At 43.1% G+C, this 144,179-nt stretch overlaps 3 protein-coding genes across 4 annotated transcripts in view; 2 read left to right on the top strand and 1 right to left on the bottom strand.

Annotated features, from left to right (window-relative positions):
- The window catches only part of LOC133025822 (TGF-beta receptor type-2-like), a 19,578-nt gene extending 8,367 nt beyond the window's left edge, over positions 1 to 11,211 (top strand). Inside the window, exons 4-7 of the mRNA XM_061092582.1 lie at positions 913 to 1,676; positions 3,013 to 3,154; positions 9,350 to 9,474; positions 10,125 to 11,211. Coding sequence (XP_060948565.1) covers positions 913 to 1,676; positions 3,013 to 3,154; positions 9,350 to 9,474; positions 10,125 to 10,304 — 1,211 coding nt within the window. The 3' untranslated portion in view covers positions 10,305 to 11,211. The remainder of the gene's footprint in view (positions 1 to 912; positions 1,677 to 3,012; positions 3,155 to 9,349; positions 9,475 to 10,124) is intronic.
- A 14,236-nt stretch (positions 11,212 to 25,447) lies between these two features.
- On the top strand, positions 25,448 to 90,618 carry stt3b (STT3 oligosaccharyltransferase complex catalytic subunit B). Its single transcript, XM_061092210.1, has 16 exons — positions 25,448 to 25,971; positions 53,345 to 53,453; positions 59,530 to 59,817; positions 66,541 to 66,606; positions 72,364 to 72,463; positions 73,924 to 74,022; positions 75,895 to 76,041; positions 79,240 to 79,288; positions 79,907 to 80,061; positions 81,703 to 81,914; positions 83,172 to 83,359; positions 84,174 to 84,345; positions 84,830 to 85,003; positions 85,802 to 85,915; positions 87,603 to 87,809; positions 88,253 to 90,618. Exons 1-16 carry the CDS (start codon positions 25,703 to 25,705, stop codon positions 88,325 to 88,327), a joined length of 2,424 nt encoding a protein of 807 aa, XP_060948193.1. The 5' UTR covers positions 25,448 to 25,702; the 3' UTR covers positions 88,328 to 90,618.
- A 2,047-nt stretch (positions 90,619 to 92,665) lies between these two features.
- Positions 92,666 to 143,064, bottom strand: LOC133025994 (oxysterol-binding protein-related protein 10). 2 transcript variants are annotated; one of them, XM_061092800.1, is made up of 13 exons: positions 142,731 to 143,064; positions 133,061 to 133,236; positions 127,543 to 127,622; positions 124,725 to 124,793; positions 120,150 to 120,347; positions 113,553 to 113,793; positions 109,206 to 109,336; positions 99,183 to 99,332; positions 98,605 to 99,103; positions 96,881 to 97,067; positions 96,165 to 96,347; positions 95,922 to 96,075; positions 92,666 to 94,764 (listed from the first exon to the last, which is right to left on the bottom strand). In XM_061092800.1, exons 1-13 carry the CDS (start codon positions 143,024 to 143,026, stop codon positions 94,720 to 94,722), a joined length of 2,409 nt encoding a protein of 802 aa, XP_060948783.1. In that variant the 5' UTR covers positions 143,027 to 143,064; the 3' UTR covers positions 92,666 to 94,719. The 2 variants fall into 2 exon arrangements, with proteins under 2 accessions (XP_060948783.1, XP_060948784.1); XM_061092801.1 differs by lacking the exon at positions 120,150 to 120,347.
- Positions 143,065 to 144,179: the final 1,115 nt, after the last annotated feature.

Raw genomic sequence — 144,179 nt, 5'->3', positions numbered from 1 at the left:
CAGATAATTAGATTTAGATCTTGTCACATGGTGAAGCAGTGGGTGTGCTCTCATTCCGTATGTGTTGTCTGGTTATATACAGTTTATTGGTCTTCTCTTATAACCGCAGCACAAGTATAAACTTTCACTCCTCGCCAAAACCCGAGCAGCTACCAGACGCACCGCCTCCTCAATTACCAGAATCAGACGTAAACTATAAAGAGACACAATATGTGGTTGACTGGGTTGGGGTTTGGAGCTGCTTGCATTTGTGGCCGAGACGCTAACTTTAGCTTTCTGATGCTTATGGACATTCCTCATGCTCTGAGAATATACTGCTGACCAGATACGATCTACACAGATACGAGTTTGACTTTAATTTGTTTCTTGTGGGAAACAAATCGTCTGTTAGTCATCATCCCGAAAAAAGAACAAGTGGAAAAGCAGGTTTTTGAAAGAAGCTTCATCTTGTTGACTCAGAGAAAAGAAGGAAATCCAAGAGATTAATCATGAATTATGCAAATCCCTTTATAATCATTGTTCTGGGACTTTTGATCATTTCACATGATCCGGTTCATATTGTAGATGCTCCTATCTTCATTTTCCTTGGCCAGTTCTGAATGTGTCGTATATTTAAATGGAATCTACAATTTCATTGCAAGTGGACAAACTAATAAATGGACCCTGTAGGAAAATAATTTTTTGTTCAAGTTCAAGAAAATGACTTTTAAACCCGGGTAAATTGTTCTGGTCACTTGGGGTCAGAACAACAAGCTGTTGACATCACATTTCAAATTTGAAATGCTAAAATCCTTCGCAGAGCTAAAGAGAACGGTCAAGGGATCGTCCTCTGGGGACATTGGGTTTTGTTTTTTGGTTAATATTCAGGAGTATAGTTTTAATCTTAGTTTTTTCTCCCTTTCGTCCCCTCAGACATGGACTCTCAGGTGGTCGCCGTCATCCTGGTGAGCCTGGTGCCTCTGCTGGTCATGGCTGTTCTCGTCATCACTTCCTTCTACTGCTACCGGGTCTACCGCCAGCGGCACGCCAGCTCAAGGCGCAAGAAGGGCTTCAGTGACGCTCACGCCATCATGATCGACGACGAGGGTTCGGACAGCAGCTCCACGCTCGCCAACAATCTCAACCACAACACGGAGCTGCTGCCCATCGAGCTGGACGTCCAGGTCGGAAAGGGTCGCTTTGCGGAGGTTTACAAGGCGAAGCTGAAGCAGGGCTCGTCGGGCGGCGAGGAGCAGGCCTTCGAGACGGTGGCCATTAAGATCTTCCAGTACGAGGAGTACGCCTCCTGGAAAAACGAGAAGGACATCTTCTCGGACGCGGACCTGAGACACGAGAACGTGCTTCACTTCCTGACGGCGGAGGAGCGGAAGGTGCAGAGACAGTACTGGCTCATCACGGCCTATCACCCCCGAGGGAATCTGCAGGAGTACCTGAGTCATCACATCATCACCTGGCGCGACCTGTGGCTGCTGGGGAGCTCGCTCGCCGGGGGCGTGGCTCACCTGCACAGCGACCACACGACCTGCGGCCGCTACAAGGTGGCGATCGCTCACAGGGACATAAAGAGCTCCAACATCCTGGTGAGGAGCGACCTGACCTGCTGCCTGTGCGACTTCGGCCTCGCGCTGCGCCTGGACAGCAATCTGTCAGTGGACGAGCTGGCCAACAGCGGGCAGGTAAAGCTCTTCTCACTTTGGCTTTTGATCCCCTTCAGAGACGAGACATTAATCCTCTTCTGCTATAATTTGCACCGGCCCCCCTGGACGCAGGCCATTCCGAGCCCTGTCATATATTTCTTTTGAAGGTATTTATCCGACCCTGAAACGAGCCGAGCCATCCATCAAACTTTTCATTTCTGATCCTCATCACTCAGGGAAACCGGCTCTAAATATTTGCCGTTCTCTGTATCTTATCCCCCCCCCCCGCCCGACGCATCGTGCTGATGGACATTATGCCGTAATTCTTCCTAGGTTGTCATTTTATTATAGTCACAAGGCAAACTAGGCTAGATTGATTCCTAATGGACTCATTACGCTGAATAGACCAGAGTTATATTAGACTCCATTATGAAAATGACTCACACCTAATGCATCGCGCTGCCCTTGGAGGAAGCGCCATTGAAAACATTTTCCAAAGCGGTAATTATGTGAAGATAATCAACATGTTGTTCAGCTCTGAGCTCCCTTTTGTTTTCTGAGTTATTTAATAGATCAAACCTGTTTGGATTCTCACAAATGTGATTTGACATCTTGCTAAAGCAGGAAATAACCACCTGTCTTTCCACCTCAGGTTAATGTTGGGGTGTAATTCTCACTGACTAGATGTCCTGTCCTGTTTAAAGCAACACTATGTCACTTTTACTGAGAAACAGCGCCCCCTGCAGCTGGACAGGGGGATATCCATAATCCCCAGCTTCCTGTAACAAATCCACAAAACTCTAAATTCTTCATATTTAAAAGATTCCTGGCTTGTTTGTGATCAAGATTACGCATAATCTACTGGATGTTTAACCGTAAAATTTAGTGGAAGGAAGAAGTATGGGTCAGGGAAGAGCCCATTACATTTTCAGAGGGTGGATCCGGGAATTTTGTTAGATTTCCCAGAGAATATGTTTAATGGATCTTGATGGAAAAAATCTGGTTTTTTGGGGGTGTGTGTGCGATTTGGTGCAGATCCAAATAAAGATCTGGATCTTGTCAATTTAAATGTGGTTTGGTAAGGGGGACTGTTGGCAGAGGTGTGTTCTCTGCTGATTTCCAGTTTAAGCTGCAACTATCGGTCAGTTTGAGGTACACAGAGCAACAACATGCATTCAGGCTGACGAGTGGGAAGAGAACCTGCACCATTCTCTCTATTCCTAGTAGATGTTCCAAACTTATTTTGAAGCTTGGACTTTTGGGGTAAAAGGTGCTGCTTTAACACATTAAAAAAGATATTATACTATGTTATCTTTTATTGTCATCGGCTTACGATCAGTGACACGGATCTCCCTTTCTGTTTTGCCTCCTCCAGGTGGGTACGGCCAGGTACATGGCCCCAGAGGTGTTGGAGTCGAGAATCAACCTAGAAAACATCGAGTCTTTCAAACAGGCCGACGTCTACTCCATGGCTCTCGTCCTGTGGGAGATCATCTCCAGGTGTAGTGCAAACGGAGGTAAGATCACCTGCACGGCTCAATAATCTGCTGTGATGCCTCCATGAGAGAAATGACCAGTTCTTCTAATGACATTATCGATCAGTGTTTGAAACTGAAGGCCAATGCATCGGCTTTACAGCAGCAAACATTTTGTGGAGTAAACTGTGAAGCTGTTTATTTTTTTGATGCCAAAAAGCTCCTCTGAATCCTCACCAAAATATTTTGCTCTTTCAGGTTGAGCTACTTTTAGTAAACTGATGAATTAGGCTTTGAATTAATAAGTAAGTGAGCAAAGAAAAACTGCAACAACAAGAAGAATCGGAAAGTTAAGTTCACAGTTTGCAGACCTTTCTAACTGTGGATTCAAGAAAGAACAGTTAAGCTGTAAACAACAATCTGGGCCTGTATCCAGGTCAAAGGCAGTTTAACTTAACCACACAGGAAATATAAGAATAAGTATTTATATTATCCATCTGGCTGGTTGCTCTTTAGAGAATCTGAGTCAGCAGAGAACAGCAGGGCTGACGGCAGCGTCTCTCTCAGAAATACTACCGTGGATGTTTGCTCTTATTGAGGATTTGAACGCCTCCTGAAGGTTGGACGGTTCAACATTTTGGGGAAGAAGCACTTGAGCTGCTATTTCCGTGAGCACATGTGAGAAACAACCAGAGAATATGACATTTTCTGGAGTTTATGTCTTTAACATATGAAGAAAAAGGCGGGATAGTGAGATGAGGAGATTGATGCCACTCTCTTATCTGCAAATTAAACTACAGCCAGAGAAAAAGGGATAACAACAAACCAAGTGTAAAAACAAAAGATTGAGAATGTCAGCCAAAAATAATAGTCCAGTACATAAACCCTCATAAAAGCAACTTGCCAGGCGCACATGGGAAAGGTTCTTAGTTTTCTGAATCATGGATTTTCCCCAGAATGTTGAACTGCTGTGTCACATCAGTTTCCTCTTTGTTAATCATGATCAGTTGTGTTGTGTGCTCATCTTCTCTAAATGTATGATTACCTCTCAACCCATCATGTGTTGCCCCCAGTGTTCACACGTAAACATCACCGGTGACCTTTAGTTAAGAATAGAGATAAGTGTGTGTTTCCTTGGTAAATTAGAGACCAGCCCCGGTGATTGAGGGGAAAGGAAATCCATAGCAGCACTGATTAAGTAAATTCCCTTTGGACTGTGTGTAAAAAATCCTCAGAAATACTGTAAAGAGAAACTGTGCCTCCCTGGCTCTTGCTCCACCTCCGAGGAGAACAAGCACATTGACGACTTTACCAATTAGGAGCCCGGTGACCAGCTCCACCTCGAGCTCGCTCACTGGATGAGTGACGGGACCGATGTGTGTGTGTCCTCCATGTTCCATTAATCACACTGGGAGCGAATCCTAAAAGGGACCCGATCCATCTCGTCGACGTCTCAAGGATCAGCTCTCACTTCACTAATGTCGCGTTACCCGTGTTCGTCGTGCCGAAGCAACAACAAGGCCAGGATATGTGCAAATAATAGAAATGGGCGATTACGTGAAGGAGAACCGCGGCGGCAGTATTTCACGTCGACAGTCAGTCATTTGTTTTCACTTCCCTTCAGTGTCTCTGTGGTCCAGTTTGTTTCTGTGACTGCTCCTGTCTCCATTGTGTCAGCGTGGTGATTGAAAGCCGGGTTTGGGCACGAACGCTTCTACTTTGGTGTTTTCCTGTTTTTTGCCCTCACCACCCGAACCCCCCAGGGGGCCCCTCTTGAAATGTGTCGCACAGTTATTTTGCCCAGGAGGAAAAACATGGTTATGTGACCCACAATCCCCCTTTGCTTTTCCTCTCCCAACAGTAAGAATATACAGTATGTGCCCTGTGGGTACACCTTTGAAAACAAAACAGACGATTTCCTGTTTTGCAAAGAGCCCGGTCCCTGGACGCACTGTTTTTGGAGGGAAGTGAACTCTGTGGAAGATGTTTTGTGGCGAGTGTCTCCTGAAAGCAGACCAGACAGGATACATCGAGACGGATTAAATTAATCCAGGATGGATCAACGTTAGCTTCACGTTGTTTCCTCTTGAGGGACAAAGGCTTTATTCATCCTACTCATCCATCCGTTTTATTCACTTCTCAGTTTATGCTTGTGAGTCTTTCCGCCGCTTATTTTGTATTTATTTACATCCGAACAAACGGGAACTGGGGACGACAGCAAACATTATTATAGACCCAGTTAAACCATGTTTCTCTGAATAGACAGAGGTAGATAGATTTAGTTTTGGGGGCAGAGCTTCTATGAGAGGGGGGGTGGGATGTATCTGTTGCATATTTTCAAAGGGTTTCAAGTTTCCAGGATTACCAACCCGAGCTTTAAACCTTTGGGTTGCTGTATCAAACCAGACATCAAGCAAAAACATTAAATAAAGGCATAACATTGGGATTTGGTGTTTGATTCAGAATGGTATGGACTCTACAATATGGTTTTTACTCACACAACAGACTATAGTAGAATAGCAATGAGTCGCACGTGCATTCTTCGTCGTCTAAACTCGTCGGCCTCTTCTCAGCTTCTCTACATTTCTCTTCCCCATGTATCTTTCTTCTTTTTACCCTGAGGCAGGTGAAGCAGCAATTAATTACTCTCTCGCAGCAGACAGTCACCCAGCGTTACTCATGGCCGGCACAGACAGACAGGGAGGACAGGCCTGTGAGGATTTACTGGGGGAAAGGGGGGGGGGCAGATGGGTTCCCGTCCCACCCTCGGACCAAAGCAGAGACTAAAGATAGAAGCCGCTGGGGTAGCGCATGTGTTTTTCCCATGTTCTGCATATCTCAATCCACTTTTTTCTTGCCTTGGCAACTCTCCGAGCCGAGCGGGGGGGGGGTGAAGTCTGTGGATCGTTAAGCTGGAAACCCAGGGAGACGGTTCTCATCCTGAAAAGGTTAAGATGTTGAATAAACGGTGAAAGTTTCCCACCTTGAAGGGCCCAGAGGAAGGAGGCGAGAGGCTGCACAAATGAGATGCAGTCGCTCAGTTGTGCTCGACTGGCAGATAGTGATCGTACGCCAGCCAGAGATCTGGAGTGAATGAGTGAAACTGATGTTGACTGAGTGCTCAGAAAGTCGTTCCTGAAGTTGCCAAGTTGTCCCTGGAGGTCGCTGACTCACTCGTGACTCTCTGAGAACTCACCTCGCTGGAGACCAAACACGCACGGCTCCTGGAGTGACGCATCCCAGAGAATAGTTTTAATGACCTGGGAGAAGTTTCCACTCATCGCTCTTGTATCTGATGCCACCTGCCTGCCTGTGTGTGTCTGTGTGTGTGTGTTTGTGTGTGTGTTTGTAGAGGACAGATGTCTGATCAGCTATCTCAGCGCCTCAGTGGCAGGCAGCCACCTCGCCGCTCTGTCACGGTTCCTGGGGCCGTGGTCTCCTCTCAGATGGCGAGGAGAACACAGCCGTCTGTCGACAGCGCCCGGCAGCCAGGCAGCCATGAGCCTTCGCTTTGCTTTTATTTATCTTCCAACTGTAAAGACAGAGGAAGAGCTGGAACGAGAGGGAAACAGAGAGATTAACACACCTCGGAGAGAAGGGAAAAGCTGGATCCAAGGCTCAGGCCTTTTTATCCCCGCCTCTGTTCTCCTGTATAATTTAGCTGGTCCAGATTTAGGGCTTGGAAAAGACTGCGAGGGCGTTCCTCGGGCGGGTGGAGCTAAGTAGTGGGATGATAGTGGAGTGGTGTTTAACGTGGAGCTGCAGACAGAGAAATACCTTCGGTCCCTGGAGGGAGAGGTTGGGCTAGACTGGAGAGGAGGAGAGAGGTTAGGGCAGCTGCGATCCAGATGTCAGACCAGCAGCTCCTTTGGAACTGGAGGGCCTGGTGGACTGTTGTGTGTGTGTGTGTGTGTGTGTGTGTGTGTGTGTGCGTCTATATGGGTGTGGGTGTGTGTTGGTTCTGCCAGATCCCACAATTGGGGGAACTTATGTCTTTATTGGGGATGAATGGGGGAGAGAATATTCGTGTTTGTGCCCAATTCGGTTTCATTGAAGCCTCATCCAGCCCGAGCAGGAATAGCTCTGGTGGTGTTTTAATGGGGTTAGGTGAAGGTTAGTGTATGTATCAGCCTTAGTTAATGGTAGGGTTAGCCTCCAGGGTAAGTCGATGCCATATGTCCAAAGTAAGCGCCGCACATGTATGCATCTGCACTAAATGACTTTAACAGCCTGCGAGCAACACAAAACAAGTGTCACAGCCACCGCAGCCTAATCAACAGCAGCAGCGGCGGCTGGGAGTGGATTAGTCATCAAGCTGTTCCTCCAGACGCAGACTTTGCAAAACAGACAATGTTATTGTGATCACATTACTAATTTATTTCCAAGTGCTTGTTCAAACTCTGTTTGGATCAGCTTCCATGCATTATTTATGTGTTTAGGTGATTGGGATTTTCTTTATTTACGCCTTGTTGAGAATAATTAGATAAAAATGTTCACTCTGAGGGGCAGCGGCACCAGAAAATCAAACTAAATATCTGCTTGTGATGATGGAGAAGGGTTTGCAGATCTACTCGAGCACCGATATCTAAACATTAACCACAAAACTTTGGAAACTTCAGGACTCGTTTGACTGAGGCTAAGAGATTCTCTCGTCTGCAGATTCCAGACAACTGTCCTGAGAAACAGACATTTAAGGATAAAATATGTGCCGGCGTTGCAGAATTCACATCACTGCATGTCAGCTGTCGCCGGAGACACAGCAGAAGTTCCTCTCTCTGTGCAGGAATCGTGTCGGTATGCAGCGTGTGACTTTTGCAGACCACAGCATTCCTCTCTGACCCTGTGTTGTGTTTTTCAAAAGCTTTTTCGCCCGTTCAGAGTTTAATTTAAGGTTCGCCCTGGAAAAACCACCTCTCCTTTTTCAAGCGTGGATTCGCCAGGTCCCTCCATCCTAGAATACACACTTGTGTTTACACGGCAGAGAGCTCACGAGTATGATTCGTATATTTTGGGCCCATTGTTTGGGGATGAACACGTAAACATGTTTGCCTGATGGTTTATAAAGTCCAGAATAGGGTTATACACCCGCTCAGGCCTGTCAAAACAAAGAGAAACATCTGTCTCCTTTTCTCTTGAACGTTGACCGAAAGGCTGGGTGGGGCTTTGTTTCAGATTCTACCCCCGAACCAGAGGAATTTCACTTACAGAATAAGTTTCAACTTCACAGAAAAGCCCCCTGTTGTATTGGTCTGTGTCCCAGAAGTCTCCATTTCCTGTCTGCAGGCTTCACAGCTTCCTGTGAGCCTCTTTGTGACCATCCACGGGTTCATCCCACAAAGCGTTTACTTATTAGTGGATCGTCTGTTCCAGCATTCCAGACATTCAGGATCGGTTGTGGGATTTCTCATTCCTTAACTTTGACATATAGCCGTTACAGGTGGAGTCAGTGAACTTGCAGTAAACAACATGTTTGCCTCGTGACTGAGCTGATCCACAACTCTCCGTCTGCGGCTGCTTTGTTCCAGTTCTCTAAACTCTGTGGGACAGATTTTCATCTCGAAGCAAATTGCAGAACCAATCTGCTTTTACCTATTTCTTAGTTTAAGTGAGTGTTTAGTACCTGATTTAATAAGACAGCAGCAGCCATAACTCAAAGTGAATCAGAGTATTATTTGTGGGTTTTTTATATTCAGGATATATTATGTAAGGTTACATTTTCTTTGGAAACGCTTGACCCGTGGGTTGCAGACTGCATCGTCCTCTTCAGTGCTCTGAAGTCTTGCCCCCGAGTGAACCCGACTGCTATTTGCCTTTGAGAAGCACTCTGCGTTTTTGTTGTGCAAGAGAAGTGACACAAAGCCAGAGCTGAGATGGTGAGCTACTTAAAGCCTATTAGTGCTGACGATAAAAAAAAAAAGAAAGCAAAATGTGATGGAAAAAGTGTTTCTCCTCAGCAAATCTCCCTCTCGGCCGTTCTATCAGTGGAGCTGGTTGTGCTGCTGCGCTGCTGTTTACACTTTGCAACCTGCAGCTTTTCATTTCCAGCGCACAGTGGCTCCTTTGACAGGTGTTGTGGCAGCGTGCGCTGTGGGCCGCTGCCATCTGAACCAGCCGCTCCATTCAGGAGAGCTGCACCAGTCCTGATCATGGGAGTCTGCTCTAAAGTGCATTAGTGAAGCAGAACACTTTGATGATGGTTTTTTTTTAACCTGTGTCTTGTTTCTCGTTGTTGTGCAGAGGTGAAAGAGTACGAGCCGCCCTTCGGGAACCTGAGGGAGCACCCGTGTGTGGAGAGCATGAAGGACAGCGTTCTCCGAGATAGAGGAAGACCTGAGATCCCCGACATCTGGAACAACCACCCGGTAAGAGGCTCCAGCCCCTACTGGACAATACGTGGTAGAAACAGGCTCCATGTGTTAACTCAATGATCTCCGGTGGGATAAAGCGACTCTGTGACTACTGAGGATCTCAAAAAATGAGGTTTTCATTGCAACCTAATTATGTGCTAATGCTTTTTATCACTTGTCAGTTTTAGCAGCAACTATAAGCGAAGATTAGCTGGTGAGTTAAGAATGCATATGCAACAGCCAGCAATTGGATAACCTACAAAATGCATCATATAATGCAAACCCATATAACTAGCATTAATATCGTTAATAAATAATTATCAGTGCAGCACTTATTTCCTAATTAGCTCATTTCTATTCTTTGTGGAATTTCTGCATTGGGAAACGCGATCTCCTGCATAATGTTTCCTATTTAAACAATGCAAAAATTAAATATTCAAAGCGATTTTGATCATAAAGTCAAGAACAGGCCATCTGCTAAAATCAAATATCCATAATTCTGTTGCATTATACTTCATTCATAGAAAACACACTGGTTACCAGTGACTTTCATCAACACAAACACAGATGGAAGCATAAACACACATGAACGTTGATGGTTTCAGCCGCAGACTGAGTCAGTGTTCCTGACTGATCATACCTGTGCTCCACTGCTCCCCCTGCAGGGCATCCAGCTGGTGTGCGCCTCCATAGACGACTGCTGGGACCACGACCCGGAGGCCCGCCTCACGGCCCAGTGTGTGGCCGAGCGCTTCGACGACATGGAGTACCTGGACAAGCTGTCGGACCGCTCCGACTCGGAGGAGAAGATCCCGGAGGAAATCTTTGTTGTGGATGAGAAGTAGAGCGCAGCAGAAACACCGCCCCCGCCAGGAGGGGTGAGGAGTTACAGCCCAGCAGCTGGGAAGGAGAGAACCTCCAGTGGACGCTTCGCAGTGGGTTCCTCGGACATGAGAGTCGAGGAGAGAACTGGAACATCGTCAAGAGGAAAGTGATCTGTCCCCACAGGAAGGATTACTGCAGTATATTCATCAGGACCAACACAAACACCAGAGACTTCATTTGTTTTCTTCTTCGTGCTTCAAAGACTGGATCATAAACCAACAGGGAAATCACATTATTAAGCTTTTTTTAACCAAATACTATTGCACTTTATCAATATCTATGCACACCAAATGATATATATATATATATACATAGATAAATATATATGTATTCAGTGTTGTTTTTGTTTTGAAAATACATTTCAGGTATAGGAATTAAAGGGACAGTATGTATTTAGAAAAGAGGGTAAAGGGGGGAAAATGCAAAAATATAAAGATGGGTTAATAACACTAATGATATATATTGAATTTATTGGTCTGGTGGCTTCAGATAGATAATGATGGAAATCCCCCAAAGCAAAGGAACAGAAAACTCATACAAGGCAGTTCTCTACAGGGAAATCAAATCTCAATGACAATGAACTGTTGGAGACGGCAAAGTCTGAAAGTTAAAGGTGTGCGTGTGTATGTGTGCGTGTGTGAGTGCTTGTGCTTGTGCCTGTGTGTGTGTGTGATCTGACAATAAGGGACAGACACAGTTTGTACAGTATACAGGATTTTAAACTGCTCGCTGCCCATAAACCATCAAGCCGAAGTTGTTTGAAGATATTTTCTAACAGAAAAGGGAACTCAAGTCTTGTTTCAGGGTAAAAATAAAATAATTTTTGTAAAAAAATATGTAAAGTCATAATAAAAAATGTTTAAGGTATTCGGAGTGTCCATTCGCTGTTTCCATTGCTTTTTATAATATGTCTCTTTTGATAACAATGAACTGCTTCACAGCCCAAAACAAACAACAAAGCACATAACCTTCTTTATTAACTATATCTAGATGAAGGCTTTCCTGCAAATGTTGCAAATCCTCATTCTGCTTTAGCCCTAATGCTCCCTGGGGCTCTCACAGATCCCCACATGGAAGATTTAGCATTTTTCTACAGCGTGCACGTTAAATTGACCATTATATAAAAAAGAAGAAAAAAAACAGTTAATACAGTACATAGGATGAAGGTGTTTGCCCTGAGGCACTTGGTAGTGGCTGATAAAATAATTAAACACTACCTTTCCAGTCAAAGAAGCTCTGAAGATGGTCACAGAAGTACTTTGCATTCAAATTGTCAATTTGAAAATAATGCACACGTGTGAGAGACCACCTACACTGACAATCGTGATCACTCTAGTGTTCGTCTAGAGTCGTCGTGTCTATTACAGTAACAATGGTGAATAGTAAAAATGCTACAGAGAAGGGTAGAAGCACAATGTAGGGAATGAGTGAGAGGCAACTAAGACTTATGTATGTTATGTTTTTTGGGTCGGGAGATAAGAAAGAGACCAGAACAGAAGGCCAGAAGGAAACTTGGCTCGAGTCTCTGATTTACTACAGAATACGTGTGTTCTTCTTCTAGATTGGGATTAACGGATATCATCAAATTAAATAAAACATTAAGAAAGTACTACATTTAAGAACTAATATTTAGGATTTAAAGGGATCAATTGACCGAAATGGGATAAAATATGTATAAGTTTGTATGTTTTCATTCGTGTAGAATCACCTGTGTATTTGTCTCACCCATTTATATCCTCATCAGTTGTGTCGGCCATGTTGTAACGCCATCTTTCTACAGCAGCTCAGAAGGGACAAACCAGACAGTCTCCTACAAGAGAGGAGACGAGGGCTATTCAGCAACTTGCAACTTCACCACTAGATGTCACTAAATCGTACAGACAACCTTTAATGTGACAAATTGGACACCCACACATTGCACGTGCTGAAAATACTTAGAATATTTATACTGTTAGCTTGACAACATCTAATTATATTTGTCACAACAGGTTGACAAGTTCAGGTTAATGTAACACAACACTGTACTGATCCATCAGCGGCTGTCAGGCTTGGAACAGGGAATCCATGTTCCAGTCCACGCACACTGTGACAACAACTTTAATCATATCAGCGTGTGTTTATGCACAACACATAAACGTACACACACTTTCTTCTGGAGGATATTTAATGTTTCATCTATTGTGTATGATACTGTGTGAATGGTATGTGACATAATAAAATAGTAGAGCTGTAGGAATGAGTGAATGTGGCTTGATAAGAAAGGTGATACATAAATACAGTCCATTTACCACAGTGTTAAGAATGGAGTGTATATTCAGTTTATGCTGCTGACAGTCTATTTGTCTGTCTGTCTGTCTGTCTGTCTGTCTGTCTGTCTGTCTGTCTGTCTGTCTGTCTGTCTGTCTGTCTGTCTGTCTGTCTGTCTGTCTGTCTGTCTGTCTGTCTGTCTGTCTGTCTGTCTGTCTGTCTGTCTGTCTGTCTGTCTGTCTGTCTGTCTGTCTGTCTGTCTGTCTGTCTGTCTGTCTGTCTGTCTGTCTGTCTGTCTGTCTGTCTGTCTGTGTCTGTCTGTGTCTGTGTCTGTCTGTCTGTCTGATTGCCTGTGTCTTGCAGGCTTTTATTCATGACTCTCTGAATCTCTAGTGCAGTGCTGTTAAAACAACTCCTCCATGCAAGAAACAGCTGCTCAGCCTCAACTATAAATCTGTTCTCACAGCATGAGAATCCCCACGAAGAGAATCCGCTGGTCTGTATGTGTAAGTGGTCGTGTCAGCATGCGTGGGTGTGTGTGTGTGCGTGTGTGTGTGTGTGTGTGTGTGTGTGTGTGTGTGTGTGTGTGTGTGTGTGTGTGTGTGTGTGTGTGTGTGTGTGTGTGTGATTTAACTCCTCTGCACCTAACACTCATTTTTACTACGTCAAATTAGTCAAATTCTAAGCACATAAACCTGCTGCACTTGTCAAACAGCAGCAGTGGAAGATATAGAAACGGTTAAAGAGATGCTCTTGGGAACAATAGGAAAGTGATTAATCAGCTCCACGGTGCTGAGTTGTCATCCAGGAGATTTCCGTTGCCCTTCCTACGCTTTACATCCTCTATTTACATAAACTACGCCCCAGGCTCTGTTAGTGTGGGTTGCTCTGCAGATGAATCGGGCATCGCCGTGGGAGATACAATACTGGTGATAAATGATTTATAGCTTTACAATACAAATGGATTATTGCAGTCGTGTAAAAAAAAAAAAAATAAGAAGATTTACAATCAAATAACGTGAGGGCAATTTCTCCTAAAGGGAAATGAATGTCTCCTGAAGCACTTTATTCTTTTTTTATTGACACAACCTTTGGAGAAACAACAGTATATCTTCATTTCAACAGCAAATTCAAATCAGCTTCTTCCATGTTATTGCAGCAGCCACAGAATATTGATGCCACAGAAAATCAATTACACATGAGTCATGTAACATACAGGCAACCATAATTCTGTTGTGTTTAATCCTGTTATTCTATTAGCAGCTGTACCATAAATGAATGCAAATGTAGGAATAGTGATTAATAAATAGAAAAGATTGATTGTATGTGAAGTTATTTTGTTTAATTAAGGGAACATGGGACCTTTTGAACATTTATTTATTAATCCCCAGCAAACACATATTGCCCTGGATGTGCCAGCCGCCCTGCATTTTATATTTTGACCAGTAGAGGGCACACTGGTTATACTGATAATACAAACAAAGCCACCATTTGTACCTTTTGCAGCCAAGTAGGTTTCACTGCTAAAGGTGCAATTTGCAGCGAGATTACATTAATTGTCTGAGGGTGAATGAGATGGAAGCGATGCAGTGTGTGGAAACAAAGGCGCTCAGCTCGAGATGTGACCGGTTCTTTCCTTTGCCAAGACTCGACGGAACCGACCAATCACCAAAGCACTGGGGTCATTTTTCTACCCTGGTGGAAGCTGATTGCATTTAAACAGCTGCTGTTGGCACGCATAACTTAGCAGAATTTCCCTCCTTCTCCTTCTCCCTCCCTCCGTCCTCGTCTTGCTTCTCTCTCTTCACCTGTCACCATCACCTGTCACCGTGCATCAGAAGGCATCCGCTCACAGCCACGTGTGTCCAGGCCTCCATTAGAACTGGTTGAATCCCATCATCAGCTCCTCAGTCCTGATGCTTTTTAACCCACTCCATCCTTCTGAGTGGGCAAACGCTCGGATGCCGGCCCCCCCCAGGAGGTCTCAGTAATCCAGGAGGAGATACTCCCCATGCCAAAGTCAATCATCATTCCCGCACACGCCGGGTTGCCATGGCGACGCTTCCGTACATCAATCAAAGGTGCCGAGCGCTGCGTCGGTTGGTGACGGCTATAAACAATATTTTAAGCTCCAGTAAGGAGATGACAAGGAAGACGAATTACTGCTTTGCTGCGATATCACCTCCTCACCCCCCCTCTGCGGGTCCAGTAAACGTCAGAGGCCACCCCCCCCCCCTTCCCCACCGGCACTGGCGTTTATAGATCCCTGCTTTTTTTTCCTCATTCCAAACACCCATTTGATTTAGATGTTCACTTGACGTATCACAAAGCAGCCTGGCAGCAGCAGCAGGAGTCAGGCTTTTTGTAGAAAGAGTCACAATCGCGTGCAGCAGTTGTCCAGAGGACGACGAGCCTGTTAGGACACGAGCAGCAGGCGTCAGGTTCAAGGGCCCAGGGACGGACAGATGAGACCGCTGATGTATTAGGAGCCATTACCCCCGCAGACGTTTCTGTCTCACGGCACCAAACTTGATAGTTCCGACATTACTTTAATTTGTTTACGCCCGAGTGAACTGTTGTGTCTCGGCTCGAAAGCATCTCGGGAAGACCAGCCCATCAAACACAGCTGTGTCCCACATGGAAGCAGGCTATGTTAGATCTGACAGCGTTTGTCTTGGAGGACACATCCAGATTCTTGTTTGCTCACATTTAACAAGGCCAGTGCTCAACACTTATATCGCAATTTCCCCGTCAACAAAAGCTGGGATGATTTGAACATTGAAGCCGACAAGGACAATGCCAGTCCGCTTAATTTCCTGCATCAATCATCCTCGAGTTGCGTGTGGGCTGTGATGATGATTTGGGACTAATTCCGCTCGGTATATCCTTTAATCCGTGCTCCATATTAATTTGTCTATTTAGCAATAATTTGCTGATTGCTGTCCTGTTCCAGTTAATGTTCCATAAAACACTGCAGCGGCCCTGCTGTGACGATAAGAATCTGAAGCAATATCCACTGCATCACAGTTAAAACCTGTCGGGACTTTGCAGTCGACTCGTTATTAAATTATGCGTTTGAATACTTCCCTCAAAGAAGTGACAATAAATAAAGAAGACATATCCGTGACTTTTTTGTTGATGTCAGAGTGGAAACTTCCATCTGCAGCTGGGTTATTGAACTTCCTGAAGGACGGGCCCCAGGTGAACCTGCAGCCTCCTCCATCATCCTCGACATGGGCATTCCACAGGGTTGTGTTCTCAGCCCACTCCTGTTCCCTCCTCACAAACAACGATGACACAGTCAACAAAGGTGAGATGAGGACACAAAGCTCTCTCTCAGCACCGAAGAAAGCAAAGATGATCGTGGGACAATGGAAGACAAAAGCTGGGTCTACATCTGCCCCCGACTGCAGTTGGCCTTATCAACAAGGCCCGGGACCCCCACCTGACTAAGACTTTTATTCCACCCCCACACCTCCAGGATGTGTTAAATTAACACATTATATCATATCATATTATATCATACTGCATTACATTGCATATTGCAATATGACACTGTAACTGTTTTGCATTTAGCATTTCACTTTTTACTTCACTTTTTATATTTTTATATATTTTAATTCAGAAATGTTTATCTCAAAATAAATGTTACTTTGTATAAATATTGGTAAAAAGTGAGTAAATAAGAAGTAAACAGTGAGTAAATATATACTGGTTTCCCATTTTTTATTGCTCTCCTATGCATGTTGTATTTATTGCGTTTTTATGTTTCTATGTTTATTGTTTGCACCAATAACCAGAGCAAATTCCTTGTATGTGTGAACCTACTTGGTAATAAAATACTTCTGATTCTGATTCTGATTCTGATTCTGACAAAAAGTGATGACGAGTCAGGGTTAACATCACCAAGGTCCTCTACTGGTCACTATGTCCTCACCCCATGCTGGAGAAAGCTCAGCAAGTTTGGCTTCATCTTTCTGAGCATGTGCTGCAGAGGAGGAGGCAGCGCAGCACGTCACCGGCACCAGACTCCAGGTCGTGAAGGACAACTTTCATACAGCTTTACCTGTGAAAGTCACACAGCATCATCAAGGACTAAAGCCACCCAGCGTGCAGCCTGTTCTCCTTGTTACCGTCTGGCAGACCATGCAGGGAAAAATGGCACAAGTCAGGTCATCATGCCTTTTAAACTCATAACCAGTGGCGGTTCGTCATACAGGGCGCTGGGGCGCCGCCCACCCTACAATTTTGAGATGAAAAAAAAAAAAAAAAAAAAAAAATGACATGTCAAAAAACATTATATATCAAATAATTTAATAAGAAATGTACTGTTTTAAAGCATTAAATGTGTGCCGGAGACCGTAAGCCCCTGTCAAAAACCACTTAATATATTATATTTGGTAATATATTTGCCATTCGTTATCACTGAGAGAGAAGCCACTCCTCCCTGTGGGCGCCGGGCAAGTGGAAGTCTATGGAAGCGAACAAAAGGGGCAGGAACATTTGAGCAAGGACAGCTTCTCAATGGCGGATGACAGTTCGAGCCATGGGCGCACTTCACTTGCGCCTACAGCCAATGAAAGGGTTTCTTATACATCATGCTGACAGGACTGTCCAATCAGAGACCTTATCACTGATCTACAGGAGCTGCATAGTTAGCAGATACTTTTAATCTGCACGGAGGTGCAGCTCCGGTCCCGGAGCACTGAGTGAGACAGGTAGAGGACAGACAGTGGACAGATAGAAGCATTGTTGTTTACTGTGTCGTGTGTGTAGTTTTATCGATCAGTAATAATCAGCTGAAATTTTTAACCACATGTTAACGTGCATGGGGACGTGCTCCTCCGGGACCGTCCCCGGGGACGTCCCAGTCCCGGTCCCCGGAGCACCCCGGAGTTTTTTTTTTCTCATTGCGGTGGGCTATTTAAACCGCGCCGCCCAAGTGCGCCCCCCCCAAAAAAAATGTCACCAGCCGCCACTGCTCATAACATAATATTCCACGTAACAAATTTGCTCATGCCTGTTTGTGTACACCATCCACGTTCACTGCACTACTGACATAAAAAGATGCAACCAAGCAACAACGACTGCTGCCGTTGACCCAGGTCTGCTACATTCCCCATGTGCAAATATATTTTTACACATATATCCTGATTTACATGACTTTATATCTCATTGAATCATATCTTATATTCTCGATTTTATACAGCTAGTGCTCTGATGCTGACATGTTTTCTCATCCAACACATTTGATCTGTGTAAACCACATAAGATGAATAAAGCTGAACTGAACAGTTTCCACCCGGTCTCTATTCTGATTCCTTATTGAAAAGACAATGTTTTGGTCTCCAGGTCAAAAATTGGGCAATAAAAGAGACAAGCACATTTCCCGAAATGTGGGAATAATAATTAAAAAGCTCTAACTGTTTGATTACTTGTTTAAGCCAGTTCTTTGTCTGGATAAATAGTTTGACAATGGCTAATAAATCTGCTTTGACATGCATTTTATTGTGTTGATTGCCTCGACACACCCTCATTGTCTTGTTTGTGTGTTCAATAATGTATTTGATGAGCGATTTAAGGTCCATCAGTGAAAAGCCTGCAGACAGCTGGCTCTCTCTCCCTCCTCCTCCCTGTTTCTGTCCTTTCCTCACCTTCTCTGCTCATCCTTCAGCCCCCCTCCCCTCCTCCTCCCCCTCTCCACCGCATCCCATCTCTCGCTTATTCGTTGAAGAGGCCAGCTAAGTTTAACTTTATTTGGGAGGCGTGAATTGTGTTCTGTCAGATGACCGATCGAGGGCAACCAGGAGGAGAATCGATTGGACACAGGCTAAGCACAGAGATGCACAGTCCTGACCGAGAGGCCACTTTGGTATTGAACGGCCTCTTCAGATTGCTGCTTGCCCAGAAAATACACCGGAGCTGGCCTCTAATTTCATGCATTTGCACATTGGTCTATACGAAAGGGCCTCTCAACAAAGGAAGTGAAGGCAGCAATGTGGTGATCATATAAGAGGAAACGTTCGCAGCATCCGTCGTAAAAATCCTTCCTCACAGGTTCAATCATAGAAAATAAACGAGAATTGCACTTGCAGAGCTCATACCTCCACCAAGGCTGATTGGCCACTTTGTCACCGTATTGAGTTCAGATATAAATACTAAGAAATATTCTGCAAACCACTCACATTAAACGCAGGCAGAATGTCCAGTGTGTGATATAGTTGAGCCTGAGGGAATATTTATCACCGTACATTCATTAAAACATCAACGCCTGTTAATAGTGACTATTTGAATTCGCAAAACTGGGATCATCATCCGAATCCACAATAATTTGTCAACTTTTTTTTCAAAAATATCTTTGAATTATTTCTTGAGAAATTACAACAACAACAATAACCTGCTATTTGACATGTTAGAGAAAGCGAAAACAACTCGTGGATCTACCCTTTGAATCGATTCACGCATTGATCTCCGTATGAAATTTGAGGGAATTGCACAGAAATGCTTTGGGAGCTTTGTGTCACATGATGTATAAAAAATCATTTTGCTGCCATGGGGGTTTCAGGGCTGTGATTAAAGCCACGTCACATAAATCTGTTGTCTTCAGAACAGAAACTCGCCGACCACTCAGGGAAGTAAAGGAAGGGTCATTTGTCAAGCTGAGGCAGCTGGGAAATAGCAAGGCACGCTTCAATTTTTAACACGTGAGCCATATTTTCCATGCCCCCCCCCTGGTGATCATGAGTTCAACTGTTTTCTACACACTGCATTTCTCACATGAGAAATGCAGTGAGCTAAAGACACCACCCAGAGGCTGCATCCAAAGCCAGAAAAATGTTTATAAGGCATCTATAATTCTGAAGAAGTAGAAACACAAGCCAACGTTTTAGTCTAATATTCCGCCTGCAGTCAGTTGATATCTCTGTTGAGCTCAGGTTAGGGCCTCTCCCCCCCCCCCCCATGTCCCTCTCCATCGCTCACTGTTCACTCGCTCTATCAATCCAAACTTTTTTTATAAAGTTTTCACTCAGCATGCCAATAGGATTTGAATAATTACCTCCAGCACTTGAAGCCATGTCGACGGGTCAGAATCAATGTTGATGAATGTGATGAACTGCGAAAGTTAACATGGCCTCTTACTGTGCTGATACATTTTTAAAGTTGTTTTATTTTTGTGTAAAACAAGGATCGCAGCTGCAACCACATCGTAGATCGTGGTGGCCGCTGAACGTTTAGATATACAAAATGTCTACTCTAATACACAACTATTACTGGTAATACCTTAATGTGGGCTATTCAAATAAAATGTGATTCATTCATTGCTTGAAGTGATGTTTCTTTAATTGCATTCCCCTGGTGAAATTACTGTGATTAAAAGCCTGATTGAACATTTTAAATGCGATAGATTCGGCAACTGGGCTTTTGTTCCAAAATGGGATTTCTGCTTAAATTCAGAAGTACGATTCCGACGTTCATCAAAAACAGATTTGCTTTTTAATCAAGCTGTCAAAATGAAGAGCTTTCATTGACACCATTATTCCATTGATTGCTTTGTCGTGGTAGACGAAAGCGATTTCTAATGAATGGGGGAAGATATCGTCAATGAATGGGACGGATTGTGAAATGAATTGCCCTTAATAAAGTTTCCTGAATCAGAATCAATCATAGCGGTTATTTTTGTCGGTAGCTCGCATTATTTTAGAGAGAAATTACTTTTCATACGCTTTGGAAAATGACAGATGAGGCAGAGGCAGCCTCCTTGTGAATTAAGCAAAAGCCCTGTGATCTCCAGGATGATAGATCAGACCGCATTGTCACAAAATACCGCAGCTTATCGCACTATTTCCTATTTTATCGCAACAAGTAATTTTCTGTAAAGCAGGAGTCTGGGCTTGACTGCTCCATGGTGCTCATTAAAAGCTAAGCAATGTAATGATATAGATAATCGCCGAGGATCAAGATTAACAGGCCCATCGTACAAAATGAACCTCCGGGCCGATCCCAGGCCAGCACACCTTCCATCAAAGTCAAGATGGAGATGTTGTTTGCTTGTAGAATATCATCTACATGCACAGCCTGGGACTGAGGGGGTCATGTTCACATCGAGTAGATTTAACTGTCTCTCTGTGCCCCATTGACTGCTGGAGAAATGAACCGTGCTCAGTGTAATGGTGTGTCACTGATGATGCCGCAATGGTAGGTCGAATACAATCTAACCCAGCTCCTTTAATTGTATATTTACGTTATTAGTTTCATCCTTTGACTCAGCGTTAAGACTTGCACCCTGGATGTCTTTGAACTGTTGTCGTAGAAACCTCTTCCACGCTTTTCACAATAAAATAATGACTTAATTTCAACGAGATGAGAAACTTGACCCTGAGCCAATTATCATGATGCTGAGCCGTTAAAAACCGGCTGTCTAACTCTCGGCTGGCTTCAGGTAAATAGAAGGTTGATAACACTTGGACGTCTCACCTCGTGGGATGCTAAATGGTTTAAGTGCTCTCATTTATGTGAATGATTGCGGTGCTGTGATGTTATGTGATGTTTGCGGCTGTGATCCCTCGGCTCCGGCTCATCATCCTGTTAACCTGGGTCACACAGCCGGACTCTGTGGAGCCTTTAAAGCTTGTGTCTCTCACAACGAGCAAAAAACCTGTTCTCTTCTCATTCTTTTTATAGCATATAAATATGTGTTACAGTTGAAGTGCTGTGCTCTCTGTTTCGTTTCCCCCATTTCCATGCAAACCGGATAAAAACTGGATCCACCACCTGGATCCACATTCCTGATTTACCTCACCCTTTTTGACCTGGAGCAGCGTTTCAGTGGTGCCAGTGGGCCTGCTGCAGCCAAAGGATTTCTGTGTGAGCACAGAGTCCTGCAGCCAGTACGTGATTATGACTCCTGATAAAGAGGAATGTGGCGTTTATTGCTTTTTTCTGGCCTGACCTGATCGAATCCATTCGCTAGGTTTCAGTTTTAGATCAATCTTCCTCCTCTGAGAAGCTCACTTTCTGTTTTTCCATTTCACGGGTTCAAAGTTCACCAAAGTTGAACTCCACATGAAGCCATATTACTTTTTGGCTTTGCAGCAGGAAGCGTAAATATATTCTTGATTTGTCCACATATCAGTTTTCCTCATCTCTCTTTTTCTTTTCCCCCTTTTGAATTGCATCATTTTGTTGCTCCCCTCACCCTCTAAATTTTCAGGGACATAACACATAGATGTATGAATTTCCCGTCTGTTGTTCTGTGCAGGGGGATGATGCATAATGCAATAGGTGAAGAGCAATGCCAAGTAAATCAATGTCTCAATTTTCCGTTTCTACGTTAGAAAGACGGAGGGCTGATGAATCAAAGACTCCACATAGGTGTGTAAATGTATTTGACACCGTGTGTTGTCCCAGAGATGGATTGGCAATCAATCTACGGTGCTTTTCATCTTTCCTCCCTTTGCATTCTGGGGAAAGAAGCCAAGCCTGCATACCAGTGACTGTCAATAGGAATGAGTGGGTATGGATGATATGTAGTCCTATAATTCTCATTTGTGAACAATCCCAATTTCGATTGTGATGCGGAAGTGTGCTGCAACGATGTCAAGACTCTGAGAACACGATGTGCCGGCTCCCCAGACATCCCTCGCACTGCAGGATGTCTCTGCCATAAAAAATAAAATAAACAACACACACCATCAGATGCCTTCCTACTGTGCACCTCACATGCCATCTGTATTGGATTGGATGTTTGCTTTAAAAGTGAGCAGCAACCTTGCTCTCATCAGAGACAGCACATTCATGGAGGATTCTCTGCTTTGTCCCATATGCTTACATAACACCGTGCCCAATTGATTGAGAGATTTGAGATTATTACCCACCGTGTGGCAAATTGCCGAATCCAGTCCATTCTGCATCGAGATGATACCGCAGCTGTTTTTAGCTCCGAGGCTTCGCAGGCTGCATCATATTTCAGATATCAATTGAAGCAAAAAGTGCAAGAAAAAGGGCGTATTGATAATCATTTTCCTGACCAGTTATGACACCTATCTTTCGCTTTCTGCCTCTATTATGCATGCACTCAAAGCAGAGGGCCGATGACAGAGAGAAAGGTGCAAAGAGTGCCTCATGTCAGGCATCCTAAGCTATTTTTTGCAGAACTGGCCTTTGGCAAAGTAAAGACGTGCAGACGCCCAAGAATGCCGGGCATAAACTCAGTCTTTAATGTTCTCTGGAAGAGAAAAAAAGAAAGTCAAAAAGAAAGACAAAGCAAATACAAACATTCAAGTCTGCCCCTAGAGACGGAGGAGAAGCAAAGCTGCCCTGCCTGGCAACTGCACTCATTCTGGCTGGCTTTCATCTGTGCTTGGCCTTTTGACAATAGATGCAATTGAAGTAATCTAACAGTCTGCTATTCTATTCGTCTCAAAGGTCATCCATTTAAAATTTGGAGGATCGGGGGAAAAGGTGAAGCGGTGGCGTGTTCATCTTAGCGTCAGCAGGCCTTGATGAATGATGAAGGAGCCGGGTGCACACTTAAGTTTGTGTACTTGTGCGTGCATAAAGATGTATCCCTCAGTATGCACGGGCTCGTTCTGTGAGGGTGTGCACAGATTCTTTGTTGGCAATGAGCTTTCAACACATTCCTGCGATGCTGCCTCTCAAGGCTTTGGTCTCTGATCTTCTCATGAACCCAAAAGTCTTATCCACTTCTGCCAATCCATCCTCTCTCCATGACGACCCCCTTCAATTTTCATAATCATCCTTTTACTCTTCTTTATTATCTGCCGTCCATCTCCCCGTCTCTCACATGCTGTATTCTCGTCTGCCTCTTATCTTCCTCCATGTCTCCGCATAAGGTCCACAGCTGCATGAGCTATAAGCTGGCTCGAACTTCTGTCCAATTCTCCTACATGAATATATCACTTATATATTTCCTCTAAATCTGGATCTTATGGGCGGCAGGGAAGCTGTAAAAACGGTTGAAGCAAAGTGAGGAAGTGAAAGTTTCCTCATATTGGATACAATTAACAGCTGGCTTTATATTGCAAACAGAAAAAAAGTACATTCTGTTAAACATGAGCAGTTTTTGCATCTGTTTGAACATGTCGAATAAATAACACACAGCAGTAGGAGTTGAAATCAAACTGTAAATTCCTTATTGGAATTCATAAGTGATGTCTCGGAGGTCAGTGATTGAACTATATTGCTGTGTGTGCAGAGACAGGCTCCTCTGATTGTGCAAAGCTCCAGGGGTTACCTCCGAGCAGCTGGTGCGATTTACATAAAGCAGCATTATGTGCAACAAATGTGAGCGGAGACAGTGACTTCAGGATACATTTGTTTCCCTATATGATGCAGTAGAGAAGAGAAATGCTGGACTACTTTTCTTCCTCCTTAGGGACTGAATCATATCTCAGATAAATCAATAACGCGCCCTGCCACTGTCTCGCGGTTATATGAAAAAGTGCAAGAGCAAAATGAATGCATGCAATCAATCAAAAACCAAGAAAAACTTTGAGGCTTCTTTATAAATGTACAAAAAAAAGAAAGGCGTCTTATTCTGACACTGGCTTTCAAGGTTTTGGAAAGAAGAGGGTGGGAGTTGTGAAAAGTACATCCCAAGTTTAAGCGGATGATGAATGCTGTGCTCTTGTTTTCGCTGGGGGACATAATAATGATGAAACACATCAATCTTTATTACCACTCCAGCGCCCAGTCCAGAACAACCAAGGGCACCAAAACAGACAATATTAAACTCAGAGAGAACATCACTACTGTGGCCGTGAGAGCTCAATGCGCATGCAAATAGAAAATGAATTCGACGACACATGCAAATACAGAAGGGGGATGCAAATTGTTGCATCACCACTGACAAGTAGCAGACTTCAGTAACCTCACAAAGCATTGACCTACAGCCAGGTTTATGACTTTTTCCATTGTGGTTTTTTGCTATCTGCAACATGCTTCTTTATTTGCGTGCATTGGGACTTTTTGCAGCCTCGTATTGATGAATTGATGAAGATGTTTTCTGAGTTTGCATGTGTTTTTTTATCATTTGCATGCATTTTTCTTGATTTGCAGTGCATTGAGCTCCCTCGGCCTCCGTACATCTACCTTCACAGGGCCTCCTGTGGCTTCCACCTTCAAAAGGGGGAAACCACTTCCTTATTTGAATCTTTGACCATAACACTGTCCTTGTCATTCTATTTGAAAATATCATTAATTCAGCTCAACGCAGACAACTTCAAGTTGAGTAATAACTGCTGAGCATGAGTCCACTTCACACACAACGGGGGGAGGTTCCCTTATCTCTGTGTTTGCGTGCATTGGGACTTTTTGCAGCCTCGTTTTGTCAAATTGATGAAGTTGTTTTCTGAGTTTGCATGTTTTCTTTAATAATTTGCATGCATTTTTCATGATTTGCAGTGCATTGAGCTCCCTCGGCCTCCGTACATCTACCTTCACAGAGCCTCCTGTGGCTTCCACCTTCAAAAGGGGGAAACCACTTCCTTATTTGAATCTTTGACCATAACACTGTCTTTGTCATTCTATTTGAAAATATCATTAATTCAGCTCAACGCAGACAACTTCAAGTTGAGTAATAACTGCTGAGCATGAGTCCACTTCACACACAACGGGGGGAGGTTCCCTTATCTCAATCAGGAACAGCCACAAATACTTGGTCTGTTTCGATTGGTGGCCTTCTCCGTCTTTCGTTTGAGTGCATGGCTCCTATTGGCTGAGACACGCAAATCCCCGCCTTCTCGTACCTGTCGGCACGCAATTGGTAGACAGCGCTTCCTGACGCGTTCGCCCAGCCCCAGGAGTCCCGCCCCCTTTTCCGCCGGTTCATGTCGTGAAGCAGATTGACGGTTTGCGGGCTCGATGTGGCGCATGAGCGTGCGTGAGCGTGCGTGACGGGACGTAGCGGCGATCTATCCGTGGAACCTCAGTGAATTCAAACCCCGCACACTCGGTTGCGTGACACCAGCGGGCCTCGGTAGCTCGGTTTACCGGAGGAGAGCGGGATCGACGTCGGGAGGCGGCGGTTTACGGCAGCACGGACCGGGAGCGTGGCAGCAGCAGTGGACGGAAGAGCCTGAAAGAAGAAGAAATGGCGGAGCACCACGCAGCCAGCGACGGGAAACACAAAGCGTCCGCCGGGGGCTCGCTGCACGGAGGGAACAGCCGGGTCGTGGCGGCACCGGCGGGTGGAGGGGGAGTACCGGGCAAGGGAGGCCTGTCCGGGGGTCTGGCACAGCCGGCCGGGTGGCAGTCCCTGCTCTCCTTCAGCATCCTCTTCCTGGCCTGCCTGGCGGGGTTCAGCTCCAGACTCTTCGCCGTGATCCGGTTCGAGAGCATCATCCACGAGTTCGACCCATGGTAAGCTAGCTAGCGACCGGCCAGGGCCCCCGGGTGGTGGCGTCCCCCCGCCGGGCGGAGCTCCGACTGGCCCCCGGGCGGTGTCGGGTTTCCTTCTGTCTTTCTTTAATTCAATTTAAAATCAAAGATAATCTAATGAAATCCACAGTTTTTTAATGTGAATCGGTGGAAGTCGGAAGCACGATGGAGGCTGTTCCGAGCACATACGTGTTCCTAATAGCTCCTCATGCGGATCAGTTTCCTCCACAATGAACAACGGCTCCTCTCATCGGGAGGGTCCGGGAGATCATGGGGGGTCGCCGGCCTGACGTGGGCTGGACCCTCACTAGCTCGTGCCCTTTTTCCTTTTAGCCTCCATTGAAGTTGATAGAATAAAGACATGTGCTGCACTTCCATCCGCAGACACAACTTTTCCTTTAGGGTTTTGCTGGGAGAAAAACGTGCGTGAACAAGTTTAAAAATCGTTGCAAAGTGAATTAAATGTGGTTGATTGAGTGTTTTTCAATGCGTTAATTTTTTATATTCATATGCATTGATGTGTTTCTGAGATGAACGCACATTTGGGAGAATCGTGCACAAACGCCGCCGGTGCTCCTCCCACCAGCAGGCTGTTTGTAACCCGGAAGCCATCTGATCCGGTCTGGTGTGTCCGTCATCACAATGCAGGATTATTCCGCTTTGTAACAGTGTCACATGGGCCCAGGAGTGTGTGTGTGTTGGTGTGTGTGTGTGTTGGTGAAACGAAGCCACTGTCACTCCCCTCGCAGATCCCATGCACACACACACTCCTGTGGCGTGCACCCACACAGCATGGGGCTGAGGCATTCCTTTATTAATCTTCAAGGGCAGGTGCTCCGTCCTGCTCAGGGTGACATTCACCTTTTTCAATTATGTTGATAACTTGATTGCGTTGTGTAGCCAGGGGCCAAGGCGCCGGGTGAGGAGAGGTTTACCTGATCCTGCTCCAAGGCTGATACTTGCATCAGGGTTGTAACCTCGACAGTGAGCACTTCCATGTGTCACACGCTTGTTAGGGAATTGTGCTCTTTCTTTCCAGCCCGACTATATCCGATTATAACCCGTGGTGGCCACACACTCGGTACATGCACCGTGCTACCTCTGGTATTTTGTCCCGCTTCACAGTCGCATTAGGAGATATGTTGCCGGCCGCGGTGTAAGGCTATAAAGTGGACATCTGGTTTCCACAGTTACCGAGCAGGAACTGCAGCGCTCTCCTGCAATGTGTCCAGAAATGAAAGCAAAGGCATTCTTTGATATATAAAACAAATTTAAAAAAGCCCTCACAGCGACGAGTGGTCTGCATCTGTTCTCCAACATTTTTCCTCTTGGACCCTGAAAACAAAGCCATGCTTGAATGGAGCCTTCTGTTGCCGGCTTAAATGTGCAACATGGTGAAACTCAGTCACCAAGTGCTTCTTTGCTTTAATGAGAGAAAACCCATCTTGCAACAATCACCCCCCCTCCCTCCCTCCCTCCCTCCCCATAGCCATCCTTTGACCCCGCGTGTAATCCTGATCAGCTCGCTGAGAACCGTTGGCCTACATTATTTTGCAATAGTTAGCACTCTGGGGCATTCTTCGGTGTGCATGTCAGCACCAGTGAGAGATTAACACTTAAACCCGACCCCCGGAGATTGGTGTTTTTGCCCCCCGAATACTAAATGGGCCATTATTCAAATACGTGTTCTCCAGTTTTGATATATTTCTGTTGACTCCAAGAAATGAGGCTTTATCTCTGATAAAAACGTGTTTCTCTATGATTACGCTGCACAGTCTATTATTGCTTCCTCACATTTTTTCGACTGCGAGGAACAAGAATGCGTTTTCTCCGACTGCAGGCACATGATTGGAAGTGGCCGTCGCTCCCAGACACGCATGATTAGGGCCGTTGTCGTCTGAATGCTTGGATGCTGTTAGTGATTTTCCCTCCGCGCAGAGCTCCAAATTATCTACAGTTAACCATTACATTAAACAAGCTGGCAATTTGAAGAGATTTGATTTACAAGCACCGAAATAACGAGCTTATTCTGCACTATGCAAACACCACAAGACGTACTGATCGGGCAGGCGAGTCCCTGATATGATGCGTCTGTCATCTTGACACGCTCATTCTGGTTTCCTGGTATTTAATTGTTTTGAAACCAGTCAGGCTTGAGTTGTTTCTTTTTCCCTATTTCATTCATCGAAAATAATGAAATTCAAAAATCGTGCCCTGTGCATTTTACTCTTAAACCAAGTCCATATTAATGCTCAGTTTTCTGCAGGCAAAGAGTCAGTGGCTGCTTGCTAGACTTTGCCTTGTGGGGGTTTAACTTCCCATGTGTGCAGGTACAAATATACACCCCCCCCTTTTTGAAGTAATTGTTTTATCTGCTACTGCTACCCCTCAGAAGAGTGATATTTGTTCCTGCTCCCTGTGTTGGCTTTCATACAAATTCTTTGTCGGGTTTATTGAGTTAGAGGCAGGAAAATTGAATTAGACTGGAAGCTGTTTGGTGAAGGTTCCATGGAAGCAGTTGAGTTTCTTTCCACCTTGGCTATGTCGGGGATCCATTCAGTCCATTCTGACAGTAGAAAGGGGGGGGGGGGAGAAGAAGCATCTCTGGCAGGCAAATAATGAGCTGGATACTCTGGTATAGCAGGACAGACACATACATTCACACTCACTCGACTTTCCCCTCAGCCTGTCAGCATCACGACTGCTGCTTCCTGCATGACCGGAGTTGTGCTCGAGGTCTAGATGGATGCGTCCTATGTGTCATACAGGACGTTGGCCTTTAGTAGCCAAGTCCATTAAAACTGACATGCAGGGTTCTTCATAACTCTTTGACACTTAGATTCGGCAGCTAAGAGTTAATTCACGGCACTTAAGCTGAATGGAGAAATGCCATACAGACAGTTTTTGATCTCATGTATGGACGAGCAAGCTTCTCAGTCCTCGGCCCTCTTATCTTCTGATGTATCACACGCACACAAAACATCCCTCTCGAGCTCTTCCTTGTTCTATTCGCAAACACACACATAATTATCGTTTCTGAAGAGCAAACAATGTGTGTGTGCAGAGCTAATCAATGCACTGCACAGTCGTCTGCATTGATCTAAATTGTGATTTTTCCTTTAATATTACTGTTATAGAAAGAATAATTTGGTTATAGTCAAAATTTTATTGAATTATAATCCCGTTCTAAGTGCATTTTGTTTTATGCTAATTTTTATAAAGTTCATGCATCAAGGTGCACGGAAATCTTAACCAGTAAATGTCAAATTTATGTCTATTTCTTTTAAACCGCTCCATTATCCACCGCCCCAGAACTCAGACAGCACCTAAGAGTTGAGTTGATAAGCAATAAGTATGTTTTTCAGACGATCCTCATTTATTATGTGGGAATACCAAAAAGTTTCAGCTCCCAATTACTTGGAACTTTTCTTTTGTGTTTGCTTTTCCATATTAGAGCTGTTTGGGTTCATCTTACCATCAGTGGAAAGTGTTTAACCTGTTCTCTAACTATCGTCTTTCTTCCTGTTCTCTCTCACCTGCCTCTCATTGGGTTTGTTGCAAAATTTGGATGCACTGGTTTGAAAATGTATGAAGCAACACACAAACTTACTCAATCATGTGCGATTATACAACGGTTCCACGGAATTCTTCCACTATCTCAAACATCCCTTTGATAACCACGCACACAGGATGCGGTAGTGTTTCTGACTTCTTTGATAACATCGTTTTTCGCTGCAAAAACTTGGTTAAGTGCTGTGAAAATGAAATTGCCCCACAGGTCCTGTTACCAGCTCAGCTTTTCTTCGTAAAGCCAGCAGCATTAGTGCGGTTTGCAGCTTTTTTTGTGAATTCACTCTCACGCACACACACACACACACATCCTGTTTTTGCTCTCCTGTCTTTTTCACACACTAAAATCATGACATCTAGCTGAAAGTAGATTAGGCCATCCCAGGAGCAGATGCTGGCACAGCAACACTGTAGCCGGAGCAGTAGTGTGGGAAAATGGAGAATAAGTCGTGATTGATCTTCCTACCAGACACTTGGCTGCTGCTGTGATCCCAGCTTAAACCCCCCCGACTGACTGACCAACAGCTTATGAAATATTCAGTGTGGATACAGTGTCCAGTTTTTTGCAGCAGCAAACATTTTGGTGTCCTCCCTTCGTTGACCATTACAATAAGCAGGTTTCCTAGACCCACATTGGTCATTGTTTAATAGATTGGAGTTACCACAGCAACTTATGATCCATTTCACAGCTTTTCCCAGTGCCAAAGCCAATGACTGTTTTGGCTCATGCTCTGTTGTCACCACTAAAGCCTCACAGTTCTGGCCCTCGTGCACTCGAGGCGTATCACCACATGTAGCGGACACAAGAAAACCAAACACATCCCCATTTTTACCCCCTCCGTTGCAGAACCGTTTTATTTTTTGGTTTCTCCCCAGTCAGAGGGCTCGATGTCAAGCCCCTGATGATTAAGTGCTATTCCCCAGACCGGGCCTCCCAGCGGACGAGTGTCAGGCGTAGCAGCGGAGTCTGTGGATCCGAGGTGTGCTGCATGTGTGAGAGGCGGATCTGTTCCGGAGCACCTGAGGCATGTGTGGATGAGCTGCTTCTGACAGGAAGGAGCGGCAGGCGTGACAAAGCCACTGGCTATCACAATGAAAGGCACACAAACACATTAATACCAGATTCGGTTGGCTGTTGTTTGTTCTACAGAAGCCTGGGTTTACAGTGGGAGTTATAATTATTGTGCGAATTATTCAAAACATCAGCAAGATAACGTTTTATCTCCCATAACTATTAATGCCAGCTTAAATGAATTTATTCCTTTCTTCATCCCCTCGATTCGAAGGTTATCCTCTTTGTTGTGCAAACATTTCTGTATTCAGGCTTTTCTGGGATGCTGTCCAGGAGAGTAACAAAAGGCAACCTACAGTATAAAGAACAGCAGTGGTCAATTCAATAGACGGTGAATTGATGTAGGAAATGGCCTGGTTTTTAGGTCCCAATTTGCCTGTCAGCCAGTTTGTTGGAGGCCATTGGAAAAAATTACCACCTTACAAGGGTTCTTTTCAGCAGCTTTGAGGCCACACGAGTCACAGATGCCTTGATGGCGACACCTTAATGGTGGCCCAATTTGTTCGCATGATGAATTACCTCGGCTGCACATCCTCAGTGATATTAGTTTGCAGACAAGCACAATATACGCATCACAGGATGTTTGGAGCCAGTGTAGTGTTTAAACTTAACATTTAATTACCTGGGGTGGGAGAGGCTTAGCCTAGCTCGCTGTTTGCATTAGATTCAGCACATTGCTGCCATGGCTATTATTCATTGCAAATTACATTGAGTCTGTCCTCTGCCCTACCTTTCTTAACGACAGTCCTGTATCTGGTGTTGGCAGTCCTTCACTAATGAGCTTTTAAGAGCAATGTCCTCTGACAGCTACGACCTGTGTATTACAACTATTCTCTCTTTATTGAAATTTAAGGAGTGTGATTTTATGCTCTTACAAATTTCAGATATGAAGCAATGTCTTCACTCCCCCGCTAACCTGTGCTCCCTATCCCTGTTAACGATAAACGGCAACACATCAGAAATTACAGCTAACGCTGCTATGTTAACTTCATTGTTAAAGAAGAAGCGACGCCCCATTTATCCAGGAACATAAATAGTAATACAGCAGGTTGTTATAGAGATCAGTTCTATGTGTGAGTGGTTAGTAAAGGATTTAGGGCTGAGGCTGGGTTTGGCCAGCCGGTCCCAGCTGCTAAAGAAATCCCTCGAGAAACACTGATGTTTTCCCCTCTGTCTGTTTGTCAGTAGGATCACGCAAAAACTAGTTTTCCATGAAACTTTATGGAAGGATGGGACGTGGGCGAAAGAACCCATTAAAATTTGAACCCAAAAAATTTAAATTATGCTGCAACTGCCAAAGATCCAGTGCTTATCTGCTTCTTAAGTGTAATTATGATTTGAATACTTGCATTTGACAAACACTGAGCAGAGTATTGATGTCGAAATGTGAGCCCACATGACATGGCACAGTTGTCTTTCATAACGTTATTTCAGGTTATTTTAAGGAAGACAAGTCCTGCTCTGATGAAGGGATTATCTGAGTACTTTTATCGTGCTACAGTTGTTTCAAGGTTAAATTTAATAATGCTAACCATATAATTAGATATTTGCACCAAAGGCAGTCTTTACCCCTGCCAAGGAGGTTATGCTGTCATTACCATTTGTCTGTCTGTCAAAAGGATTACTCAAAAACGACGGAGATTATTCCATCACATTTTGTGGAGGGGTGGGGCACGACCCATGGATGAACCTGGATAAAGGGACTGATCCAGGAATACTTTCTTTGCCTTTTTTTAACTTGGCAGGATAGGGCTTATTTTGATCAGTTTGTCTTGTTTTGTGAGGCCCTAATAGGTCTAACAGTCTAAATAGCGTTTTCCTTCACTGTATCCACAACTGGAACTGATGTTGTGGGTGTGGGCCCATGGACAAACCTGGATAACAAAACAAAACGTATCCCCAGCATTCTCATCTACAGAAAATGCTACAGGAACAACTGGACAAACTTCATCTATGCACAGACTGACACATCAGTATGTGCCAGGCAGCGTGGGGATGTGTGGCTGATGCTGCTTTTGTCTCGCACTTTGTTCTGTGTTGTCATGAGCACTTTGATGTGATTGTTGTTCCATGACCGCCCAGCCTGCAGAACCCATCCTCCCAGGGAAAAGCAGAAGGAGCGGTGTTTGCGCTAAACAAATGCAAGGGTGTAATTGACGTCGCTCCTTTCAACCTTGTGGGCTTTTCTATAGCGGTGCTTATGTACATTAGTAGTAGAAGTGGTCAGCAGGTGGTCCCCGTGCTTTGAATTTACTTAGTTCCACCAACAAGCAGAACCAACATCAGAATGAACATGTTGAACAAGTAATATTAACCATTGTTTACAGGGTGTGCTCTGAATTAGATTTTGTTGAATTGGGCTGCAAAGTGGGGGTTTGTTTTCCTTCACGATGAGAGCAAACAACATAAGACCAACAGGTGCAGATGATGTATGTGCAAAGACAAACCTAAAGTAGGGCTTATCCTGAGGGTAAACAAGATGTAGTTGCATATGGAAATAGCTATCTGCTTGTTATGATACTCATGTGACTTTGTCTGTTTTACGGTTCTTGAATATTGGCTCTGTCTCGCCTTATCCCCCTCCAGCTCTCCTCCACGTTAGCTTTGAAGTAGTCCTCGATGCCCTCTGGAGGGAAGGCACAGGTTGGTGGGGTGGAAGTGGGGCAGAAGGAACAGAAATCATATCATACATCCCAGTTCTCTTACTGACAGGAGTCCGCATGCAACTCTGTGGGCGATGCACCTGTATACAGAGAGGAGAAGAAAGGAGGAGTGAGAGAAACTGGTAGGAGGCGTGAAGGAAGAGAAGAAATTAATGCCTGCCAGACATCCAATCTGAGGGAGGTTTTGGTGGTGGAGCCAAAGAGGATTTGATTGTTCAAAAAACGTCTTCATCAGGTTGTGTGTGTGCGCATGTACATGCTTGATGTTTTTGTTTTAATGCAGAGGATAGGTTTTTTAAATTTATTATTATTATTGTTATTTTGTCAGCCTATGCCTCAGGTTCAATTGAATGTCTTCTGTAGTTGATAGATTACTTACAGCAGAGCCAATTTAATAAGATCAGCTGCTTAAAGCATCTCTAAAGCATTACGGAATACTTCAAATAGCTCAATGCAGCTTACTCTTGAGTAGTTTTTTCTCCTTCCAATTTAATCCCTCCAATGTTTTGCAGAAAGTCCCTAGAAATTCTCTGTTTAGCATCAGCAGCAAACCAAGGTAGATGGCTGAGAGCGGGCTTAATCAAATAAATCCCAAAGTAGTGGTTATTATGAAGGTTAGATATTTGTAACAACCCCGTGGTGTTTGTGTTCTCTATTCAGTGCGCTGTTAATGTGTTATATTAAGTCTTCACTGCAAGTTTTCTTTGAGAATTGTCTGCTTATTTCTGTGTGTTGTGCCCATTGGCTGGATCTCTGCTCGGATGAGTGGCTTGCCGTCAGTTTGAAGCCTTTCAAATGCCTTTTGTGCTGTTGTCATTTTGATTATTCCGTCTTCATTGGAGGTATTTTATTCCCTTTCCCATTTTCAAGGTAAGATTTATGTAAGCCTATTGCATATATTCGTATCGTATGCATTTGAATCTGTTATATAGATTTCAGATTCTCCTATGAGACTAACTCATGATTGGTCGAGTAAATGGATTGGTGGCACAGGTCAAAGTGCAAGATGGTTGCACCTTTATCCAGGATATTTCGGCCTCATATTTTACTACAGGAGGAATTGGAGATGTTTCATCCATCTTTATATGAAGTCTATTCTTTGACCACTTCTTTTTAAATATAAGAAATGAATACTGATTCTATCCTTGATTAGTTGAGTGGGTTTTGTTTTTAAAACAATGTGTCCAGATTATCACATCTTTCCATTTTGGCAAAACCTACTCATGTTCTCCAAATTCAGATGTGTCCATTGTTCAAATGTTTTTGTCTCGATGGTCCTTCTCGTCAACCCATTGAGAGGGGGATTACTTAATTGTTGCAGCCTGGGCACTGGCAAGCCCACCTGGTGTGACATTACAAAGCATTATGGTCTGAGGCTGAAGCTTTGTATCAGGACGCCAGAATGGATGACAGCCAGGAAAGGACACCACGGCCCAGGGTTGCTTTCTGTTGTTGCAGGGCTCAGCTGAATGGAGGAGCTGTTGAGGGGCGGACTCAATGTCATCGACCTCCATAGCCGTAGAGTTACTGCAGATCTACAGCTCTACCCCCCCACCTTTTTAGACTTACATGAATATGCACAATTATGTGCGTATAAATACATATATTTGAATGTAGTAATTATATATATGTAATTGTTATTGGGCTCTGAAGGGGATGTTTCTCGGCGGAGTGGGCGGAAGAAGAGTCTGGGCAGAGGATGGGAAATGACAGCTGGACGAATGGAGTGGTGTCAAGCGGGACAAAATGACAGCTGGAATAGGTTGCCAGTGTGCGAGTGGCAGAGAAAGACGAGCCTGTCAGGAGGCTGTCATATCATTGTTGTTATCGAGCAGAGCAGCTGGCAGGTAGTCTGGGTGAGCCGGACCAGCTATAAAGCAAGGTAGAGCTCGGTCCACGGCAAAGACTGAAGTGGGCCTGATGTAGGGCTGGGCGATTTTTCGATCCCGATTCGGGATCGCGATAAAATTTTGATCGATTTCGATTATCTCCTCGTGACATGTATTCGATCTCACGTGGCAAAAGTAAGCGCAACAACAGTGTCGGAGTCTGCCGGCTGCCGTCTGCAGGTAGGACACGACACGCCCCCTTCCCATCGTGAGAGCTGCTGCAGTTGCGAGAGAGAGAACAAGAGAGAACGAAGTTGGAAAAAGGAGAAAAAATGAGTGAAACTGAAGTCGGGGACAGCGAAAATAATGCCGAATGTGAGAGCGACATCACTACATCACCCGGAACCGAAGACCTTCTCGAAAAAAAGCGTAACGCGACGTCAGTTGTGCGGACGTGGTTTGGATACGGCTAAAAGGACGAGGGGCAGACGAAGCCGGTCTGCAAAATATGCCGGCGGTCGGAACCAGCCAGGACGGGAAACACCACAAACCTTTTCAATCACCTGAGACGGCACCATCCCAGTGATTACACAGAGAGTTTGACTCTGCGGGCTCAAGTTTGCACGACACCAAACAAAGAGACAGGCAAGACCACTACGTCTCCCGTTAGCATCGCTAACGTTAGCAAAACAACAGTCCATCCAGTCGTGTTTTGCAGCCATTGCCCCATATGAAAACAATCGAAGCGGGGAAAAAATATAACGAGCGCTATTACTTATTGCTTAGCTACAGATATGATGCCCCTGAGCACAGTGGAGAGGGACGGCTTCAGGAAACTGATCAAAAACTACATATCGTGATAAGAATCGAGATCGATCAAAATGGAAAAACATATCGTGATAACATTTTTTCCCATATCGCCCAGCCCTAGCCTGATGTAAGACCACATTAGAGATTGGTAGATCACATTACATGCAGGTTGCAAGTATCTGGTCCTGCAGTTGCTCTTGCACATTTCTTTTCACAAAATTGTACTCGCTAAGTTGTTTTTTACTGACCTCTAAAACCAATGATAGCTTTGGAAGTGGCAAAGGTGCCATTTCTGCTGAAAGGGGGTGGAGTGGAGGGAAACTGAGATTAAAAGTATTCATCTGAAACCAATTAATCAAGAATGTTAAAAGTCCCTAAAAATTCATTATAGACATTAAATATCCCGTGAGAGGTTTGAACTTCTGCAAGGATAGAGCCACAGGTCTATTTTAGTTCAAACTTTTATCTTAGGACAATGTCAGTCAGGTGTGTTTTTATCATATTTTAATATTGATAAAACTTCATCGCCATGCCAGTCAGAGTGAAAGCAGTAATAATATATTGTAAGAGCCTGCTGAGAACATGTTCCTTCATGGAAAACTGTGGGCATTGTTGGCTTGCATCTAACCTGCTGCTATAAAAAGTCAAAGGAGTGCTTTGAGAATAGCATGAGTCATTGTGGCTCCAGTCAAACCGCAGCTGGCATCAGTGCAATTGCCGTCCATTAGATAAACAGTTTGTTGTTCGGCCTTAAGACATTTCCAATTTTAAAATGCAACCCTTTCATATTCAAGTGACAGATATAGGCTTATCACTGAATGCTTTTTAACCTTGTTGGGCTGATGAATAAAGAAACGTTGTATAGTTTATAAAGGCCAAATAGGATTTGTAATTCCCTCTGTCTTTCGCCATGTACAAAAAACTCCTCCGCTGCTGCATCAATGACAGTCGAGCCACACAGATGCATCAACAGGTCGGTTTTATTGGCCAATTTAAGCTGTTTTAAGGGTTAATTTTACAATAAATATATAACATTTCTAATCGTTTTCTCTTCCCACATCACATTTCTACAGACAAAACAATTCTGCCCTCTCACTTTACCCTTTTAACATCCCTCCACCCAATCCAGCCAAGCCTTCCGAACAGATTCTCTATAATAATTAAATAAAACGCCCCCCAACTCCTCAATTTAATGTGTCCTTGAGATACTAAGCACCACAGGAGTAGAAGAGCTTTTCCTTCCAAATGCTAATCATTGTCCCAAATGCCGCAGTCCCCCATGTCTGCTGTGGTCGCTCGGCTTCTTCCCGCCACAGGATGTTCTGACCCACTTGATTTTGAGCTTTAGTCTTTTTTTACCACTGATTCGCTGGAAACTTGCTGTCATCCTCAAAAGCTTTTGGTCTCATTGTTCACTTTTCTGCCAAGCTGATTTTGCTCAGTAGGGAAGAATAAACCCAATGAGTCCTGGACTCTGTAGTTACTGAGTCAGAGCAGAGTCAGCTGCCATATGGACATCATGTTGATGCCAGCATATCCTTCACAGGCCTCACATCTTCCTGTTCTGTCAGGAGAAAACATGGGGAGGATGCAGTGTCTTGTATGCTGTTCATACAACATTTGGAGTGTGTGCACATGGATTTCTTAATACATCATCACAATGCATGCTGCTAAATTCTGGGCTGCTTGTAGATGCACAAATGTAAAACAATCAAATTTTATTCAATAGCCCATATTCACAAATGGTATCATACGGCTTAACAAGATTCATACATTCTCTGTCCTTAAGCCTCAACTAGAGGAAGGGAATAAATGCCCCCCAAAAAAACCCTTCCATCATGCAAAACCTGAAGGTATAATTTAGAATTAGCTTTTGATCAAAGCACAAGAGGGATATGTTACATTCTTCCATAGTTTTCATTTTTGCAATTTTAATCAGGCACAAATTTGATTGACTTCCTTCCTTTTGGACCCATGTTCCAAAGATTTTGTTTTTGTGATGTAAGAGCACTGCAGGAATACTGAGAGGAATCCAGATGAGATTTTCTGCTGTGTAAGAAATAGTAAAGAGGCTTGTCTGGGCTTGGCTGACTACCATGTGTTCTAGGCCACTGCTGCCAAGTCCTTGTAAAAATTGAATGATACAATAATCATGGGGTCTTAAGGCTGCACTTCTTCCTTCCTTGTTGAATTATTTTTGTGTAACAGTATTTTACATTTGCTCTACCTCTTAAGGATCCCCCATGAAAAGGTCTCTGGGGTTGACCTGCTTGCTTCGTTTGAGATGATTGATGATTTTCGGGAAGTGTCCTTGTGTCTTTTAGTGCATAACCTATAAAGTTACTTCTGGCTCTTTGTAAATGTCTGTCATTAATAAAATACAGCCAGTTGTTAATTTTCTGGATTTGTCTCGACCCTCAACTAATCTGCTCAGTGTGATGATGTCACTGCTTGGAACTTTAATAAATTATCAACTCCGTATAAATGTTTTAGTTTTAGATCTTCAATAGGTTTATTCACTTATTTTACTTTGGTCTTCTTGTTGTTTTTCTCTTTGTGACAGTCACTGCCTTCCCGCCTCCCCCGTCCTGGTGCTTTATGTATTTGACATTAAAATCAAAGCCTGTGAAGTTAAAGTGGGGCTGTGATGGTGTCATCTTCTCTCTGAGAGGTTTTCATGTCAACCTGCGACCTTCAAAGCTTGTTTCTTTTGGAGCAGATACACTCTAGTTAGCAAGATCAAGGAGGAAAGTTCTTACACTTGAGCAATGAATCCAGCTCTGATGATGACATCTCTCCATTAAAAATGCTCCCAAACGCTTCATTGGAATATATGAAGGAGATCATTAGGCACTTGATATGATTTCACTCAGGAGAGCTAAGTGACCCCCGACTTTGACATTTCCCTTTCAATGTAGTTGCAGCAATTTGGACGATAACTGTGGTCATTAGGAATTCATTTACCCTGACTGCTTATCTCGACCTTGAAACATACTTTTTCAATTCAAGTGGCAGTCTGACTGAGATACTATTCTGTCAATAGTCTCAGAATAAAAAGTTTTCAATTTTTTTATTTGCCACTTTCTTTGGTTTATTTTATGGGTCTCTGTTCTCTCCCCATGAGTGTGTCTTTGTAACTTAGCAGGCAAGTCTTGTTCTCAATCTGTGATCCAACTCCCAGCCGGCCCTCCCTGCAGCCAAGAGTTTCATTTCAAAGCGAGATGAACTTGTATAAGTCTGTCACCTGTCATCTTACTTTTCTTGAGTCACACAAACTTGGACCCTTCCATTGTTCGAGAAAATTATACTGTTATAAACCTCACTGTATCATAAGAAGCACTGTTGTTTTTATGGCTTATCTGTATGTTTGGCTGACTTTGATCGCATGCTTACCCCCTGCAGTCAGTGTGCCGGCAAGGTTGTCAAAGAATATTATTTTTTGACTAAGCTCTTACTATTACCGTCTGGTCACATTTAAAGAAATTTCCCATGTGATTTGGCTGCCAAAATCCATCCATGTTTCTCTTCATCAGGTCTTTAAGGCTATTTTGCTTTGAAAATGGCAACGTGGACTGTTTTTTCTGAACCTTTGGTGTTGAATATTTAAGAATGTATAGCTTGTTTTGTAGAGAAATAATCATTTGTTTTTGGCGGTTTTAGCTGAGGATTTTACTTATTTTTCATCTTTATCTTGATCTGCCCTGTTACCACATGTTGTTGAAGAGACAAAGTATAAGTACTTCTACCGCTTCATTGATAAAAGCAAGATAGTTGTCAGGATTTTATCACTAAGCTTATCTCTTTTAGAGGTGCAGTGACGTAGGGTCTGTGACATTAGTCTTTTTGTCTGCATCAGCATCATTCACTTGCAAAGAGAAATCAACTTGTCTGTTCCCTCTTCTGCATTTCTGGGCAGCAGTTCAATCAGGAGTCTTGGGCTGAGAGAGTCATCTGTCTCTTTCTCCTGTTCCATCACCTACTCTCATCATTGAAAATACACACTACTGCAGCTAGAGCTGGCATAATGTCATTACAACACTCCTAGCAAAGACTGGGTCCTATTTGATGGGGCCTTTTTAGACAAAAGCTGAAATTGGCTGCAAATGAAACGTAGTCCCATCTCTCAGGCTCCCTGTAATAGGGTGCTGGATCTGTTTCCCCCTCTGGCTGGGATTTGGAGATTTGCTACCCAGACAAGAGAGCGGGCGGAAGCCTTTGGTCTCATTCACTACTCTGAATCTGCTGGGAGTTGGTGAGAGAGTGTGGAGTTTATATCCAGGATGATTTCATTGTTGTCCTATGGATTCTCTTTGCCTGGAGCCCCGTTTTCTACTAAGATGCTATCACTGGGCATTTTACACAGATGCATTATCTGAGTGCTTGTGCTGCTTGATTTTTATCATTGCTGAAGTTTCAAAGTCAGATCAGGGCAGCTGTGTGTTTTCTGTCAGGAATATATGATTTGATTTTTCTTGGTGGGGCTGTTGTCTACACCATGCTCATACTAGAGCAACGCTGACCATGCAACGCTTTGATATCCTTAATGAGGAGGCTGTGTTGTTTTGACACATTTATTCAGATGTGTTGTTAGTTTATTTTAGTGATAACCAGAGGCTGTGCAACAACTTGACAGTAACTGACAGCAATAAAACACTAGATGTTTTCATTGTGTTTCGTGTTTGAGGAAAAACAACATGTATCCACATTACAGCAGCTCGGAAAGGTACTGTGTTCAGAGGATGTGGAAAAGGTTTCTCAGTCTCAGTTTTCCTCCAGGGTGACTGAAATAGGTCATGCAGCTGTTTTAGTGGGCACCACATCTCAAATGTTCCACAAAATTGTGGTTACTTGGACTACAGTGACTCAGCTTGGGAAACAAGATCTCTTGCTGCTCTGGCTCAGCCACAGAACAAAACTCACCCCTGTGCTGAGATGCATTTGGGATGCCTCGACCTAAATGACGCGCAGCAGGGCATGCAGCTACAGTATTCTCCATTTAGCCACAAGCAATCCTTCCTCCTTGGTACTGAAGCCCTTAAGCGTGCAAGCTTTACCATGTCTGGGGTTATATTCAATTGGAGAAATGGCTAATTGTGATTCCTCTACTGGAAATTACCAGAGTCATTTTGCTCAACACCCCTCTAAACGAAGCAATGTCCTCTTCTCTCAGTACAAGTATGCATGCAGAGTCACAGTTATGGCAAAGTTGCTTTTCTGTGTTTTACAAGTTCGAGAAGCCCCCCCCCCGCTGATGTCTGTATTCGGCAGGGTTGCTCATTAGATTGTGTGGATCATTAAGGACTGCTACATCAAACCAGTGCTCTCTGGGCTCATGTTGCCTATATTGTCTATGTTCATCTTAGCTTCTACAAAGAAGATCTGATCTGTCAGTGGATCTTTGATTGTAGGGTTCATTAGCAATTAATATTATAACTGAATCTTATATGATGACATTTGTTTTTAGAATGCGTAACAATGCCTGTTTCTGTTTTCCAATCTATCCAAGGAACTGAGTAAAGCCTTTTAAATTGCTTGTTTACACTCTTGAGTCACTGAACTACTGAAGATCTTTGTTAGCATCTTTTGTCATCGTTAACAATGCATTCCATCACATTATTTCAGTCATTCAAGCCCTTACACAAGCTCAGTATGCAGAGGACGTTTGTGCAGTCTGTCATTAAAATTGCGTCTCTAGAAATAGTCCAAACAAAGGCTGTCTCCTTGTCCAAAGATCAAGTTCCAATGTAGTTTTAATGACTTTTCAATTTATAATTGGAAAAACTTACAGAATAGATCAGGAAATGCAGTTGCCTTTGATTGAGGTCTCCTCTGTATGTCCTTCTCAGTCGTTGATTCTACAGCAGTACATGGCAGAGCCCTGTCTATCAGCAGGGCACGTTCAAGTCCCTCAGGCATCTTTTACTATTCAAAGAGCAGTGTTCTTCCCTCGAAAGTTCATTGGGAATTAACCAGTTACAGCAAAAGATCTCAATGTTCATGCAAAAGCAGCTTATACCCCAGGCTAGTTAGTTAGTAGGATAGATACAGTAGTAGGTCGCACAGACTTCATGTATTTGCGCTCCCTGTGCACTGTAGAGGCTGGAAGATGTGGGAATTTATAGTTCCTCAAAGAGTCCCCTGTGGAATAATGAAACATTGCACTGTCACCACTCTAGAGAAAAGGGAGAGTGGGAGAGCAAAGCACTCTCACAGCTATAGAATATGAAATGGCAGTGGCAGCAATGTGTTTGGAAATAATGACGGTGGGACCACAGCGGTACAAAAGACAGTGTATAATTGCTCAGCCCTGGCAGTAAATCTTGACCCCTCAGGATTTCTGAACCAGAGTGACAAGCCCATTCATGCAGATACTGCAGCTTCGGGGCACCAGTAACTTGTGTTATGATGTAGGTGCAAGTGTCTTAATGATTGCCAAGTTTGCAGTGAGGGGTTGTGTAAAGTGTTTAGTATCTTCCTGACTGGAGTGTTATTGAGCGTCCTGCACTGATGTTTAACCCAATGAGGCGTAAATGTCTTACTGGCTTCTTTCTACTGTCCTCTAGTGACTCTCCAGCTCCTAGCAAAGACATTATGCTCAAAGGCAGAGCAATAATAACCTTTTGTCCTGGGGAATCAGTTGCATGTAGACAGTATAATTGTCTGCAGCTGTGTTCTTTTTTTTATCTTCCAGCTTCGCCCTTTAGTGCAGAAGGTGGATGTTTGGCTGAAGAGAAGAGGATTTTTAAAGCTGTAGATGACTGTGGGCCGCTGCCCTGAGTTTACCCGCACTACAGGATTTTAAGCATGGACCCTCACAGGGGGGGGGGGTGTTTGATATGTGTTAGAGTCTGTCTCTTAAGCTTTGATGTTGAATTCAGTCACATTTGTAGCATAAGGACATTTTGAGGGCAAAGACGAGTAAATCATCATGGCTTTTCCATGTGTGCTACTTTCCTTGCATCTTGTGAATAGTTAAACCTAAAAGCATTTTTTTTCCAATTCATAATGAAACATGGGATATTTCTTTTGAAAGTGCCTTCAATAGAGATATCAGCCTGTAATGATTAGGCACGTAATTATTGCTGCTGTGTTTGTGATATCGAATTGATTAGCCGCTCGTTATGAAAGCAGGCTCCTTGCACGCCAGTAATTACTTCCATTTTCTGGGATTCACTGCTGCCTGCTGTTGATGCCTGGCTTTCCCAGTGCCTTCCCTATTTTTGTTGGATGGTAACAGTGGGTTTTTGATAAAAGAGAAGCCTCAGCCCCAGTGGACTTTTTTGCTAAATGTAGAATTGGCATGCCTTTCATCCATTCCCTTTGATTCACAAGCTGCAGTTTGAATTTCAGTGACTTGAGCTTTTGGGAACGTCACATTTCTTATCCACTCTTTACCTTTTTAAATTGGCTGAGAGTATAAATCCTTAGTTGTCGTTGAATACTTCTTGTGTCAAAGACATTTAACATTATTTTAAATCCAGCATTGTGCAAAGCTTTGTCACCTGAAGGCCCGGCTTGGAAAAATGCGCTTGAAGAAAACCTATTGAGACAAGTCTAAATTTCTTTAACACTTACTGTACAAGCCATTTAAACACAGTGACTGTAAAACAGTTTCTGACTTCTTGGGAGCTGAAGAAAGAAGGAGGGAATAAAACGTGTATAATAGGAACTCATATTTTAGTTTTTCTCAATTGTGTGACATCTTAAAAAAATACATCTCATTTGTCCTGCTGATTGTGGTGCTGCTTCTTACTGAGGCTTCATTCGCCGTTGGTAAAACACTTAGAGGTTATCACCAAGCGGATCAGAGTCACTACACCCTAATTCTTAGGCTTTCTCTGTCATTATGTTCCACTCAGGAGTGTCTGCTGAGGGAGGTGCATCAACTGATAGTAAACTTTGGTTTACGAGACCAGTGCAGTGTGTGGTTTAATATCAAACTGGTTTGAATTTAGCCCCACCCAAACCCTGCTTTGTTCACCAGCTATTCAAAAACTTTCTGTTTGCTTTCTGGTGCTGAGCAGGTAGTGTACATTGAGTTTTTGAAGTTTTCAATAACTCACTTCTATGGCTGAAAATAACTCTTATGAGAGCAGGGAGAGGGAACCAGAACAGTAAAGTAGCAGGCAGACGGCTAAAACAATGAGCTGAAACTCATTATAAAGCTACTTAAAGCTGAGGGGAGCTGCAGACGCGGGCAATAACTCTCTGAAGGTTTCATCACTTGGAGAAACCCCTTTCACACACTCTCATTGCTCTGTCATTTCAAACTACAGCTGCTATAAGTTTCAAGGCTTTTCAAAGCGCACAGACACAAATATATTTGAAGTAGATTCTTGTAGTGCCTTTGAGTTAAACTTAAGTGAAGCCTGTGGCTGAAAATATGGTGCAAATAGGTATTTTCTATCTTGACTGGTATATATTCTTGATATACCTGCAGAATTGAATTTAATCAATTTTTCATTAAAAGTTTGAAATTATTTTTGACATGACTGCTTTGAATATTGAAGTGACCTTTCTAACATCATTGTCCACTCATGAGTAGATTAAACATCCTCCAGTATTGACCGTTTCTCCTTTGCTTGTCCCCTACGATCTTTAATTATCCTCAGCGATTTAACACCGACCTGTTTCCGTTGGGTCTATCAGAGGTGGGAATCTCTTATTAGCTTTGTAAAATTAACTGCTGGGAGCTTAAAACTTTCCCTAGCTGACTTGTATATGTGGAACATCAAACCCCTCCAGTTTGCACATTCCTGTTAGTGATGCTCATCTTTTCGCTTGCGATTAATCTCGACTGCAAAGATCCATGCTTCTAATTTACCCTCTGGCATCCATGTAGCATGCAGCAACTGGCACAGCAGCATCTGTTGCAATTAAAGTCCACACATCAGCTGTCAGACCAACGCTCACAGCGTTCCTTTGGAGGAGTTGTATAAAAAATATAGATAACTGCGTGGCTGAAAACAGTTATTTTTTGCAAATAACATTGGTTCATCCCAAAAATAGTAGTCTTTGAGATGTTAATGGACTGTCGATCAGTCTTATCTGTAAGGAAAGAGATGACATTTTGTTTTTGTGAGCTCTACCAAAGTATTATTATGTATGCTAATTCTTAATGTGAAAAGTTCAATATCTCTCTGAATGTTGGTGTGTATTTTGAGAGCTCGATATAACATTTGTTGTTGTGGAGTGATATTTCAGCTGCTTTTCTGAATCTTCCCCTTCACTAAACTAGATACAAAGGTGACCCTAATGTATTCCATAAATTAGCTGGAGTGTTCATTGCTACAGGTAAGGCTGTAGTTTTTATCTTGATGATACGTTGGAGAGAAGTTCAAGTGTGAATGTTTTGCATATTTACTCAAAGCTTAGTCCATATTTCTGGTCCTGTCCAAGTTTCGTCTCTCTGTAGGAAATTCATAGTATTACAGCCCACAGAAGGAGAAGCTTAATCGTTTTAAATGATGCTCAGTTTGCATGGGAATATTTAAGCTATCACAGGAGATGATTCTCTTGTTTGTAGTTTACACTTTTGTTACAACGGTGTGTGGGAGTCTGACTGATCATTGCATACCTCCTATCTTAGCTAAAATAACTTTCTTCACAGTAAGTACCGTTGGGTTTAACCATTAATGGTTTGAGTTCAGATGCCTCATCCGTAATTACTGATCAACACTTGCCTCTAGTTTATTTGTATACCACACATAGATACCTCTGCAAAGTGTTATTGGAGACAGAGAGCAGAGTTGCTTCGTGTTTTTGTCAGATGGCTTTCCAGTATAAGTACTGATAATCTTAAAGTAGCCTTTTAGTGCTGACCCCAAGTCTCTGTCCTCTGTTTCCACAACAGTATTCTAAGCATGTGTTTTTTATGAAGCTTTTCACAATCATCATACGCTCAGGTTATTTTCAGACAATAGACCCATCTGCCTCCCTCTGTTCTCCTTTGCATACTGAATGACCAAAGAGTAGAGTTCCCTGTGCGATGAATCAAATATACCTTCGTGTGACTTAAGTGCCTGCAATTCTTTTGTAGGGGAAGAGTGGTATATTTTTAGTCCAACCCAGATACATATAAGGGCGGGGGAGTTGTCTGTACGAAATTCTGTGCCAAACCATCAATCTGATTTTTTTTATAGTATAAATGACAACTTGTGACTCGAGGGTGGCGCTAGAAGAAAGGTCATGGTATCAACAAAGTAATGAGGAGGAACGATTCACACCAAGCTGTAAAACGAGGCTATTTCTCACATCTTTTTAGATGTCATTCCTATATTGGGAGGGAAAATGTTATGGTGTAGGGTGAGGGTCTGTCTGTCTGCCTCATTGGACTCAGTTGACCAGGCCCATTCTTTGACATCTTCCTATCATGGTGATCACAGTGAGCACATGCTTTTTTGCCATCACAAATGTCTTTGTCGTAGTTTATTCCAAAATGCAGGAAGCTATCGAGTGTGAAATGACTGTTGCACAAAACCTCCTCTTTAGTTTTTTAATAGACCTCCACTGGCAGCAGACCTCCAGCTTAAGCCACAAGGTTAAAGTTTTATACACATGCATTTAGTCATTTGCTTCTGAACAACTGCAGAGTTGTACTGCCTCTGTTTAAGCTTCCTTAATTATCACTATCTTAAAAGCCTGTACCTCATCACTCTGGACCTATCACAGGATTTTGGTTTACCAGCAGCCAAAAAAGTAATTTCATCAGCTTCTCTAGTCCTGTTGAGCAATGAATGAGCCACTTAAATGATTCCAACATCTAGACAGTGTTTCACATTCTTGCCTTGGACTGTTTTCGAACTGCTCCTACAGCATCCATGATCACTGTGCATTCTCGACCCTGTTTGGATAATGTATTATTCAATGCTTCTCTTTGTCTGCGTATAGCTTGTGTAAGCATCTTGTCTAGCTTGGCTAAGGAAAGAGGCTAATTTCAGATTGATTGTTCTATTAGACCCACAGGGTATTATTCGTCTCTGCCATTGTTAGTTATTACCAAGCTGTTTTCACACAGGTGAGATGATAACCTATATGTCTGCAAAAACATAATTAGGATGTCAATAGCAGTGACTATGCTCCTGTCTAGCACTGCAAATTAGGGATATGGAGCTCATTGGCTGATTGCCATTATAAAACTGTTATTGTACAAAAAGCAGTATGTTTCAAAACTGAAAAAATATATTGATCCACAGACTTGCAGTGTGACACTGAATTAACACATCCACAGCTACACCAAGTACCAGACTGTGCTCGATTTCAGAATTGTATAACTCTGCTTCCAACAGCCTTTTCTATAGCCCGAACTCTTTTTGTGAATCTTTATTTCAACTGTCAAAATGCGGAGGCATTGGTGCAAATGAACAATGCTAGTTTATAGCTGTTCCGTGTCTAATGGTCCCAGTTAGAGCTGAAGTAATGTGCATTGAAGTTATTCCCCCCAGGCAAGTCAATATTTATGCCATTATGTCTCTTCACCTCAAGATGCAATTGGCATTTTTCAATTTTCATTCATTAGTATACAGGCAGCAGTTTGGCTGTTTGCATATTGACACGATGATCTTACACCCCATCCCTGACACAGAAAACAAAACCATCTGTTTGTGTTTTTATGCCAGCTGAAAAGTTAACATCAGAAAGGTATTTATTTTGTACTAACACTGCAGTAAAGACTGTTCATAATACATATATAATCAGTCCAGTATTGGGATTGAAATTCCTGTGTTGGTCGTTCAGTGTTCTCTTACAATGTTCGCAGTATGTCCTACATAGTACCCATTCGTTTTGTAAATGTTGCCCCCGTTTTCATTAAATTTGGAATACCCTTGCTGTAAGCGCTGCAGTTCTCTATTTGCTGCCCTTTGGTTGCTATGGAAGGTTATATGACTGCTGAGCCACATGATGTCCCTATCCACTGTTTTCGACCTGCTTGTGTCACTGCAGTCACCCTGACCAAATGCTAAGACGGGAACCCCAACAGGCTTCACACTCATCTCTACATAACTGCAAACTAAGTATTTAAGTATGTAGGCTGAACCCTTTGCTATTGGTCTATATTTAACTTGAAATAATTCCCTTATAGAGCTTTGTTTCAAGCAGTGTTTAATATATTGCTGTGATTAACAAGTATTGTTATTGCCGATAAGTCTCTCGATTAATTGGTTTGTCAGTAAAATGTCAAGTAATAGTAATAAAAGGGTTCCCGCTGTCATTTCTTAAATTCCAAGATATCGCTGTGTATTCAAATTGTTTTATTCAGCAAGCAATGCACAACGTGAAGTTGTTCAGAATGACAAAGAGAGCAGCACATGATCTCAGCCTATAAGAAAAACAATTATTTAACATCAAAACTATTTTCTAAAGATCGGCTGTAAGATTTATCAACAAAACATTGTAGCTTTATCGTATTGTTCAGCTATTTTCATGCTCTTCTTGGACATTTTGTAATTTAAAAGAGCAGCTCTACACTCAATATTCATTGGGAACATTGCTCACTGCAGTGTCAGCAAGTGTTTACGCAATGAAATTGAGATAATAATGTTCTTTTCCTATTTGGGATTTTGGAAATGGTTGACCTGGCAGAGTAATTAGCTTTATATTTATTATTTATTTCCTAATGATTATTGTTCTCGAGCTCATTCCTTTGCCTGTTTGTGTAAACAACTCTGCATCAACCAGGGGCCACATTGAGTCTTCTGCACATTCTGGTTAGCCAGTAATTACAGCCCAATATTTCATTTCATATTTAGCAACTCATAAATCTTGCAGCATTTCCACAATATTGCAACCCCACATCCACAAAATGCTGTTACCTTGCACATGCACACATGCACATCCAACTTTTTAAAGGATGCGGTGCCCAGGATGCCTCCTCTTGTCAGGCGATGGCAGGAATCCTGGACACACTATTAAAGCTTTGGCAGCTGTCCAGCAAACCTGTGCATTTGTTTTCAGATCCAGGCCACCAACGTCCCCCTATCTTCATCTAAGGACCCCTCTTTTCATGGCACACTCTTTGATGAGATGTCATGTGCTGTGCTCCTTTCATTAAATACGTTTGAGACTGCTGCCTTTGAAAAAAAAAAATCCAATAACATGACAACGTGGAGATGATCAAACCTGGCCCTCTGATGTGTGAAGCCCATGTTGTATGTGCTCTCCTTCCTCCTGGGTCCCGAGCAGGTTATTCATTCAGGCTTTGAACAGAGGTGGCTAATTAGTCAAGCCAGTGATTACACCCCTGGATCCAAAAGCCTATTTAGACGTTCACCATATTGAGAACAAGTGGGGAAGAAGCAATGATGCATCTGATTATATAGTCGCGGCAGAGTGAGGCATTACTAGCTTGTAAACAGCAATGGAGCCCACTTAGTCATGCTGCTGATGATGGCCCTGTCTCAACAGGAATCTGATAATCAGTGAAACGGACCTTGATTAAAATGTATTATGATGCCTGCAGGAGGCTTCGAGTGATCTAAAGTGCACAATATGCCTCTCCTAATTGTGTTTTTTGGGGGCTTTGAGATATTATCTGAGGATTTGATACAGGGGCCCCTTTCCCCCTTCATCTTCCTTGCTATTAATCCCATGGCTCTACATTGCCACCATTTTACTAGCATTTGATACTAAAAATAGACGTTCTCTGTAAAAATCTATTCAGTAGCAATCGCACTGTTAAGAATTCAGCACAAGCAGTCTCTATTTAGAAATTCTTGAGGTGTTGAAGCAGAAATGTTATAAATGTTATCGATTCAGATGGATTAGACAAGTTTGGAGATGATGTTTTTACCCCTGTCCGCTTGTTGGTTGGTTTGTTTGTAAGTTTACGCATAAACTACTGGATGCATAACCACAACCAACCACCACTTGGTGGAAGTATTGGAAATGGAGCAGCAAAGAACCCATTACATTTTGGTGTGGCTCCGGACCAGGAAACATTGTGATGTAGACCATTTCTCAATTTTTCTCGATTGAACGATTTTGGCATGTTAAGGGGACTGATATATTTGAATGTGTGCAATTTGATGTAGATTCAAATAGAAACCCAGATCTAATGAATGTCCTTGGTGCAGAGTTATTCTTGTTAATAAAAAGCACATTTGTGTTAATGTGCTATTAAAATTCTTCATACACTACTTTTTAAAAAAACTTAATACCACATGGGCTGCTCGGGGAAAAGAGTAGGAATCAGGCCATGAATCCAGGAGTGAGTTTTGTGGTGTAAAGAGTGTGTTGCTCAGCTTGAAGCTTCTCTTGCCAGTGGTTGGAGGTGCTGCAGTGGCATCGTGAGTAATCATGTGCGCTGTCGCTTGAGACCATATTGGCAGCTGCGCATTAAATTGCTAATGTGGCTGGCAGAGCTACATTATCCGCACCATCAAAGTGACAAGGGCGGGGATAAAGCACTCTGCTTGGCTGTCCACGAGATCATTGGAAAATGGGTTTTCTGGATAAGTTCTGGCGTTGTACGAAGTTGTCTTTTTATAATATTTTCTTTGAATTTTCTTTGTTTCCGCGTCGCTGATTTGACAGATGCAGAAAGATGAGGCAGAAGTGGCCAGTTCCACCTGCATTGGAGGTCCCACTGTGCTCAAGCTTCCTCACAGCTGGCTGACTGTGTAGCTTTGTACTTTATAACACCGGGGATCTTTGCACACCTCACTATGTAAGGAAATGGACTCAGGCACTGGAAGAACAATAGTATTGTCTGGACTGCTATCCGTGCAACGAAAGAGCAGTTTGATTAGTTTGCCGTGCAAGTTATGTGAAGCCAGTTAAGCTTTTCCAGTATAGAAGAATTACATTGTGAAGGACATGACTGAGTCTTTAATGGCTTGTTAAATTTAAATATAATTTTACTTCGCCAGCACTGAGATCCAAGTATATTTGTGTCTGTGTATGAGTTTGTTTGTCCTCGACTGTCCTGCACCCAGATTCCACCCCTCTGGCCGCAGGTTGAGTGATATGAAATGATTGTCTGAGGAGCCACAAGGATAAACACTAAGGTCAGCTCCTCATAGCGTCTCAAGATCACTTTAAGAGACACAGTGCCCTTTAAAGTAACACTTTCTATTTTCCTCCCCATGTTTTCATAAAAAGTATAGAGAAGATTTCACATTTCTTTTCTATTCACTTCGATCACAGCAGCAAACTAATAATAACTGACTTAAATTGTAAGTGGGGATACCAAAAAAATCCAGGATATTTTGGGAAAAGTGGGGATTTTTTTTAAAGGATGAAAAAGTGGGCTCAGTAAGGAGACCAGATCAGTTCCCATTATTGGATTTGAAGTGAGTGGCCACCCTGTGCTGTCTGGGAAAGAGAGCCAAGATGGGAGGCCCTGGATGATGGAGGAGGGCTTCAGGTGCAATGTGAAGGCGTTAAAAAACCCAGCACCTTGTGATGATAAATGAGCCTCACCTCATGCCAGCATTTTAAGCACAGTGTACTGATCGCACACTGCTGCTGCTTTGTGACCACAACTGCTTCCTCTCCCTCTAGCATCGTCTGACTTGTATTTACACAAACACTAACATACATAGGCCATAAACCGAATAAGTGGCTGCTGAAACTCAAGTGTGGTGATTTGGTTTTGGGCTGTGCTTTTTTCCATTTTTTTCCTTTTTGTGTGTCTGAGTCAACTCTTAATACTCAGGCCATGATTAATGTACTAAGAGCCTTAATTGCCAGAATTTCAGTAAAAATGTATTCGCTTATAATTACCTCTACTAAGCAGGTTATGTGTTGGTCCCATTTAACTGTTGGTATTTAAAGGTAGTAGAGCTTTAAATTAAATTTGCGCAATGTTACTCCTGCTGCAAGTCCAGCATGTTTTATTTCCTGATTGAAGGTATTTAAACTTTGCAAAATGTTCTCTGATATTCTCATTAACGATTGCAACCTGAATAAAATATGCATGATTGTCTGTCAGTCCATTATGATGCAGATTTAGATTTAGACGCACATAAAACGTATTTTCTTCATTTGAGCACTCAACTGTACTTGTGTGGCTCTATAGATTTCTTCCATGCTATGTTTTTAGTTTTTAAATGTGTCACTGTTTACTTTTACCCCCAACGTCCACACAACCGCAAACTTTTAAAGCACCTAAAGCGGAGAAGCATGGAAGTGCTGCTGGCTCAGTTTTATTTTGAAAAAATTCTGACACGACAACGCAGTTCCCTTCCATTCAGTCACAGCTAAACCTCCAGAGGGGAAGACGCAACATTGTAAAAACGATCTGTAGCAGTTCTTGTCCTTGGTTCAAGAAAATAAATCCTTTTCTTACTTTTCACCATGACTGTTTCTTGTTTCTTTATGTAACAGAGCAACCAGCTGCAGAGTAGAAAATCTGCTTCTTGTTAACACCAGCACGCACATGTCCAGTTTATGTAAATAGTCAGGTCATGCGTGTTCAGTTTGGACAGGGATCACACTGATACAGAGATTAAGTGCTCAGTCAAAGATAGTTTTGGATGAAGCCTTATTCTCTCTCTGACATGATATGTGATGAAAGCTTAGTAGTGTATTGAGTGAGTTGTGGTGACCAGATGATTTGCAAGTGCACACCATGATACTGAGAATCCGCAGCTCAACAGCCATGCATGTGAATGTTGCACTGCATTATTTGGAATTGCGTAAGCTCCTTATTGTACTCTTACCTTTTGTTGGTTGACAGTGGTGTCAAACATGTGTAATACGAATCAAAGATCCTCTCCTGAGCCGATTAGTCACACATACAAGGTTATCACTCATCCTCTTTGCTATTCAGCACATCACTATTCTAGTCTTTTTGTTGTTGTTGTGGTGTACGTTCTTTATGCATCAAGTGTATTATGGGCCTCTGAACATACAACAGCCCACATTTACGAGTTGTGTAGAGAATAAGGTGCCTCTGAAAATCTACCTAACACTTGCTTCATCCTCGTTGGCAGCAGTCCTCTTAACACTGTCAGCTCTTTAGTTCTGCTTCTTGACAGTGATCCAACCCCCTCAGCTTACCACAGCTACAGTGTGAATCCAGGCCCGTTTGCAGTCATATTCCTTACATTTGTTCCTATTTTTGTATATCTCTGTTCCGACACCAGACCCATTTATGCCTTTGCCACCTCAGCACAAGCAAGTGGTTGCTGTTGGAATTATCTTAACAATAAGTGGGCTTTGTTCTGAAAAAAGGCGACTGTGTGTTGGAGTAGTTGGCGTGAGCACAAAAGCTCACACAGCGAAATTGAGGCTTTATTCGCCCAATTCTAACAAGGCAACGTCTCCGCAGCTTACCCATTCCTCCTGCCCCCCGAAAATCTGAATGTAAAATAACCCATATAAATGGAAATGTATAGTCTTCTGTGTGTGGTTAATATCTTACAATATACTGATCTCTGCCCTTTTCTCTTTCTCTTCTGTTGCCTCAGGTTCAACTATAGATCAACACACCATCTCACCACAAATGGCTTCTACGAGTTCCTCAACTGGTTCGATGAGAGGGCCTGGTACCCCTTGGGCAGGATCGTTGGCGGCACAGTAAGTTTTCCCCACATTCACTTGTTTCATTATTTGTCATCTCTGGGGCGTCGTTAGTCGAATTCAGATTCAGTCAAAATGTCATCCCTGTAAAGTAAGAAGGAAATGATGTCTTGGGTTTGAATTAGCTGATATGAGCACATCCAGCCCTTTTCAAATAAGGGAGGAGAAAAATTATGCTTTCGCGTTATCGCACTGCTTGTCCTGTCCCGGAGGGCTTATGGAAAGAGATGGAAACGAGGCTCCATCTGACTGACGAGGAGCAGTGCAGCCCTCCTGGACAGAGTCCCTCTGGGTGTCTGTTATGATGGTGCACATTTTGGAAATATGAAATGCTGAGGCCACCGATAGAGAAAGTTGTTTGCTAGAATGAGAGCTTTTTCTCGAGTTTTCATGGTACAATCTAAAGGAGCAGCAGAGAGGTAGAGAATTCCTAATTTGGTCATCCACAGGTTTGTTTGCTATTTTTTTCCGATGATGCACAGCTGTCAGCTTAATCATTCTGTGACCTGCGGTGTGAAGTGTTTTTGTGCATCATGAAGTGGTTGGGCCGAGAATCGGATATTCTGCAAGGACAAAAATAAAAAACTGTCTGGCCACTTTGGGAGTCTGATCAGGAAACCACCCACACAAGTCCCTGTGGAGATGGTCAAGAACCAGAACATGCTGGAGGGATTACTCACCTGTCCTGGAAATGCCTTGGGATCCTCAGGAGGTGCATGCTGGGAATATGGAGATCTGAAGTGCCTCGACATGGTTTCTCTGACCTGGTTTTAAAACGAGGGATGTGTGAAAAAAAGTTTTATGTGAAAAACCACATCAGACTTTCTGTAACACCAACCTGTCATTTATCATCCAAACAGTAAGGGTCAGTCAGGCATAGAATTATGATTTAAGCATGAAAAAGTATATATATATATACATGCTGTTTTAGCGACATTGTAGTAATCGTTGTAGTTTTGATAAAGATAAAATGTACTCTTATCTTAATCACTATATGTTAAAATTATCAAAATACAACATTTTGTGTGTTAAGCCCTATTCATGAGCACATATTCATATGCAGCCATTATTTATGTTGTAATCAATGATTAATCCGAGGAACAGTCTGTTGTTATGGGAGCATGTTGGCGGAGCATGGGATTATCTGAGGTGAGGTTTGGTGCAGAGATACCATAGAGCCGTCCAGGACTCCGATGGGCAGCATGGATTTGAGTCACTATCAAGTAGCAGCACTGACCTTTCAACCTGACGAATCCCTGTTGACCGCCACTGCTTCCCTGTTCACCTGCAGTAAGGATTGGTGTGAAACTTTCACCCTTTCCTGTGAAAAGTACAATGCGCTGATTCCACACTTTATCTCCCATTTCCCTGCCTCCCCTCCTCTGTGAGTCTCTCCCCCCGACCTCATCTTCTCAGCCCTGCCTCCTGTGAGCGGTGAGGTCTGTGTGAGTAAAATACCTCTGGCCTATACATCTCCCTCTCGTCTTTAACAACTTCACCTGCCGTCTTTTCTCTCAGCCGAGCTTGCCAGACCCACAAGGGCTGCACTCTGGGCTGTAACTGCACGAGCTAATGATGCATCAGGACTACATAATCCGGGTCCTGCGTGTAAGATTAATGCTGAAATTTCTCCAAACGCGTGCTTCCGTTATTGGGTCCAGCTAAGAGGGGGTTAGTTCTTTCTTTTTCTCTTCTCGTTTCTGCATAGACTCCGACCTGCAGACTGATTTGAATGTCTCTTTGCATAGCTGAGGCAGGGAGGCCGGTTTATGCTGTGCGTTGCATGTTGTTACCGTTGCAGCACCCAGCAGATGGTGCCGAGCAGGAGCTGTAGCTGCTCTACATTCTGATGTTAGAATATAGTATTCATTACTGAACAGGAGACCCTAGGCACTGGAATCCAAAAGCCATCCATCAGCATTCATCCGTCATAAGCAATTACCATCAGCTACTGGTAATTGCACACGACAAGCCTGGCTTATAATAATGGATTTGCTGGTTCTTTACATGGGTACTTGAGTTGGGCCTCGTACCCACAAGGTGCAAACTGAAACTCATGATTAGACTGGTAATCAGAATCAAGATTCCGGGGAAGAATGAGGCTTTATCTTCTGCATGCAAATAAGAATATCCTTCCTCTGTTAACTTCTCTTGGCATTTCATAAATGAATAGGCAAAGAAATAAATATAACCCCTGAAAAATGATTTCCTTCAAATGAACCATATTCTTGAAGGAGCCTTTTCAGATGAGAGGTGAGATGTCTGTAAAAGCCTCAAGCAAGTCCAGCTGTCTTTGTATAGCACTTTAAAAAATCCTCTGAGCTCAAATTTAGTTTCACTTATAAATCATTAGATTATTCGTTTGATCGTTGCTTTAAATATTTAACTTCGCTCGCCAGACGACCCTCAAACTAAACCAATGTGAAAATGGAAGACATGAGAGCTCGCACTGTATCACAGCAGGGGTCCTTTGTGATGTACAAAGACAAATTGGATCTGGAGCGGAGCTGACTTCTTTCTTTAGATGAATTCACTTTATGAACATCGACTTTGTTGCTCTGAACATCAACTTTCTGTCATAAAGTATAACATTTATCTTAGATATAAAATGTTGCTTTGACCCTAGATTGCTTTGTCAGGCAGGTAAACGTAAACAGTTGAATATCCTAACACACAATGACTTGGATACCTTTTTGAAAACAAAGACATTCAAATTAAAAGTTCCTCTGAGGTATGGCCGTGTGAATCCTGATGACCCTGTCTTCGAAGTGTTAAACCAAGCAGTGAGAGTGTGAGCAGAGTGGTTTCAGCGGCTATAATTTGTGGAGCGATTCTTCAGGCCAGGGTGCGTCTCTTGGCAATTATAAAGCCATTACATAGGTCATGTTGTCCTTGCAACGTGTGCTATTTTGTATGTGGATGAATGTTTCCACACCACTGCCACTAAAACAAATTACACCTTTTATTCTAGACGGATGATACTGTTGGGACATGTTAAACACAGAGAGTAGGTCTACTGGCATCAATGTGTTGATTTAGGTGCCACTTTACGCTTATGTCCCAGAAAGATGCGCTGTAGTAGAATGATGTATCAGACTGAGAAGGTGTCAGTTATGTTAAGTCAGGTGATAAGACTACTATCGTGAATGAGGTAAAATATCGTGTGTGTGTACGTCTATTTTCTATGTGCCAATTGGGTTCCATTTTTGTCCAAAGGCTATTATCACACATCAATGAGCCATAACCCTGAGTTCTCAAAAAACTGTTTTCTTCTTCTGTTGTGGTGATGTTAGTTTAAAACTATAGTTCTTGCTTGTGTCAGGAAATTACGGACTTTAAATTTCATAGTTATATATATCTGACAGTTTCTTAGGGTTTATATCGTAAGAAATTATACTTAATTGGTGTGACTGCCACAGAGAAGGTAGGGAAGTCAAACAATTGAGAGAAACACAAATGTATTGTTTTGGTCTTTTAATGGGATTATAAGAGATGATGGCAAGAAATGAAAAATAAATCTAAATCTTGAAGGGAGCAGATTGGTTCTAGCCCACAGCGGACTTGGAATAAGTTGCCAGATGGAAAATGAACTTTTCTGCCGTTATCTGGCCTCTCAATAGCAGGTGGACGGGTCATTCTGTCGGCCGTACTAAATGCAAATGTCCTCCTATAACATGCAAATCTATGCAAAATAGAGCAAGAACCATGAATTGATGCATAGAGACGGCTACTGCAGAGACCTGACCAGCTGGCTCAGCGATAGAGCCATGTCAATCTCTGGCTTTTACCTGAAAGCCTGAAATTGACTCCATGAGAGGCTTGGCTGTGACTGACTGCCAGGTAAATCTGATGCTTTGCTCAGAGGCACCACAACTGTAGCTGCTGCAGAAACGAATATCCACTCACTCATTTACTGTGAAGGTTAATTGTCAAAATCTCACTTGTCTGCATGACTGAGCTAGATAATTTTGTGTTTTTTGTAAGGCATAAACAGGCCTCAGGGAAGGAGGGCATTTAGCTGACTCCCACACTGCATTCAGAATCACAAAGTCAAAGTGCGAGAGGTCTGATTTGCATCAAGCACGTGCCTGTAAAGCATGAAGGAGTGTTTTTATAAACACCGGGTTCGTCTCAGATCGTGCAGTTTGTCGCACAGAAAACAACACACGGCCTAATGCTTGAACTTAACTTAAAGAACAAGCATCTCTTCTTATTGTGAGAGTGGTGGTCTGTTCCCCCTCCAGATACAGGTGGAATTCGAAAAAAAACCACCTTTGCTCCAATTGCCGTGATGGAGACTATTGTCTGTTGTGTTCAACCTTTTACCCAGCCTGCACTCTGTTTTACACGTCCCTTCTCCCTCTTCAACCCCTATAGCTCACTTGATCTCTCGCCCTCTCCCTTTTATCTTTTATCATCTCTCCTCCACTGTCTGCCTCTGCCTTTCTCTAATGTGTCACTGTCCTTTCTCACCCCCCCATGCTCGCCCACCTCCCGTATCCTTACACGCACCACTTTCTTTTTTTTATTCCAAATCAGACGGATAATGCCGACTCTTCTCATTAATTGTGTATGGTAGCGTTAAGTCTCTTAAGCCCTCGGCTGGGTCACAAGACAGATGAGCCAGTTTCAGTTAATGTGACCGGTCCAGCTGCCCCCTCCCTTATTGTTTGCCCTCCCCTCCCACCGACCCTCTGCTCCCCAGAGGACGACTGCCAGTGGCTCTTTCTCCTGAGCCACAGATAAGGAATGAAGCCTCTCTAATGTGACAGTCCATATAACAGGACGCAGCCGATGCCACTCTTTGTCGCCACAAGGACAATGAGTCAAGTGCATTTTTTTGTTAAGAGCTTTTGTCACTTCTAGTTGCTGACATTGTCCTAATGAACAAGCTTTGTAATGCTTTTTGAATGCCAATTTAGAGACCGTAGACTTGTACCCATCAAGCCAAAGCTTGTGCAAGAATTAACTTGCTGCTGTGATGAATCAAATTATCTCTGTAACATTTTGGGGACCTTGGCCTCACGACAGAGTTCATAATGACTAATAATTACAAGAGTGGTTTTATAAATGGCAGGATACTGCTCCATTCGACAGAGTTCAATCCTCAGAGCAAAGGGGAAAGTCGCGGTTGATTTTCATTGAAGCAGATTGGTTGATGAAGCTCAGGTCTCCTAGGCACTGGCTAATTAGAGACGTGAAAACCTGAGTTTATTAGCTGCCAGGCAAAGTGCATGGACTGCTGCTAGAGTGAACACACATCAGGGACATCACTCACACGTTAAACATAGCCTTGCTTTTTACTTCAGACAGCCAGTGCACTGCACCGGGCCCTAATTGGATCTGCTCTCACGTACAGACGAGACAGGGCAACGAGACCTCGCCACCTCGGGCCCCAGCCTCAACTGAGAGGAGGGTTAATTATTCCTCAACTTTGTTTTGGAGAACAAACACAGTCGTTTTTGATCATGGATTTATTTAACACAAGGGAAAAAAATTGCCTGTTCCATCTTGTTCACCTCTGTTGTCTGCCATCGGTTTGAAGTGTTAGTCAGACAACCTCGGGCTGTGGAAAAATTGGATTCTGCATTACTTTCACTGTTTGCTGCCATCGGATTGACTGACTAATGACTCGATCCATTCATGAGACAAGAGAAGACTGTGATGTGTAACTGTCAGAATGAACTGTAGATTAATTTAGTTGTGCCACAAGGTGATATCCGTGTAGGCTAACTGTGACTTTTGCAAGGCACTACATGTTGAAGTTCAGCAGTTTAATGTTTACCATGTTATTTCATTGTCTTAGCATTCAACCATTTACAGATCTACCTACATAGCTACATTGCCATCTGCAGAGGAATACAGAAATATCTGCACAGACACAAATATAACCCACTTCTTGACTGGTTGGCAGAGACATACAACTGTGAGGTGGTAATTCTAGTTTACATTCTACCTCCACAGATTCTCTGTCTCTTTCCCTCAGCCACCATTTCTCTTGTCTGACTCTCGATCTCACCTACTTTTTATGTTGCTCTCCTTCTTACAACCTCTCTTTGCCTCCCTCCCTCAGGTATACCCAGGGTTAATGGTGACTGCGGGCCTCATCCACTATGTGCTCAACCTGCTCCACATCACTGTCCACATCCGTGATGTGTGCGTGTTTCTGGCACCGGTGTTCAGCGGTCTGACGGCCATCTCCACCTTCCTGCTGACACGGGAGCTGTGGAACCAGGGTGCAGGGCTGCTGGCGGCCTGCTTCATCGCCATCGTCCCTGGCTACATCTCCCGCTCGGTGGCGGGCTCCTTCGACAACGAGGGCATCGCCATTTTCGCCCTGCAGTTCACCTACTACCTCTGGGTATGTACACTTTTTACTTGATGGAAAAGTGCAATAAGAGAGAATCTTGTTGCAAATGTATGATACACGAGGCTAGCTCAGATATTCACTCTGTTTTAGCAGGAAAAATTTGTCAAAGTCGACCTCAGTTGAGTATATGCTTTTTACTTTGTAGGGGAAATGCTCTATGAAGCCAGAAAAGAAGCCCTGTTTTCAAATGTAGCCTGGCCTCAGATGTTGAATTATTTATCCAGAGCCTTGAAAGGCACACCGACCATGTGGAGCCCAGGAAACGGCATGCGGCACTCTAAAACCTTCAGTCAGATGACCTTTTAAGAGTGGAATTGAAAATATCTCAGGTTATAGGTCGAATTGCCCCCCCCTCCTTCCTGCTGTCCTTTCCAAACATACTTAAGGGGAGCACAGCAGGTTACGCCTCAGGTTAACTGACTTGGTTGAATTCATGGGATCACTGTTTTCAACACGTTCACATTTATTTTGTGTTAGATGTTATGTTGTGCTCGTGTGAAATTGAAGCGCACTGCTGTTCAAACCATTTTATCAGCTTTCCCTTCTTCCTTGTTACTGGAGTTGTCCGTGACAAGTATTGAGGATTTTTTTCATTCTGCATTGAGCCATATCTGTTCAGGGACACACACTTTTATCTTTTACTTTCAAACCCAGAATAAAAATGGCCACACCCAGAAAGGAAGCAAGTGAAAATACAACTTTAGAAAGGAAATTTGAGATGTAGAAATACTTACTTAGTAATCCAGATAACACGCTTAATGAGTAATCAGCTGTTCTGGTAAACCATGGTTTCTCCTGACATTAAAGAAATGGGTTGGAAATGTACACACCCTTTTGTATTCTACATCAACAGATAAGAACAGTGCATTAGAAAATAATCTGGTTGCAGAAATCAAATGGAATGTAATGACATTAATTGATTTATAAAAACAGAGTGGAAATAGATGTGGAATAATGTCATTTTTGCTGACATTACTTTAAACACATTAGCTAATCAAGGCTTGTGAATTTCAAACATCTGTGTTCTTTTGTAATAAAGATCATAGATGTGATCAATGCAGGATAATGTAGAAGTCAATGCTAATCTTGTTCCTGCCTCTGAGGCTGGAGAGGCTTGATGGAGGCAAACGGCGGATACTATGAACGCATAAATATTACTGCCTGTCGTTAGAGCACAGTGGACATACTTCTCATTTATAGAGCATCATGTCATCTTCTTGAATCTATAAAATGATTTTCTATTAAGAAAATTGCCTCCCTTTCCATGTCAACATTGATGGAATATAAAAATAGAGCAATTACCGTCATTGCTGTTAGAATAATTTTAAACGCAGCAGACTTAACCTGTGTGGGAGCAGGTTTCAAATGAATATGGCAGCGTATTTAAAGTGAGACTTGATTTAATGATGTAGATTTTATAATTGTAAAAAGATAAAATGTATTCTAAGGAAATGGTTTGTAATTTGCACAGGGTTTGTTTATTAAATCTAAACTGAAATATCACCTCCACACTTCCAAAGAATGCATACAACAATGAAACCCCGATGAAATTTGTTATTCTCAATACTTGGCTGTAATTGAAAGCCATATTTAATTTAATAATTTGTAAGAACAGAAATACAAGAAACTCAAATGCCAATCACACGGTGCATTCTTTGCCTTTTCATTGCACCTGCTGCTCAGTTTACTTTGCAGAAGGACACTGTGTCTTGTTCTTTCTTAGCCCAGAAGCTACGTTATTATTTAGAAGCGATAACTCCATGGTACGCTGCCGCAGTGAGAACAGGGCAAATAAGCCGCATGCCTTTTATTGACCCACCGAAGCCGTGTAGTTGTAGGAAGATGCATCATTCACTGCTGCTTCAAAAGCGAGCCAGAGCTGCTCAAATAATGCATACAAACGCAACCACAGTTTTATTTAAACTAGATTGATTATTTTTTATCCTTAAACGTGATCGCCTGCAGCTGCAGCAAAATACCATCGCTTCTCAAAACAGTGCAAGACCCGCAGGAGTCCCACATTTATACAGACTTGTATTTAGACGCTAAACAACGGTCAACGTCTGCGTTCAGGATAAATGTTCTAGCTTAGACGAAAGTTTGGTGAGCCAGGTACTTCACAGCCGCAGATACAAAATACATAATCTATCTACACAGCTAATGCAAAGACACATTTTCTATAATTGTCATGACCTTGCCATTAGTGAATATAATAATCTGTCACTTGTACGTGCAAAAACATTTCTTACATAAGATGCTTTAAGTAAACATGAAGTTGTCGTAGCTGCCGCTTAATAAGCCTGGGAAAAAATGTAGCTAGTAGTATTTATGTACTTTCTTTTCTAGTTTCAATGGTCACTATCACTACTCTGTATTCGATATTGTTTACTGTTTCAAGTCATCTTTCTGGCGATTTGATAAAGCTTATTTCACATGTGTATAATTTAACAGTTGAGTTCTAATTTAAAAAGACCCAGAAATGTCCCTCATTTAGTAACCTGCTGACTGGCAGTGCAGCTCCATGTTAAACTTGCTGATGAGCAGGAAAATGTAATTCTCCAACTGTGTTTATATATGATTCAGGCACAGGTGGTAGATCGTATACTATTTTACTTTAGGCTTTCACACTGCTTTATGCTGTATTGTAAAGACATTCTGCACAGTGGCTTTCATCCAGGTGGAAGGAGTGAGAAGTATTTCAGCAGGTATTTCATCAGGCCATGTCTTACTGGTGTTTGGCACAGCACAACAAGCTTTGCAGTACAGTTGGCGCCGGGTTGGAAGAGACCTTTTATCCGTTCAAGGATTCAGCCACCCCAGTTTATGTCACTTTGTGTAAGGCTGCATCGCTGCATGTGGTTTCAAGGTAGCATGAGTCACTAGGCTCGACTGTGCTCGCACACAGCTCTGTGGCTTTTTTGAATTCGCCCACTATCACTGATCTGGCAACGACCCACCGTTTAGTGTCCGGGTGGCTGGCTGAGCGCGCCTGTTGTGTCTACAGTTAAAGTCGCAACACAACACAACTGGATCAGTGTCTGTGGGACCGTGTGCAACCAGGCAGCTGAGAGTGCCACTGGGAGAGTCTACACTACAACATACAGCCTGGCTTAGGGAGGAAAAACATACTTAGCCACTGTATGCACACAAATATACAATCATTCAAATATAGGGAAACACAAAACAAACCTTAACCCACAAAACAAACCATCAAGATATGTATAGCCTGGATATGCAAGATTAGAGTGGATTAGACGTCGGCCTGACACGACAGGGACAGACTGAAGAAAATAGAATTCACACGGGGGAAAGTCGTCCTCCTTGCATCAAGTAGCCAGAGATATCTCATCAACAAACACCAACCACGTTCTGATCAGTGTCTCTTCCACATTCTATCCATTTTGTAGATATATCTCTCTAGAGCCACAACAAGATAACAAGAGTCACAATCCATCCCCAGTCACGACAGTCGCGTAAACTTCAGCGAGTCCACAAGTACTGTAATTATTCACTTTGCAGAGCGTTATGTCGTGACTCACAGCGGCTCATCCGTCAGCTCTCTTGTATATGACCTTTAAACCTAAAATTACCTTTTTGCAAAAATAAACCACTTCACACTTCATCATAACGCCTTGACTGAACAACTTACCCACTTCATACCTGATGTATGCTGAGAAAAGACTGAAATGCAAAAGACAGAGTTCAAGATTTGATCCACCACTAGAAGCAACAGAAGACAGAGGGTTTGAATAATGTGTATTTGTCAAAGAACCCTCATAACTTTAGAACAGCTCAATCAACCCTCCCTTTGTTAATTGTTGTCTCCGAGCTCCTGTAAAGCCGGTTAGTTCTCATTAGAAACATTCTTAGTTCTTAAACAGTAATTAAGCTCAATCTTTGTCTCTAAATGTGCTGTCGGGTTCTTTCATTTATGGGATTTTGAGTAGATGTGTGAACCCTAATCCAAAGTCATTTTTTATTCTGCAGGAGCCTTCAAATCCCCTCCATTTAACTTTTCAGGGCTCATCCAGAAAACCGTCACCATAATTAATTATCTCGCTCCTGGAAATTTGTATAAAGGGGGGGGGGGGTGTTAAAGACATCTGTTTGTCTCTGTTATTCTAATGGCCTTGTGTCATCTGGTGTGTATGGACAACACACAGGTAGGCAGGTGTTCATTGTGGCAGCCATCACTGCCTCTCAAGGTGATGTGTCATCAGCGGAGCGGTGCCATCAGAACCCCCCCCAGCCACTCACCCACCACCCTCTTGCGTCGTCCGTTCCATTTGGCAAAGGCCCGGAAAAACAATCATCCCGGCCATGCACCACTGCTTCCCATTATCAGTCCCATTTACCCACATTTGTCTTTGTGTTTTCCTTTCCTCCACTCGGTCGTTCTTCCATCTCATCTCTCTCTAATTGTCTTTGTCTTCCTTTGTCCCCGCCGTTGTTTAGCTGGTGCTGCGTTCTGCTATCTGCTTTTTGTCTTTCATCTTGTTCTCCCTGCCTTGGTTTCTCTGTGCAACTCATTATTGCTCATTCTTTTCTCCTGCTCTCTTTCCACCCGTCCTCTGCTCCACACGGCGAAATGCACGGAGTCGTGCTCTCAAGTCTCAGCCCAATCTCCATTATCCCACTCTCTAATTTTATCCACTAATAACCCATCCAACTCCAGCCGCTTAATGTGTTTACCCCCCCTCCTTTCTCCCAAAACGCACACGTACACACACACACACACACATGCTCTCTTACCCTCCCATAATCTATAATTGAATCCTCCCTAACCCAGGAGAGCTACTCTTTTTAACACTGTAGCTCTTCATAACATGAAAACACACACACACACACACACACACACACACACACACACACACACACACACACACACACACACACGCACACACACGAACATACACACACACACACACGAACATACACATCCACATCCACCCACCCACACACAGAGCGTTGCCTTCTTGCCTTCCTGGTTTGCTCTAACCCCGTGCATCATGCCTACATTGTTGTAACAGTAATTCCACTCTTTCTCTCAGCTCACATTTAATTAGTTGGACCAGTCTCACGCTGTGTCTTCACAAAAGGAGACATGGCTGGGAGGGCAGTTGGAAGAGTTGAGCACGGCTCGTACATGCACTGACTGGGGTGACACGCGGCTGAACGCTGGCTATGCCCCAGCCCGAGTGTGAATATTGTCTGAGGAAAACAAAGGAGTTTGTTGTCCTCCTACTCATCATTGTGCGGTTTCACCCATGGGGAAAGAGCTGTGTCCACTCAGTTCTTCAGTTTAGCTAAAGCTGATGTAGTCTCATACAAGAATATAGCAATAAATTCCACCATCATGACAGTCAAGTTCAGGTTACTGTTTGTAGCTGTTGGTTTGTAGTCTAAGAAAGAGGCACCTGTTTGATATAGAGCACAGTAAAACAAAAAAAAACATTGTAAATAAGTGAAATTAAAGGGTCTGGGCTATCAACACTTTAAAAGTAATTCGGTGTCTTAAATGTCAACTTTAATTGTAAGAAAGGCACTGCAACAAAATGATTTACTGAATGAACTCGCAAATGATATCAGTGTAACGAAAGCAAAGTCGGACTAATTAAACCAGAATCACCCTAATGTGACATTACAGCAGCTCATTTGATTACATTTCAGGTTCTTGGTCTCATAAAAACAGATTGTTCTTTTTTCTCTGTCCCTGTTTGATTTGACTGCCTTCAAGAAACGATCTTTTGAGTACAAAAAATCCTTTTCTTTTTCACTTGCAACACTGCAGAGCTGACGAAACCTGGCAACCATAAACCAGGCTGTTTGTAAGAATCCGATTCTAAAATGGAAAATGTTTCTCCAGACTGGACCCACGTTAAAGAACCAGCAAGTTCACTGGAAGCAAGCAATTACTGGTTTTTATCATCACCATCATCGGTGTAATCAGAGAATAGACGGCAGAGAAAAATCAAATCAGACATATGCTCTCTGGGAGGCATTCAAATCAATGATCAGTGCACATATCACCCCGTGTGCCCTGGAGAAATAAATCTCATGTGGATGGGGCTTTGGTCCTCTTGTGGGATCAGAGCAACAAGAGCCTAAAACGCTGTAATTTCCTTCCTCAACAAGCAGACCGTCCACTTTCTCATGTGACAGAGTGATAATCAGGTCACTACAGACCTACTTACCGTGGCCTTCCTCAGCACACGCGGAAAGCACAGCTCGAGGACGATTTATTTCGGTCTCAAGTTGTTTCTGCTTGCATCTGCAGTCTGAAGCAGTGTGTGTGCATCTGTCTGTGTGACCGATTGATTGGTGTTTGATCCACGGTCGGTCTGTGCCGGGTATTTGGGCAAGGCGAGACCACCTTAGGTCCAGCGACCATTAAAGGCCCCTCATCAGTAAAATCTCATGCATTGTTGGATGTGATCAAGCCTCTCGACCACAGCAACAGCCTTGGACTATAAAACAAATGGTGACTGTAAGAGACACGCTGCCCTCTGTGCCGATTTCAAATGTTCCTGCTATGATTGAAAGAGAACAACATGTCATTATCACAGGAAATGTGCCACCTGTGACGCTTCTGTTTGTAGTGTCCCCGAATCGCAGCCTGTAAATCTACGTGTCTCATTTGATGTCGAGGCGTATATGGTAAACATACTGCTGTGATTCTTGTATCATTGTTTGCTCTTTCTTTCTCTCTTGCAGGTGAAAGCAGTTAAAACAGGCTCAGTGTTCTGGACTATCGGCTGCTGTCTCTGCTATTTCTACATGGTAAGAATATCAATCACTTTGGTATTTACAGTTTTATCCACAGGCTGATTTGACTTATAGCAACAGGAATTTCAATATATTCCCAAAGGATATGTGGTACAGATGATGATTGTATGGATTCCTCTCATCCAAATTTGTATTTTAATTCATTCATATTTAACTTAATATATAATTTCTTTGAAATTGTGCAATCGGCATTTACATACGTCTACAATAGTATTTCTATCACACATATGATGTGAATGCTTGATTTTGTTTCTCTTTCACTAATGTACTAATAATTTGCAACTATTTTGCCACACATCCCAGTTCTAGTTTATCATTAGTGAGGATTTTCTTTTCCTTTCCTTTTTGTATGATTTTAAACTAATTATGTTTACAGAACAAATCATTTCTTAATTAAAAGTGTGTCCCTTTTCTCTAACAAAACAATCAGTTGAGAGAATAATAGCAACTGTTCTCTGTGTAACATGGACAACCAAATGTATTGTGCACTTAGGCTAGCGGTTTCTGCATTATTTATAAATTCAGGCGCAGGCCCATCGAGGGTTTGATGAGAGAGATTAGATAAAAAAAATGATCCAGGCACACTGCCTCAGCGACACATTGTTTGGTCGTGTGTGTGGGAGTGGGAGAGCCTATGATCTCCAGTTTCCTGCCCATTCCAGGCTAAATCTCTATGGCCAGCAGTGAGATAGATGTCAAATGAAACGGATTACTGAAATCTACCTTCATCGATCACTCCGGGCCACAGAATCCAATGGCAGTGCAGAGTTGGTAGAGAAAGGGAGACAGGAGTTACAGAAAGACGAATGGGAGACAAAGGGCAGGAGAGAAGGACTGGAAAGAGGTGTCGACTGATAAATAGAATACATTGCACTGACACTGTCTCAGTTAGAAGCAATGGGGACATGAATCTTCATGCTTCTTTCTCCGTATTTCTTCTTCTCCTCCTCCTTTGAACCCTCTTTCCTTCCTCGGTGATGTGATGTTCCTTTGTTCTGTTTCTGCGGCCCACCCACTGATGCAGATGATCCCTCTCACAGGGAGTAAAGACTGTCGCCATGTTGGACCTGCACACAAAGGGCCGCATACACTCGTTGACCCCATCTACTTTTTTTTTTTTAACCAACCCGATATGTTTTGCTGTTATTTGAAGCAGGGTATAGCCAAGGCTAGATTTTCCTGTTGGGATTTAAGTGAACGTGAAGCTAGATATGGTGACGGAGAGGGAGAGACCTCCAACCTGGAAATTGGCATGATCAGAGAAGAGAGGGATGGGATTAAGAAGAGGATCAGAGCAGCCATAACCACTGAAAGACAGCAGCCACAGGAAACGGGGCGGTTGGCATTGCAATAACCTCCTCCTCTTCATCCCCAGAGAGGGTGAGGGTGGAGCGAGGGGGAGAAAACGGGGGACAGAACAAAAGCAGAAGAAAGGACATTTTGTTCAGACGACAAGATGAAGCCTTCTACTAACGCCAGCAGTGGGTCAAAAAGTTTTCATTTGTCCCCCTAAAAAAAATCTCACCATCTGCAAAATAGATTGGCCCAAAAATGTAATCTACTGAAATGGCAGATTTAAAAGATGTGGTTTTTTTTTCAGGGCCAAACTCGAATCAGGGAGACTGATGAGGAAGTTTGGAATCAATATGCATTTGCAGTAAAAATCAAAACAGTGGTGTCAAAATGTTGAATAATACAAACTCCAATATAAAATATCTGCTATGTGAATTCTATTGACCCGGCTGTAGTGTCTATTATTTTATCCATCCCATTTATAGCAATGAGAGGAGTTTCAAAAACAGGATCACCTCTGTTTAATGCAAGTTCAACATCCTCCAGAATCATCCAACAGCTGCTTCCATGAAACACTTATGATTCAAAACTGGACCCTGACTAAAGGGAGGATTAATGCAGGTCTGTTTTAGACTGCATTGGTATTAGATACATGTACCTAATATACTGCCACCTCAGTTTATATTTGTAATTATCAGTATGCTCAGGCTGCAAAGTGCCTGACTGCAACTGAATTGGCTGCTTTCAGTGCACCTCTCTCCTGGGAATGGAGAGAATACGCTGGTAGCCCCAAGATGTTCCTTTAATTACAGCAGCTAAATACCTTCTGTACATTTAAACTTACGCTAGATGTGCTCACATTGCTTTCTACTTCTTTAAGCAACTTTATGGCTAATCATTTACAGGCTATTTAGAACTGCTTCTTACTCCAGCTGTAACAATTGAACTTGTTCGTGAGATGAGTGTGTTTTTAACTTAAATGGAGAAGATGTCGATTTAACAAGGCCGACACACAAAGACAAGCATCTGTTCTGTACATCCTCCCATTAGCCTCAGCTGTACTTTGGGTTCGGCTTACAGAAAATATTAGCTTACTAACACTCTGAACTAGAGAGGAGAAACATGGGAAACATTGTACTTTCCCATTATCAGCAAGTTACCATCGTCATTATCAGCATGTTAGAATGCAGACATTAGTATTGAGTTCACACCCATCCCTCACAGAGCTATTAACATGGCTGTGGAGCTGGATAGCCCCATTTAATTATAAGTAAGTGATAACAGTCTAGTTTATCAGGAGAGTAGAATATTACCGTGGTCATAGAAAAGCCTGCAGTGGAGCGGCCTTTGACCGAGTTTCGCTGTGCAGCGATCAGCATCTGACTTGTGTGCACACACTAATACGTGACCTGCTAAAGATCAGTGTCATCTAGATTCACAGTTTGTGTTACAGCCGCACAACCTCTGTTGACCTTGATCATGAAGTCAACTTCAAGTCTTTTTAATGAACCAGAAAGTCTCCAATTTTATTAGAGAGGAGTACACAAACACAAACGGAACATTCATTTTCACTGTCATAAATAGACAGGAAGATGCCAAAAAAACTGTCTGGTAACAGATGTGTGCAGACAAACAGGAGCAAACACAGTTAAGCCTTTCTTCCTGTTGCATGCTGTGTTCTCTATATACTGTTGAATGTGGCCACATGGTCATCAGATAAGCCCTGCATGAAATGAAGAGAGCGATAACGGCAAAGACTTTGCACCCAATATTTTCCGATTCCTGCCCTCAGCTGTGAGCCGCTGGCTCGGGCGGATGACTGGCTGTTAGAACCACGGTTTCAAATGGAGCCTGATCGTGCAGACACACACGTATTTGTTTTTTTGTCACAGGCATTCATCTATGCATGGTCCTCTAATGTGACCAGATGGCCACTTTCTCCCAATCCCTTTTCCATCCAGTCGATTGTTCGCTCCGCTGGTTGGACCATTTATTCTGAAGATTGGGGAAGTAAATCTCTAACCGGGACGCTTTCTGGAGTTGGCTAAATAACAGACGATCACACCATCTTCACATTATATAGAAATCAAAGTTTTTACTCGTTTAAAAAAAAACAACATTCAGGACATTATCCAAATGACTTTGGTGGTTATCTGAATTTTGAGTTGCTTTGTTGCCCTGAACATCTGCAAATCGTGTCTATGGGAACATATCCAGTCAGTATGTTTCATCCCATTGACCTGGCATTGAGCCTCCCACACGGGTGCCCAGCTAAGTATCCAAATGGGAAAAACAAGCCAAAAATAATATTGTGTAACTCAGAATTTCTAAGTCAACAACAAACCCTGCTGATATCAGGGAGTCTATGTTTGAAAAAGGCTTTTTTTTATTAGTTTTACCTTGAGGGAATCTGCTGAGGTTGCCATGTATTTGTAACAAGTAATGGTTATAAGCCAATGGGTAACTCCACTATCTTTACTCCTTCTTTATCGTCTTGTAGGTTTGAAGTAGATTAGTTTGGTCAATCTCTGCTGCTGGTGACCTCCATCACGGTGATTTTCAAGTCTTTGTTCATTCGAATTGGCACTGACAGTTTGTTTTGCATCATCAGAACAGTGTTTACAGGCAGGTGTTGCCAACTTTGCACTTTTGCAGCTTGATTTACTGTCTTTTCAGACCCTTTCCAGACATTTCTTCAAGTGACAAATCCAGCAATTTGTTAGATAAACTCACTGGCGGCAATGTTTCCCCGTGACAGAGACACTAACCTTCCTCTGTGTTTTCTCGGAGTGGCAGTGAGGCGGAGCCATGCACTAGGTTTTGACCTTGTCTTGTTGGTACGTTCTCAGCCAGTCGGCAGCAGAGACTCTTTCCGCCGCCTCTGTTCCAAAAGTGTCTTAAATTAAAGTCATCTCTGGTATTCATTCAAATTATGGTTCGCGTGATACTGACTGACAGTCACCATCTGGAAGAACAGATGCAGATGGCTGCCAGGACATAATTGTACCTAAACATTTAGCAAGGAACTCATTTAGGATTTTTTCCTCTGTGTTAATTTAGTGCATTAATGTGTTTATCAATTACACATGATGTTGTTGGTTCTCCTGTGATACCAGAAGTGTAGACTGATCATTGAACTTAGCAGGTGAAATTTAGGCCTTACTGACAAGCTGTTGTATTCACTCCCTTTTTACTCTTGCTAAATTCATTTTTCCTTTTGCTGTTAACCTTCTCTTTTCTAACTCTAGTACTCACTCTTTTCTTTCACTTTTTATCTTTCTGAACACCTTGTTTTTTTCTGCTTTCTTTTACTCCTTTTCGTTTACTCCTTCTTCATGCCCCTCTACCTTTCAGTCTGGTGCTTTCATTGATTCAAGTCGCAGTCAACTGAAAACTAATCATGGATGGTTTTAGGTGGTAGATGTGTGGACCTCAAAAGCAGTTTGGGTAAATTTGAGTGGAGCTTTTAAGGTTTTTGTGCATCTCACATTTTACAGAACATGTATCGTTGCCTAGTTTTGATAAATAATATCCATGAATCACTTCTTAATTTTAGCTGCTTATGTCTAATCTAAATTATACAAAAACATATATAAACAATAAAATGTATTAATGATCTATTAGAGTTGAAAGGAAGAGCTGCTCTTTTATATGTACCAATTTACTTCTTTTATAATTCAAGGTTTGAGTTAAATCCTTGTTATACACGTATATTGCACCTATTTAGTTTGTGTAGCTCATCCTTCTCAAATGTGGGGATTTCAAAGTCTAAACAATTGATAATTGGGAAAATAATCAGGGAGCTAATGAGCAATATAAATGGTAATTAATTGATCCTCTATTGGTAATGAGACATTTTGAGCACTGTGTTTAAGTGGTTAAATGAGAATTGTCTGACAGCTTCATTGCATGAAACATTCAGTGTTGCCAGAGGTTAAACATTGATTGTAGAAGCTGACTCTGTAGGAGAAGTAGGCTGCAAACAGCAGTGAATCCACCAGCAACACTAATTGTGATCGCACATGAATAAGCAGTTGTAAGATTTTTCTGTCTTTTCCTCAGAACCCTTTGAACAATAAAAAGCTTGCTTGGGTTTGATGCCCAAATAAATTGTGTTATTGTTGTTGTTTTGTGATAACCCTGTAACACCTCTTTTTGTGACAGGTATTTTTCCAGTTTGTTTCTAAATTATTCCTGTTTTCAGTTTGAGAAACAGGAGAAACGTACTAACTCACACAGAAATATTTGATCCTGCAGTTTTGCTTTTGTAGAGGCATAGTTTTCCTTTGATGATGAATGTGCTGTAGACCCTGTGTGTCTCCACTGGACCTGTTTGAATAGCTCCCTTCACTGGGGGAGACCTGAGCACATTTCCTGCTGAGCTAATTTGAAGAATCTGAAACCCATGAAAAACAGTGACAGTATGTTTACCAGTGTGTGTTTTTGTGTGTGTTCCAGGTGTCAGCATGGGGAGGCTATGTGTTTATTATCAACCTGATTCCTCTGCACGTGTTTGTGCTGCTGCTGATGCAACGCTACAGCAAACGAGTCTACATCGGTAAGGGGCACACTCGCACACAAGCACAGGCAATTAAACCAGGCAATCACTTTTAGTGTTCGACATGATGATTAAAACTCCCCCACATACACTATCTCAAATGTAAAAGTGTTTTTGGATCTTCTCCCTTTAGAATAGCAGTGAATGCAATAAGCAGCCTGCTGGTCCTTTCCCGTGCGTCTCCCGTCATTGGTCCCCATGCATTGGACCCTGAAACGATCTCAAATGCTCAGTCATGCTTGTGCTCATCTCTCACTTCCATAAGCATTCCATCATTGACAGTGCAGACATCCACACACCCACACACCCACACACCACTTAACAGTAAACGCAGCCACCTGCTACCTGATCCTCATTTTGTTCACTACCAGACACCGAGCGCCGGTGAAGTGGATAGGCTCGTTGTTCCACTGAACATCCTGGTCACTTGGAACACGTGGCTGCTCCAGCGTATGATCCGTTGGCTCAGAGAACTCGAGCGCAATCCTTCAGACCCTCCACCATCCACGAGGCTTAGCATTGAGCTCGCAGCAGGCGCTGCTGCTCTGGTCCAGATAAATGATACCATGTCAAGTATCATTTACATATGATTATATGTTGTAGTCTGAGTCTTTTGAGAGCTTTGAAAACGAATTATGGCCTCTTCAAAGTAACCTACGTCTGCTGCATCGGTTCTTCAGCAGTGAGATTCTTCTTTGAGATACAGGCCTGTTAGACGAAGTGGAAAATCTCCTTCTCCCTTCAATGTTCCTCAAGGATATCTGCAGCCTGAGCATCATCCAGAAACCCTTTGCACCTCTAGGTAGCAAATGAGAGCCGGAGAATGTATTTGTAGACATGTTCTGTCGGCGGAACAGATATCGGGTCTTCAAGCGCTTTCCGTGCTCCTCACCTTCCCTCCCTGCTTCGTCTTTCAGCTCTTCTTTTCAGAGCCAGGTGTCTCTCAGCTGCAACACGGGAACATACAAGAAGAGAAAAAGAAAATCCTGGTTTAATAAAAAATGCCTCAGAGTCGATGTTACCTCACTATTCACCCGCTCGTCTTGAGAGAAAAGCAGATGTGAGGAAGCGATCGCTGAGGGCGGTCACAACTGAATCAAAATCAAGGCATACTCTTCAGGAAGAATGAGATCTTAATTTAGCTGCTGCATCTGAGAATCGGTTTCACCCCAGATACGAAGGATGGAGTTCAAAATGTTCTCAGTGCCGTGTCACTCCAGATTTCACCGCCACACTGTGCCAAGCCAACTCTCATTCTCATTAAATGTCATTGAATTAGGTATTTTGTATTTACTCCCTGTGAGGTGCCACAGTGAAAATCAGTCGACTTTAAACACCAGGTTTGAGGTCGATTTATTCCCTCAGTGGAACCAGAACTTGAGTGGTGGAGAGGATTTTCAGTGGTTCGCTCAGTTTGATTAAATGATTTATCTGCTCTGGTTTGTCCTTTCTCTTCACAGCGTACAGCACGTTCTACATTGTGGGTCTCGTACTGTCGATGCAGATCCCTTTCGTCGGCTTCCAACCAATCAGGACCAGCGAGCACATGGCTGCTGCCGGTAAGTGAAACTATAACTTAACTCAGCAGTTTCCCTCAGCTCTGCCGAGTGTTTTAGTGTCTTTCAACTCATTAGTTTGGTTTTATGGCAAACTTTACTGTTTTGGTTCACTCTCATCAACCTGGTTTCTCGCTGCACGCCTCCTGCCAAGCACCAAACTGCGTATATACAAATCATACAAACTGCATATTAACTCTTATTTAGCACAGGTTAAATAATGCATGGAGAATGACTAGTAATAATAGAGGCAGGCAGAAAACCCAGTGGACTTACTTTGAAGCCCTTATCTACATATTCTTAACATTTCACAAATTTAGAAAATGCTTAATTAACCCTAACTAATAAAAACATATCATGAAGTGGTCCAACACGATGCCATAAGTATGTAATATATGATGAATAAAGCTAATGTTGCATTTTAAATGTCTTAATAAGCAGCTTCAGTCATATCAATTTAATTGCTGAAATTGGACAGTGTTGTGTGTAGAGCTTGTTACAAAAGTACGACTGACTCAAAAACAGGAAACACTAACAAATGTGTAACACAAAGCTCCGGGGAGACGGTTCAGGCTGACTGCAGCAGTTCATGTATTAAAGGTGTGACTTTCCATAAGCCACTTGCTTGTTATCCCAAGCACCTTACAGCAGCGTGGATACACACTTGAGATTAGTTGGCTGCAGTGGGACTACAACCCGTTTGCTCTGATTGCGTTAGTCATGCTTTGTCTGTAGAAGAACACAACAGTACCTGCCTGGAATACATTAACCAAGTAGGAATAAGTAAGCAGCTTTGCGTGTCACGCAAATACATTTAGCATAAAGTACTTTTTAGTTTTGGCGTGTTGGTACCTGATTAAATCTTCATCTTCGCCTCTCCAGAGACGGCCCATCTGCTGCCTGACAGCATGGATGTGTGCATTTCCGTGCACAGACCTCGTGTTTGTATACATCCAGATTGGGAGGGAGCCGCCGTTGACACCTTTTTTTGAGAATTCTCTTTACACCGCAGCACGCGTATGTTGAAGTGTCCCTGTTTTCCTCGGTGTCGGCTGCACAAACAACATCCTGCGAGGCTTTGAAGAATGCACCACCAAAAATCATCTCTGCGTATCGCTCAAAGAGCAAGTGTGTGTTTTTTTCATGTCACCGGGGGAACAGCTGCTCAGAACATCTGGTGGTAGCATTCAGGGAGCTCAGTGGGGGACGGGAAGAGAGTGACAGAGCCGCAGACCTGTCGGTAACGCTGTGATATCATCCTCCGAGGCAGGAGGGCGGAGAGTGACGAGTGTGAGCCCCCCCGGCGGCTCTCCAGGAGACGTTCAGGAGCGTCACCTTAGACGTGGGTGAGACCTGCTCGGGGTTGTTGTGGGCCAGAGGAGGAGTAAGGCTATTTCACAGAAGGTTTGTTAAAGGATGGGAGGTGACGAAACACGGGGGGGGGTAGGGAACCAGGCCTCTTCTCAATTTTTTTATATTGAATTCACCAGACAAACAAAATAAGACTCACTGGAGAAAACACGACAGAACAGAGAAACTGGGGGGGGGGGAAGAAGCGTGACAGAGGGAGCTGCGGAAATAAGACAAGGCGAGGGAAAGAGAACGGCTTATTTACACAGATCTGTTTCTTGCTTTTGAAATGCATTGTCCTCCCGGTATTTGTCTTTCACATCTGGATGAGCAGCCAAAGGGGATATTGCGATTTGCTTCGTCTGGGATTCTGCCGAATTGACAGTGGCACTTCTCCACCACCTAAACCCAGTTTGTTCCCTGCAGGAGGCAGGATGAATCAGGCCCTTGTCAGAGATTCAGTGTGAGATTCTCTTTTTTATGTCTGCTCATTCTTTTTCTCCTCACTGTGGCTTTTCCTCTCAGGTGTGTTCGCACTTCTGCAAGCCTATGCCTTCCTGCAGTACCTGAAGGACAGGCTTACCAGACAGGAGTTCCAGACGCTGTTCTTCCTCGGAGTCTCTCTGGCTGCCGGTGTGGTCTTCCTCACTGTGATCTATCTCACGTACACAGGTCTGTATGTCCTGCTCACATGTAGGCACAGTTTGCCATTTAATTTAGTGAATTGTGTCTCAATCTGTATCTTTTGAAGTCTGAAAATCCATTTAAATTGTATTCAATGACTTATTTCAGTCAATTATTAGGTGAAAATTCTAAACATTAACTCACATTTGGTTGTTTTCTTTTCTGTTATGTTTCGAGGTAAATTAAATGTCTTTTAAAGCACAGAGTTTATTTAAGATGGACGACAAGATGGCTCCTAAAAGTCAAGCCAAAGCATGTTAATCTCCACCTGGTGGCTGGCTGCAGTATAGGTCACGAATCCCATCTCCTTGTTAATGGAAGGAGTCGCAATAAAGGTCAAATACATTTTTCTCAAAGATGGTTTCCGTCATTTGAGGTTCAAGTGTGAATTTGGGGTTTAATTGGTTGTTTGATGCTATAAAAACAGAAGATTTTTGTATTTATTTTCAATTTTTTGGTCTATGGTTTTAAACAGTTGATCAGACAAAGCAAGAAATGTGTAGTCATCACTTCATGATCTTGAAAATAGTCGCAGTCTGTCTGTAACATTCCTAGAACTCTAGAATTTGTCCAATTTACATATGGTGCTATGAACCAGATAAACGCCAAAAGTGGAAATGTCCTCTGAGGGCTGGTGAGCAAATGGCCTTTTGTTCAGGGATCAGTTAACTTGAATTTTGACAGGGATCCAGATCTGGGATTTTAGCCATTTTTCATATTTTATTTTATTTGAGTGTTTCCATGTGGATAATGCACTATCCCATCATGCCCTGACCTCCAGTCCCCTGCTATAGTGGGCTGCTAGGCGGCGCATGGATTATCAGAAAATTGCCCAGAAGGCAAATAATAAACAAATCTAAACTGAAGCGTTGAACATTGGTGGAGGATCGTGCTCAGTTATCCAGTGACTTTTTTTGAACTTGTGTAGTTTTGCTTTTTGACTGGCCTCGTTGAACCCTGATGTGCACAGCCAGCTGCTTGATCTTTGTCCCGGGTAATGTTTCCCTCCATTCCCGCCCCCCCCCCAGCTCTGCCTTTTATTTCAGCTCTATCTGGGTTTGGGGTCACAGTAGGGGGGCTGCTGGAGGTTTCAGGCACAGTGTTGCCTCCTTGCTATTTATTAATTGTATGTCTGCTGAAGTGTTTAGATCCTGGATGACAAATGCCGCATCTTGAACTACTTACAAGATATACACGGCGTTCAATCTTATTATAAAAGCACCGAGAGACAGAGAGTTTAGTGCACAAGTTCCCCAACAGAAACTATTTCTAAATGCCTCTCCGCAGCAGCTCACTGGCTTTACTTCTCTTATCTAGTGGTGTATTAGCTCAGACTGGACCCAAGAAACCTAATAGAGTTTATTGTGTAGAAAGAACACTCACTTATCCCCTTAGGGAGTGTTCCTGCTGTGTGTAATGAGCCTTAATAAAGTATGTGACTGTTCTTACCTGACATCACATATTGGTTTTCTCGCTGTGATCTAGGTAGCAGATTATTTACTCGCCCAAAAACCATAATCGGACTTCATGTCAATCCAGTTTGCTCTGCAGCCACACAGTAGAAGGAATGGTGGCACATTACATCTGCAGTGATGTCGCTGTCCTCAGATTGGTCGCCCGCCTGTTTCAGAAGTGACTGGCCGCTCCTGTCTGATGCGGACGTCTGGTCTGTTGGGGATACTGGCTTCGACTGGCCGGCCTGAAAACGTTGCTATCTGTCAGCCATCTGAACGGAGCGGGGGGGGGCAGTCGATGCTTGGTGATGAGCCAGTTTTGCAGCAAAGCTCTGCATGTCCTGCCCTCGTCCGTCTGTCAGACGTTTTCATCTCACAAAGATGAAAATGGCGGGTTGGTTTCCTCTGTATTGTGAACACGGAGCCAAGTATTGATTGGTTGAATCAGTGTCCTCCGTTAAATCACCTCTTGAGAAATATCTATCACGCGTCTGCTGCTTTGAAACTTCATTTTCTCGCCCCTGCATTGGTTCAGTGCTCTGTGAATAACTTTAGTGCTCTATTTTCTTACTCTGTTCACTATGAAGTCATCGGGATTAAATGTAATATTCACAATCTCCTTTAAAACTATCAATGGACATGATACAGTTCTATTTGGTGGAGGAATTTTGAAATAAGGGGCCAAGGCTGTTGTGTTGTTTGTGTTTGTGAGCCTCAAGGCAACAGTTCACAGCTAAAATGTATTCCAGATCAAAGCCAAACCAAAGGAAGACATGTGTATGTGCACATAAATGCACTGTGCGCTCTCATTGAAGCTTAAACGGTTTTAGTTACACTTACAAACAAGTCAATCGCAGTAATTAAGAACCATCAATAGAATACATCTCCATCGCTGACGGAGCCTCTTCTGAGTGCTGCCTTGGTTTTGAACCCGGTTGGCACATTCCAGCGTCTCACAGCTTAGTCACTGAACACATGAATGTTCTGGAAACCGATTTTCTCCGTCAAGTTCTTACTATAAAGAATGTGTGCGCACGCCAATCAATTTGCATCATTTCAGTTCTAATGTGATGGTAGATGAAGGGGTTTTTTGTGTGTGTGCCAGTTCTGTCATTGGATCAAACCACATCCACACAGGCCTGATGAAGCAGATTAGCTTCTGGCATTCATTTTACCGGGTGGGTCTGAAACGGTTCATAGACAAAGCAGGGTGGTCATTTAAGTTAATTGTTAAAGCCGTCTTCTAACGAAACAAAAGTTTACATTCACTGAATCTCACTGAATGTTTTCTTTAACATGATGAATGCCTTTACTTCCTCAGAAAGCTCTGGTGCTTTAGATAAGTAGATATAAAGTTTATATTCCAGTTTAGTTTCCAGCAGTAAACAGTAAGACTTTACTGTAGATATCTGTTGTGTTATCCTCAGGCAATTTCCGCCTCACATTCTTTCTGCTCTTTAGGTCAAATAGTGTTTTATTCATTCAAAGCTGCACAGTTGGGTTGAATTTGCCGTATAACAACAATTAAACTTTGTTGTAACAAACAAAATGAAGTATTTTAATACATGTTTATGTAACTGACCTTTAGCTCACTTGTCTCTTTACTTCACTCAGTTAAACAAACTTCCTGCACATCTATCAACAGCTCTTGTTTACCGGAGCTCAAGTTGAAAGCTTTTAAGTGGAGAATTTAACATTTTTGCTTTTCTGATTGTGTGTTTTCCTTCTCTAGGTTACATTGCTCCTTGGAGCGGTCGTTTCTACTCTCTCTGGGACACGGGGTAAGCTGCGCTGACCTTCACGCTCTCACTATCGACGGAGCACTTGTTCAATCGAATGCATGCGTTTGTTTTCCAAGACGTCTCTAAACCCCGTCTGCACAAACCCACATGCAAGGACAGCACAACACGGCTCTGTGCTGTGCGGTGCTCAGTAGAACGCACTGCAACATGTGTGGTGTATCCGCACATCATCAATTCTTCTGACGTTTGCTGACTCCAGCAGATTAGAATGTGTTTTTGTTTTTTTCTCTTCTTTCCTTTGGAGACTCATACTAATTTGTTAATGTGCTTTGTGTTTTCTTTCCCAGCTGTAATCACAAAACACTTAAGAGAGAAAAATGTAGAATTGTATAGAAACTGCTGTGTAAAAGCACATAATGAATAAAGAGGGAAGAATAAAAGAACCTTACTCATCAGCAGAGCTGAATGACTTTACCAGAAGCATGCTAGGGGAGCGGAATTATCTTTTTTGCTGCTCATAATTCTGGAGTTAATCGGGAGGATCAACTGTATAATTTGTCTCGACACTCCCAATGCGCTCAACCCAACATGAATTGCATCTGTCTGTCTCTCCACCTCCTCACCCCCTCTCTCTCTCTCTCTCCCTCGTTTCTCCAGCTATGCCAAGATCCACATCCCCATCATAGCGTCTGTGTCGGAGCACCAGCCGACGACGTGGGTCTCCTTCTTCTTTGACCTTCACATCCTGGTGTGCACCTTCCCAGCAGGCCTCTGGTTCTGCATCAAGAACATCAATGACGAACGAGTGTTTGGTAAGAACATTTTAATCTAATTTCCCAGGTCTATATTTATTTTACCCCCAAGCTTCAAAACCTTAATTTTTCCCTGTGGCACAGAGTTCTAAGGTGCAAAGAGCTGCTTGTACCAGAATTATTTTATATTTCAACAACTGTTGGAGGTACTGCCATGCAATTTTGTGCAGATAGTTGTGCTCAGTAGAGGATGACCTGCAGCTTGGTGTGTACTCAGAAGAATTTCGATCTCTGGCTTCTTCAGTGTAGATGCATAAGTGCCCTTGGGCAAGACGCTGAACCCAAAATTGAGCGTGTATGAGTGTGTGTGTGGGAGAATAAATGCTGTACATAGAAGTATGAATGTGTTTAAATGGATGACTTGTATTGGAAAGCGCTTTGCGTGGTCGATGGGACTAGAAAAGTGCTACATAACTACAGTCCATTAAATACAGTCCATTTACCATGAGCCTCAGCTGCAGTTGGAACAGAAACCGGAATCGGACGTTACAGTTGGGAAAAAGTTTCAGTTCAGTTTTTGAATTCATCCAAGAGAGAAAAATAATTTTTGTTGAGGAAGGAAGCTTGTTTTTTTTCTGATGTGAAATTCTCAAGTGTTTTTTATGAACAAAAGGTTTCTGCTTTTAGAGTTTTATCAAAGGAGAGGTGGTTGAGAAGTTCCTTCCTCAACTACCTTGACATTTTTTCTGCTGATTCATGGTTCATGTGCCTCCAGCTGTCAGCCACCTGACTTTCTGAATGTGATCCTCAAACAGCTCCTCCTGCATCACAACTCTATTGTGTTATTCATCATTTCTGTTTAACAAGAACAGTTCATTACTCACTAATTGTTCTGCTATAACTGTCGTTTATCTGCTTTATTAACACTAAACCGTGATGAACGTGCATGATTTGTAAACAGTGTATAAACCACAGACTGTCTCCACTTCCGCCCACTGTCCAGAAATGAAGCCCAAATATCCCCAATATCAATGCTCCCATCTTGCGTTGACAATGTCATTGTGGTCGTGCTCATAAACGCACTCGTATTTATTTTATCAAATGAAAAACAAACTTGTAGTAACAAACGCATACACGAGTGTGATAAGAACTGCCTAAGATTAAGGAATCCATCAGGGGGCATTTGATGTCATCCATCTCCATAAACAGTCTCTAAGCATAAAACATGTCCAGATCAGAACAGATTCCCACCTGCACCTCTTTCTTCTCTGTCTCCTGCGTGACGAGCTCTTATTATTTAAACTGCACGAGAAAACAACTTAGCAGCCGCACGACGGATCAAGGGCAGAGAAGCTCCGAGCGTTAGAAACTCCTTCAGCAGCTTGTTTCTCCCTCAGACCTAATCAGCCAATTACAGCTATCGATTAGCCGTGCACCTGTTGAGCCGGGTCGACGCCTCTCAAGGACGGAGAGAGAGAGACCAGCTCTGTCTCCGTGGAGAGTTTGGAACACGGCTAACACAGACTGATTATGCAGCGTTACTTCAACAACTAAATTTCTCCTTTTCATGTCTTTATCTCTCTTTTACACTCTCTGCCTCGCTTCCTGTCTCTCCTCCACCCTCGCACCATCCTTCCCCTTTTCTGACCTGTCTGTTTTATTTTCTCTCTCTCTCATTATCTTCCTCCTTCTCCGCTCCAGTGGCCCTGTACGCCATCAGCGCCGTGTATTTCGCCGGCGTGATGGTGCGTCTGATGCTGACCCTGACCCCGGTGGTGTGCATGCTGTCGGCGGTGGCGTTCTCCAGCGTCTTCGAGCATTACATGGGAGACGACACAAAGAGGGAGAAGCCCCCCCTCGAAGACAGCAGCGACGAAGACGACAAGAGGAATTCTGGGAATCTCTATGACAAGGTACAGGCAGAATAATGCATAAGTCTACAGTGGTATAATTTATTGAAATCACATTTTCAGGTCACATTGTCAGGGTGCTTAGATTTTTACCTGCCAATTCGAAAGCTAGAAAAACAAGATGATTAAAAAAGTATCATAAAACAGCAGCAGCTGGAGGTTTCTCCCAGTTACTGTTGTTAAACACTTTTATAGCACATACTGGGATTCGGATTGGTCAGCTCCTCTCCTCGCCTCCCCACCACTTTGTGATTCAACTGTGAATCCGCTGCCACGATTTTAGCCGTTTCCCTTTGGTCAATTTTGAGCTGATTGGTGTAATCACAGTAGAGCTGTGTGTTTTCCCTCTGTTCCAGTTTGTGTCATAATTGCATAATTTCACACCTTTCATCCAAAGCTGCGTGAGTTGTCCGTGAAAAGGACATGTTCAGTTTTTGAACATGAAGACTTCGGTATAATTGTGATGTGTTTATGCTGAGTCTGGTTGTTACACATCCTCCCTGCCCTGCACTGGCAGAAAAATGGGCAGTGATGCACTTTGGATATACTTGAAGTCTTTTTTTAAGTAAATGCTGCCTGCGCATTTTAAATAAACTGATAAGTAAAAGGGAGACGTGCCAATCGGATAGAAACAAACTGGGCTTATAAACAGAACAGCTCTGCAGATAAGAAACTTATTTTCTCCAAGATGAAAGAAACACAATAAATACAAAGCACAGCAAGACATAGCAGGTCAGCTGTGATCTCCGCAAGTGTTTTTCTTATCAAGCAAAATACATATTTTAGAGGCTCACTGGATGTTCTGTAAAAATGGAACATCTGAAAAAATATTTGATTTTGAAGTTCACATTGAAAACGTATCAAGTTTCTTGAAGCCCAGTAACTTCTATGTTAATGTAATGAGTTATGTTTGTTATTCAGTCCAACACAAGTGATCTCAGCGTTTGGTTGTTTCTCTCATTTTTTGACAATTCAGATGCTGTTGTGTCAGTGAAAGTAGTTGGAGGAGAAAATTAAAGAATCACGTTCATATTTTGCAAATCATCTCCTCAACAACGTTGTCTCTGCAGTAGCTGTAAAATATTAAATAATCACAGGGTTCATTTCCTAATCCCCACTGATGGGTCTTCAGATACAAAGCTTGAGGATGCGCTAGGATACAATTACTTCATTCAATAATTTATGACAGGCATTAATTCATATTTCTGGAATGTGTCAGGCTTTTCCCTCCTTCACAAGAGTGTTTGTCTCCCCCTGCAGGCCGGAAAGGTGCGCAAACATGTGTCAGAGCAGGAGAAAGCAGAGGAGGGTCTGGGTCCAAACATTAAATCCATCGTGACCATGTTGATGCTGATGCTGCTGATGATGTTCGCCGTCCACTGCACCTGGGTCACCAGCAACGCCTACTCCAGCCCCAGCGTGGTGCTCGCCTCCTATAACCACGACGGGTACAGACACACACACACACACACACACACACACCCTTGCATTGTAACGTGTTAATGGATTTTTAGATAACTGCAAAGAGTGGAGCAGAGCCCAGAGTAATGGGTCATAATGCATGCGGATGGAGTGCTCCACCTCGTGTGCAAATTAGCCCGTTTGTGTGTCTGTGTGTGTGTGTGTTTTCGTGCAGAAACACAGTGCAGCAGAATAGAGAGGGAGTTCATGTATATTTCATAGTAAGAGGTTTTGTGGAAATATTGGTAAGTGCACCTATAAGCTTCAAGATGATTGCTTAACTTAGTGTTTCTAGGTCACAGGGAAGAGAACGTCTGCGGACCATCGTTGAATTTACTGAAAGCTGATCTATTATTCTCTCTCAGCTCCTTTACAGGCGTAATTATTCTCTTTAAGCATTAGGGGGAAATATTGAAAGCCAAGACTAAATGCTAGACTCAATTTTACACAGCGATACAGTGGCAGTTGGAGTTTAACTGCGCCAGTGGGTGCAGCATCACTGTTGCGCTGCTCTTTCTTATACACACACAGTCACAGACACACACACACACACAGATGCGGTGCGATTACCATACCTACTGTTAATTGGTTGTCTGGCTTCATATCTCGCTGCTGCCGCTCGAGGTGCATTAAGGACACGAGGGTTTAAAAGTGTGAGGTTTTTTATTAATATTACTATGCATGGATGCGCTATTTCCGACAGTTGCTGCCCTTGTTTATTAAAAGCTGAAATATTCATAGCCTCCGCAGCGGATGCCTGTCAACACTGTTACCTGTCAACCATGTTTTCTGCCTTGTTAGGTCTCGCAACATCCTGGACGACTTCAGGGAGGCGTACTACTGGCTGAGACAGAACACGGACGAGCACGCGCGGGTCATGTCCTGGTGGGACTACGGTTACCAGATAGCGGGAATGGCCAACCGGACCACGCTAGTAGATAATAACACGTGGAACAACAGTCATATAGCCCTGGTGAGCCATGTTCAGTTTGTATCATACTCTCTCTCTCTCTCTCCCTCATCTCTACGCTCGCTTCCTGTTTCTCTCTCCTGATTCAGGCCCTTCACTGATTTTTTATTTTTATGTAATTACTCCAATGTATGAAAGTGCTCTTGCCAACAAGCCAGATAATCTTGTTTGTTTAAACTTTTTCCTCTTGAATTTACACTGTAGGGGGAAATCAGTGAATTGCTGTCAGGTTCTGCAGTTTTGATTTTTATTCCTCACTCAGCTGCCAAATGTGGAGGAATGATTTGTCTCTTCGTTAAATCTGTGAAAGCCCTCCAGCTTTATTCTCTCTTCTCTTTCATCTGTCATCTCCTCAGCGTCTATGATGGATCTCTGTTTAATGATTCCTGTTTTTTTTTTTTTTTTATACTTCTGCTGCATTTAAAGCACTGTTTGGTGAAGTGGAGGAAACCCCTATGGAAGCATGACTTGTTTTTTTTGTGTGTAGGTGGGGAAAGCCATGTCATCCAATGAGACCGCAGCCTATAAGATCATGAGGTCGCTCGATGTGGACTACGTGCTGATCATCTTCGGAGGAGTGATCGGTTACTCCGGCGACGACATAAACAAGTTCCTGTGGATGGTGAGGATAGCGGAGGGCGAGCACCCGAAGGACATCAGGGTAAGTGAGAGGCGTGTCACTGCAGCTGTTCTGCAGGAAATCATGTGGTAAACACTCAGTGAAATCAATATTCTTCAGGCTTCACATGTTGCTTCGGGGCCAGACTGATGTTTACACATGTTTTTTCCAGTTCTGGTGTATTCATTATATGTTATCATTGACTTGGAGTTACCTGTGCAACATCCTCCTCTGCAATCGACGTCCTTCTAATCCAAAGTTTAAAAAGCACACACTAGCATCTTTTAAAAGTTCACAAATCAACTATTCCTTCAACTACACACACACACACACACACACACACATATGGACTGTTGGAAGAACGCAGTCAGTAGTTGTGGCAGAGATCTACTGTACATACTGTTGTGAAGCAATCACAATTTTCATATTTATGTGTACGTGAACATTGTTTAGTAGCTGCTTTCAGACATGACCTCTTGTGTCCAAACATCTAACATCTTCTTTCACACATGAAGAACGCAGCAGGAGATTGTTCATACGGCGGGGGGGGGGGGTGCACGACTCACTCACTGTACATTTCCCAGACATTTTACTGTTTTATTCTCTTATGGGCTCAGTCAGACATTTTCCTTTTGGGGTATGACAGGAAATATCTGAGAAAATGTCCCGGGTAGCCGACTTGGACATTCTGTATCTGTCACTCAGCCCCTGTGGAGAAAATGTCCAGACTTCAGTGCATGTCTGAAAGCAGCTTGTGTAATAACTCCCCCCCCCCCACCCTAACCCATACCATCATCAAATCATTCTCTGGACCTCACTCTCCCTCCTCATCTTCTTCAGGAGAGCGACTACTTCACCCCACAGGGTGAGTTCAGGGTGGACAAGGCCGGATCCCCAACTCTACTCAACTGCCTCATGTACAAGATGTCCTACTATCGGTTCGGTGAGATGCAGGTGAGGAACACAGACTCATCACTGAAACCATGTGTTTGATCCTTGGGGTAAAGTCAGAGCTTCAGAGAAACTCTCCACTGACTTCAGGGTCGAGACTTTTGATCCACTTCATAGGTACAAACAATACGTCCCAGGTCTGTGCTGGGATCAGAGAGGAACGAGCAGCCGAGGTGTCAAACCTCCTGCTACTTAAAAGCCGAGGTGGCTGACAGGGGAGCAGAGCAGGATTTAAGGAGATGCCTCTGGGATTTCCTGAGGATCAGACAGTGGCGAGTTGGAGGAAAGAAAGGGATGCAGGAGGAATATGAAGGATTGGCAGAAGCTTTGAAATGTGCCACGGCTACTTCTGGCAGGTAGGAGCGCAGAGATAAGAGGGATCCTTCCTGCCAGGTGCTTGCTCCCCCCCCCCCCCCTATAGATGTGGCCCGGCCAGCGGCTCGGCTGAGATGGGAGAATCAATGCAGCCGCCATCTGCAGACAGACAGGCAACGCTCTGTGCAGCTCACAGCCACGATTCAGTGCAGAGAGACCGAGGATAGGAAGGAGTGAGTCCATCGAGGAAGGAAAGAGAGTTAGCATCAGGGGAGTAGATTAGCTTCATGGAAACAGGGTGTGACGAGGGGAAATAAAGGCTTTGAGGACAATAAGAAGAGTGGTGGGTAGAGGACGGTTGAGGAAGCTGTTTAGAGGCAAGTGGAGAATAGCAAATAATAGAGAAAATGTATAATATAGTCCAGAGTAGAGAGTTTATAATGAATAGAATCGATGCTCGCTCGCTCCCAGAAACCCGGCCCATCTATCTCTTTCTCTATGCATTTAAATAGAGAGTGTGAAAACCATTAATATCTGTGTCAAGAGAATAAACCTCGGTGGCTAATAATAAACTAACATTTCATAGTCTGTGTCCTCTGAAGCAGCTTGAACACGCACAGGAAATACTGTAGATAGAACCAGGGGGAAGAGGGTGAGATTAGAGGAGGAGACGGGAGGAGGAACGAGCAGAATATTAGGAACGAGTGGGAGAAAGTGGATCATACCAAGTGTTGCGTAAATGTTCTATAAAACTGTTTATTTCTCTTTTAAACCTGTTTTTTTTTTTTTTTAAAGCAAGGTTTTTCATCTCCCAGTGAACTTCTCGTCTAACTCTCAGTAAAAAGTGGTATTTCCTGGAATTTAAAGCCATTACTGTGCATCTGCGGCTATTAAAGTCTTTAAACGCTTCATATTCCTCAGTGAAAAGCTTTATAAGGTATTAAGAAGTCTTAGATTTTTAAGACTTGGATTATTTTCTCGCCTGCTGTTTCAATTTATCTCTACATTGATCTGAAGCTCAAAAGATATTTTCATCTCCTGTTCTACGCGACTGAAAAAAGATCATTTTGTTTTCAATTTGCTGTAAATGACACAAGCAAGATTAGTTTATGATGAAGAGTAATTTTCTTTTGTCAGACTCGGGCATTCCTTTGACTTATCATTGCAGTTCAAAAGGAATGAATTCTTTTTAATTGGTAAATCCATAAATCCGTTCCGCTGCTCGTCCGGTTTCAAGTAAGAGTCATTTAATTAATCATGACCTCAAGTCAGCGTGATCGTGACTCAGGTATCAACTCGCATTCATGTCTTTTTAATGTTTCTTTTTAAAAAGATCTAAGTCTAACTTCATATTTCAACCTTCTCCGTTTCCCAGCTGGACTTCCGGACGCCACCCGGCTTCGACCGGACGCGTAACGCCGAGATCGGCAACAAGGACATCAGCTTCAAGCACCTGGAGGAGGCGTTCACCTCGGAGCACTGGCTGGTCAGAATCTACAAGGTGAAGAACCTGGACAACCGAGAGCCGCTGGACCACAAGCTCCGCAGCGTCGTGCCCAAACAGAAGTACACGTCCAAAAAGGTACCGGGGACATTTCTGTGATTCATGTCTCCTCACAGCGTGTGGGTGGTTCATTCTGTCTCCCAGCTTTAACAGAATTATTCCTTTTTTTTTAATTAAAACTAGAACATTGTGATGTTATTGGTCAAAGAACATTTCATTTAGAGAAAACACTGCGTCGTCCCACACAACTGAACAGAGGATATTACTCATGATCCCTGTGAAGCATCTAACTCACAGTGAAGCTTCTGTTTTAATGTTAAAAAGTTGCTTCGTGTTTTTTGAAACCAGTAATAATCGTTCATACGAATCATAAGGTTGAAGGAAAAGGGTTCAGTTTGAAACCCAGTGATTCATGTGCAGTGATTTCGCCTGGATTCTGTATCAAAGCTGTTTTGGTTCCAGAATATTTTGTTGAGATATTTTCTCGATATATATATATTTCCTCTTCTGTCTCCGACCAGACGGCCAAGAGGAAGCGAGGACACATCAAGAACAAGCTCTCCCTGAGGAAAGGCAAGAAGCTGCAGAAAAAATAATGACCACGATGACGAACTCTTCTAGGAAAACAAACAAACAAACAAATGCGAAGAAACCTCTAACAACCAATGAAGAAGAACACGGGGGGCCGTTTCTGTGGCACTTGGTCTCAAGAGCTTCTCATTAGGGCGTCCCTGTGTGTTGAGGAAGTTGAAGTGTAAACGTCTGGCTAGCACCAGAACTATTGTCCGTTTTTTCCCGAGGACTGCTGTCTTGCTTTTTTTTGTTTGTTTTGTTTTCTTTCTCTCCTCCCTCCTGTTTTTGTTTTCTTTCTGCTGTTAATTTTTTCTTTTGTACTTGAATGTTTGCTACGGTATTGGGCTGCTCTACTTGTTTTTTTGGCGTCTGTTAATTTTTTTCCGTGGTACGTTAATCGATTGCTTATCAGTTGGGGGTGAAGGGGGTGAAGGGGGAAACGAAAAGAAGACTTAGGAACATTTGCACCAAAGACCCATCGACCTTGCTCCGAGGCACATGTTGAACTTCCTGCTGAGAGTGAGGAAGTGCGGGAGTGAAAGCTGAGGACTTTGTTCCTGACACGTGTACAGAGGACAGTATGCGGTATGGAGGAACGTTACCGTCTAGGCACAGCTCATCTGTAATATTAACCTTTTTATCATCATCATCATCTTCATCTTCTTCTCCATCTTCATCATCTCCTTTCTGTCTGCTTGGCTCCCTGACCTTTATTTTTCAACTAATTCTTAAGACAAAAAAATTGGCCGAATGTGTAAATATGTGATGTAAAGAAAATGTCTAAAAGGATGATAATATATTGGATTATTGTGGTGATTTTTAAATATGCAGTTTCTCTTAATTTCAATCTGTGATTCTTTTCGAAGTTTTTTTGTTATTTTTTTTTTGTATGACAGCACATAGAACAGTGAATGCAATAATTCTTGTACAGAGGGGCTCGAGATTTTGTTGAAAAGAATGAATGTGAATTTTTACAACGTTCCTTCACCACCACCCCCCCGTCCCCGTCCCCCTGTTTTTCATGAATTGCGTAGATTGTATATTTCTGCTGCTAGGGTTTTAAAGACGGACGCGTGCAACTGTGTGTAAAAAGTAGTGCTAATGAATTCGACGGAGGGAGCTCTGCAGTTCAGCGAGCGAAGCCTAGTGCCTCATCCCTGCTCATCGTCCTCTCGTTCATTTGGAACCGTCGCCCTCGTTAATGTTTCGTTCGTTAGTTTTTTTTAGAGCTTGTCTGGAAACTGAACTGTGAAGAGGTGGAGTTCGTTCAGACGGCAGAAAAAGAAAAGAGGCAAAAACTTCCATCACTGTCTGAAACTTTAGGATAGAGCTGTGTCCCAATTCCACACTACAGGCGAATCCTTCACGTCCCGCTGCTGTTCTCCAACATGGCGCTAATCATCAGAACCAACTCTTAATCAATGACTTCCTCTGTCTGTAAAGTTAAAAGTAAATAAGCCTGGTTCGATGCATTGAAACTTCTCGTCTTGCCTGAAAAGTTTTAAAAGAAACTACGGTAGTTGATCCTGATATTAAACAGGAAAGCAGCAAGTTCTCACATGTTCGAAGCTGAAACAAGTATTTGTTGTTGTTGCTTTAATGATTAAAATGATTTATAATTAAATAACTTTCTAGATGTAGTTTTAAGTTCACTGCAGAATTTAGAGCAGTTCTCAAATACGTCTCTAACGAGGGGTTTTGATCGTTGTTCATAATCTGCCAATTTGTTTCTTGATGATTCGATTAACTTTGTTGTGTTTAAAATGTTGAAAAATAACAAAAAAAAATAGGAAAACGAATAATACAAAACCTAAAAATATAAAATTTTCACATTTGGAAAAGTTGGAAATACAGAAATCTACATTTGGCTTTTGACTTTTTTGCCAAAATCGTGACTCAAATGATTGACAGTAAAAACAATACTGGGATTTTTGCAGCGACCGAGATTTCCTGACTTAACTTCTCTTATGTTTTTCAAATTGATATCACTTTGTGTCATGTGTAAAATGGTGGAACGGCCCTTTACCTGTCTGTCATGGTTTCAGCTCTAGAACAGATACGAGATTAAAACTGTTTTTGTTTTTTTTTTAACCCTTAAATCTGCTCTGATAATACTTCAGAAATAATTCTTTATTTGGTCCATTCTTTGTAACATTAGTAAACAGTAGAGCTGCCACTCACAATTATTTCATTTTCCAAAATCCAGGTTTGACAATATTGTGAATGTTTTTTCTGTTTCTGTCCAAAAACTCAAACAAATGTAGGTTAATAATTTGCTTTAAAAAATGATTGAATAAATATTTGTTTTACTTCTGTTAATGGATAAGTCATTGGATCTGTAGATGAGCAGACTGGGGTTGGGACATGGCTCCGATCAGCAGTGACCTTTGACCTCTGATCGGGCACTGCACTGTTCTTTATGTTGGTTAAGAGGAGTTTCTGTACGTGCACGCTTCAGCTACCTTTTTATTTTGTTTTATTATCAAGTGACACATCAAACGACTAACACATCGAACAGCGACTTTATTACTCTCACCTGTTCCTCCTTTCTTTTTTTCTCCTGCTTAAAAACTAAAAAAAAACTTGTCTCCATCACTCTGTTCTCTTTGCTTTTGATCTTCTGGGGAAACTGAACGCCAGCGGTTCAGGCGTCAGACCCTCACCTCGGCGCCGCTTCGTTTCCTCCTATCGCACGAAGCCTGGAACTGTGTCACGTGTTCCGGCTTTTAGGCTCTTTTTTGATTTCTCATTTGTGGCGAGGAGAGAAAGTTGAGACTAAGCCTTAATGTGATGTACAGTGTGTCGCCCTCTTACCTTCCGGTTTGTTTGTTTTTTTTCTTTCTTTTTAGAACAAGTAACGGTGGAACAGTTCCTCTACTAAGTTCTCTCGTTTCTTAGTAGCTCAGTGCCGTCTGTCCACGACACCGTTCTTCTGTTTGATGCAGTCCCCCCCCCCCCCGCTTCTCTGCTCACCTTCAAAGTTTACATTTTTACATTGTTGTTCTGTTCAGTCATCGTTAAATATACACTTCAATGAAAAACTTGTGTCAGTTGTTATTGTTGTCATCTCAGAAGTGTCGGTTGATTGGACAAGTGCTGTCACATTTCTCAGAGTGAACCACTAGATGGCAGCATTGGCCTCTGAATGAAGATGTTCGCTCTCGAGTCTGCAGCAGTTTGTGCAGAAAGTGACGTAATCCTCAGTGGTGCCAGGGAAGAAGCTGCTGGTGGTCCTGATGCTGCTGGGATTCAGGTGCAGCCACTTTGCATGTGCGTGAATCAGTCGGGTTGTGTTGGTCTTTAGAGTAGAACCTCGTGAAGCGTTGTACTTGTTCACACAGGATGAAAAGCCACACGCTCGACAAAACCCTGAATAAAACATAAGTTGGATGTAGCTGGCAGCAGCAGCTTCTGAAATAGCACTGACGTCACTTTCCTCAAAATAGGACTTGGAAGGTGCCAAAGTCTAAAATTTAACATTTGTCAATTTGTCCAAAACAACTACATTTCATTTATTATGTACTTGAGGTAAAACATAAGATATTTACATTCTGTGGGTAGAAATGACAAATTTGTTTGATCCTTGACAATTAACTGTTAAAACTGCTTTAGCTTCTTCTGAGAACTTATTGAAAAGTAGTTGCAGTATTTTAAAGATAAATTTTAATCCATCGCTCCAACATCTACTGTCTACATCTTACTGTCACTGAGGAATTTATTATATAATGTTATACGTTTTCAGAGTTGGGAAAGTAACAGAATAACGGACATGTTACATGTTTGATACAAAGTATGAGTCATTGATGACTACCTGTTTAGATTGTAACTAACTACAGAGTACAGTTACTAAAAATAAATTCTGTACTTTTTAAAATTTAAAATACAAAAAGTAGCTGAATGCTTGGTCTAATTGGCTTTGGGTAAATTGCAGATCAACCTTTTAGCTTCCACTTTCTAGCTTCAACATATTTAGCGACCGTCAAGTTGTACTCGTACTAATTTGTAGTGGTGGAAATGTATAAACTGATATGTAAAATTAGCAGTGACACAGTGTAGGAGTACACAGTAAAAACTACAATAGATAAAGTTGTGCAATTTAAGTATAAACCAAAAATATTCAAACTGCTCTGTTCAGTTAAGGATAAAATGATCCATGTTGAAGTGTGTTTGACAACCAGTGGCGGATCTAGGATTGGTCTAAATCGGGGGCCACAGTTTACACAGGGGGGGCAATTATATGTCGAACATACGTACGATAATTTTGCCAGTGCCCCCTGGTCCCCCTCCTGGATCCGCCCCTGTTGATGAGTCAGCAGATGCACAACGTGTCACAGTTGCACATTCACAAAGAGAGGACATAGTTTTAAAAAGGTACAAGGTCTTTATTAATGGACATTTCCTTCATTTATCCACAATCACTGTCTACTCAGGTGAGTCCGGATCCTCTGGAATATAGAAAACTCCTTGTCGACAGTTTCACGTAAGGCGAGTGTCGGAGAGCAGGGAGGAGCAGAGGTGACGGCTGTCACGCTGCCCTGCAGTGAGATGGAGATCGACCGTGTGCTGTCACGGCCGAGGCTACAAACTGGCATCTGGTAAATTCACCTGGCTAAAAATATCACCACTACGAACACAACTGAAGGAAGAAGCAGTGAAGAGTGAAAGAAAAAAGGCCATAAAAGCAAACGTACAGTGGAGAACAACAGGATTCATTGGATTTGTGTTTGTCTTTCAGTCTGGTTCTACAGTCGTCTGACACTTTTCTATCCAACGGGTCGGTTACCTTCACAGAACCAACCTTCCAACAAACCCCCCCATGATACAAGAACATGGCCACTCTCCTGCAAACCCTCATCCATCCTTCATCATGAGGGGAAGCGTTGACCTGGACGTACAGCGGCTGCTCAGTCACCTCGGTCAAGGAGGTTTTCATACCCGTCCATTTGCTTGTTGATTGTTTTGATTGTGAGCAAGATTACGTAAAAACTACAGAACAAGATGTGGGTCAGGGGAGAACCTGTTCAAATCTGGTGCGAATCCAGGGAATCTTTTCTTTAACATAATCTCCTCTTCCACTGGTGAAAAACCCCACAAACATCAGGCTTGTGTGGCGTTTACGGGTCAAACAGAAAGGCAAACTCAACTGGCGATGGGAAAGGAGTTTATCACCTCTTTTGGCAGGTTTACCCACATTTAAAAAAACGTGCCATATGGCGTTTTTCAACATTTTCACCCTTTTCCCAATTCATGGCTCTTTATGGGATAAAATCAGGCAGGTTAATGGGACTGGTTTCCATCTGTGTGTGTAATGTGGTGCAGCTTGATTGAATTTAAGGAGACTGGTGGAAGTGTAAGTTCTCCTGATAGCCAATCTCGTTATTCAAGGGCCGTTATGAGGGGCACAGATTCAGAAAGGGATTGAATCATTTCCTTTATGAGTCCTTCCTGTGGGTTTTATGAAGTCTTGCTCACAAACAAAGGGGTGAAAACTGTCTCCTAATGTCGAGGTTATTCTACTTCACCACTAACAAACCTGTGTTTTTCCTTTTGGAGTCAAAACGTTACAATGGAGAAGCTGAATGAGAGAGGTAGTAATGGAAAGTGGAGGCGTCTCACTCGGTGGGTGAAATACAAACAAAGAGCGTGAGGTGAAGTCGTGCCCAGGACAAGATGGGAAAATGTGGCGTTCCATTAAAATGTGTCCAGATACATTCATAGTGCAGACAAAACAATCAGGACCTCTTACGTTCTAGTAGCTCACTGTAATGTACGGAATAATAATATACTTTAACACATGATCTAATGTAGCACACACTCTGTTTCTATCTGATCAGGTGGTCTTATTTTCCATAAAGCTCTTGGAGACGACCCTGATTGGTAAAAGCCACAGATATATAAAATATTAAATTTATTTCTATTGGTAAAAGTGCTTCTTATAAACGACTCTTTATATGTACTTACACACAGCTACAGTATTATGTGTTACAGGGAACGTCCATCCACTAACGCTGCATGAGAAACTAAAAGCTCTGAACCACAGGATGTCTGAGAAGAAACAGGTTGATCATAAAACACCAGTGGCAAACGTCATAACTGTGCATGTGCAAAAAAGGCCTTGGCAAGGTGAAAAATAGAAATACTCTACTTTGAATAGTAATACTATTAACTGTATATAAAAATGTACTTCAGTCCCAAGAGCTCTGGACCCCCGCCCTGTCCCGGGTCTAACAGTGGAGATCCCTTTGGCACCTTGCTTGTTTGTATGATTGTGTCTCCGTGGTGTCGCTCTGAGAGTCTGTAGGTCCAGAGGCCTGCATGGGGGGGGGGCGCTGCTCCCTGCGTCCGACCTCCTGACCTCCGACCTCGGTGGCTTGGGGAGGCAGGGTCTCGGTTGTTCAGAGGAGCTGCTCTGGTGTCAGGTCGACTTCCACAGTGAGTTGTTGTAGATCCAGCCATCTCCCTGGAAATAAGATCGTTAAAAAGAGTACTTATAGTTTTGGCAGGCCATAGGGCAGGAAATTAATAAGATTCTGTCTATTAACAGTAATAATAACCCTTTATACCTGCTACTTGGTAAATCTGACATGTCAATCACTGACAAATTTAAAAGAAGACTTTATCTTTTATCTTCTCTTTTTGTGCTAGAAAGTGTATTCTTTTGAATTGGATCACAGATAAAGCTCCATCTAAGGCTCAGTGGCAAAGGGTTGTATTTGAATATGTTGTGTTGGACCATTTGACATGTAAACATTACAGCAATGATGATGCCTTTCGTAAAACATGGGAATCCTTTCTGTCATATGTTGGTCTGAAGGTTTCCACCATTCTCACAAGAGGGTTTGTATCATAGCTCAGAATGCTCTGCCTCAAAAGAGGCACTCTGTTTTACCATTTAATCGATTTACTTTTATTTCTGTATACTTTTATTTTACTTATCTGTTTTTAATTTTTTCTTACTTGTATAGGACGTGACCCCTGAATCTTCTGCCTGTATGGATTTGAATATGTGTGTGAGCCAAATGTTTGTCTTGTTTTTGTTTTGTGTTGTATTACCTGTTGGAAAACTAATGAACATATATGTAAAAAAAAAAAAAAAAAGTACTTTCAGTAACTCAGCTGGATTATTCAAAACTACTGAATAGATTTCCCTGAATATTATCTCTTTCTCTTTCTTTAGTTTGACCCCACACAGTTTTAGCCTTGTCCAAAGTACAGTATACATCCTAAAGTTCACAAAGTAAACAGCGGTGGCATCATAATACGTTGAGAGATGGACATTTCCTGTTGTGTTTCCCGAAAGTCAAAATGTCTTCTTCAGAAACATTAACAGGATTTTCAGTCAGTAGTTTACATTCTGTGGCTTTAGATCCTGGAGGGTTTTGGTGAGCAGGCGATTTTATTGGGGTTAATCTGGATTAAACGTGAATTTGCTGCTTCTCATTTTTCAGAAAAAAACACTTTCCCCTGAAGAGGCTGTTTACAGTGACGTGAATCAGCAGGATTCTAACAGACAGAACTACAGTGAAGTGTTTGTGCACCTCCACCAGGGCCCGACAGTCTCCTTATGAAACCACATTTGAATTCACTGGTGAGTTGTATCAGGAGAAGTTCACGCACCTCTTTAGTGAAGTACTTGGGCGTCCATGGTTTGTTGTCGGCCGCTCTCTTCCTCTCCTCCCCCCGCTGCCGCTCCTCCAGTCTGTGTTTGTGCGCCGTGGCCTCGTCGATGTTTCCCTCCTTCAGCGATTTGGTGACGTGTTGCCATAACAACCTGTAAAAACACACAGTTGCATTAAAAGCTCCCACATCAATGACGTCCCTCTGCATGGGAGTTGGTGTTTAGTTGTTGTTCTCTTTCACCTGGACTCCTTCCTCCCCTGCTGGTCCGACGGCCGCAGCTTCTTCCTGGTCACCGGGAGTTTGGCCGTGTCGATCACTTTGGTTTCACCGCTGCTGTACGTGAACTCCAGCGTGCCGTTCCACTCGCCCTGCGCTTTGCACACGATGGTGTTGGTCGGGTTGTGTTTTACCTCGGCCGTCACTCTGCAACACAACACACACACACACAGAGCTGGAACTCACGGACCCACACATTCAGGACAGAACTTCTATCTTGAGTGTTTCATTTGTGAAACATTGTGTCCTGAGCCTCATAAGATCAATTCTGAGGGTCACAAAAAGGTTGTGGAGAAAATCAATATAATATTTTATTCATATGTTAAATATGAAAGGAAATCTTTTAGAAAGGGAATTTAGTTTTAACATTAAATTGTCGGCACCAGTGATGAGATCTGATCTTTAGATGTTATTGAATATGTTAGTGAGAATCAAAGGCTCATGCTCGGGGAAATTAAAAAATAAAGTGAAATTGGTTTCATGTGCCACTGACAAGTTTTGCAGCTTTTTAAATCTGTCTTTTAAATCTACAGCTATTGAAACTATTTAAATGTTTTTTTGCAGTAGTATGTGACCTCCTCAGCCTGATATCTGCTGTGACACTGTCAGTGTTTGTGTAACAGATGAGTTTAAGGTGACTTCTTTCCTCAGTGACGGTGGACGTGTCGAGAGTCTCCCACCTGTGAACCTTCCCTCCGTAGAAAGGCTTGGTGTGGAAGGTGACGGTGGCCGAGTAGCCGCTCTTGACGCAGCTGATGGACACTTTGCCCCCCAGCTCCACCCAGGGCACGGTGAGGATGGAGCGGGCGTAGGCGCAGGGCAGCGTGAAGACGTACTCCTCATCGTGCTCCAGCAGACACAGGACTCCTGGAGAGAAAGGGTTTAAACTGTGATAAGAAAATGCTGAAGAAATCCTCCTCATGTTGGGAAAAATAGAACTTGAAACAATACAGATTCCCCAACACACACACACACACAAACACACTCTCTCTCTTTTTGCATAAATGCATCATAAAATATTGGGGTAATAACCATTAATTAAATCGTGAGCCTGCCCCTGATTTCCATTATGTATTTGTGAAAGCCAGCAGCTGAATATTCCATATGAGCATCACATCAAAAACATTTTATAGTGCTTTTAAATGCTGTTAATATTATTCAAGGAAACCGTCTCTGATGCTTTTAATATCCATGTTATGTCTGAACTAAATTCACCACAGTGCCCTGGGTGCTTCTGGGTAAATAGGGAATACATTTACATTATTTATTAACCCGGCTGGAGGCGGCAATAATTGTTTTCTATTACATGTGATGTAAAATACTCAGAATTGATTTTCACCACAACATTATAAATACACATTCACTCCTCTGTTCTCTGAGAGGCTGTTTTTACTTTAGACACAAGTCGTCATCGTGATCAACAAGTTCATTTATCTCGTCTCCAGGTTCCTCAGCTCCTCACATGTTCTTCGTGAAACTCATGATTACAAGAGACGACTTGTGCAGCTGCGTTTCTCAGACTGACGCCTGCGGGGGGGTGAACTGCACGAGGCGTCGCTGTGGCCACATCGTGACACAGAGCGAGAAATCTACTGAGCGAAGACCCAGAGACACAGAGGAGGTTTCAGTTCGCTCTCATGTGAGGAGAGAGAGAGAGAGAGAGAGAGAGAGAGCACCTGGTGGATTATCAGTCATCGTCTAAAAACTCTCTGAGGCTCCTGAGATTCAACTGACGTAATGAACAAGTTATTTGTATAAGAAAGAATGAACTGTGTTTTAAGGGCAGTGCTTTTGTTTTAATCTTTGGTTTAATTCAAAGACTGTTTTTGGAAAACTTTTAGTATTGCTTACAAAAATATATTTCACTGAGTGGCCTCTTCCCTCTTTAACTCATTGGTTGTTGTGACCTTTCATTTAAAAATGTTTGCCTTATTTTCAATGAATAACAATCAACCTCTATAAAGTGAATGATAAGTTGTAAATGTGCATCTGTGCATCCTTATTACACATTGTATTTTCATTAAGCTGTGAAAGAGCATGTGTTGTTTGCTCAGCGTATTCTGTACAAATAAAGGTTGATTAAATAAATAAATGTGTGTATGGTTTCTTCTCATTACTGTATTTATACTGGCAGCCTAAATGAACAAATAACCAAAATTATCATCTATATTTGAAGGTCTATTAATTCTGTTTACAGTTAACTTTTCTCTGGAGGATGTGAATGTGTGAAAGCAAAAGTGAGATGGGTCAAAAGTGAGAAATACGACCCTTGAAAGATTCTCCAACATCACTCGGAGCGCCTTGTTAGCTCGACCTTCATGACCCGTAAAAAGAACATTTAAGGGTCCAGATTTTAAGTGATTGATATAAATATATCATGAGTGTCGTGTTGTGTTTGATTCACCTTCTCCCACCATGGACACTCCTATCGACATCCCCATGAACTTGCTCTTGGTCCACACGTGTGCGTTGACACACATCTGCCTCTCCCGACACTCGCAGTAGAACCCCGACACCGGAGGATGATGGGAAACCTGCTCGGCCACGAAGCGAACTCTGTAGCAGTCTCCCGGCGACTCGTCCTCCTGCTGCGTGTGGTTGGGGCCCCGGCTCGGCTCCCAGGTCGAGCTCTGGTTCGATCTGACCGAGGGTTTGACTTTGTCCCGCGGCACTTCCCAGGAGCAGTGGAAGCTCTCCCCGAGCACGGGGTTGTAGGGCTTCTTGGCCACGGCCCCCTTGCGTCCCTCGTGGAACGCCGTCAGGTAGTACTCCACGAAGCGGACGATGCGGTCCTCGGCCGTGGCCCCGGCTGTGATGGACAGGAACATGTCAGGGTGGGCCATGAAGTTGGCGTACATCTCCAGCAGCGACCGCTTTTCCAAAATGAAGGTAGGCAACACCACCTGCAGAAAAAGAACATGTTGAAGTGATAGTGTTTGTTCAGGGGAAGAGAGAAGATCCATCCACACATGTTGTTCTTACCCGTGTGAGGTCCATGCCCAGTTTGAGCTGAGAGAGCAGGTGGAGGATGATGCTCCGCTGGTCGTCCAGGACGCCGAGGTCCTCCTCGTCGTTGTCCTCCGTGTCTGTGACCTCTTCACTGGGGCTGATGTCTTCCAGCCCTGGGGGGTGCTGTGGAGACAAGAGGAGCGGGGACAAGAATCTGATGAAGGAGCATATCAGAGAAACAGTGGTTTGTTTGTAGATTACACGAAAACTACTGTTGACCCTTGGTGGAAGGATGAAGTATGAGTCCGGAAAACAATACAATCAAGTGCAGATCTGAATCCGGGGGTGGATCCAGGTATTTGTTTTACAACTTTGCAAGATAGTTGTTGTTTTTTCTTCGATTTCATGGATCTTGATGAAATATTTTGGAACTGCCCAAGTTTCCTGAAAACCTGCTCAAAGGTTTTTGTTAATCGTGCTAACAAACAAACCAACCAACAGACTGAGGTGAAAAGATAACCTCAAACAAAACCCTAACTGATATAGACTATTACGAGCCAACAAAGGAAATAAAAAAGGACGAGAACAGAGCAACTCAAATGAATCCACTTCCTCCTCTCCACTCGCTGCTCCTCAAGGAACCTGTCACTGGAAAAGGCCAAACGGAGGAAGATGAAGCCGTTTCTCCTTCGCCAACGTTCAACTGTCGATACCAGCGATAAGGTCACCGACTCATTTAAAGACGAGGCGACGACCTGTTAGAGAAGCAGCCTATAAATACCAGAGGACACAACCTCATTTACCGGACACTGCCTCCCATTCATGCTCCGTTCAGCCGTGTCTTTTAAGCCACTCTCAGAGTTTCACGTGACAATGGAAGCAGCGTGTTTCCTCCGAGGAGCCTGAACCCCCCCCCCCTCGCGTTTGCCTTCAGCATTGATCCGCACAATGCCTCCATTGGTCGGGGGGCACAGAGACTTGTGTTTTTGTTTGTGTTCCAGCATTCAACTGGAAATGGATCCAGTGGAGGTTAAAGAAGAGCACATGTCTTTGATATCTCCTGCAGTGACTCGGGGGCAGGAAGGAAGACGGGGAGAGGAAAGAGAAAAACAAGAAACAGGCTGATGTATAATGCAGAAAGTGCTCGGGAGCCTGTGGGCAACAACAACTCCCTGCACCCCCCCCCCCCCCCCCCCACAGCCGCCCCACCGCTCTTTATCCTCCGTCTCTATCTGTGTCTCTGAGCAATTACAATCATTTATACATGCGTCCTGTTTTCAACTTGATATCTCATTTTAACGCAACTGCAGCTTGATTTGTAATAAATAAAGAAAAGCTCAATAAGCAGAAAAGCTGAGGAGAGATCTGAGATGAAAGTCCAAGCAGCATAATTACATCTGGTGGCCCTGCAGAGACGGGTGTGGGGGGGTTGGGATGGGGGGGGGGGAGTAAAACGCTGAAGAAACGAGATTTCCAGGACCGGCGTGCCTGCCTGCCTGTCACCTGAATATTTCATTCAATGCATTCATGCCAAAAGCTCCACACATCCACTCACACATTAACACAATGAGAACAGGTTTATGCACAAAAGACACACACACACACACACACACTGACAAGGGAACACACACACAGGAGCGGGCTGCAGAGTGATGTATATATAGATGTGAAAGGAGGAGGAGGATGGGGGAGGTCTGTTATGATTCCACTGGTTCTAACTAATTAAAGAGGCTCCTGGCAGCAACAGGAAATTACTGCTGTACAGTGAAGCCCGATGGTTATCGTATTTGTACGATAACTTTTGGCCTCTGTACGATGTACGATCGATAATTCATCATGTACGATAATTTGATCATTTTGAGACACTTGGTATTATCGGTTGTTATCTGGATAGTGAAATCACGTCTGTGTTTACGCATCTCTTCTCACGAGACGTCTTTTCAGTCAATCGTACTTGTGATGATGAACACAGGAAGTCCCGCCTGTTTCATGTTTCAAAATAAAATAAAAGAGAATAGTTTCTGTAACGAAATCGCTTTGGAATCTGGACACTTCGAATCATTGGTATTGAGCTTTCGTTAATTTGATGCAATTAAACTTTTCCAAATGTGGAAAGATGACATGTCACAAATCCCACATTAGCACAGAGTGTGTTTTGGTTGATGATCCGACACATTAAGTCGTAATAGGATTCGAAACATCCTCCATTTTACGCTACGTTCCATTAAACCTCGTAGCTTTCTGAATGCCGAGTCGGAAGTGGCACCGGGAAAATCGGAAGCACCACCCCAGATATCAAAATCCAAGATGGCCGCTCCGTATATAAACAGTAGTGGAAGCTTTAATTTTTTACTGTTTATCAGCACTTCCTGTCATTAAATGTGTCATGTGACACATGGTACTGTCCAGTTTCTGTCGGAAGTCATTTTACTACAGTGTTTATTCGCGTGAAAAGAAGCGTAATGCGTTATAATGAACTGTTTTTGCTAACAATGGCCGCTGGCTAGTAAACACTGTTCCTGTGTAAAAATATGTGTATCTTTCAATGCCTAGTAACACTGTAAAAACACTGTAAAAACACATGCATAAATATAAACGTAAATGTTCGTAAGTCAGGAACAGACAAACATACTTATTATGAATCATAAATGTTACAGATGCTGAAGCTGGGGCTAATTTTAAATATACTTGTTTCATTCTACCACATCTATAAGTGGATTATTTCTGAATAGAAAGGACCTGATAACCCAGAGTAAGTTTTATGATGTATACAGAACTAGTGTATTTAATACTTAAGTACTTTACATCATTTTGAAAGGGTATCTTATTAAAAACTTGTTCTATTGATCTGATTTTTTATGCTTTACAGTAGAAACAGATCCCGTTTTTCATCGTCTTTTAGTTTGAGAAATAATTCTGCAACTTCTGCAGATGCTCTAAATGTTGAGCAGCTGAACGAGCAGCTCTGGGGAGATTACTCCATAATTTATGAAGTCAACAAAGATCCTCGGTGTTGCAGGAGAACTGGGCTCAACGCTTCAGACGAGAGATGTTTAGAACCAAAATGCAAAGACTTCGCCCACAGGCTGCGGCTCCACCGTTCACCTCACATCCAGATCAAAAACACTTCACCACAAAACGATGCATTCACACAAACCCCAGCTGATACTCACGCTCACACTCTGCACGCTGCATGGCTGTGTAGCTACAGGCTTGACCTGCATGAAACTGGATCTCATCTCAGAGCGGCCTCAGGTGGACAGCAGGAGGATGGAGGACGGGACGATAATCCAATTACCCAGGTGAACTCTGTCCAAAGGAGTCTGGAGATGGAGCCGCTCTCTTACCGGCGTCCTGGGTCTTGTTATAGAGACAAAGTGTGAGTGGAGGTGGTGGAGAGCTGCTGTGCGTGACAGAGAGAGTCTCTCCTCTCTCCTCTCTCACCCACCACCCACTCTGAGGGAGAAAGAGGCAGAAACAGGGAGGAGGGGAGGAGGAAGCTGAGGAAAGTCCCTGTGACGTTTCCCTCTCCACCCTCCTATCGGCCCTCTGCTCCATCTCCTTCCAATTTTGCCTCCACCTCCTCCCTCTCCTCGTCACTACCTCCCTCCTGTTCTCCTCTGACATGACATCCGTCCTTCCACCTTCATCCCTCCTTCCACCTCTGCTCTCCCTCAGAAACACATGGACAACACGTCTTCTCTCTTTATTTTTGTCTTCGTCCTGCCTCTGTGCCGGTCTTCTCATCCCGTCAGCGTCACTTCTAACTCACTTCACTCTTGCCTTTGATTCATTCTTCTTCTTCCTCTTCCTCTTCTTCCTCCTCCTCCTCCTCCTCCTCCTCCTCCTCCTCCTCCTCCTCCTCCTCCTCCTCCTCCTCCTCCTCCTCCTCCTCCTCCTCCTCCTCCTCCTCCTCCTCCGTGCTGTCATTCACCCTCCCTCCTCCTCGTCTCCTCATTACATCACACCATCCGCTATTCTGTTTCATCGTCATCCGTCTCCCCCTCCATTCGGTTTTTCCCTAACTTTCCTCTCGGTCTCACCCTCTGCTTGTGTCTCTCTCTCTCTCTCTCTCTCTCTCTCTCTCTCTCTCTCTCTCTCTTGGAGCATCAGGGGAAAGTGTGGGCGGCTGCAGGAGGCTCAGATTGGGATGAAAATGAGCCAGAACTCTTTTTACCTCCTCACTTCTCCTTCACCATCCATCCTCCTCATCCCTCTAACCATCTCCACTCATTCACTTTGTCCTTTTGTTGTTAAATCACTGACAGATGTGCCCTGTTTTGTTTTAGTTCTATCTTTCAAGTGTGAGTTTAAGATAATTTCTCCTCCTTCTGCTGCTTTTTGTACCGTAAAGAGCAGAAAAGATGGTAAACTGAAGTTATACTCATCACCTGGATCCCGAGAAGCAGAATAAATGAAACAGCATCTTTTAAGATGTAGTTTTGATTATGTTTGGAGGCTCAGATTCAAAAGGAAATCGAGCGTCTCACACGTCTTTGGCTGAAGTTAGAACATGTTAGAACAACAGATCCATTTCAATAGTAGAGTAGAGAGTTGTCAAGGAAACGAACAAATGTTTTTTTTATTATCTGTTTTTGTTTGTGAGCAGGATTATGCTAAATCTAAAGCACAGATTTCAAAACAGAAACAAAATGCAACTAATTTTAAAATAAAATATTATTCGATTCGGAAAATAATCTCATAAGCAACAAATCAGTGATATTTGTGTCTCCTCTGATTATGTCATTGCTGCCCAGACACGTAAAATGCCATCGTATTATTCTCTTGCTGGTTAATACTGATGGACAGATCCAATATCTGCAGCTGTTGTGGAACAACTGTTTTGATTCACATCATTTCTCAGTTAAGTATCTGACACCAAATATCTCAACAAGCTTAAAAATCCACCTCCTGTTCGACTGTTTGACATTTAGTCAAACTGTGACTCAGTGCCTGCGTGTGTGGAACTCATCCTTTATTCAGACGAGGATCGCTGCCTGCAGGAGTCAGACATTTAAACAACTTGATGAGTTCACAACTTAAGTGGGAGTTTTGCGTCTTTAATTCCCCCCATCCCCCCCGCTCCTCTTCCTTCCTGTTAAATGTCAGGTGTGTTTTAAATGTCAGATTCTGGGGGGGGATGCTGAGAAGCTTTTTAGTTACAGCTTCTAAAGGTTCCAGTTTGGGTCCCGGTTGGCATTCATCTCAAAGATACTGTTTATTTACCTGGTGTGTTACTTTATATAAAGTACATGAGTGTTTATGGTTTTTATTTATTAAGATCTACAGCAAGAGTAGAAGTTGAAGTTGATTAGCAGCTTTAAAGAGATTTTAGTGATGAACAGAGAAAGGTCTGGAAAGACTAAAGCACTAAGCATAGAGCTGAGGCACACGTAGATTTTAAAGCTATACAGCCATTTTGGGCTGTAGGTGTGGATCTAAATTAACACAAGGTTTTTCTACCCAAAGTGTAGCAACAAAAATGATAAAACCTTAATTGAACAGACCAGACAAAAGCAGAATAGTGAATGCTCAGAAATTAGGCTCAGAATCGCAATCAGAGTCAGAATCAGAGTCAGAGACAAATCTCCCAAATTTCTCCCTCCTCTTCTTCTTCTTCTTTAAATAAAAATGAGGCAAGTGGGTCTGAGACGTTGAATTCCAGTGCTTCATATATAAATTATAATGAGCAGTTACATCAGTGCAGCATCTAATGAGGATATGAAATACAGCCGGTGCAGACTCTCTCACTCTCACTCACACTCACACACACACACACACACACACACACACACACACACACACACACACACACACACACACACACACACACACACACACACACACACACACACACACACACTCACACGCACACTCGTACCAACGCCAAGATCAAAGGAACTAATTGCACTTGAGGGTGAGTCATCTTCAGGCTGATACAAGTTTAAGCTCTAGCAGCTTTTAACAGTAAACCAATATAACACATATCCATTTTGGGATAATAATCAAGTCAGTGATGTGCTTTATGATAAAATTGTGTCTTTTATCAGTTAGCTCTGAAAATAACGAATAAATATTTATGTTTATGTATATTTATGTTGGCACTCTGAGATTCTCGGATGAAGAGTGCCTTACAAATAAAATGTATTATTTATTTATGTTTAAATTGTCATTTATATTTTTTAATTCGCATTCTATACACATGGCAATCTCTTTAGTACCAACTTCTCCATCTCTGATATAAAACCTGAAGAAGATCAAACACTGAACATCAAACTGTCTTCGTCGAGGAGCTTTGAGGCGATTTAGCAACAAAGAGCCGAAGCAGCAACTGATTTTAAAATGAAACTCTTCTCGTTAAACACTCAAAATAACCATAAAAAGAGCAGAGGAGCAAATTCATTCCTGTTGTTCCAGCTGCACTTCTACATTATAATCAGGTTCAAAGAATCCCTTTATGAAAGTAACGTAACTCAGTCTGATCAGAGGATTCGTTAACTGGATTAATAATAACTCTATGTGTCACTTTTTAATAGACGGGCGTCATATTTACTGTCCAAAACTAAAGCTGTGCATCAGGAGCAGAGAGAGTTGGTGGTTGATGCAGAACAGACAGAATAAAGGTGGAGAACATAGCTAGAAGCCACAAAATTATTAGAGGCAGATTTCATTGACACTATTCAAACAATGTGACTCATCTTGTGTAAATGTGATGTGCTCCCTGGGAGAAAGTTAAACACTCTGCTGCCCTCTGCTGGGAAAACACAGACACAAACTCAGGACAAGAGAGAAGGAAAATTAAACCATTCCCTGGCACAACCGTTATTATTGTTGTTATATATGTTTTTTTTATGTTTATTCTGCACACACAGCACCGAGAGGGCAAAGTCAACCACAAGCAGATATGACAGGGCGAAGTTCCCCCAGAGTTTTTAAAAGCGAAAATAAATTCTGTCTGATATTACAAACTTCAGTAAAATGGTGAGAGCTGACTGCAGGTCTGCTCTCTGTTCTCCAGCAGCAGGTTGAATCCTCAGTATAACAGTGGCCAGGTCTAATATGTATCTGGGGAGTTTCGCTGCTGCTGTTTCCAAATGCATAAACCCTCCTGATTTCTGCCGGCATCAGCAATTCTTCCTCCATTTTCCCACAGGGAAGCTCCGGCCCCTGTGCTTACTCTCTCTCTCTATCTCGCTCTCTCTCTCTCTCTCTCTAGCTGCACACAAGCTGCTGCGCTGATACATAATTCAAGCAGAAAACCTTTATTATTCCGAGGTAATGCGTTTTCTCCCCGGCTCTGAAGAGTACTCCCGAGATTACAGGGGAAATGGTAAACTGGCAAACGACCAGGATTAGAAAAGCAAGATTAGATCGAGGAACCGACCTTGAGCTCTGATGTCGAAGGTACAATGTCACGGTGACACCTGAGTAACAAAGGCTGGAGCTGCAGCGGTGCAAGAACATTTAATCAAAAGCATTAATACAAGTATTCTTGTCTCTCGTTGGCCTCGTTCTGAGAATAAATATCAAATATCACTTTTAAAGTCGTCTTGATCAGAAACCTCGTGACTCAGAGGCCCAGAGCACTTTGCAATTAATTAATCCTCTGCATCGTGTTCGCCTGCCACAAGATGGCAAAATAACCATCTCACCACATCCACCTTCACAGTGACAAGCACATAAATGAATCATACAAATCACTTCACTCCACCGTCTAAACATTAGCTTCCTGACTAAAGGTAAGACGATCGAATGAAGAGACCTCGACCTTCCTCCATCTCCTGCTCTGCTCTAATGTTCACTCCGCACGTGATGTAATCAGACGCATGACGCTGCTGATCCTGTTAAAACGTGAATAAAGTGTCAAGTTGCACAAATGTGCCTCAGTAATCCGTGCTGCACAGATCATAACACCTCGGCCCTGCTTCTTCAAACAGCAGCCAGAGCATCTTCCAAAGGCTCCGGTGGAATCACAAGCTGCAGAGCACAGCAACATGTGAGGAATTTGACTTTAGGTCAAATTGCAAATTTAGATGCTTACGCTTATTTTGACATCACAAATGTTATGGTACTATTTCAGAAGGCAATGTACACATCTACACAAGCTAGAAAATACTTTGCTATTTTCTGGATCTTTTTTAACCCTTGAAACATCAAATCAAACACACACATATATATAAATATAAATTGACAGGTTTCTTGTTTACAAACCATAAAGGCACGTCTGGGGGTCATTAGCCATCCAGAAAGATTTTACTGTCTTCAGCAATTAAATGGTGACCACACACCCCACCTCGGTAAAAAGGAACAAATCACCTACTGGGTAAGAACCACTTTGACCCCAGGTCCACACTGTTTCCCTGATGTCCTGTTTGTCCAGATTCTTTCACAGACTCAGGCAGACAACATATTTCCTTGTGTCGTAGCAGCTGATCATTTCCACTAAAGCAACTGCAGGAAAATCCCTGTTTGATAGTGAATTTGTAAGCAGCACACATTCTCGTATTGTTCACATATTTTTTTTCTTCAGTTGACAGACAACTCTGGCAGCAGCTATGACACATATTTGCGTGAGAAACAGCAGCTAGTCGCAGTGATAATGCTGGATGTAATTATCGTAAAATATTGATGGGCACAGCTTTCATTTTTCTGGCCTGACAGATTCGTCTCTGAGGCTTCAGTGTTTAACACAAAACAAAGATCTAAGTCTGACATATTTCATAATTTCCTTAACGTCCATATCTCAGTTTCTTTTATTTTAAGACTTGGCATTAGTGGAGCACAGAATGTTACTTTATTTGGCAGAAATCTCAGTGCATATTCTTGGCTGTGGCCTCCTGAATCATAACTGCAATAATATCATCTGAATTCTCTTTAATGCGCCAAATGGCCGTGAGGAATTGCCCTCGCTCCCCCTCTCTCTGCTGAGGACCATGACGAAGGTTGAGCAGCTCGACAATTAGCAGTAAATTAGCTGACACCTCGACGCTGTTATATCCATTTTACACTCGTATGTCAATGGGAAAGGATCATTAACGTGACAGAATACACCTCGGTGTCTGTGGAGGAGACGGCTGTGGGCACAGGAAGTCCCTCATGGGGGTTGAGGCTGATTCACTGCTTATGTGAAAGGTAAAATGTCCCTTCCTGTTTCTGCAGTTTGGATTTAACACCACAGCTAATGACACGAGTGTTACATTTGACATGGAGGCTGCTGAGGAGACGCCAGTGAAACTATAAGAGACGATGTGTGTTTCATATTGGAGCATTGTATTCTAATATCTAGTGTAGCTATAGATGACACATCTCAAAATCATCTGTTTCCAAGGCAACAGGCCAAATACGCCGCCAACATGCACAATGCAACATGTGGATAAATTAACAGCTTTTTAACAGCATGTACAATTAACGCAGCTAATGCAGTTTGTACAAAGTTTTGATTGGATTTAAACAAGTTATCAAACAGCAATTTTGACTAAATTATTGAGACTGGATTTATTCATGTGGGACTGAAACCAAAGCACCGATGTAAAATCCCCTTCTGAGCGTCACACGTTCACCCACAACTCCCTCTCTCTCCACCTGACTGACGCACGTCCACGTCATCGCCGAGCGGCCTCACCGATGCGTGGCGGTCTAGACAGTCAGGCAGCCGCTCTCTGCAGCAGGAATTAATGAAACCCCCTCCCGGGATCGGCTCAGTTCCAGCTCTATACTGTGTGACCCACTTATCCGACAGTAGCTCTGTTCAAACTTTGAGAAGCCACGACTGCTTCCCTCTCGCTGCTCAACAAGAACGAAGAGAAGAGAAGAGGAGAAAGCAGGAGAGGGAAAGATCCTCCCTTCCTTTACATCCTCCTTACTGCGGATATGTTTCAGAGTCTGCAGGCACAGCGAGGAGGATTTAGATGTAGGAATTAAAATGGATCCTTTAATTCTTCCCAGGCCCACATCTGACACATTATAAACTCTCCGACACAGCAAGGAAGAGAGAGAGAGAGAGAGGAAGACGAGCACGATGGAGAGCAGAAGGTGATAATTGACAATATTCCTCACCTCAGCACCATGGGACAGACTCCTTTTCCTGAGGGCCGGCGAGGGCTCGGCTGATCGCAGAGGGGTCAGACCTCCGTTCTTCATCAGCTCCCCTGAGGGCGACTTTGGTACAGTCCACACAGGAACACCATCTGAGGACAGGACAGAGCCGGGTCAGAGCCGGGTGCTGGCTGCTAGTTAACAACAGGGAGGGGAGGATACTGTATGTTTTACACTGTTGCGTTGTTGTAGTGTGTGTGTGTGTGTGTGTGTGTGTGTGTGTGTGTGTGTGTGTGTGTGTGTGTGTGTGTGTGTGTGTGTGTGTGTGTGTGTGTGTGTGTGTGTGTGTGTGTGTGTGTGTGTGTGTGTGTGTTAATGCTTAGTTTTAGGTTTGGCAGAATTCAAGAGGGAGAAGACACACATGCCTCCTACTCATCTCCCACATTCAATATTAAAGTTCTCATAAATGTTATCGGGCTGTGGGTGTGTGATGGACAGAGGCTAGACAACAGGAAATTGTGTGCGTGTGTGTTTGAAATGTAATATGTGTTCTTTATCATATCCTGGATCTGTTACGATGTGCTGATTCACCTCAATAAACAGAAAAATACTAAAAATCACGATTAATTTTCCCTCCGTTGCCCCAAACAATAAACTGCAGGGATATAAGAAACCTACGTCCAGGAGTGTTTGTCTCATCAACAGTAACTGAGCCTGAAAACAGCTTCAGTTATTACAGCTATATAGGAAATAAATAGTGTGAGAGCAGCAGACTTCTACTGACTTTGGACTTCAAGAGGCGATAATTCAACACCAGGGTCGTTTTTTGAGGCCATAGTTTGCTGTGCAGTTTAACTAAATCTCTACAAGTGACTTTAGAGTCTACAGGCTACAGCCACACGAGCAGCACTACGAGCTCAGAGCCGTTGTCTTGTCATGTGATCGATAATGTTTCTTTTCTAATCTATAAATTAACTCATGGCGTTTAAATGTTTGTTTTTCATAAAGCAACTTCATAAAGAATTCAGACCTCTTCTCCTTTGGCAAAAGTTGTATTGTAGATTTAACTGGGAGTTGATAAAATGACCCTTTTGTCCATCATAACCCATAATGAAGATTATTAACACCCTTAAAGTTTTCATGGGAAAGTCTACAAGCTTTGTAGTTATTTCCTTGTGCATCCTCAAAAAGGTCTGAATAGTTCTGTGAGCAAGAGATATATCATGTCTAAATTCCCAGGATCCAGAGTGGTGGGCAGAAATGCAATGTTATCCCCTGAAAAACATATTTCACAACACAATAAATAAAGTGCGCCGAAGGAGATGGGGTCTGAGTACTTTCTGAAGCGACTGTGCAGTAGATCCCATTTCAGAGTGCTGCTAATGGAACGGCACCCGAGGCCCCTTCTCGTCTCCAATCCCAATACCGAAATTGGGTTAAAAGTCTAATGCACCGGGAGGTTTCTTTAATATCCATTAGTGAGAAGCAAGCTGCGCTGACACGAGTCAGGACGCTGCCGAGCCCGAGGCCCGACTGCCTCCACCGGGGGTGCTGCAGCTGCCCTCAGGCCGGCGCTGGAGTCGAATGACAGTCTGAGCGATGGGAACACGACGAGTGTTAGCGAACCCGCCGCTACAGAAACCTGGAAACGGATCAGCGGAGACGTGAGCTCGAGTGGCTCTGTGGTGTGTGAGTGAGCTGGAAGTACAGTGAAAATTGAATGTTTGAGGTATTTCTCTGAAAATGTGATTCTCAAGACATTTGGAGGTTAATGGATTCCTGAGAGTTCATTTCAGGATATAGATATAAAAAAGGGACACAAATGGCTGGTTTACAAATACAATCACAGACACATCTACGTTTTCGGAGATGTAACAATGAAGCACCAGAAGAAGAAATATTCAGTGAGCTTAGGGGGACGGGGGGGGGGGGGTGTCTGGGTCATTGGATAAAAAGCATGCAGGTGAATCCAGAGGCTGTTGCAGATCAAACAGTGAAGAGACAAACATTCATGCAGTAGATGTTTCCAGTTCAGATTTTGTGATCCAGCTCTTACACTACGTGTTCTTCTTCTTCTTGCCCTTTTCGCAATTTCTCATGGTGCTTTAAATTCTTTATGTTGGGCTGCAACAGAAGGTATTTGCAAAGTAAATTTCCTTTATGGATTTTCAGTCCTTTAAAGGAAAATGTGTGCGGTTGGTGGAGAGTTGGGCTTCAAGCTCTTTAGGGCAATAACAGGGGGAAGGAGGGATCCACAAAGAGCTGGAGCAAGCAGCAGAGATCCTCCCTCACTGGTCTGGTTTGTGACTGCTGGCAGGTTTTTGGTGGCAAGATCCATTCAAGGTCCTTGACTCTCTCGAGCCGACACAAACAAGCTGGTTCTGTCCTGAGAGGAGCCAGGAGGGACCAACGTGCCTGCCAAACCCAGTCCGACCTCATGCTCGGCTCTCTACCAAAGACTTGTGTTGCCCATGCAGTGGCAAAGCTTTCCCGTGTGGTCGTAACAAAACCATTCAGCCAACCAACCAACCAACAAACCGACCAGCCAGCCACTCCCTTTATCAGCTGCAGCAAATCTGGATGCTGCCCATGCCAGTGAACCACGTTACCCTTGAACCGAGGATCCTAGCTAAAGACTCCTCACTGGGGTGTGGGGGGTACATGCCGGAAGCAGGGAGCAGCTGGACCCCCACAGGACTTATCAGCCAGGCAGCGGAAGGAAAGAAGTTTGTACTTGCGGCCCGGCGTTCCCACTCCACACCACCCCCTGTCTGATGAACAGGCACAGGGCAGGGGGGTCGCTGGTGCAAAGAGAAGACCAACAAACTGTGAGGACCAGCAGAGTCTGGATGGGATCCAGCACCCAACCAAACCCAGATCCCCAAAACACCATCTCAAAGTCATGGATGGACTACGCTCAACATTCATCAGGAACCTGTAGGGGTTTAAAAGATGGCTCTGAAATCTTTGTAGTTTGCTAACTGGGAGGAAAACAGTTGGCATCAGTTCGAATTCACAGCGATAACAATGGTTTCCAATGACTCTCGTAGGATCCATTGTCAACAGCTGTGAATCCAAACTCACTACGCTTGCCATCGCACAGTATCGGAGCAAGTTATAAACACTATAGAGCCACTTTCCAAACCTAGACAAATTAAGCCCAATTCATGCTTCTGCTTGAAGCTACGCCGTAGCTACGCACATAGTTAACGCATGGGTCCCAACAATTATAGTTGTGCGTAGGTGTGTGTGAGACATGCTGCAATTACACACCCGAAACACTAGGGGTGGTAGAATTTCTATGCTGGTGTCTTCTGGTTTCCAGTTCGCATATTTACAAATTCTCAGGCGTCTCTGTTTACTTCAGTGAGTTGATAGATGTTGAAGAGCAATTACTTTTTCTTAAAGAATTCCAACAAAGAAAAGAAAGAGCTTTCGACGCAGAAGCATGAATTGAGCTTTAGGATTTTCAGTGGAATATTCCTTTAAATCAACTCTACTACTGGATCCTGGAGAAAATATTTCTGTTGCTGTTGATTTACAGTAACCAGGAGTCTTTTACTTGATTAAAAATGTTCTTTTGTACTTGGAAGAATGAGAATAGTTCCGACACCTGATGTTTAATCTCCACTTAACCTGTATTCTGGCTCTACCTTCCTGCTTTAGGGAACACTTTGCTAATCCTAATCCTTGGTGTTATGCCAATAGAACCACCCTCAGGCTTCAAATGGTTTAAATCGAAACATCTTTATTGGATCCATCGTGACCTGGCACAAAGAGGGTTAAACAAGGCAGAGCTCCGACATTTTAGGCACCAGTGTGGATTCCTTTGGCATATTACGTAATCCTTGGAGGAGATTCAGAAGTGCATAGTATACGTCATTATAATTAGTTTCACCCATTCACACGTAACCCTGATTTTTTTTTCCGACATGCACGTAAGGTCACAGTTTGAAATGCTTTCAAAGGTTCTGTAAACATTATCATTGAGGAGAAGTTCATACACACTTCACATTCATGCTTGAACTTGGCACAACCATCTGGGAGGAGTTACTGGCTTTTCAATGCAACTGAAGGGACAACACTTAATGGAACACAACACATAACTGCACAGACAATTATAAACTATGAGAAAAATGTGAAATGGAAACAAATTTACACTCAAATGCAACGTTCAACAACATTTGCTACAAACATGGAAGTTCATTGTACCAATCAGGCAGGGACAAGAGCCCCAGTTCAGCTGCCCCAGTTGGCCCTTGCCACTGGGATCTGGAGGAGGGCACTGGAAAGACAAGGGGGACAGGGGGGATGGAGGAGTCGGGGGCTCCAGTAGCAGCACTGGGACGGGGCCCGGGGCAGACTCACCGGAGGGGGCTCCGTGGTCGGCGTGGTTTCGCTGGGAGGCCTGAGACGGAGGTGGCGCCTGGCTGTGGCTCTGGCTCTGCTGGAGGATGTTCAGGCACTCGCCCAGGCAGCTCAGTGTGGCGGCAGATGTGGCTTTGAGTAGCAGCAGGTCCTGGTCCAGGCAGGAGAGGGGGCCTTTGGTGGGTAAGGAGTCAATGGACTGGACCAGGTTCTTCTGTTGGCCCTCGGCTTGGCACATCACCTGCGTACAACAGGTATGCACAGTATTTAAAAACACATACTCATGTGAACATAAGCTGTTTTCAGACATGCATAAGGAAAAGTGGGTCTGGACATTCTCTGGACTTTTGCCCCTATTTTTCCACCACTTTCAAGTTCATTGCATGTTAGAAACATCATAAACACGTCTACTCGCTCGCTGTGAATTCACATTTTCCTGCTGTATTCTGCACAGCACTCAGACAGCTCCTGGCGATTTTACGAGTGGGCTGGCAGAGAAGGATCAGAAGAATCTGACTTTTGCAATTTACAAAAGGCCTCTCCAGAAACTTGATGTTCAGTGCAGGTCTGAAAGCAGCAATAATAATCTATGCTCCTCATCCCAAGGGGGTTATGTCTAATAGTAAAAGAACCACTGGTCCATACTTTTTCTATTATACCCGACATAACATTAATTCTTGTGGCATCTTGTGGTCTTCAACACTGACGTCAACTGATCCACAAAACCATCTGTTGTGTCGCCAAAACTATAATAAATAATAAAACTTCCCCACATGCTCTCACTCTGAGAATTATTAATGTGTCTCAACCTAGCAGAGTCTAAATGTATCACAAAAGTAAAAAAAATACAAAGTCAGTCCTTGCTCGCAGGTGATAAGCTTCTCCCGGGCCTAATGAATCTGGGTTGTTTGTCAGCCTGGAAATCTTGTTTTCATTAATATTGCATGGCTTCACGAGAACTCGTCCTCCACACGCACCTCAGTCGCACACATCTGTCTGCCTGCATCAGAACACAGAGCAGTTTCCGAGCCGCCGAGAGCAGCGTGTTTATGTGGCAGAGACGTTCATGTGAAGCCAGATTCTTTTAGCAAAAGCACCGAGCTCGTCCAATTATTCTGCTAATTAAACCGGGGTCGGATGTTAAACTCCTCAGGCATACGGAGCTCAACTTTTTGTTTCCGTCGCTTGTTATAAATAGATTCTTGGTGTTCAGCGAACTGATCCCCTATCGTTTCCTCACCGCCCTTCAAATAATCCTGACGCGCTATTTCATTTTCACACAGGCCTTTTTCGTATATAAAGCTATGAGACAGATGTTGACGTGGCTTTTTAATGGTGGACAGACATTTTACTGTATTGACGGCGTTTACACGCGGCTGAATGTCATAATTTACCTTTTTACTTTATATCGTGACAGATTTCTCCATTACATCAACATATAACAATTCTCATGCAAGTGTGATGAATTCAATCTGACCAATCTGCTGCAGCGTGAGATAATAAGTGCTTCATAACATATTCATGATGGGAACATTCACTATGGATCGTGCAGCTGACGAGGGAATTAGGATCCAGATGTTACTCTGGATGTTTTCACCATGAAAAATGAACTCTAATAAAAATCAGACTGGAAGATAAGATCGAAACAGATGTGGACCTTTAAGGCTTATTACAAATCGGATAATGATGACATTTGTTTCAGGTATTTTGTGAAGAGCTACTTTTCACATCAACCTGTTCAGTCTAAATAACGACAGGTCCTCCACATGCCAACATCTATATTAGACTGCAAGTTATGACTGAAAACTGATAAAGTTAATAACCTGAGGCCAAACAACAATGATAGCATCACTTCCATACAGCGTTAGTACAGCTGTGAAAACACACTGTATCATTCAGTTGGTGTCTGATACAGGTGTCTCTCTATATGCTGATAGAGAACATCTCTATTTAAAAGTATAAACTCTCATTTACTGTATCCTAGGCATCATGCAACATAACACTGATGTGTGATGAATTAGATTTAGAGGATGTATAACTGCATCTGTGCTTGACTAATGATACCAGAAATCAGAGCTGCCTATATTCTCCAAAGTGGCCTTTGGCGGGTGGCAGTACATAAAGTGTGTTGCCATGCAACCATATAACATAGTCGAAAAATAACACAGCTCACTGGGTTTTTATGGTGCAGAGTAAAATGAGACTGAGACACCTTTTCTTGACAGAAGCAAAACATGACATTTTCCCAGAAGCATGAAAAACGCCTGTAGTGGAGGATTATCAGTCCGAGAGACGCAAGCATGAGATAAAGAGGACGAGATGAAAAGAGATAAATCGCTACGGAAAAAAGGAGAAAAACCAACAAAGTCTGAAATTTTCTAAAGAGTAAAAGCTAAATGTGAAATAAGGTTCAATCCCTTAGAACACCTGACAGAATAAGGACACACAACATAAATCCTTCTACAGGTCCTGAGTGTAAAGCTGTCAGCAGGTGAAGATCATAAATGAGCCTTTAACAAGAGTCACCTTCAATCCACCACACTATAACACTCCTAATAAATGTTCTGCATAAAACTAGTTCCTTCTTCCTTATATTACAACACAAACAAGCTCATAAATGTCAAAAAAGACAAGTAAATGCATAGAAATTGAGTTTTGAATTGATGTTGTTCTCTGTGATAGAGTTAATATTACACAAAACACATTTCTTTAGTTGGTTTTAAAGCAATGGTTATTCTAGTGGACATGATTATAAAAGAAGCACAAAGCTCAGAGGGCTGACGGTACAGGCAATTTGGTTGTGTTGTTCACACATATAGAACACACACATGCACACATATAGACATGCACACACACACGCGCACACACACACCTCTGGAGGACCAGTGCTGCTTCCAGAAATAGCCTAACCCAGTGATCCAGCTCGGCTGCAGCAGAGTAAGTGCCCAGTGGGGCTGCTGCACCAGGAGGCGTTTGATGAGTTTGTGCAGTGACAAGCAGGCGCAGGAGAGACAGTGATGTGGTCTGACTCCCACTGTCACACACTCAGTGGACAGACAGATGCATCAGGGACGGACAGACAGATGCAAGGCGACAGCACGACAACAACGTGATAACGAAACACAAAACCACGGCAACGTGCTGCTGCTTTACAGAGAAGTCAGCGTGAAATCTGTTGTTTCAAACATATAGAGGAATATTCTTTAGTCTTCAATGGACTTTGAATCAAATTCAATGTACGCAAACCTAAAGAATAAACACAATTGTATTATGATTGATTTAAACGTATAGGGAGAATAGATTCAATTGTATTTCTAGAATATTTATGATCACAAAACATATATTGCATAAGTATGTTGTGCTTAACTACAACTTCAAACACACATAACAACAGTATGTTTGTACTGGTATAGAGTAATTATAATGTTTTAGACCACAGTCGTTAAAATGAAGCCAAATCCAGAAACAATACAATTATACCTGTTTTACACCAAAATGTTTTTTTCAAATACAGGTTAAACTAGAAACTAAAATGTTATTCACTCTTTTCCCATTGAGAAAAGAGGAGATTGCCTTTTTGACTTTCTTCCCGGGTGAGTCATGCTCGACGTCACAAATGCGTCAGAAACACAAGTGACAGAATCGGGGAAACAACACACAACAGATGAAAGCCCCCATGGAAAACCAGTGACAAGGTTTCTGGTGGTTTACACTTTTATATCTGTATCCTCAATCCCTCTTTCCACTCTAACAGAGACTGAACTTTTTTAGATCACTTGCATCTAAGCATGATACAAAGAAATGATTGCTGTTTTCCCAAGATGGAAAAACAAAAAGAACAAATATGTTTCGTTAGAAGCAGTGAAGGCAAAATACTTCCACCTCACATCAGTCAAGGAAAAGAAATCCCTCATCTTCCATTTCATCATTGCCATCTACTTCCTGTTTAGGTGAATGATCGGGGGATGTGCATTTTCAGGGTTGTTAGTTTGAACGGGGATTATTATTACTGAAACCAAGCTTAATCATATTTTTTTATGAACTTAGCTATAAGGTTCCTTATTGTGCCTCTTGTTATTGCTGTTCTAACACCTCGAGCTGAGCCTCAGATCGGTGAACACTCAGAAACAACAATCACGTATCCGAGGAGTCCAACTCTGTGGTGTCTCTCGTTGTGTCTCTGCCTGGTTCAGCGAGCGCTGCAGGGACGGATCTACAGGACAAATCTGAGAAGGGAGATCCTGTGGAGATTCACTGAGGTGCAAGAAACACTTTCCCTGCACGACCGAAGCCGCTGGACAGGAAGAACCAGAGTGGTGTTTATGATTTATATCAGCAACAGTGACCAGGAAATAAAATGGATAACACAAAACATCTTCTGCTTGACGATAAATCGCCTGATAATCAGCAAGCTGCAGGTTTCCGGTCTCTGCTGTGACCAGTGGTGTATTAATCACAGTGCAAGCAGACTCCAGCATCCCCCCGGCCCTTTGCCAGACCCGTCACACAAGTTTATGAGCCTGTTATGAATAAAGGGAAGGAGAACAACAAACGACAAGAGGAAGGAGGGGAGGCCGAAGCAGGGGGAGCGGTGGATGCTGAGCGAGAGATGACAAGAGGAGCTAAATCCCAGATAAGAATCAGGTCACAGGAAGCGGCAGCCGAGCTCGTCTGGACCGAAAAGAAACGTGAAGCAGAACAGAAAAAATGAATCGCCCAATCACAGAGGGGCTTCGTTGTCTCTGTCTGCCGAGACAACACAGGCATCAGTGTGCACCGGAGTGTTTGTTGAGCTTAATGATCAAACCATCTGCTCGCTATTTACTCAAACTGTCCCAGGTCGGTTTGAGGGAGGCGGGCGCTGCTCCTGAGAGGTGAGGAATTAGTCTCCGCTCACATTGATAGCCGGTTGCTCTCTTTCTTTCTGCCACAGAGTGAATCATTTAGGGGAGATATTCTTAGCAGAGCGGCGCAGACACACAGCGTGACGCATCCGAATGGGGAATTTAACAAGTGGAAGCCGGGCAGGTCCTCAAAGAGAGAGAGAGAGAGAGAAAGAGAGAGAGAGAGAGAGCTAAACCAAAGACAAATTTATAGTCAACATTTGATATTTATACAGAAAAGCCAACGGAGCCTTCTGTCTTTACTCTACGTTAATTTCTTCAGTTTTTGAAGATTTACATTTTGTATGTAAAGGCAGCATAAATAAGCCTTAAGAAGACAAAGTTATTCTGGTAATTACTGCTGAAACAATTTGTCTCACAAACACATATGTATTCATCTCCTTCATTTATTCAGCAAAGACAAACGTCCAGTGGTTCCAGCTTTTGAAATGTGAAGGTTTGCTGCTTCTCCTGAGAGGATCATACGTCAACCTGTATTCTCATCATCTGCACCAACAGTTTACAGCAGCAGAAGTATTTTACATTTAGAAAGCCTCCTGTCTCTCCCGGTCCTTGCTTCTTTCACCTGTGAGGACATTTCATCTCCATAATTCAGGAAGGCCAGGTACACACAAGCTTCCCGGTCACGATCCGAAAACCACATTTCATCTCTAAACAAAAAGGGGGAAAGCAAAAGCACTGCAGCTGATGGATCTGCAGTTTTCCGGCCAGGTACACAAACATATATTTGTTTCTGTATCTTTTTCTCTCGACTGCCTTCTGGTCCAAACTCTCGTAATTAATCACCAAAGCCCAAATGAAGACAGGCTATTAGGAGGAGACGGGGGGGAAAACAATCTTCTCTGGAGATCAGCAGAGAGCAGTGAATGACTGTGATGAGTTTGTACAGATGTAGCAGATGAGGACAAAGTGCTAACCACAACTGACAGGTCTGGTGACCTATTTTTAAATAACTCCGAATGTGCTTGCACAACTATAAATGTTTAAACTCTTGGAAATCGTGGCAAAAACTATTAAACTCCACAAGCTTTGCTCCATATTCATTCAGGGAGTAAATAATATGAAATGTTCCATATGGATGAGCTGAGTCACTTCTCTCCACTCATCACCTTCACAGTTTATCTTCTTTGCCAACTCATCTCATATGTTGATGACTGAACACACTCTCCACCACACGGACCCTGAATCTGCAGCCTAAGCTCCACCAGCTCGTCCCTCTTGTCACAGACATGTTCAGCAGTTATTGATGTACTGCATACCGCGGAAATGCCAACAAAGCTAAAGGTGGGCGCTCTGCAGTCCGAGTCAAGGCTGCCAGGACGCTGGAAATATCTGCTGAACTCACTGCACCACAGTCCCACCTGAGACCAGAGGGACAAACTGCAACGCAGCTGTGTGGCTGAAGTCACTGAGGACAAGCTGGGTCCACACTTTATCCATTATCTGTTCAAATAACACTTTATTCTAATTCTGGACAGGCACCAAGCAACTGGATGTCATGCTGAAACGTAACCATGGTGACCTAAAGACAACGTGGCTGTTTTTCCAGATCTCAGCAGCAGATGTGGTGACTATAACAACGTGATCTTAACGGGTATTAATAATGAAAATGAGACCAACTGTCCATTCACGCTGCCTCAGCTTGTTTCCTCTCACACTGTGCAGACAACCGTCATTCCTTTTCGACACCCACCTCTTTGACCTCCAGCAGCCGACCCGGGTACTGACTCTTGGCCCGCCGAGCCGCAGCCGGAGATTTGTGGTGGGTGATGGAGACGATGTTGCCGGGTGCGGGCGTGGGGACCAGGTGCCTCTGGGAGCCCGGGGATGAGGATGGGGTTAGGTGGGGGAGCAGGGAGAAGCTACGGGTCCGACCGGAGGACGAGTAGCCCTGGAGGAGGGATGGAGGGAGGGAGAGGGTGAATGAACAGCAACAGCATGAGCTATTAATGTTGGGTCAACAAATAAAGTGCTAGTAGCTATTTTGATATCAGCCATTAGTTGGCTAATAGTAACCTCTAGCATTCTTCTTGGTTCTCGGATTCACGAGAGACGCTGCCCTTCACTGTAAAACAATAACATTTAAATAATGCAAAATCTATGAAGCTAACAATAATTATTTAGAGTTGGCAGATCGTCAATATTCTGCTTATTAACCTTGAGGAAAGTACTTCAAGAAACAAAACAATAAATCAATTAAGAAGATAGCCGAGCAGCATTAATAGAATTGTTATTAATAAATTATTTGTGTAGATGTAATCATATTTATGCTCCTGTATCACTGTATATGTGTGTGTAAATACAAATACTCTGTGAAAGTCAAGAGTTTAGAAACATTTTTTGGAATAAAAATGATTTCTTCTTCTGATTATTATAAAGTTTATATCCAAAGGTTCAATGTAGAGAAGTTAATTATTCTTTTTTATTATACATGCAACTCAGGTGGGTTAGGGTTCATTACATAAGGATTTTATGACTTAAAGAGCAACTTAACAGCTGGGTGTAACTGTGGGTTTCTGTTTAAAGTTTCTCCTGCGTGGTCATAAATGTGTTCTGAAACTGTAGCCGCAGTGATGTCACTGTGCACGTGAGTACACGTGCACGGAGCTGCAGGTGAGAGGTTGAACGAATGTTTTTAAGATATAAAACAAAACTTACAAATCCCTAGAAAGTCCAATAATGTGTCCCCTGAGGAGTCTTTACTCCAAAACATTTGTCCCTGCCCTGTGCAGCTACGTCTGATGGATTATAACAGTGTCTAGGTCAGAGAATTGAGAAGTTTTATTTAAAAAAGTTCCAACAAAGAGCGAGTCATCCATTATGTTGTTTTGTTTCTCTCTGTGCCAAAGCAGCAGTCACATCCCATCCTTCATGCTGACGCCTCCTGCACTGCCAGTGTGACTGTTTCCTCTTCCACCCGCTGAGGTACTGGTCTGAGCCGTGTCAGACCAGTACCTCTCTCCCTCTCCTCCGTCCTCACACTCCATTAGTTTACAGGAAAAGCCACCAGAGATTCATCCTCCAGAAGACACACAGAGGTCTGGTCACTGCAGCCGTGAGAATAAAATGGATCAAATAAACAGCTTCCACCCCAGCGCACTGCTCACCGAGAGGGACACAACTCGCATTAGTTATTCTGCAGAAACGCTGGCAGCTCTGCAGCAAGGCAAGAAAATCCAATCTATGCCCAATGTGCGGTTGTAACATGTCACATTATGATTTGGGATAATACCTTCATTGTTATTCTGCTTGTTTGAGTTGTTCTTGTGTGGCAAAAACATCACATTTATACAAACATGTTAATATAAGCGTCGGAGGTTAATATAACTGCATAAGAACATTCTCCTGATTAGATTAGATGCAGCCAAACAGTAAATAAAGTGAGTTACAGTAGGTGGGTCCTTGTGTAATCATTTTAACGGAAAATAATCAGCTTACATGAGAGAACACTGTCGTATTGTGCGAGGCTTTGGGCCACGAGCCGTGAGTAAGCAGAAAAGGAGCCGTGCTGAGAACAGATCGACACTCTGAGGTTTTGTCCTCCAAATCTGGCAAAGAGCCCCGAGAGTTTCCGTAAACTGGAAGACGTCCGACCGAGAGGAAGAGGAAACCAGGGGCAGCGATGAGAGGGAGGACAGAGGTGGAGAAGTACAAGTGCGAGCAAAGCAGAGAATATAAGAGCTATAAACTAAAAGTGAGGTGTAATCACATCACACCGCAGGGGGTCCAGCTCCTTTGGGCTCGTCATTGTAGACTGTGGAGCTTGTGACTAAAAAGAAGCAAAGCCTGATTGCAACCCCACGTCACAGGTTCTGGTCTCAGCATGAACATTTGCTGTGAGTAATTCCCTTTTCCCTTTATTTGAAAGGGTTTTAAAGGTTCAATACAAGTGAGTATCCACCACTGCTCAAAAGTCAGGAAGAAGGAATATAAATGTATTTCTTTCCCCCGCAAAAAAACTCCCTCTGAACAAGTCATTCGCCTAAATTTACATTTTAAAACTAAAATTATCATCAAACAAGTGAAGAAAAAGAGTGGATTCAAGTTTATAGCAGAAACTTGTTTTAAAAATGTTCAAGCGACTTGTCTCCAAGAAGAAAGATTTTACGTTACTAAAGGAAAAAAGATTTGTAAGAAGTTAATATTATTATTCTTAGCAGTAGGAGTAGTAATAAAATATCTGGTTTTCAGACAAGTCGACTTAAATGTCAAACCTGTGAAATCTGCCTTTCCGATTTAAAATTTTAAATACACTTATGACCCCAATTGTAATCCATTGTACAATTTGTGGTCAAACACTGTCTCTTCTTCACAGGTGCTCTGTGGTCTCTCGAGCGGGGGGGCGGACTCGGCCCACGTGAGGCAGCGTGGGTCGAAAGCAGTCAGCTGACCTGTCATGTTCTACACAACAGGGAACAAAACCAATTACACACTCTGTTCAGGAACAACCTTGGTTCAAAGTTGCTTTCAGATAAAAGTGTCAAGTGATTCTGTTTCAGGCCTAAAGGTTTATTGTTGGGAAAAGCCTCAGAAACAGCTTCTTTTTCCCCCACGTGTTTCAACATGTGGAGATTTGAGCTCAAGCTGAGTTTGAAGCTCAGGAAGACAAACACAACGCTGGAGCCAGAGCCGAGAAACACGCTTTAGTCAAGCAGAAAGTAAACAACATTACCAGCAGCTCAAAGTCCACGGTTTGACTCATGTGCCCTTCCTGTCAGGAGGTGTGTGCGTGTGTGTGTGTGTGTGTGTGTGTGTGTGTGTGTGTGTGTGTGTGTGTGTGTGTGTGTGTGTGTGTGCGCATGTGTGTGTATGTGTGCGCGTGTATGTGTGCGTGTGTGTGTGTGCGTGTGCGTGCGTGTGTGTGTGTGTGTGTGTGTGTGGATTCAGCTTCACAACAAAAAAAGCGAGCTCATGGTTCACGGCCGATTCATCAGCTCGATAACCTACAACTACCCGACCGAGCCGCCCCCCTCTCTCCACCTGCAGCCAGCTTCCTGACACACCTGTGGTGGTGGGGAGGGGGGACACAACAGCAGCAACAACCATGAACCTAGTGTCTCCTACAAGGACACATGATTGTAAAGCCACAGACTGATCCGCCTGTCTGAAGCTATCGCAGGTTTCTGCTTCCTGTTCACGACAAGTTCACTCATTCAACTGTGAAAAACTCATTTGTTTGTGGAATTGTCCCTGTAATTTCAATACGTTTTGAATGTGAAAACACTATATTTATTCTGTTTACACTGTACATATAATTGCTGTTTTCATATTTGCATATGTTTATATTGTATATTTACTTATTTATTACTTTTAAACTAATTAAATTTCATGAACCACGATCTCACCCACAGAATTACCACCAGGTCGTTATCCCCAGCAGATTTATCCACAAACCAACTCCTGTATTATACAAAACGCTGCAAGAAAACTAGCATCCAAACATATTAAACAAGATGAACCTCAAAATAAAGTATTCTTTGAAATATGCATTTACTGCACCTGCATCGATCTGCAGCATAAAAGTGACTCAGCGCTCTGTCATGCAGCTTCTGACCCTTTTTTTCCTGATAAATAAATCCTGTTTAAATTATTCTGCCCCGGCTCCGGCTCCGGCGATCAGAGACGCTGCCGAGCCTCCGACCGCTGGCAGCCTCATCACCCGAGTGGCTGCGATAAGGATCTGAGAGGCAGACAGTGCGGCTCAGGGAAGGATTAGACCACAGCAGCGGGCATCGTCACAACAGCTGCTGCCGGGGAGAAGCCCCCAAGTCACCGAACAGGAACCCACCGCCCCCCCCCCCCGGCTCCGCAGGGCAGAAGAGAGACAGTAGAAAGACAGAGAGAGGCCACTTTCTCCTCGCTTATCCAATTTACTCTCATCTTTTGATTGCTTTTCTCATCACGGCTGAGCAGAGTAATAGGAGGACTCCCCCCCCCCCCCTGGCTCCAGATGTGCAGCAGTTTCAAGTGTTGAGGAGATATATACGTGTTGAATATGCGAGTCGGCAATGAGGCATTAAAATGAGGCTGTAGTATTTAATTGTTTCAAAAGATGAACATGAAAGAGTGTGAGTGTGTGTGTGGGGGGGGTGTTCAGCTTGAGGGAGAGAATGGACGTTAGAGGACCCTTTCATTTCCTCTGTTTGAAGGTGAAACTAAGTTTGTGAAACTAAAGAACAGAGACGTCAGGTGCTCTGAGATGTGTGTAGTTGTGCCTGTGTGTGTACGTGTGTGTTGTGTGTGTGTGTGTGTGTGTGTGTAGACCCACCAGCACCTCCTGGCCTCCTCCTGCTCTCTCCACACTCAGGTGCTCATCTGACCCCTTCAGTTTCCTCACCTGAAATCAAACAAACACACAAAGAGCGAGAGAGAAATGATATGAGTCACCTGAATAACTTTGAGAAGAAACAAAACTATTGTAATTTCCTCCCAACAGGAAACAACTGGACCATTAAAGGATCATTAAAACTCTAAATGAGGGAATATCTTTGATAAGTGGTGTTTATATATCTGATAGATTTTCAGAGACTTGGACACTCCAGACCAAGATGCATAAAGGCTGTGGCATAAGACGCCTTATCTTCCCTTCTTTATCTTTAATTTGTTAACTATTTGTTCAAATAGTTGAGACAAAAGCCCAAATTTGCCTTTAAGTCACAGTGATATTTATATAATTACTTTTACCCTTATCACTACACATACATACTGCAATTAGAAGTATTTTACTTCATATTATACAATTGAAAGTATTTTTATATCACAGAGACAACAAACAACCCCACGTCAACAAATAAAAGCAAAAGTAAGTACTGTGGGAAGCATTCGGGTAGTCATGGAAACTACACTTTCAGCCCAAATCTCTTAATAAATTTGTAAAACAACTCATCGCTTGAAAGAAACATTTACACTTTCCTTAATTTTGTAGCAGCTGTTACTCGTATGTATGCAAACTGGGTGGATACAATAGAAACATTATTGATTTAATACAATCTAATACAACCAAACCTCTAATGAGCTTAAAGCAGAGTTTAATCAACACCTGTCTGACAGGGTCAATAAAGAAAATACATTTAATAAGCTTCACAAAGCTGCGATTTACAGCAAGGTTTTATTGAATTATAGCACAGATGCTCCTAAACTGATAAAGTCCTGCTTTTTCCTACAATGATAAACGTCAGTGGTATGCAATTGAATCTTTTCATGGCATCAATATGCACGAGACACAAAGTCATCACGAGCAGCATCTCAACAACTTCAGCTCGTTCGTTCAAATCTGCAGCGAAGAGCAAAGAAACAACCTCCGTTCACAAAGTCAATGTGCAGAATCCACTTTATTGGAAAAGTCTAAGATGGAAATGATCCATCCTGGATTATTTCTGTCCCTCGAGTGCGGCTGATTCTCCCATTGTCACGAACTGTGGTGCAGCGCCAGAAGCAGCTCGATAACAAGCCTCATTCTCCACTGGATCGGGCCAACGGAGAAACACCCCACAGAGATACAGTCAGCACATGTGCACACTCACGCACAAAGACACACACTCGCACACACAGACACACAGACACACACTCTCTAATCCCTTGAAACCCACGCTAAACCTCCCCAAATGCACATGACTAAATATTAATCCATGCAGCCCACGTTGAAAGAAGAGTGGTTATGGATAAATGCAGTTAAACTACGTCCGACACAGTAATCTTTCAGAACTAAGCCCAGAGAGGGATGTGAGGACGGCAGGGACACCAGGGACATTTAGCTAAACACTCGAGTTGAAATGAAGCAGCAGGAGCTTGCTTCCATATTTACCTAAATCATCTTCTGTGGATGGAGGAGCTAAATATACTCTCGAATTAGACAAGTTACACCTGGTGGGTGGAAACTCAGCTCTTCACTCCGGGAAGAAGAAGCTGGCTTTGTATTTTACATCTTTAAATTTCAAATTCTTTTTTTGAATAGCTTGTCTCACTAATCCCCCCATGCAACATTTTCAAATTTTTAACACATTTTTCCTCACTTATCATTAATTTCCTTTCTTTGTTAAATGTTTCCTTCCTTTTTTTAGCAGAACAACGAGTTCTAATGTCAGAGACAAGCTGACAAATCTAATTAATTGTTGTCTGCGGAGACGTGGCATTTATACAGTTGACATTTATTAACGTCTGCGACTGTGGATTTACTCTGTTTGTGTTCATGAGGAGAAAATGAGAGGGAGTCAGAAAACTAAAGGAAGCTCTGAACAGCACATGAAAGAAAATCATGTGGCGCTTTGAGACCAAATCCCCCTCGAGTTGACTCAGTCGTGTTTTGCTTTCATGCTAAAATATTTGAAAAAGGCTTCCACCATCTGCTTCAGGTCATTCACCCACCCCTTATAACCATAAATAAATCCACATCCTTATATTAGCTTCATGAAATTGAAGATAAAGAAGGAGGACATATTAAATATTACAGATGTGTGGTAAATGCCCACAATAAAACAACAAGGTTTAACAAAGTAAATAAATTCATATTTATGTATAAATATGAAGAAATATTTGTTTTAGACCTAAATAGTTTCAAGCTGTTCTGAGAACAGTATAGCATAACTAAGTGTTATTTAGCCAAAAGGTATGAGCATAATTTATCAACCACATTTCATTAGTTTGTACATTTAAAGTAAAGACTCTAAAGACATAGAAAGAACAGCTAGTTTTCCAGGGGCCAAAAAGACGAAGGAAGGAAAAGAGACGAACATTTGCTGAAACTATTCCCACCACTTTAAAACTCTGGAGTGTTAAAAGAGACTCGGGGGGGAAACGAGATAACACCATTTAAATTAGAAAGAGAAGTCACCTTCACACTCAGTAAAAGCAGAACAGAAAGAGAGATGAGGCCGGAGAGAACATGGTGGAGATCCTGCTCATGTGTAACAATGACAACAGCTGAGCTCATGAACCTGGGTTTACTGATACAGTCGCATTTATAAACATACACAAGAACAGGAATCCACAGGGAAATGTCGAGGCCTTTCCTCCTGAGCAACACACAACAAGAGCTTAGCCAATGCTTACTGTTCATGTGTGTGTCTGTGCGTGTGTGTGTGTCTTACCTTGGCACTGCTGTCGGAGTGGCGCCTGGCACATGTTTGGAGCTGAGTGATCCACAACTGCTGTTCTTTGGCGTCAGAGGCTGCAAAAAGACAAACGTATGTTCAACGTATGTTAATTAAAAAATACAAGACACACATGACATGCAGAAAGATGAATAAGTCCTTACATGCGTTCACAGTTGTGTCAATATGCAGTTATAGTGTCGTCTGTCTTTTGAGTGTCTCCACATCCACAGATAGTTACCGTTAAATATATTATTGTACTGAAAACAGCAGCTTGTGGAACATGATGCTTGTGATCGAAGGCAATTCAAAAACTTGTTATAGTTAAATTATTGTCTGAGCAGAAGGAATGAAGCGAAAGAAGCAAATGTTGAATCTTGAGAATTTAAAGGATTTTTGTGAGATTTAATATTATTAATTGCAGGATATTTTTAGGATCAGTCAACATCAGTGTTTATGTGATTTAAAGAACGTTTCCCATGTGGACAAAAGGTGACGAGGACGTCCTGCTGGTTGTCACTGATCTCATCTGCTGCCACATTATTATTATTCCACTTGTCAACATGTCTGACCATTTGATCCCGTTGCCCTCTTCATTCGCTCCTCCACGCTAAATTGAACATTCGTTATTCAACAAACACCAGCGACACATTTGGCCGATTTGCAAGCAGCACAGGAAGTGGATTGATTCCCTCTGCCTGCTTGTGGTCGTCTCCCCCCCCCCCCTTGGCACAGATTCCGTCTGTCTGAACACAAATAGCCAAAACTTGATGACGAACAGGGAAAGCTGCAGAACTCCAGGTGAAGGAGACGCTGACTGTCTGCTTGTGCTGACTCGCTCCAGGTCAGACAATGATATCCTTCTGATCCCATTTCACTGACTAATTATTGGAGAGGTCAGTATCGGGGCGGATGCCAATCCTGCGCATCTGGTGCATTCCTAACTAAAATATCTATTACATAGAGTATCTACTAGTTTTTCTTTGCATACAGGTTTGGAGGTAGGAAACTACATACGTCACTTTTTGCATAAAAACCCATTCAATGCACTGAAACTGCCCAAACGAGAGCAACATTATCCTGAAGAATTTGTGAACCTCACATGGCAGATAACAGGCTTCATTTAAATCGAATGAGCGTCCACTTCCTCCCACTATCCAGAAATGAAACGCTGCAAAGTTTGTACACATGGATCCAGAGTAGTGATCAGAGTGAGGAGCCACAGGGTAAAAGGTCCCTGTGATACACGTGCTCCACCAATCACGAGTCAATCAAGGCATTTATCCTGGTTTCATAACATCGAATAACTAATTATAAACAAACGTACTGGGGAATTGAACACAAACTACCTAAAATAACAGAATACATCTTTGAGCAAAAGTGTTGGAGTCTACTTTTTAGTTTGGTCCATGTACCATTCCTTAACATGCAGGGGGTGGGTTTTATTCTAATGGTGCCAGCACCCTCATGTTGTCCATCTTTCTGTTTGAAACACACTTAGCACTTCAATCTATTTGTTTTAAGTTTTACATAAAACATTATTACATTTCAGTCTGGTTGTCACACATTTTCATCTGGTATTTTTAATATATATGAGTTCAACACTCCTTATTCATGACTCTATAATGAGGATGGATAGCTTCATTAGCTTTCTATGGAATCCATCTATAGAATTAAACTTATCTGTATTCTTTATGAACTACGTTAAGCGCCTCGCTGATGGAGGCTATGTTCAGAAGTATGGAGAACTCAATTCACACTTGTCAATCACCCGCACCGCAGACACCTGCCACCGCCATGAGAACACCTACAAAGGACCTTTTTAAGTGAAGAGGCGAATCTTGAGAAAAACGAGACGAGACTCTTGTGAAGTGCTGCATTTAGCATTCGCTCTCCCACTGGGATCGTGTGCTCGCCTCACACAGAAACACCTGAACCAAGAAGATATACCCAGCACCCTGCACTTTTCCTCTTCTTGTCATCCGAGTCAAAACGGGCCCTCGTACCCTGGCAGTGAGCAGGCAGCTGAATCTGATATTTCCCTCTGTGATGTGCACAAGCTTAGCTGTGATTAAAGATAATTAGTTGTCTGTATTGAGGAGAGCAGCCTCCGCATGTGGCTATGCTAATAAGCACCTGTTTGTGATTTGGTGACGCGAGCGACATAAACACCACTCCGCCGACAACAGGACGTGATGTTCTCATTCAGGCAGAATTCTATGATCCTGATACTAAAAAAAAATTTTTTTTTAAAACACAGCTGGTTGTTTTTGTCCCGAGAGACCTGGAGGTGACGTTGTGCCATTTCCGATTCCTCTGATGAATGCACAGGGCTTGTGTCGGAAACTGAGGAGATTAACAATGAAATGAGAATCTGGTCCATCTGCAGGTTTCAAATGAAAAACAACACACACACCCTTCCGGGACTGTGGGTTTTATTCCGCTGGAAATATCTATCCCAGAAACGATATCAGGACATTGCTGAGTAAGAGGGAGAGAAACGTCCTTCCCACTCAATCATTTATCACCACCATCATCATCTAATTACACACTTTTTAATTACAGCTTTGTGAGAAATGTGGTTATAACAATGGTAAGTGTGAGGATTGATCGGCAGTTGGATTTGATTAAAGTGCTGGGAGGTATTATGAGCAGGGCACTTTGAACATATGTATTTGGTGGAAATGGTTGAAATTACAATGACCATCATTTTCTCGTCAAAATGACACAATGTAATTTGACCTTGTGATAATTCATACTTAGACAGTAACACTATATTATACACTAAAGGTGAATTAGTCGTAATTTCCGGTTTAATTGCTTTTAATGGGCTTGAATGTCATATTTAAGCAGAATGATATTTTACCACAATGGCACAGTGGTGACACAAATAAAGTCAAGAGCCTGAAACATCCAGGTAAATTAGCTTTTGCCACATATTTGTGAATTTAATAAATTTATTCGAGATACAGCAAAGTACGTACAGGCTACTCAAAATCGACCTACAGAAATAATTGTGTCTTTCTTGCTGAACGTAAGATGAGAAGTTTGATATAATTTAATTTTCTGTACAAATAAAGCTACAGTTTAAGTACAGTCAAAACCACCACACGCACCAAATAAAGACAGTTGTACAGATTAAATAAAATCTCACTTATCAAATTGTCATATTTAGACGTGTTAGTAAGATGATGTTGTTTTAGTGACACGGACCAGGGTTAACTTTGTCCCACTGCCTTTTGATTGCAATGCTGATCTAAGCTTATGGTCTTCTGATGCTGACTCCATATCTAATGTTCAAATGTAAGAATGGTATCGATCATCTTCATCCACAACAGCTTTTCCAAATGTCAAACTATCCATTAAATACAGTCGGAGGACACTTAAATGTTTGTATCTGTGATGCTCACTTTCAGCAAGATAATAACATGTTAGACGCTGTTGTGGATAATCACATCAGCTGAAAATGTCAAGTCTGCAGCTAAACGGCTTCATGCTGTTGCAGAACGTTGCGTTTGTATCGTAATGTCTCGGCGGGTTTATAATCATCAATCACGAGGACGTATCGAAATCATAACACAGGACAAAATGTAGAGTTTTCATTCTTTCTGATGCATCTTAAATCAGCCCTGTTGAACACAACTTGACCCTTCTGTTGGCTGACGTCGTATGATTAACAGCCTCATTTACAATCCGGGCATTCAGACATGATTTAAGTCCCCCTGCTCTTCACCTCTGCTCAGCAGCAGAGAACACAAGGCCCAGCAGTCTCCCTACATCCAATAATGAAACACTTCCTTTCCATTCCTTCGGCTTTAGCTAATTACACTGTGCTCCTTTTGGTTCGGAGCCAGAAAAACCCCTCAGGCTACGTTACAGCTGTGTTAGATGTCACATGAAAGTCCCCTGACGGATTAAGTTAGACGATGAGATCAGTTGTTGCACAAGAGACACCTCAAGAAAACCGTGCAGGTTTGGATTGTGGGGTTAGGGCCCCAGAGGAGTCGACGGTAAATGGACTGGATATAAATCGCCAAATGGCAACCCACTGTGAAGTCATAATTTTGCTTCGTGGGCTGCTGGTTGACAGTCTTTGGCATTTTGTGCAGTGCAATCTTGGTTTTTGTAAAGCCCACCTACACCTGAGACCTGCACCCATTGGATAATAAGATAAAAGCTGTCAATCAATCGGTATCTATGCCCCGATGCATATGGTGTTTTATTGTCTATTTGACTCTAAATGGGACCATAATTTATGAAAATTTACATCATGCTGTATTGAAGAGGACTTGAAACTAAACTCCTAGAAGACTCCCAGACTGCTCTCATCTAGATCTGGGCAGTTTGACATTCAGAGGAATGAATGGTCTTTTGGAGCTGGAATTGAAACCATATAGGTGAGGAGTGGGCTCTTTGCATTAGCTTCAGATTCTCTCTGTGTCCAGTATCTTCTTTCCCCCGTTAGCGATAAAGAAATGTATTCAAAACCTTCTTGTGAAAAGAACCACGGAACAAAGGTGGCATTTAAAGCTTCTGTAAGATGATACGTGCCTATAAGGGAAGCCTGAAAAACTGGAAAGGGACTCTTGACTGAACCTTATAGCCCACCCCCTTAAGGTGGTCTTTTGGGATGTTCCCATGGTAACCACATCTTAGTGTAATGGCTAATCTTAATCACAGGTTGCAGAGGACTCCCATATGAGGCACTTTGTCTCCTGCTGTTCAAACAAATTCAAGCTTTTTATCAATAATATTGCTTTTTCGGCGCAGGCATAGTTTTGGCAGCAGCTGAACCTCAAAAAACATTTCAACTTCAAAAGATAAATATTTTTCTTCATATTTGTTGACTCTCACAGAGCTGTTGGAAATGAAAACACCTCTGTCTGTGAGCTGCTCCGCCCCACAGCCCCCTCTCCTCAGTGGGATCATAGTTTCCTCTTAGCTCAGTGCACATGGATCACTGCGTTACACAGGGAATATAGGCCATGTTATTCTGATATCCTCCCCCTTGAGAGGGCGAGGGGACATTCCAGCCACTCAAGTGGAGCAGCACTGAAAAGGAGTCTCTCTTGAAGCAGTGGATACAGGTCACTGAAAGCCGCGGCAGGCGCTTTGTCAGGAACCAGGTCTTAAAGAAATATTCCACTTCAGTGCAGAGGTGCTCAGAGTTTGGCCTCGGAAACATCTTTACTATAGTTGAGGATTGTGCTGAACAAGCCAGTGAAGTTATTGAGTACTAAACCCAAATATTGAGCAAAATGTTCCTTTAAAATCACTAATAAGCATAATAATTTCATCCAGTTTGTATATAAAAATATTAATTAGAGCAGCTTTCGAAATAAACACGTTCTTTTTGTTACCAGCTGTTCTGCACATTCAAAAATAACACAATGAAAAAAAATTCATTCATAACTCCCAGCATGCACTCTGCTCTCCAAGTGACACCCAACATAAAACACACACTCCACTCAGTGTTTGTGCTTTGCCATATACGGGCAGCCGGAGGAGCTCGTACCTCTGAGCTTGTACAGCTCTCCGTTGACGGAGTTTACGACAAACATGTGCGGAGCCTCGTCGCTCGTGGTTACCGAGGCACCGATCAGGGGCAGGGACCCCCGGGGCTTCTGGCTTCTCCCCTGCTCGCTGACGAAATACTGCAGCTGTCCCGACTCTGGATCCAACACAAAGTACCTGAGGAGACGGAGAGAGAGAGGGAAATGAGAAAGTAATGAACCAGGGAGGGAAATATAACAAGCGCCAGTAATGTTATCATCATTTTGTTTTATGCTCTCATTATCTTGTTTACCCCGAGAAACTTAAACCTTTTTTTTTTTACTTCCTGCATACACAAACTTCCCAGGATGTGGGAGGGAGAAGGAAAGATGAGGAGGAGAGCGAGGAATGTGTGTGAGATGTCACCGAAGGGAGATGCCGTAAAAAACGAACGCCTTTAAATCTCTTACCTCTCATTCCAACGACGCCTGCGGGATATTGTTCTGTTCACCCAAGATTCATAAAAATAAAAAAAAACTCCCCTGTGTGCATATTAAAGTTTGATTTAACCAACATAGAGCTGGCAATCCTCGTTCCGAATTACTAAAGGTAGCGATTCGTTTGGTCATCTTTGGCAGAACCGGCAGCTCCAGGCGTGGAAATTAAACCCAACATTTCCCCTTTTGTGATTAATGAATCACATTCAGTCACTGAGTAATTGAATCTCAGCCTCACTCATCGCTGGATGGGAGATTTAATGCCAGACAGACACACAACTACATGCACACACCCACACTGAGAAAGGCAGACACATTTCATTTCCTGTTTCCAGAAAGGTTTCTCGATGACATTTAAGAAACAGGCCACTCCACTCGACTCTTTGTTCTGGTTCTGCAGCTCAACACAGCGGAGAGCCACTAGCACGCTTTGGCTAACCTTTGCATGTTTGTGCAAAGAAACCCGAGGTCACGGCGGCCGTCTTTGTCCACGTCTTTCGGTTTGGAACACCGCCCTCAATTCTACCCCGCCCATGAGATTCACCATTTTAGCAATCAATGCTCGCCTTTCATCCCCGATTAAAGAAGCTGCAGTATTGATCGGGCGTTTATCGAGCAGCTTCGTCCTTGGCACTGATACAGATGTTGCTTCTTCCCATCGCCACACCACGGCTGCATGTGATAATTGAAGAGACTGCGAGGAGACACCTGTCCGCCCCGATGTCTCTCACTGAATGATTTCTCCACGGATGTGTCCAAGAACAGCAACAGTTGATTTCTACCTGCACTCATGCTGAAGTCTTAGACTTACTGCTTTGTATTCAACAAAAACTGAATCATAAAACCTACACAAACGCTGGGTTTATCGCGAGACTGCTTTAGTTGTAGCTAGATGTATCCTGGTAACTAGGTGGATTAAGATTAGAAGAATAAATCCTCGTATCAGTATTCTGCAAAAGTTGGATCACTGAATATCTACTTTCTCGCCATGTTAGCTTTGTGGCTGTAGCGAGGACACGTGCGTCTTTCAAGCGCTCAATCATGATGGTCCAGACTGAAACACATTAACATTTGATGGATGGACTATATCGATATTTCTGAGAGGATGAAGCCCAGTAAATGTTGCTGGACTTTTCCGCTAGTGCAGCCTTGAGTGACATGTCCTAGCGTCTGGATTACCATGAACCTTTATCCAGATATTTGTCTTCACCTGCAGGATAAACTCAATAACTTGGCTGTACAGTCCTATTATAGTTTTTAAATAAATCGATAGTCTATAAAATGTCAAGTAACAAAAACAAAAACACTCACAAGTCCCCAGAGTCCAAAGTGGCATTTTGAAATAGCTTGCTTTGTCCAATTAATATTGCAAAACCCAAATATTTATATAATCGAAAAGTTGTTATCAGAAATAGCTTTCAAATATGCCAGCAGTAAGAAGACAGTGCGCTGTGTGTGTGTGTGTGTGTGTGTGCATCCTTTTTACTGGAGGCATTTTCCCATGAACCCTCTGGAGATCCCTGAAGAGGAAGCAGTGAATGATGCTGTCTGAAAATGGATCCCTGCTCACAGGCTTGCCCCCTTCTATCAGGAGAGCTGGTGATTTATGTCGGCCACATCCAACCAGGGAACAATCTGCCAGCGTCAGTTTCTGTCCAGGCTTCTCACACACACACACTGTCCTATATGTATGAAGTCTTATCCCTTATTCCGTCAGCAGTTATGTTGACCCTCCCTCCAGGCACCGGTTAAACCATAACGCAGACCTTTAACATGATGGATGGAGCTGGATAACAAAGCTCGGTCCTTACATTGGCTGGTGTCATAACAGAGCTGACATTACACCGATCAGCGACGCTGCAGAACTCGGAGCTCAGGCTGAACTTTTAACCTTTGGAAGCAAGAAGCTGCAGCAAACCGGAGAAAATGAAATAAAATGATGGACTGATGGAACAATGGAGTTTGGCACCGGGCTTGTTACACCACTTAGACCACAAACAGTCAATTTCACGGTTCCATGATGTTGAGTTGAGCTGGAGATGTTGTGAACTTAATTTAGTCGACATATTGTTATCTGTGTATTTTAAAGATATTTTTGGGCCTCAATCCCCTATTTGACAGTTTAGATTTAAGCGTGGATGGAGGAGACAGATCAGGGACGACGAGGGAAGGAATCGAACCTGTGGCACTTGTGTGTGTGGGACGTAAGACTAGCAAAGTGTTAAATGAATACAGTCCATTTTACATGCAGGTTCGGTTCATTGGAGATCGTTTGTCGATATATGAGAGCCCTGTGATAGACTGGCGACCGGGGTGTACCACGCTTCTCAACCAATGTCAGCTGGGACTGACTCCATCCCCCTCACCCCTCAAAGGATAAGCGGTACAGATGATGGATGGAGGGATCTAATACCACGACCGTGTACTGGAATAAGGGAGGCAGATAAGGGGATGTAAAAAAGGAGAGGCTGCATAGTGGGTGAGGAAGAAGCAATATGCTTGTTCGGTTCCATCTGAATGAGTAATGACTCGTGTTTTTTGATGTCTGAAAAACCTCAAGATTGCTTTTCTCAAACTGGGCTTACTGGGTCATGTTTTCATCATCGGCTCCTGATACATCAAGAGCATTACCACTGTAGCTCCTGGTGACGCAGGGCTGTTTCCAGTCCAAACACCAACATGCACACACCCACAAAAAAGCCAACTACTAAATATTTCAACCTTGGGCATTAATGGCATGATTTAAATGATTTGTTGTCATGGTTTTGGAAATAGAATCATTACATTTTGAGAAGTTAGAAAGTGTTCATGTCCTTATCTGTATAAGGACATGAACACTTTCTAACTTTTTCTGGCAAGGAAAATTCGGATCTATATATAGAGGGTTTTCTGATCCCTGGCTCACAGCTCAGAAATCACTCACCCACTCAAGAGCAGACATCTGTAACAACAGAGAGCTTTCTACTACTGAGTAATTTTTGCTGATATCATTCAAATAAATCACCGACATAACGAGAATGGCGCCGTAACAAAGAGCTTAGTCGAGCACATTCGCCCACGTCCACAGAAACACTGCTGCTTCCTAATGGCATTAACAAGGATTCTGCAGGAAGCCGCTCGTCAGCAGGATTTGTTGTGATGACTCCTTGCTGTATCTTTTGGCAGTTAGTTCTTTAAAAAATGCTCAGAGGATAATCGGAGCAGGAGGAAAGTTGTAAAGCACAGCGGTTATTGGCAGGAGATGTGGCTGACGCTTGTCCTGGAGTCAAATGTGTAGCACTGCAGTGTCAAAGAGGTGATGGGAGCCAAAGTTTTACTATCACACCCTAATCAAAGGAAAATATTAAAGTAGGAATATATTATTTTGAACTAATGTGGGACAAAAAAGAGTTGAGCCATTTTCAGGAAAACGTCTGTGCACGTCTGAAAACAGCTGTATTGACACAGGATTTTTTTTCAGTCTGACATTTTACTTTGCACGTTATATAAAAGGGAGACATTTTCGAAAAAGTTAACATCAAAAATGTTGATGCCAGATCATTTTGAGCTGCAGTTTAAAGTTTGTTTGAAGGGTGATTCCTGACCTGAGAAACATCAGCCGACAAAACGATCCATCCTTGTTCTGGAGCTTTTAACCATTCTGCACTTTGAGTTTGAGCATGTACAGAAAACACAATCTGCCAATGACGACATGTGATCAAAAGCTCCAGAACAAATGAGGAAGTGAACCTTGACTTGAGATGTTTTGTCAACTTCTACAACACCTGTTGTTTTGAAGCTACCAGCATAAGAAAAGAAATCATGAATCCAAATCTTCCTCCTCCTCCTCCTCCTCCTCCTCCTCCTCCTCCTCCTCCTCCTCCTCCTCCTCCTCCTCCTCCTCCTCCTCCTCCTCCTCCTCCTCCTCCTTCCTCCTCCTCCTCCTCCTCCTCCTCCTTCCTCTTCCTCCTCCTCCTCCTCCTCCTTCCTCCTCCTCCTCCTTCCTCCTCCTCCTCCTCCTCCTCCTCCTCCTCCTCCTCCTCCTCCTCCTCCTCCTCCTCCTCCTCCTCCTCCTCCTCCTCCTCCTCCTCCTCCTCCTCCTCCTCCTCCTCCTCCTCCTCCTCCTCCTCCTCCTCCTCCTCCTCCTCCTCCTCCTCCTCCTCCTCTCTACCAGAGAGACAAACAGCAGAGCCACATTAACTCCACTCACAGCTTTGATCAGAGAAGGCGCAGCGGTGCAGCTTTCCACCGAGCACATCTGCAAAGAGATGATTCATCCCTCACAATCCTTAACTCCCCACTCCACCGGCCACTTAAACCATATAAATGCAGAATAAACACGTGTAGCATTACTTACGGCCTCATTTTCTACAACGTGATATCTAAAGAGGAGACTGAGAGAGAGCTCTGCACGATTTATGTGATCCGAGTGTAAATGTTCGACATACGCTGCACAAACAATCCTCAGGATAAACAGATGACAACCTGAATTAAAAGCTGAACACAGAGGAATATCTCCCACATTTGTTTGATCAGTTTGCAAATAAATCTGGTCTTTTTGCTACAGCCCGACTGATTTGTAAGCTGTACGATGACAAATCGTCCGATATGACTTTCACAGACATATTGTATCAGGGTTTACGTTTGTTGATATGTTCCAATATGATAAGTTTTATCTTTCAGAGAAATCTCAGTTATGTTTGATATTGTATTTCTGTTACTTACAATCCATCCATTATCCACGCGTATATACACCACTTATCCTTTATGTGTGGTGGAGCTAATCAAAGCAGCCGGGACAGGTCGCCATCATATCTCAGGGCCAACATCCCAGAGTACCCAGAGAAAATCCAGATATGCGCTGAGAACATGAATGTTGCATGTTGATTTAAGGGAATCCCGAGAGACAGATTAAAAATAGAAAAGTCCGGGCACCAGTGATTAGGTCACATTCCACGAAATCCAAACATACACGGTTTGACTTCTGACTGCAGAAGCTTTGTTGCATTTCATACACGACTCTGACCCAGTCTAACTGAACCAAGGTGGTTTTCTTTCATTATAACCTTTTGTGGGTCATGCTTCAAATACGCTGAATCCTACGTTTCCTCTTAAGCAATTCAAAAGCAGCTTTGTAGAGCAGCCTATATGCATCCTGACTGCACAGGAAACACCACACCTCCAGTTTGTAATGAAGCCGTTCTGTTACGATTTAGTTAATATGTCTTTATACATCTGTTTTCACAGGCTGAGTCTGAACATAGGCATATATACATGTGTGTGTTTCTGTGTATAGAGAAAAAACAGCTACCTTTTTAACATTTTCTCTGACACACTCACACACACACACACACCCGGCCCCTAGCAGCACTTCACATTGACACATGGCCACCCACACAGTGGCAGAATTAGCTCCACTCAGGTCCGCGGCCCACCACGACAACACCAGTCAAACACACACCGTGACTCCCCCCACGTGACGAACACCGAGAACGTGACTGTTATTACTCCGGCACCGAGTTCCACCAGTCGCAGTCTCTCCTGCTTCAAACGTTTCTGTGTTTGAAAGCTTCTATAAGAACCAAAGGCATTTATCCCATGTGACAGAAAAAGAATCTGCACTGAAGCTTGTTCTGATGTATTACACACACACACACACACACACACACACACACACACACACACACACACACACACACACACACACACACACACACACACACACACACACACACACACACACACACACACACACACACACACACACACAACACACACACACACACACACACACACACACAAAAGGAAATCAAATATCTAGAATATTTCAAGCTGCTGATAAGAATCTAGAGGACAACTCTGCGTTTTGCAAATCACAGCCCCTTTCACTGAGTGCCATAATGGCTTTATTCAACATAATAATAGCACCACCCGAGAAGTCATTTAAATTCACGTACTGTAGAATTAACTCATCTTCATTTCCGATTCACATGAACAACACATGTATTGGATCTGTGGAACAGTGGCATTCAGCAAAATATGAAGCTTTTTCCTTCTTTCTAAAGACTAAACTAAAAAATTTAATTTCATAAATTTGCATTCAAATGACACGATGATTGTCCCGTCTTTGTGCTCTGCTCTTTGAGAGATCAAAACTGCTTCCTGATGAGATAAGAGGAGCTTTGGTGATAATTATTAATCTTCACAGGCAAACTAGGAGGTAGAAGTCAGTTCTAACGAGGAGCAGTACTGCAGAAAAACCGGGGTTTGTGCAAACATCGGATCTGATAGCACTTCCAGCTTCGGGGCTACATATTCAGGATCCTTTAGTCGATGCTCATAATCTGTGTGTGCACAGTGGAGCTCCAGGCCGAGGCTAAGGCTCTGGTCAATGAAGTGAAATTAATCTCTGCTTGAAAGCGAGACCTTTGCCTTCTGGCTCTGTGACACTGGAACAGAGCAAGGCACCATCTCAAAGGAAATAACCTTACCCTGCAGAAAACAGCCTGCACAGCATGTCTGTTTACATACATACTGTGTGTGTGTGTGTGTGTGTGTGTGTGTGTGTGTGTGTGTGTGTGTGTGTGTGTGTGTGTGTGTGTGTGTGTGTGTGTGTGTGTCTGTTCAAGCAACTTACAACAAATCCCACATGATCATCGCAGACATAATTTTCTTTTGATCAACGCCACCTCGCTGTTCCCCCTTTGAAAAGAACATGTGTGTATTTTTTTACCCCCCGGTATCTCAGGGGCTGCAAATCGAGATCCAGGTCAGTGCATCATCCATCTGTCAGTTTGATAGAAGAGCAGGGAGCAGCCGTTCGTTTTCTCCACCTCCACCTCCCTATATATCCCCACACCTCTCACACTGGCTTCCAGCCCGAATCATGTACAGCCTCTGCTTCCGTCTCCTTCCGCTGCACTGCTACAGCGAAGAAGAACACATCAGCTATTTTTTGTGTGCATACGGGTAAAAAGAAGAAGAAATTCCATTCACAAAATTATACCGCTGCAGAGCTGAAATCCTGCATTATTCATCAACTGTACAGGTGTTCAGCAGTGCATAGGAGATTTGCAAGAAAAGGCTTTTTCCATTACGATGAAAACCTAAACAGCAACCAGATGTGTTATGTGTTGCTCAGAGCAACAAGTGCAGGCTGCAGTGATGTTTTCAAATCAAAAGCACTCTCACAGCTTCTCATAAAAACTTGGGTTTCCGGCGTGGGAGTTGAGTTAATCAGGGAGCGAACCCATAAATGCTACAAGACGTTCAGTTGCACAGTAAAGCACAGAGAAATTCTGTTCTTCACACAATATATATATATATCACACAACCACAGGTAAGATGTCTGAAGCAGTAAAATAAACCAATAAGTCATATTTTCCACAACCTGCAGCAGGAAGGGCACAGCACAGAGTGAACGCCCCCTGTACACTTTAATGTTACCACATTGTTAGGTACACCTGTACAATCCAATGCCACAACCTTTGAATAAGTCCTATCTTATACAGTTGGTCAATTAATCAATTAGCCTCAGTGTAGATACCACACACACAACACAGCCACTACTGTCACTTATCCTCAGAAGTTAAAGAGCCACATCAAGCTTTATGCCTATAAACATCAGGCTCATTACTGGATGATATATTCATTATATTACTATTTATTGTTTATTTATGATGAAACGAGACATCTAAAGATTTTCTGACATGTCACAGACCAAATGAAAAAGCAATTAATTGAAAAAGGAACCAAGAGATTGATCAATGCTGAAAATATTCATTTGTTCAGCTCTACTTATAACAATTACTTTTTGCTGACAACAAATCATATTTATTTTGAATAAACATAGAACAAAAACATCCCTTAAAGTGACCATCATGTGTATTTATGTAGTTAAAACATACTGAAGTTGAAAACAGTGTGAGGATGTGAGTCTGCAGCTCTCCCGACTCATTGTGTCTCTGTCCATCTCACAACTTCACTCCTCTGATTCCCTCTCACTGCTCTGACCGAGTGATTTTCAGCCTCAGCGGGCGCCTGTCTTCAGAGAAAAGGCTCTAAAAACTCCCACTGGGCTTTACCTGCTCAGCACCAAACTGCAGACACACACAGCTGAGGGATAAGCCGGTAGAAAGGAGTTGCTAGAAAGCAAACACAGACTTAAGAGAGGGTCAGTGTTGGGCTTACACTCATCAGGTGGCCGGAAACACAACTGCACATGAAAGATGCTGTTTCTCCATAGCTGCTGCACGACTGACTGTATTTAAGTATTTCTGCCATAAGGAGAAATGTCAGTGACTACTTTTAAATGGGCAGCAATATTCCTGCTATTGACATTATTCCGAATAAGACATTATCAGGATGTTTATTATACGAGTTGCTAATCGAATATTGAATTCATATTCCGGTTTACATGTCAGACGTATACATGCTTTCATGAGGGCACTCAGTTTATTTATGGGAATGAGGAGTGTGTTGATTTATCCTGTCTTTAATAAAACATACTTGCCACTATACAAACATGAGGCAACTCAATATTAGTAAACGCAATCCAATAAAACTAGAACTGCAACTGGAGATTACTTTCATTATCAATTTGTCTGTCTTAAATATTCTCAATGTCTATAAATTGTCCAAATGGTGAAAATTGCTATTCATATCTTTCCAAACAGATATTCCTCTATTACTATTATTGATGCCAAAGAAAACCAGCAAGTATTAAGTCAAAAATCTTAAATATCTAATAGTTTTTAGTGAAAGAATGACTTAAGTAAATTATGAATAATGAAACACCTGCTGATCGAGTTCTCAATGTAACACAGGCCATGTGATTCAATGCAGGAATCTCTGTATATACTTATTTCATTATTTAATTTGCAAAAGCAGAGTTGAACGTTAGATTCTTAAAATGCATCTCACTGTACAATGAAGTTTGATTTTACTCATTTGAAATACTGTAAATACTTAATAAATGAAGGTATTAGTGATAATAGTCAGTAGAACAGTTAGGCCGGTGTGTTTGGATCTGAACCCCACAACCTCCCACCTCCCTTCCTCCCCCCCCTCACAGTGACGTGGTGGTAAAAGTGCAACGTGGACGCAGCCAAAACAACATGAAGCCATGGACACATGAAGCCAACACCTCCTCCTCCCACCTCCTTCTCCCTCCATCTCCTCCCACCTCCTCCTGAACTCCATCCGTGCTCCTCTTACCTGTTCTGCCAGCCCTGGATCAGGTTGGTGTATTTGCTCAGCACTCCTTCCAGCTGCCTCCTCCTCTGCTGCACATTCATGCTGTTCCCCAGCATCGCTTCCCGGCTGCCCCCTATTCCGGCCGGGCCCCCCAGGGAGCCGGACCCGGACCCAGACCCGGATCCAGACCCGGATCCAGACCCGGGGCTGTGTGTCCCGGTCCGGCCGCCGGGCTTCCTCGCTGAGCTCCCCCGCTCCGTGGAGGGAGAGTTTGTTTTGTTGGTCCCGTGATGCGGACTGCAGAGAGACTTGTCCATCCTGCCGACGGGACGGTGAACAGCAGCAGGAGGAGGAGGAGGAGGAGGAAGGAGGAGGAGGAGGAGGAGGAGAGAAGCCTTCAGAACATAAGTGTGGAACCTGGCAGCGGGGGGTCTGCTCAACTACAGCGAAGGCGGAGGAAGAGGAGGAGGAGGAGGAAGGAGGAAGAGGAGGAAGAGGAGGAGGAGGAAGGAGGAGGAGGATGGACCAGCAGCAGCAGAGAAGCCTTCAGATCATAAGTGTGGAACCAGGAGGTGGAGAGTCTGCTCCACTACAGCTGAGGAGGAGCTGTGCCCGCGCTGCTCCGGTGCTGTGACCGTCCCTCGGTGCAGGAGGAGGTGCACATGTTCCTCCTGGTGTCCCGCTCCCTCGCTCCTCTGCAGTGAGTGTGCGTGTGCATGTGCGTGCGTGTGTGTGTGTGTGAGAGTCCGGTTCTCCTCCAGCGCTTTTCCTGGAAGCCAGTGCGGACACGCCCACTCCACTGTGGACCCGCCCCCCGGATGTTACAGTCCTGATGGACACATCATTGCACTAAAAGAGAAAGTAACAGAGACAATGTATCAAATACAAATACTGCAAATACCTGCAGGAGAAACTCAGATGACTCATGCGTGAGGCTGCTGGATCCTCATGGAAAATGGATCAGGATCATTTCTCTTTTAATCAATTCCACTTCTGTCAGTCTCTGAAGTTTCTACGTTATTTCTACGTTATTTTCCCATTTTAATAAAAACATTTCTGTTAGTTTTTCCTAACACTTGTCGAGGGTTAAGGGCAGAGGATGCTGTGTTAGCCTTGTTAAGCCCTATGAGACAAATTGTGTTTTGTGAATATGGTCTATACACACGTGTATGTCCTTGTGATATATACACTATGATTATACATTTCATCAGTGTTACGTAATCCACTCATATGCACACTCACACACAAAATCACAGAAAGTCTGGATGAAAAGTACACGTTAAAGGTTCAGGGCGTAGAATTTACTGACATCTAGTGGTGAAGTTGTGTGTTGCAACTGAACACCCCTCACCTAACCCTCCCATTCCAAACATGAAAGAGAACCTTTGGTAGACTTCAGTTGTCATAAAAACTCAAAAGTTGTTTAGTTTGACCAGTCTGGGCTACTGTAAAAAACATGGCAGCCTCTGT

Source organism: Limanda limanda, chromosome 19, assembly GCF_963576545.1.
Source record: "Limanda limanda chromosome 19, fLimLim1.1, whole genome shotgun sequence".
Lineage (NCBI taxonomy): Eukaryota > Metazoa > Chordata > Actinopteri > Pleuronectiformes > Pleuronectidae > Limanda > Limanda limanda.
The sequence above is the reverse complement of the archived record's forward strand: the minus strand, read 5'-3'. Positions and strand labels throughout refer to the sequence as shown.

Bases quoted from the DNA above. Each gene is read 5' to 3' on its own strand.
- LOC133025994 (XM_061092800.1), bottom strand. From the start codon at position 143,026: ATGGACAAGTCTCTCTGCAGTCCGCATCACGGGACCAACAAAACAAAC. The intron at 124,794-127,542 runs GTAAGACACACA...GTTTGATTTCAG, and splicing joins ACTCCGACAGCAGTGCCAAG to GTGAGGAAACTGAAGGGGTC. The intron at 99,104-99,182 runs GTAAGAACAACA...CTTTTTCTGCAG, and splicing joins TGGGCATGGACCTCACACGG to GTGGTGTTGCCTACCTTCAT.
- stt3b (XM_061092210.1), top strand. From the start codon at position 25,703: ATGGCGGAGCACCACGCAGCCAGCGACGGGAAACACAAAGCGTCCGCC. The intron at 53,454-59,529 runs GTAAGTTTTCCC...TCCCTCCCTCAG, and splicing joins GCAGGATCGTTGGCGGCACA to GTATACCCAGGGTTAATGGT. The intron at 80,062-81,702 runs GTAAGAACATTT...TCTCCGCTCCAG, and splicing joins CAATGACGAACGAGTGTTTG to TGGCCCTGTACGCCATCAGC.